General features: G+C 44.3%; 4 protein-coding genes and 2 long non-coding RNA genes across 12 annotated transcripts; 3 read left to right on the top strand and 3 right to left on the bottom strand.

Annotated features, from left to right (window-relative positions):
* The first annotated feature begins 23790 nt into the window (after nucleotides 1-23790).
* On the top strand, nucleotides 23791-30632 carry CREBL2 (cAMP responsive element binding protein like 2). Its single transcript, XM_083738991.1, has 4 exons — nucleotides 23791-23909; nucleotides 24331-24524; nucleotides 26106-26253; nucleotides 28353-30632. Exons 1-4 carry the CDS (start codon nucleotides 23891-23893, stop codon nucleotides 28355-28357), a joined length of 366 nt encoding a protein of 121 aa, XP_083595117.1. The 5' UTR covers nucleotides 23791-23890; the 3' UTR covers nucleotides 28358-30632.
* Nucleotides 30633-32256: 1624 nt separating this feature from the next.
* On the bottom strand, nucleotides 32257-39578 carry GPR19 (G protein-coupled receptor 19). 4 transcript variants are annotated; one of them, XM_083738864.1, is made up of 4 exons: nucleotides 39463-39578; nucleotides 38712-38821; nucleotides 36168-36410; nucleotides 32257-34694 (listed from the first exon to the last, which is right to left on the bottom strand). In XM_083738864.1, exon 4 carries the CDS (start codon nucleotides 34670-34672, stop codon nucleotides 33422-33424), a length of 1251 nt encoding a protein of 416 aa, XP_083594990.1. In that variant the 5' UTR covers nucleotides 34673-34694; nucleotides 36168-36410; nucleotides 38712-38821; nucleotides 39463-39578; the 3' UTR covers nucleotides 32257-33421. The 4 variants fall into 4 exon arrangements, with proteins under 4 accessions (XP_083594990.1, XP_083594991.1, XP_083594993.1 ...); XM_083738865.1 differs by lacking the exon at nucleotides 39463-39578 and adding an exon at nucleotides 39368-39455; XM_083738867.1 differs by lacking the exon at nucleotides 38712-38821 and having other exon boundaries at nucleotides 39463-39565.
* Nucleotides 39579-40369: 791 nt separating this feature from the next.
* On the bottom strand, nucleotides 40370-44489 carry LOC310844670. Its single transcript, XR_014564230.1, has 2 exons — nucleotides 44020-44489; nucleotides 40370-41947 (listed from the first exon to the last, which is right to left on the bottom strand). It is a non-coding gene; the product is annotated as an uncharacterized lncRNA (long non-coding RNA).
* Nucleotides 44490-57035: 12546 nt separating this feature from the next.
* LOC310844650 (cyclin-dependent kinase inhibitor 1-like) lies at nucleotides 57036-88212 on the bottom strand. Of its 4 annotated transcripts, none has more exons than XM_083738986.1 (4): nucleotides 88138-88212; nucleotides 72133-72563; nucleotides 59530-59666; nucleotides 57036-58939 (listed from the first exon to the last, which is right to left on the bottom strand). In XM_083738986.1, the coding sequence occupies exons 2-3, from the start codon at nucleotides 72539-72541 to the stop codon at nucleotides 59599-59601; spliced, it is 477 nt and encodes a 158-aa protein (XP_083595112.1). In that variant the 5' UTR covers nucleotides 72542-72563; nucleotides 88138-88212; the 3' UTR covers nucleotides 57036-58939; nucleotides 59530-59598. The 4 variants fall into 4 exon arrangements, with proteins under 4 accessions (XP_083595112.1, XP_083595111.1, XP_083595114.1 ...); XM_083738985.1 differs by having other exon boundaries at nucleotides 88155-88187; XM_083738988.1 differs by lacking the exon at nucleotides 88138-88212 and adding an exon at nucleotides 86073-86271.
* A 503-nt stretch (nucleotides 88213-88715) lies between these two features.
* LOC310845197 lies at nucleotides 88716-89684 on the top strand. Its single transcript, XR_014564567.1, has 2 exons — nucleotides 88716-88874; nucleotides 89065-89684. It is a non-coding gene; the product is annotated as an uncharacterized lncRNA (long non-coding RNA).
* A 28922-nt stretch (nucleotides 89685-118606) lies between these two features.
* On the top strand, nucleotides 118607-123742 carry CDKN1B (cyclin dependent kinase inhibitor 1B). The gene is made up of 3 exons (XM_083738966.1): nucleotides 118607-119626; nucleotides 120663-120796; nucleotides 122459-123742. Exons 1-2 carry the CDS (start codon nucleotides 118891-118893, stop codon nucleotides 120782-120784), a joined length of 858 nt encoding a protein of 285 aa, XP_083595092.1. The 5' UTR covers nucleotides 118607-118890; the 3' UTR covers nucleotides 120785-120796; nucleotides 122459-123742.
* The last annotated feature ends 116 nt before the right edge of the window (nucleotides 123743-123858 follow it).

Here is a 123858-nt window from a genome sequence, read left to right as displayed (position 1 = left end):
CTGGAAGGGATCCAATGGTCTGCTTCTTCCAGGCGTGCCTGGAGTTGTTCAGCAACCACCCGCTCAATCACCTTGCCCAAGAATGGAATATTTGAGAGTTGGCTATATTGACCACATCTAAAGATGGTTTTTAAAGAAGCGGTTTGATAACCGCCTCTTTCAGCAGGTCTGGGAAGGCTCCCTCACAGAGAGAATCATTCACCACCCTGTGAAGCCCATCGCCCAGCCCTCCCTGGCTAGCTTTTATAAGCCAGGATGGGCAAGGATCAAGGAGACAGGTGGTTGGATTTACTCATCCAAGCAGCCTGTCCACATCCTCAGAGGTAACAGATCGGAACTGATCCCACGCAAATTGACTAGATAGGAGTCTAGCACTCTCCCGCCCTAGCCCTGCTCCCATGGTGGAGTCTACCTCTTCCCGAATCTGAGCGACTTTATCTGCAAAAAATTTTAATTAATAAGTGGTACAGCTAGGACTGGACTTTGGAGCCTCCCTCACCCAAGCACCCAGAGCAGGGTCGGCCTGTTCATGAGGTAGACTAAGGCAGCTGCCTCAGGCAACAAAATCCAAGGGGCGTCTCTGGGTGTGTCCCCAATGCTGCTGCTATTGGAGAAGCAACAAGAAGCAGCTGCAGCAGCCTCCAGATTCAGGAGAAAATGCACAGCAGCCCTGTAAGATTGCATAAGAGCCCCACGAGATCTTGCCAGAACCTGGAAACTATGGCATCACAACCCTGGTAAGCAAGGATTCAGCAGGGGTGGCAAGCGGAGCAGGTGGCAGGCATGCAGCGAAGCACCTTCACATGTCACCATTGGCAGCGAGGCAGAACAGTCAGGATTTTTGTTAAGGGGGCAGGACTTTTGTGGGGGAGGGGCAGAACTCATGTGATTGGTCAGTTAAGTATTTCTATTGTTTTCTGGCTACGCCCATGCGTGCTGCCATGACTCAAAGTGGCAGGTGAAGGGAGCGGTAACTAGTATGCCTGGTGTCAGTACCTTAGGTGATGCTAGCTGCTACATAATCCATTCATTCTTCATATTATTAAAAACAATTTAGAGCTATGGGGCAGCCGGCCAGACATGTATGTGGTAACCAAAGTAAATTTTATGATGTTTTCCTTTTAAAACTACATTATCCCCCTTCTATTATAAAATAAGGGACACGGGTGGTGCTGTGGTTAAACCACAGAGCCTAGGACTTACTGATCAGGAGGTTGGCAGTTCAAATCCCCGCGACTGGATGAGCTCCCATTGCTCAGTCCCTGCTCCTGCCAACCTAGCAGTTCGAAAGCACGTCAAAGTGCAAGTAGATAAATAGGTACCGCGGTGAACGGTAAACGGCGTTTCCGTGTGCTGCTCTGGTTCGCCAGAAGCGGCTTAGTCATGCTGGCCACATGACCCGGAAGCTATACGCCAGCTCCCTCGGCCAATAAAGTGAGATGAGCGCTGCAACCCCAGAGTCGGCCACGACTGGACCTAATGGTCAGGGGTCCCTTTACCTTTTTATTACAAAATAATGCTTATTCCCAAGTAAATGCCTTTAGGATCAGGGCAGAAGTAAATGCCACATTTTCTTCCTGTAGCTATGGTGGTACTAGGATTTAAGTGGGTTAAGTGCCTGTGCTCACTGTTGATATATGTATAAGTCATTACTATATTGTTTGTTCATTTGCTCTAATATATCTAGAACGCAGAAGCCATTGCCGAATGGCATGGCCATGGAAAGGAAGGCTTTCAGAGAAGAGTGGGGTGTTAATTGTATGCTCCACAGGTGAAGTGGTCGGTGGAGCTATCCAAGGCTTGCTAAGGCTGTTAAGATGAGAGTCCCACATTACCTAGCTTTCATCACCACTGAGCACCGGCACATACTTGCTTTCTCCCACAAGTTTGGAAATTGCTGACAAAGACAATATAGTAATTGGGCTAGGAGGACCAGTGACCTGAAGCATCTGAGAAGGCATTTGAGAAAATTTGCAAATGATCTAATTGATTGGCTACTTTGTGTGTGGAGGGCTAAGCTGACCCACCAGGCAGGTGGTGGCTTTCTGCCAACCTGTTCCATCTGAAAGGTCAGGAGTTAGTACTGTAGACCCATTGCCTCTTTGGTTAATGTTTATATGTGGGATATTATAGTAACAAGGTCTCTGGTTAATAAGTAGCTTTGCTGTGTAAAGATTGAAGTGGAGCGGGGGAGGTATATTTTAGAAAAAGACACACCTCTCTCCGCTCTATAGCTCAAGTTTGATGTTTAAATTATTAAGCATTGTTTACGACTAGGAAATGTGGGTAATGTGAGTGGAAATGTGGCCATAAGGATAGGCTGAGAGGGTAGCTGAGTGCTGGTCATTGTTCACCTCCGTATGTCCACTTGACCATTTACAGTGGTACCTCGGGTTACATACACTTCGGGTTACATACACTTCGGGTTACAGACTCTACTAACCCAGAAATAGTACCTCGGGTTAAGAACTTTGCTTCAGGATGAGAACAGAAATCGTGCTCCGGCGGCGCGGCAGCAGCGGGAGGCCCCATTAGCTTTCTCTCAGGTCTCTCAAGTGGTGCTTCAGGTTAAGAACGGACCTCCGGAACGCATTAAGTACTTAACCCGAGGTACCACTGTATTTCCAGGTTACTAAGGATAACAGTCTTTGCCCCTTTTTTTGATGGGAGGAGTGGAGGTTGTTAATAATACTTCACATTTATGCATCAATTTCAAGCTTTCCAATCACTTCACATATATTATCTAGTTGAAATCCCTGTAAAAGGGGCCAGGAAACATATGACTCTCCGGAATGTTTATTTAGCAAGGTTTATACGGGGCTTAAATAAAAATCTCTAAGTGTATGGTATAGTATAAAATACAAAATTATCCAAATGAAAATTAAATCAACAGTTTTAAAAACAACTCTACATAATAAAAACATGTGTCTAGGTAGGCTTAACTAAACAAAAAAGGTTATAGCAGGCAGGGCTGTCTTAACCATATGCAGCGCTGGGGGGCAAAGATCTGCCCAGCAAGCCTCCCCGGTTTTTAGGGGGGGAACCCCAGAGTTGTCAACCTTTTTTACAAACCAGCTCGAGGCGGTGAGCGGCTGTGGCTCATGGTGTGAGCAACATGCGCTGGGAGCGCCTCTTCACAGCCCTACGCCAATCCCAGGTGTGCAGGAGGGTGGAGCCGGCCGGCTGCCTCAGCACTTCGCTCTCTCACTCACCCCCAATTCGTGGCGCAGAGCCAGTGGCGTAGCGTGGGTTGTCAGCACCCGGGGCAAGGCAAGTAATTTGCGCTCCCTAACCCGTGGATTTGCGCCCCCTAACCCCCAGATGTTGCGCCCGGTGCGGCCGGCCCCCCCTGTACCCCCCACGCTACGCCACTGCGCAGAGCTACCCGCTCAAACCACTGTGCCATGCTGCCTTCACACTGACCCACCTGCCAGGGTGGGTGCACCTCTGCCAAATGCAGCTGCGGTCTCGGGCCCTGTGCGAATCCTGCAAGAGCGGCTCTTCTTGTTTACTTGGCAGCAGGAGAAGCCGCAACCCTCCTTCCTCCCAGGGAAAAAGTGGAGTGAAGATCTGCTTCGGGAGCAAGCAGGGAAGAAAAAGCTGCCTGGGGATCTGCTGCCCGTGTGGACCCTGCTGCCGGCCTTCCCTCATGGCGGGGCCAGCCTACTTGGCAACCAGTCCCACCTGATTCTGTCGGCGGCATCCTTCCCAGCAAACATGGTAGGACTCCCCGAGGCGCCTTGGCTCCTCCGAGGCCATTCAAAGCGCGAACAGGATGCTGGGTAGCACCCTTTTCCTCAACAGGGCAATCGGGTGCTAAGACTACGTCTCCCAGCATGCAAGCAGAACATAGAAATGTGACAATATGGCATAAACAAAGGGCCAACCAGGCACCACTCGCCTCCCAAATGGTCTTTCTCCCGTTACTGGACCCCAACCCTGAGGCGATGTTGTTTTCTTCAAGGTGGGGGAACTACACTGCCCATGAGACGGTGAAACCAAGCGGCAAAATAGAAGCTCCAATGGGCAGGATCTTCCCTGGACTCCAACTCTTGGGCCCCGGACTCTTGGTCTGGCGCCCCTGGGTGTCCCGCACCCCTGGCACCTATGGTTAAGATGGCCCTGATAGCAGGCATAGAAGATTATACACCAAAGAAACCTGCCTAATATTAATAGACAGTGAGTTATTAACATCTGGTTTTATCAGTAATTTTCAATGTTTTACTTTCCCCCCCCATAAACTATTTAGATTAAACAGGGATGTTTGTGAGGGCATTTTGATGGGGAAGCCCAGAGTGCTGCTTAATGGTGTGCATGGTACCAAGAGACATGGATGCTGAGGGAACTGCTGCAGTGTCCTGCAACACCTGAACCATGATTGTCTTCCTGCCTGAGAATGTGAAAAACTATACCTGCAGCAAGTGCAAGGTGGATGCCTTGCTGGAAGAGAAGCTACAAGAACATGAGGTTCACCTACAAACACTTTGAATACGGGACAAGGTAAGAAATTTCTTAATAGAGCAGAGTGGACTGTCCACTCTTATTATAATAATAATAATAATTTAATTATACCCTGCCCATCTGGCTGGGTTTCCCCAGCAACTCTGGGCAGCTTCCAACAAAATATAAAAATATAATAGTCTGTTAAACATTAAAAGCTTCCCTAAACAGGCCATGTGGTGCTGCTGGAGCTGCAAATTCTGTGCCCTCACTTTGGACACCGATTCTGGGCTAGAGGAGCAAGCCAGCAGCTGCAGACCTCAGAATATACTGACGTGGCTATGGAAGGTACAAAACAATTCCTGCCACTCCCTAGAGGAGGAAGAGACATGTGGAGGTGGTAGGTGACTCCCTACTGAGGGGGACTGGGGCAGCAGTGTGTGGAGGTAACAGGATGTCCCGGGAGCTGTGCTGTCTTCCAGGTGCAAAGAGTCATGATGTTACAGAGAAATTGCAAAGTCTTATAAAGCCTGCTGACCATTACCCCTTCCTTCTGATTCATGTGGGTACAAACAATATTGGCAAACACAGTCTTCAACATATAGCAAGGGACTATGGGCAGGAAGCTGAAGAGACTTAGAGCACAGATGGTATTTTCATTACTCCTTCCTGTCGAAGGTCATGGCCCAGAAAGACAGAGAAAAATACTGGAACTAAACCACTGGCTGTGCTGATTGTGTTATCAGGAAAGGTTTGGTTTTGGAGGCCATCGTCTCCGGCAGTGCTTTTTTCCCTAGAAAAAGAGGTGTCGGTACTCACCATGAAGTTGTTACAGTAAGTCCCACACTTTTTAACAACAACAAAAAATAGGTGCTGGTACTGGGTACCTTTGAGTACCCCCTGAAAAAAAGCACAGGTCTCCAGTTCCTTGAGGAAGGACTTGTGGCAAAATGGGTTGCACCTTAACAGTGGTTAGTAAGCGTGTGGTTGCTAAGAGCCTTGTGACCCAGATCAGGAGAGGTTTAAACTAAATCCTGAGGGAGAGGAAGACAATATTATGGACGACAGGGGAACACCTGGTACTGGGCATAATAGTTTCATTGATGCACAGGAAACTGGTGGTGCTACAGAAATCTGCTAAAGGACATGAAACTACAAGAAGGAAGCAGCTGGAGGGAACAGCTCATGGTTTCAGTTTTCTCTATACTAATGCACAGAGTATGGGAAACAATAAAGATGAACTCAAGCTTTTATGGCAAATATGACCTGGTAGGTAGGGTTGCCATATATTGAAGAGCAAAAAAGAGGATAGCCCAAGCAGGAGAAAGAAGCAGGTGAGCACGGGGGGGGGGGGTATTGTGGATGTGCGCCTCTTTCCCTGGCCCAGGCTGGCAGTGGCTGTGGCATGCAGAACAGCCCAAGATACCTGAGCCCAAGCCACCTCCCCAAACCCAGACATTTCCTTTAAAATGTAAAAATCCGCCCAGGTGGGCATGTTGGCCCCCAAAAGAGAACATGTCTGCATTTTCCTGGACATATGGCAACCCTATGGGTAGGCATTACTGAAACCTGGTGGGATGAGACACATGACTGGAATGTAGAAATGAAGGGGTATAACCTGTTCAAAAGGAATAGATGAAACAGGAAAGGAGAAGTAGGAGCATTATATGTAAAAGATGTGTACACTTATGAAGAGATCCATGACTTGGAGCATTAAAAGCAGATTGAGAGTACCAGGTATTTGGGTAAAAATTGCAGGAGAGAGAAACAACTGTTACCTAACAACTGTTAGTGTGGGTGTCTACTATAGACTTCAAAGCCAGACTGAAGATTTGGATGATGTTTTCCTACAACAGATTATAAAACATTCAAAAAGCAGACATATGATGGTCATGGGAAACTCCAACCACCATTGCAGTGGTAGTTATCTATCATTCTAAGCAGCATATAAATCCTGTTAAATAAAATAAACTGGAAACTTTAAACTGAGTTCTGTTGTAGTCGATGCATGGGGCTCTTAGGAATAAGAATATGACTGCAAAATCAGTTTAACCAGTATAGATTGTAATGTTTCTGTTTTTCCATGTAGAGACTCCTACTGCAGTTTACAAAAATTTCCTTGTCCTGTAATCTAAGTCCTGGGACAGGTTGACCTGTGATCAAACTAAAGTGTTCTGAAACAGTGGCCTGCTTGAATAAAGGAAAAGACCTGTCACAAATGTCACAGTGCCAAATAGCAAATCAACTGGACTGAATAATAATCTGCAGCATGTTTTGGCAAGGTGTCTTATTCACAAGCAAAAACATCCGCTGTTATGTACTGAAGTTCTCACCCTGGGCCAGCAGGGGGATACTGTAGATAGTTTTCACTCAGGTCCACATATACAAATAAGGGATCGAAAGTGACGTTCAGTGATTGGATAGTTACAGAAAATGGTTACTGTTGCTTTGTAGTTGAGCACTATATAAGCAGGCTGGCTGAACCCTTCAGTTCAGTTCTGTTCTGGCCTGTGAATAAACAAGAGCTGTTTGAAAAATCGCTGTGTCGTCTGACACGTTCACCCACAACTTAACACGCGACGAGGATGGGATGGATGGACAATAGAGCACAGCCAGATGTGGCTGAATCACTGAGCTGAAACACCAAGCAAAATCACTGAACAGAACCAATTCAGAGCTGACCGTTCTGGCTAGAGCACTGTGTTCCATCCATCACCTCCACATCAGCATCAGAACCATGGCTTCATTTGTGCCTCTACAGCCGTTTGCGCCAGCCTCTGAATCATGGGACTCCTACCTCGCTCGGTTCGACTGCTACCTCCAAGCCAACGAGCTGAAGTATCACAGGAGCGTAAGCTCAGCCTCTGTGGGCCTGAGGTGTTTGAGACGGCCCAAGCATTGGTTTCACCTGTAGCAGTCCAGGCAACACCGTGGGACATGATTCAAGAGAAGCTCCGCAACCACTATGTGCCAAAGCCGTCCAAGATTGCTGCCCACCATGCGTTCTACCTCTGGAACAGACACTTACAGATGGTGAGGCTCCACCTACACCTCTCTCACAAACTGCAGGCGTGGAGCTGAACCAAGCCGCTTCAGAGGGTCTGCCGGACTTCCCACAGACTCAGACCACTGCCATGCTTGACATTCCGCCAACTCCACTTGCAGATGTTCCATCCACAGCAGCGGATCCAGGGGACTTGGTTTCAATGCCACCTAGGGTCGCGCCACAGCCTCAGCAAGAATCGGGCGGCCCCCCGGACCTGGGTACCGGTCCCCGGCGGTCTAGCAGAGTTTCCAAGCGCCCAACTTATTTAAAGGACTATGTTGTTGGACATGTAATACTGTCAGTCTAATGGAAGTAGGTGAAATGTAACCAATATGCTTTTGTGCCTAATTGAACCATTACGTGTAGTGCTGTATATAAGGAAACCATTACGATTGTAACTAACGCCTTATCTTGGTGGGGAGGGGTGTTATGTACTGAAGTTCTCACCCTGGGCCAGCAGGGGGATACTGCAGATAGTTTTCACTCAGGTCACATATACAAATAAGGGATCGAAAGTGACATTCAGTGATTGGATAGTTACAGAAAATGGTTACTGTTGCGTTCTAGTGGAGCTCTATATAAGCAGGCTGGCTGTTCTGGCCTGTGAATAATTCAGTTCAGTTCTGTTCTGGCCTGTGAATAAACAAGAGCTGTTTGAAGAATCGCTGTGTCGTCTGATATGTTCACCCACAACTTAACACCCGCCTCCTCTCAAAGCAGTGTTCTCCTTCAGGGTATATCTACTCAAGGACTTACAACAGTTTGATATGAGTTTAACTGCAGAGTTGTACCTAGGAGTTGGTAAAATCAAGGGTGCAGGCTGGAAGGGGGAGGGGGGCAAAAAATCACTCCAGAAATCCGTCTTCAGTTTTCTGTGTAAGATTGTATATTTAGACAAGAGCTGGGAGCTGAACAGTAGGAGAATTGACAAGGTGGTATGAAGGTTTACTGCTGGAGACTATGGAGTACATGATTGCTGCCGCTGTGGCGGTGAGAGGAAATGTGGGGAAGTTTCCTGTCCTCACATTGCAGCACAAAGGTGTGCAACTTTTTCTGTCTTTCCCCCGTCTCACCCTCACTCTGGATGCTTCAAGTACTTGGGGTGCATAAAATGTCGTCATTTCTAATGTTTCTATTGAGATAAAGTGGATGGGAGGGGCGTTGTGTGCAGATACAGCTCCTTACCAAGGGCGCAAGGAACCCTAGGTACAACTCTGAATGGCTGCCTCCCATTAGGAATCCTGGCAATTGTAGTTTGCTGGGTTTTCTCAGTATCCCTAGTCACTCCTCCCACAAAACTACCATTTTCGGTATTCACATGGAGCTAAACTATAGTTTAAGGCTGTTGTGTAGCTATTGAGTATATTCTCAGAGTTCTGGTTCTTATGGGGAATGTGCTCAAGGCACATTGTTGAAATGGGCAAGGCATTCAATCAATCAAAACTTTATTAGCAAAGCCAACAGGCCACAGCTATACAAGAATTAAAACTAGAAATAAGGATAAAAGGGAGAAAAGAACAAGCAAAAGGAGGTCCGTCAGATGAACAAGTCTGTCACTCAGATGGTGGCCCTCAATTTCATAGCTCTTTCGATGTACCTCGCGACCTTCTCTGTTATCTGACTATCCGTATCAGATAAGAGGAAATACAGTGTGATGTCTGGTGAACGGCCAGGGTTGGAGAGAATGAGTGGAGTAATAATCTCATTCCTTAGGTCTTTGTAAAGGGGGCAGGATAGGAAGACGTGGGACACTGTTTCCGTGTTACCATCTCCACATGGGCAGAGTCGTTTTTCAAATGGAGTCTTTTGGTAGCGACCTTCGAGTACGGCAGAAGGGAGAACATCCCATCTAGCCAATGTAAAGGCACGTCTGTATTTTGGGATGGTTAATTTAAACAAATATGAAGCTGGAGAGTCAAAATGAGAAGGGGGAAAGTAGGTATACCATGGGCACAGTTTCTTTAAGATAGTCAGGTTGTTTTGCCGTTCAATGTCTTTCAGGCGCTGGCCTATTAGACTCTTTGCTTTAATGAGGCCCATTGATAGTAGGGACTGTGAATGCAGACCGCATGTAAGAAGTTTTTGATGCACAGTTTTGAACCACTTGCTTTTGTGGGGGTCTTGCATTACTAGAGGCAGTAGACCAGGTGGATTTAGATTAAGACGAAGCCAGTAGTTGAATGTTCTTTGCCAGGTCTGAGTTTCTACAGATGGAAGGCAGGCCTCGAGTCGTAATGCTGCGTTTGGAACACAGGAGGGGACGCCGAATATCTGCCTTAGGAATTTAGACTGAACAGTTTCAAGACTGGAGCAGTGGTTCCCCGTCCAGATTTGTGCCCCATACAGTAACTGCGCCAGAGGTTTTGCTTGAAAAACTTCAAAGGCTGCTGGGATGTATCTGCCCCCCTTCGTATAAAAGAAGCGAGACAGCATCTTAATACTTTGAGCTGCTTTTTCTTTGGCACATTTTTGATGGACATCCCAGGACCCGGTCAACTGGAAAACGATACCCAGATATTTGAAGGCTTTAACCTGTTCAATTGTCTGGTTATCCATCCTCCAGCTGTACTGTCTGTGTTTCCTTGCAAAAACCATAATTTTGGTTTTCTGATAGTTTATTACCAGTTGCTCTCTCCTGCAGTATGCTGAAAATTCACCTATGAGCCTATTTAAGCCTATTCTTGTTCGAGATAGGAGTATCGCATCATCAGCATACAAAAGTACTGATATTGATTTGTCAGCCAGTTTGGGGGCGTGGAAGTCCGGAGATGACAAACAATTAACCATATCATTGATGTAAAAGTTGAATAAAACTGGGGCCAAGATGCAACCTTGCTTGACCCCCTTGCAGACAGGAGCTGGTCCTATAAGATGGCCATTTGACGAAGTTCTTACATGCAGCACCGTGTCTTTATATAAACAGCTGATCAGAAATAATAGTCTTTTGTCTATACTTGATGTGCTCAATTTATCCCAGAGTCTTGCACGTGGAATTGAATCGAAAGCAGCCTTTAGATCGATAAAGGCTGCATATAGCACCCCACGGGATTTTTTGGCATATTTGTCAATTAAATAGGCTAGGGTGAAGCAATGGTCTATGGTGGACCTGCCTTGCCTGAAACCCACTTGCTCTTCCGCTAGAATAGCTTCAGTTTCGAGCCAGCTAGTTAGCTTAATATAAAGATGTTTGGCATATAGTTTGCTGGGTATATGCCTGTTGTCTTTGTCCATGGAGTTTTCTTGGCAGGGATACTGGAGTGGCTTGCCGGTTCCTCCTCCAGGTGGATCACGTTTGGTCAAAACTCTCCACTATGACCTGTTCATCTTGGGTGCCCTGCTCGGCATAGTTCATAGCTTCTCTGAGTTCTTCAAGCCCCTTCGCCACGGCAAGGCAGTGATCCATGAAGGGAAGTAGAGACATCACCTTGCCAACAAAGGTTCGTATAGTTAAAGCTATGGTTTTCCCAGTAGTGATGTATGGAAGTGAGAGCTGGACCATAAAGAAGGCTGATCGCCGAAGAATTGATGCTTTTGAATTATGGTGCTGGAGGAGACTCTTGAGAGTCCCATGGACTGCAAGAAGATCAAACCTCTCCATACTGAAGGAAATCAACCCTGAGTGCTCACTGGAAGGACAGATTGTGAAGCTGAGGCTCCAGTACTTTGGCCACCTCATGAGAAGAGAAGACTCCCTGGAGAAGACCCTGATGTTGGGAAAGATGGAGGGCACAAGGAGAAGGGGACGGCAGAGGACGAGATGGTTGGATAGTGTTTTCGAGGTTACCAGCATGAGTTTGAGCAAACTGCGGGAGGCAGTGGAGGACAGAGGTGCCTGGCGTTCTCTGGTCCATGGGGTCACGAAGAGTCGGACACGACTAAACGACTAAACAACAACAACAACAACAATTGCTGGGTATAGGCAGAAGACTGATTGGTCTATAACTCGCCGGGTCTGGCATAGGTCCTTTTTTATAGATTGGAATAACTATTGCCTCAGTCCAACCATCTGGGAGTAAACCCATTGAGTCGATCCAAGAAAATAAAGACGCCAGCAGGGGGGCCCACCAGCCAATGTTGGACTTCAGAAGTTCGGCAGGGATGTAGTCATTCCCTGGGGCCTTGTTGTTCTTTAATTGTGCGATTAAGTTCTCAACTTCCTTTACAGTTACTGGTGGCCAATGAGGTAGGTCCTCCAATTGAATACATAATTTGTAGTGTTGGGCTTCCTGGTCATAGAACAAAGATTGAAAATGGCGCAACCACTCCATTGGTTCCACTGTACAGATGGAATTAGTACGCTCCTGGTCCAGTAGACCAGATATGGTTCGCCAAAAGCAAGTAGTATCTTTCTCGTGCGATGCCTTAACCAGACTGTGCCATGCGGCTCTTTCAGCTTCCAGTTTCTTTCTCCTTAGTAATTGTTTGTAAGACCTTCTCAGATAAATATAAGCATTAAGTAGGAGGGCAGTCCCTGATTTCCTATATCTCTGGTAGGCTGTTCTCATTTGTCTCCTTGTTTGCCTGCACTCCAGGTCAAACCAGCTAGCTCCGTCCTTTGCCCTCTTTGTAGCGGCGCTATGTATCACTGTTGTTAAATGGGATTTCAATCTTTCCAAAAGTAATTTAAAGCATTCCATAATCGCATCTACTGAATTGCCTGACACAATAGCGGAGCGAATAAGCTTTAACTCCGCTGACTGAAGAAGGAGGGTTAGATTTTCATTCAGTATTGGGGACCATTTGAGTCTTTTGGGAGCAGGTATACCCAAATTTACAGAAGGTATATATTGTGGCTCGGCAATAGAATAGTCAAAAGGCCGACCTGCAAGCTCTAAAATTAGAGGTAGGTGATCACTCAGAGTATTGTGGCCCACTTGGAACTTCCTTACAGAGCTGTGAGCAAATCTTGAGATTAGAATATAATCTATAACGCTTCCCCCAGCCTTGGAAAAATGGGTATATTCCCCGGGGCGATCCCCCTCTATGTTGCCGTTTAATATCAGCAGTTCCCTCCGTCTGGCAGCCTGCACTAAGCAGAGACCTGAAAAATTACTTCTATCTTTGGACAGTCGTGTCGCACCAATATCCGTCTGTTCTTCAGGGTCCATAAATAGGTTGAAGTGAGTGTATAGACTGTTGTCATCTGTTCCTATACTAGCGTTAAAGTCTCCACACACAATAGTCAGGGCAGACGGGTAAGTAGATTCGAAAGGCTCTAAAAACGCCTCTAGCTCAGCCCAAATAGCCTTGACCGCGGGGTTTTTTTGGCCTGGGGGAATATAGACATTGACCAGCAAAAGAGTAGTTCTCTTGAAGCTAAGTAGAGCGGCTGTTGCTAGAGAATTGCAGCTGGGTAGGGCTGTTAGAGAATGCGCCAGCTCCGTGGAAATGAAGCAAGCTAGGCCACCACTAGATCTGCCGCCCCTTAAAGATGGAGAGGCAGGCAGGTAGTGGCAGTTATACCCATTGAGAAATATAGGGTCATTCTGCCATGTCTCCTGAAAGAAGATGATGTCAAATTGCTTAAGGTAGCACAAAAATTGTTGGTTGTTTTTCTTGGCGTGCCAACCCGCGATATTCCAAGACAGCACTTTTAGGCCCCGGGCCCTTCGGGGAGCTGGATCTATGTCACCACCACGTCCAGCAATTCTTTGGTGTCTAAAAAAACACACCCATTGGCTCTTTTCGAGGATGACTGCTTGGAGAGAGTGTAATGATCCTCTCTTCTTGGTGATTTGGGGCTAGATTTTGGAGTTGGGGGGGAGGGCAAGGCATTACTAATTTGTTGTTGCCCTTCTTTTCCTTCTGGTTTTAAAATATAGGCACGGACACATCCACAGCGGAGTCTGAAAGGGTCATTCATAGACCACAATGTGTTCTCTGGTTGTAATAGGTATGCATATATAGACATATTTCTCTGCGTAGGCCAAAGGAGTGAAAACACGTCAGAAAAATCTCTCTAGAACAAAAAGCAGCAAACAAAAACAGAAAAAAAACAGCTCTGAGATGGAGCACATGTCTGAGCCTCTCTTGAAAATGAACAATGCACTTGTACAAAGCAAGTCACACCAAGCATACACCACTGAAGTGACTCATGCTTGTGCTGAGTTCACCTCAAGAATGTCATGAATTTCACATGACCCACCCACTTTTTTCTCTGTACCTCTGCAATTACCATATCAGCAGCCATAATTCCCTGTTGTTTAAGTGCCATATACACATATCAGCATGGCTGCAACACCCCCTGAATGAACTACATTGTAATGCTCTACTTTGTTTGTTGTTGCTGCTGCAAGGCCGACTTTTATCCGTTTTCTAAATTCATAGAATTTAACCCCATCCTTTCTTATAGCCAGAGATTTTTCTTTCAAGTTGTGTATTTTAAATCCTTGTTAAAGTCTTTGCAAAAATATCATGTGATGGCGGAGCATGCCTAAGGCCACTCTGCCCCTTTGCCCCCTGTTCAGCTTTCTTTGCTGCTTCCCTTCCAACCCCTGTTCCGCCTCCTTTTCCAGCCACTTCTGGCACTTGCTTCAGTCGGTTGTTGCCAGTAATTGGCTGAGATGCCCTTATGTCCAGGAGAGGGAAGACAAGCAGAGGATCTCTTGGTGTCCTTGGCTGGGCAGGGTTCCAACCCTTTTGCTTGGGGTTGATAAGCTCTGTTTTCTTGCTTCCTGCCCCACAGAAGCAACCTAAGTTAATCTTTGTACCTGCTGTTTTGGTAGGAGCTATTGTTGGGTTTTATTTCATGGGGAGAGCAGCCAGCAGTGTGTTCATAGCAAAATTTCCATTCAAATTTGAAGTGTCCCAAACAAAACCCTTTAAAAAGAATATTATATCTATGGTGAAGTATACTTGAAATTTGGCCTACTAGTTGCCAGAATTAAATTTATGGTTGCCACTACTGACCTAGAGCAGGGAAGAATGGGAACTGGGCTTCAGAGTCTTTGTGGGGTCCATAGGAAGAACACATTGGTGGAGGAAGAGGGGAACATGGGCAGGAACTGCAGCAGCAAAGACAGCTGAAGTTAACATATTTATTTAATCTATCAAGTCAGGCCTTTGGCTGCAAAGTTCTAGATGCATAAAAATGTGTCTAATACAGACATACCTTGGAAATATTGAGGGCAGAGTTCCAGACCACCACAATAAAGTGAGTATCACAATAAAGCGAGTCACACACAGAAAAATTTGTTCCCCATTGCACAAAGTTACACTATACTGTGTAGTCAATTAAGCCAGGCCCCCCTGGCTGCAGGTGTGGATGTGGGAAAACCTGGATTCAGCCCTAGACAGCTCCACTCCTGTGGCTAGAAGGGAGGGGGCAGGGGGCTTCTTTTCCCTGGAAGCAGCTGGGCTGCTTGCAGCTGCACCCACCTCCTACTAAGAAGCAATACAGTGTTAGCTCGGGTTAAGTACTTATTTGTTCCGGAGGTCCGTACTTAACCTGAAACTGTTCTTAACCTGAAGCACCACTTTAGCTAATGGGACCTCCTGCTGCTGCCGCGCCGCCAGAGCATGATTTCTGTTCTCATCCTGAAGCAAAGTTCTTAACCTGAAGCACTATTTCTGGGTTAGCGGAGTCTGTAACCTGAAGCGTATGTAACCTGAGGTACCACTGTAGCTGCAAAGCACATCGAAGCAAAGTGCAGTTAAGTGTGGTATCTTCCATTCTGGGGACATGACATGAGCGTAGCCAGGATTTTTGTTGGTGGGGCAGAACCTCAGTTAGTTATTTTATTTATTTATGGGGGCAACTGCCCCCTACCCCGCTTGGCTACGCCCATGGGACATGACCAATAATTTAAAATTTATCCCTCCAGATTAGAGCTGGTTATCACTGAGCATCAGTAACACAGCCCATTCCGTTGTTATTATTATCATTATTATTCCTTGCCCTTCCTAAAAGGAGTTCATGGTTCTACTTCCTGTTATCCTCACCACTAAGTCCAGTGAGACTAACTCCAAGGTAAATGTGTTGTTATTGTTGTTGTTACATGAAGAGACGTGCAACCTCAGCCTGAAATGTTCATGCATGCTTAATTTTGAGAAAGTGCTGCAGAACATTGGCATACCTCTGAGAAAACAACAACCAAACTGTTAGGCCCTTTTGTGGAAAAGTTCTTGGTATCAGGTACACAAGTTTTGCAATATTATGTTGGAGAATTATTTTAATTATTTTAATAAATACATAATTTCTTGTTAACATACTGCAAACATCGTAATTTATGCTGTGTTAGAATCTCTGCTCCTTCAAATGATTCCTATACAATAAATGCAATTATGCATTAATCCCAAAGGATGAGAATTTCATAACTGTTAGTATTATCATAGAACTATAGAGCTGGAAAGGACCCAAGGATCATCTAGTCCAACCCCCTGCAATACAGAAATCTCAACTAAATCACATCCGTGACAGATGGCCACCCAAGCTCTGCTTAAAAGCCTCCAAGGAAGGAGAGTCCACATCTTCCGGAGACCATTCCACTGTTGAACACCTCTTACTATCAGAAAGTTGGAATCTCCTTTCTTGTAACTTGAATCCATTGGTTCTAGTCCTCCCCTCCAGAGCAGAGGGCAGGGGCAAGAGCTCATCAAAAATATATTTATTTTGGTGGCATCCTGGGAAGTAACATGAAGCATGTTCCAGATCATATTTATGCCATGTTATGCTTCCACCATCAAGCAACATTGTCAGTTGTCAGAATATGACCTCAAGTATCACGGCTTTATCTATCTTTTAAGGTTCTCTAAGAGATGGCAGGGGGACCCACAGGGTCAGTGGATAGAGGTAATAGGGTAGGCAAATGATTTTCAGCCAGTGTACTGTGGCACCCAGGAGTGCCTTGAGTGCTGGTCAGGGGTGCCGCGGGCAAAATTGGCCTCTGTCTCTCTTTCCTTCCCTCCCTCCTCTGATGCCCTCTCACATCTCTGCCTCCCAAAGACTTCTGTGGCTGTTTGTTGCAGCAGCCCTGGCTACAAGCTCCCCAGACGAAGGTGCCTCTGGGGCTGTCCATGGGGTGCTGGTTGCCAGGAGCTGAGATGGCCTCGGAGTAAGCAAGCAAATGGGTGAGGGAGCCCAGCCAGCCAGCCAGCCCACCTGTCGTGGTCCTGTGCTGCCAACCACGGCAGACCTCAGTGGAGGGAGATGCCAGCCAATCAGCCAACTCTCAGGGGGGTACTTTCCTGGAGGCAGTGTCTGTATACAAGGTCCAGTCCAATCCTAAGATCAGAGGTGTTATGTACTGAATTGAATAGGATCCAAACTGCAACAGTCTGATTGGTCCTAGAACAATAGGATCCAAAAGGCAGCAGTCTGATTGGTCCTAGAACAATAGGATTCAGAATGCAGCAGTCTGATTGGTCCTAGAACAATGCAGCAATATGATTGGTTGGCAGGAACCACCCAATCATGCTCCAGATAGAAGTGAATCCACAACCTGATTGGCTTACAGTAGAATTCCAGAATTAGCCAATCATGTGTAGCCCATTGTGTAAATAATGTATATAAAGCAGATACTTTGAGGGGACTTTCATTCATTCCTCCTCACCACTATGAGCTGAATAAAGAGCATGAAATCACTTTGCGACTCTGAGTATATTTCACTGGCGACGAAGGTGGGATCCCGCTGAGCTGACTGCCACACACAGCACCGCAGCACCGCCACCTGCCGCACCGCTGCCTCGCACCGTGTATCCAGGCTTCAGCTCTGGGACCCAAGGAACTCAGAATGGCAACCGACAGCAGCTTCTCGCTGTTCAACCCAGCATCTGGAGACTGGGAAGCGTACGCCTCCCGTTTCACCTTCCTCCTAGAAGCCAAAGGGATCACCGATGAAGAAGACGCCAAGAAGAGGGCAATATTCTTCAGCGTCTGCAGAGAGGAGACGTTTGAAATCGCCCGGGCTCTCCTTGCACCTGAAGACGTCGCTACTGTTCCATACAAAACAATAATGGAACAGCTGAAGGGGCACTTTTCGCCACAGCCCTCAGTGGTGGCTCGTCGAAATGCCTTCTACGCAAAGCGGCAAGCCCCTGGGGAAAACATAACTGGGTTTGTGACCTCTCTCCGCCAAGCTGCCCGGTTCTGCAACTTCTCAGAGTTGGAGAACATGCTTCGTGACCGCCTCGTCGGTGGCCTGAAGGATGAGAAGCTGCAACAACGCCTCTACGCTAAGAAGAACCTAACGTTCCAGGTCGCTCTGGAGGAGGCCCTGGCAACGGAAGCTGCTGAGAGGTCGACGCAAGAGGCACGGCCGAGCCAGCCGTCCCAACCGAGGGTCCACCAACGACTCAGGATCCGACAGGGAGGAGGTGCACCGAGTACAGCGGCGCACTCAAGCAGCCCACATACCACAGCTGCCTCGACGAGAAGGAGGGAACTGCGCAAGCTGTGGAGAAAGTCACGAGAGGAGGACCTGCCGTTTCCGCAACGCAGAGTGCAGGCAGTGCAGAAAATTGGGGCACATCGCCCGGGTGTGTCGGGCTCAGCCCACCTGACACCAGGCATCAGATGACCAATCCAAGAGCCCCAGGTCCCGGGGCCCAACGCACCAAGGCAACTCAACGGAGCTCACGGACTTCCAGGTATACCAGTTGTCCCACCCCAACGTAGAGAAAATTTATGTAGAGGTACGGATAGAGGGGGCCCCATGCCGCATGGAGCTTGACACGGGTTCAACTCTATCCATAATCTCGGCAAGGACCTTAAGGAAACTGTGCCCTACTGGGGGTCCCAAACTCAGGCCGGCCCCATTCACCCTCCGGGACTTCCAGAAACGTAAGGTCCCCACAATGGGGGTGGGGACCTTCAGGGTGCAATACAGAGGGCGGACGCGGCAACTGGACTTGCTTGTGGTCAAGGGCCCCTACATTAGCTTACTGGGATTGGCATGGTTTGGACCACTGGGGCTAGCCATCACTGGGGTGAACCACATGAGCTTACAAGTGGACGTGGACGCCATATGCAAGGAATTTCCGGGGGTTTTTGATGGGAAATTGGGACAGTATACGGGCCCCCCCATTGCTCTACAGCTTGACCCTGCAGTACGACCAGTCAGGCTCAAGGCCCGCCGGGTCCCGTTCGCCCTGAAACCCCGTATAGACGAGGAATTGGACCGACTCGTGGAGCAAGGAGTGCTGGAGCCGGTGCCTAATGCCCCCTGGGAAACCCCAATCGTCACACCCATCAAGCCTAATGGTTCGGTCCGCATCTGCGCAGACTACAAATGTACCATAAACAAGGCCCTCACGGCCCATGCATACCCAGTGCCAGTGGTCAGCCATGTCCTTGCCACCCTGGCTGGGTCGAAAATTTTTGGCAAGCTGGACTTGGCCCAAGCATATCAACAGCTGCCAGTAGATGAGGCTACAGCAGAGGCACAGACGATTGTGACGCACAGAGGAGCGTTCAGGGTAAAGCGGCTGCAATTCGGGGTCAGCGTGGCACCAGGCATATTCCAGAATCTAATGGACTCTCTCCTTAAAGGGATTCCTGGTGTCACCCCCTTCTTCGATGATGTGTTGATTGCCGGGCCCACACCCGAGGAGTTTGAGGACCGCCTCCGCACCGTTCTGCACCGTTTCCAGACAGCGGTCTCAAGGTGAAGCGGAAAAAATGTCTACTAGGAGTGCCTCAGGTGGACTTTCTGGGATTTATGGTGGATGCAGAAGGGGTCCAGCCGACTGGGGACAAGGTACAGGCCATTTGTGATGCCCCAGCGCCCAAGAACAAGACTGAACTTCAGGCCTTCTTGGGACTATTGAACTTTTACCATTCCTTCCTTCCCCACAAGGCGGCGGTAGCGGAGCCCCTACACAGACTCCTGGACAAGCGGGCTCCTTGGGAGTGGGGCCAGCGCCAGGAGGCCGCATTCCAGGCAGTCAAGGACTTGCTTGTCTCAAACTCGGTCTTGGCACACTTCGACGAGAGGCTGCCAGTTGTGCTAGCATGCGACGCCTCACCCTATGGCATTGGCGCTGTCCTGGGACACCAACTCCCGGATGGAAGAGAGGTACCAGTGGCATACTTTTCCCAGACACTCAATGAAACCGAGCGGAACTACTCGCAAATCGACAAGGAGGGTCTGGCAATCGTGAAGGGAGTAAAAAAATTCCATGATTTCTTGTACGGGCGGCCCTTCACTGTGGTGACTGACCACAAGCCGTTGCTGGGCTTGTTTGCCCCCGAAAAGCAGACCCCCAAGTGCTGTCTCCTCGTGTCCTCAGGTGGTCAATTTTCCTTGCCAGCTACCAGTATGCACTGATTCACTGCCCTGGGAAGGCGATGGGCCATGCGGACGCCCTCAGCAGGCTACCACTACCGGAAACAGGGCCCGACCCAGCACCTGCACAAGAGGTTATGAGCCTGGAGCTGCTTCCCGACCGCCCCATTCAGGCACAAGAAGTTGCACACCATTCCAAGAAAGATAGGGTCATCTCCCGGGTCCTGGACTGGGTGTGGAGGGGATGGCCCAGCAGCAGTCCCGGGCCAGAATTCGCCGGCTACACAACCCGCAAACATGAACTGTCAGCCCACAAGGGGTGCCTGTTATGGGGAAGCAGGGTCGTTGTTCCCCAGCCCCTCCACAAAAGGGTCCTCACAGCCCTACACGAGACACACCCAGGGGTAGTAAGAATGAAAGCCCTTGCCAGGAGTTATGTGTGGTGGCCGGGGATCGACGGAGAGATAGAGGCCTGGGTCAAACACTGCCAGGCCTGCCAAGAATCCCGCCCAGATCCCCCAAGGGCCCCAGTCCAGTCCTGGGAGTCCGCCCGAGCACCATGGTCACGCCTGCATGTGGACTTCGCTGGCCCCTTTCAGGGGAAAACATTCTTCATAGTGGTGGACTCCTACACCAAATGGCTGGAAGTCGCACTGGTACCGTCCACTTCTACGTCTGCAGCCATCCGGGTACTACGCAGGCTGTTTGCAACCCATGGGCTCCCTGACACTCTCGTCTCAGACAACGGGACTGCATTTACGTCAGGAGAATTCCAAACCTTCACAGCGCAGAACGCCATCCGCCACATCCGTTCGGCGCCATTCCACCCAGCCACCAATGGCCAAGCAGAACGCATGGTGCGGACCACCAAGGACACCCTTCGCCGCATGACGCAAGGGGATTGGGAGTACCGCCTTGCCACATTCCTTCTAGCACAGCACAGCACCCCCAGCTCAACGACTGGCCGGAGCCCCGCTGAACTACTAATGGGTCGGCGCCTTGCAATCAGATTGGACCGCCTTCACCCCGATAGAGCTCAGGATGAGGTAGGGGTGGGGGAAGGCAGGAACCCCCGGACCTTCGAGGCCCAGGACCCAGTGTACGCAAAGAATTTTGGGGCAGGCCCTGCATGGGTACCCGCCACAGTCACCAGGGTCACTGGCCCCGTGTCGTACGAGGTGCTAACAGATGGGGGGCAATGCTGGCGCCGCCACTGCGACCAGATACGGCGACGATTCCCGGGAGAAAACCAGGAGGAGGAGGACAGGTCAAGGGACTCCCAAGGGAACAGTGGGGCAGTGAGGCCCATAGAGCAGCAGGGGCAAGCAGGAGAGGCAGAATCAGTAAATACAGAGAGGACCCGTGAGGCCGAAAGGACACCGGAACCAGAACCACGACGGAGCGAGCCGGTTGCGCCAGACCAAACAGCCCCATCACAGCCAGCATCCTTGGAACACGAGCCAGAACCTGAACCCCGGACCAGGGAACACCCCAGGCCGCAACGCACACGTAGGCCGCCGGCGTACCTTGAGGACTATGAATGCGACCTCCCGGGCAGGACTGGAACTTAGAGGGGAGGGGTGTTATGTACTGAATTGAATAGGATCCAAACTGCAACAGTCTGATTGGTCCTAGAACAATAGGATCCAAAAGGCAGCAGTCTGATTGGTCCTAGAACAATGCAGCAATATGATTGGTTGGCAGGAACCACCCAATCATGCTCCAGATAGAAGTGAATCCACAACCTGATTGGCTTACAGTAGAATTCCAGAATTAGCCAATCATGTGCAGCCCATTGTGTAAATAATGTATATAAAGCAGATACTTTGAGGGGACTTTCATTCATTCCTCCTCACCACTATGAGCTGAATAAAGAGCATGAAATCACTTTGCGACTCTGAGTATATTTCAAGAAGTATCTCAGTTCATGTAGTCAGACGATCCGGGGGTCAAGAAAGCCGAGGGTCACGAGGAGCACGAAGCAGCAAGGTCTGGTCAGGAACAAGGAATGTTGTTTCCAGCAACTGACTGAGGCTGGAAACCCTGCTTCAGAAAGCTGGAACCAGCTGGTTCTCATCAGGAGCAAGAAGGCTGATCAGCAGAAGCTGGAGTCACTTTGCCTTCTGCTCCTTCAGGCTGCTGCTCAGCAGGTGAAGCCGACTCCTGGCCCATGATACCACTAGCTCTTGCTGTTGGGAACAGACGGACAAATGGGAGGCTGGGCAGGCCCCTTGTTGGCCTTTCTTGTGCTTGCTGTGTGCGATGCCTGCCTGGGAGTTGAGTCCCCTGCACCAAAGGGAAGTCTTTCTGCCATGCCGGCCCAGCAGTGTCCACTGCTGCCTCCCAGGGTGACTAAGCTGCTGGCCTCACATTCACCTTTGGCCAGTATCTGTCAGGGCAGCTAAGGCTGGGGGAATCCTCTTCCCGGCCCGGGGTGTGTGTGGAGTGAGGAGGAACCTCTCGTTGGGGTGGGGGGGTTGGCTCAGACACAGGGGCTGCCCGGAGGAGAGGAGGCTGAGGGAACACTCCACAAGGGAGGGTGTTCAAAAAGGGGTGAAGGGCTGCCAGCTCCTGCAGGCAAGGGGTGACATAACTGGGCTTCTGAGACTTGGAGCACATTTCCCCACAGGGGAGCAGCAGAAAGAACATTGTTGGTCTGGGGTTTTCTGCCTGATTTAATATACTTCACCTTGAGCCTCAAGACACAGCCAGGCTCTGCCCTCTATGAAGTATCATCACTTAGCCAGAAATGCTGCAATCTTTCACTCCACCCCCTTGATTATTTCGGTCACCCTTTTTCCATTTTGAGGATGTCACTTCTTTACCTGTGAATGTCAAAGATGGGGCATGAATGTGCAGGAGGTTTTAGACTTTTATTTCTGCTACGTTCAAAACCTTCGGACAAAAGTTGTTTTCTTTAGGGTGATGAGGTGCAGAGGAGGCCAGGAATCTGTTATCTTTAATAGGTAGAACAGGGAATCTTGGCTCCAGCTTGTCAAGAAGATGTAAAAGCTGTATCTGAAAAAACACACAATTTTTTCATCTACAAAATGATTAAAAGGTAGCAGAACAGGAAACATGTTATTCTTTGCAACTGGCAAACCCTAAGAAAGCATTTCACTTTCATAACAAAAGACATACACATAAACATCACATTTCTGTATCTCCTAAGAGGCACAGATTCAGATTAGTGCCTTCTTTTTTGCCTTCTCCGCCATCATAAAACATCCATATATAAAAATTTAAAATATATACAAATAAACAGCCACATAAAATATATAATAAGGATTTCCATTGGCCATCCTGGCTAGTAGGCATCAATAGCCCTCTCCTCCTCTATACATTTGTCTAAGCCTCTATCGCTCCCTCCAGCAAGAGTGAGTTCCACAGTTTAAGTCTGCACTGCTTGAATTCGAATAATAGGATATAGAATATTAGGGTCATCTAGTCCAACCCCCCCCCCCCTGCAATGCAGGAATCTGTGGTGCCTAGAACTGGGCACAGTATTCCAGGAGTGGTCTGACTAAGGCAGAATAGAGTGCTACTATTACATCCCTTGATCTATAGCGACAAGACTTTTGTTGATGCAGCCTAGAATAGTGTTAGCTTTTTTTGCTGCTCCATCACCCTGTTGACTCATGTTCAGCTTGGGGGCCACTAAGACCCCTAGATCCTTTTCACATGTACTGCTACTAAGCCAGGTGTTCCCCATCCTATATTTGTGCACCCGGTTCTTCCTGTCTAAGTGCAGAACCTTCCATTGGTCCCTATTGAAATTCACTTTGTTAGCTAGCTCCAGTCTGTTCAGGTCCTATTGATTTCCTATTGATTTCCGATTCTGTCTTCCACTCCGACTTCCCACCCCCCGCCAGGATATCCTACGTCATTACGCAGCCGCGTCTCGCGCGCTGGGACGCCCCTCCTCCGTCTTGCTGGGCGGAGGACGGAGACGAGCGGGACTACAGCTCCCGAAATGCACTGGGCTGGCCGGACATGCCCGCCGCCGCCGCCCCAACCCGCCTCCCTCTCCCCCCTCGGGGCAAAGAGCGTCACCACCAGGAGCCGGAAGCGGCGGGCGATGGCGGCGGCGGCGGCGGGCGGGCGGCCCCGGGGGGCGGCGGCCTAGGGCGGGCGGGGCTCCGGAGGCCTTGTCCTTCGCGGGAGGCGCTGGGCTGCACCCATGGACGACAGCAAAGTAAGTGGAGGCGCCGCGTCGAGCGGCTCCGCGGGGGGGGGGGGGCGGCCCTTCTCCGTCCCGGGAGGCGGTGGCGGGCCGAGGAGCTGCTGGACGACAACTCTCGGGCCTGAGAGCTGGGGGTCGTGGGAGTTGTAGTCCAACAGCTGCTTGCCCCCCCCCCCGGAAGGCGACTGGGGGGCAGGGAGTCTCTCCAAGCCATATGATTATTATTATATATCACATTTGTATATGCCTTAATCCCTGTGTGCCCACTTGAGGGGGTCGCAGGCGCTCTGCTCTCAAGCCCCAGGCAGCCGGAGCACAGTCGAGGCAGAAACATTCTCAAACCAAATTCTGCCCTGTTATGAATTTTGTAAGAACCAGCATGGAGAACTCTTCCTGACTCTGCCCTGACCGAAGTAAAATGTGTTTCTTCCAGGCAGCTGGAGGGAAAGTGAAGAAACCAGGGAAACGGGGCCGTAAACCAGCCAAAATAGATTTGAAAGCTAAACTTGAGAGGAGCCGGCAGAGCGCGAGAGAATGCAGGGCAAGGAAGAAGCTGAGGTACCAGTACCTGGAAGAGCTGGTTTCAAGCAGAGAGAGAGCCATATGCGCCCTGAGAGAAGAGCTGGAAATGGTAACATGCTTTTTCTCTTTTCCACCTTACCCCCAGTTCTGAGTCAGTTCTTTGGGTCTAGAGCAGTGTTTCCCAACCTTGTGCCTCCAGCTGTTTTTGAACTACAACTCCCATCATCCCTGACTAGCAAGACCAGTGGCAAGGGATGATGGGAATTGTAGTCCAAAAACAGCTGGAGGCACAAGGTTGGGAAACACTGGTCTAGAGCATAGTAACAGCTTCTGAGTTGTGTGCGTTCATGCAAGTACAGGCATACCTCTTGCTGCGTTTGCTTCAGGTTAAATCTTTTCAGGTTGCGTCCCACAGCCACCTGGAAGTAACGGAACGGGTTACTTCCGGGCCTTGCCGCTCGCGCCTGCGCAGACGCTCAGAATGACATCATGTGCAGAAGCGGCAACCCGCGCACGCACAGGCGCGCTTGTGTTCTGCTCATGTTGCGAACGGGGCTCCAGAAGGGATCCCGTTTGCAACCAGAGGTACCACTGTATGCTGTTTTCCCCTGTGGCCAATGTCATTATGTCCCCAGGATCTCTGCTTAGGTGTCTGAGAGCAGGGAGTTGCCACTTTCTACTTGGAAATGCTTACATGCCTGAAGGCATGTCCTGTTCAAGGAAGAGAACAGAAAACTCGTACAGGATATGATTTTTAAGATATTTTAATTATTACCCAGTTTTCTTATGAGAGCTGATTTGAAAACTTTTTATTGAAAGGCAGAATGTAATTACTGTAGCCGAATAAGGGTTGTTGGGACAGAAAAGTGAGATGCCCTGTACATCAACAGAGTTGTGTGTACTTAAACAAACAAATCCAAATTAAACTCCAATAAAAGTTTGACACTATTTAAATTAAGCAGATTTGCCAGGTTTATTGATTTTTTTGTCATCCTTTATTCTGCCATTTTTGCCACTTGGCAAGGAACTTCACAGGACACTGAAAATATGGCCCTTGACCAAGAAGAAAATCTTGCCAAGTGACCAACGGACAAGCAACCAAGAGAAGAACTTGCTGCAATGCCACATATCCCTGCTGATGAACATTCCACATCCCCAGTCCAATAATCACACACGTACAACAGCAGAATTCTCTTTTTTAAAAATAAGATTTTATTAAAGCTTTTTCCTAAAACAAGAAAAGGAAAGAAACTAATCTAAATAAAAACAAAAATAAACAGAGAAAGAGATAACAAAACAAAGGAAAACCAAAAAAAGAAGAAAAGACGAGAAGAAAAATAAACGGGACTTCTGATTTTCCATCTGTCAGTTACACAAAACAAAATATTCACTCTAGAATGACACCAAGCTGATCAGCCTTCTGTTAGGCAGTATCTCCCCAGTCTTCCAACCCAAAGACCAAAGAGACTCTCCATTATTAATAAATGTCAACACTTCCAGGGAGGAACATGGCAGACTGAACGTCTTCCTCAAGCAACTTCCCAATAGAACTAATTACATGCTGATTGATGATAGCCATGGCTTTAATCTTTGCTATTGAACAACAGAACTCTAATGATCACAACTGAAAGTAAAAAAGTGCAGCCCTCTGCTTTTGCAATCCCGTTTATTTTTATGTTTGTGTTTTTAGTACAAGCAGTGGTGCTTAGCAATGGATCAAGGGAAAATCCCCTCTGAAATTAAAGCTCTGCTAAGCGGGGAAGAGCAAAGCAAACCGCAGCAGAACATGGCCAAGGTTGGCAAGGCTTCAAAGATGGATGCAAACAGTCACAGTTCCTGTAAGTACTAGTTTATGAAGGTTCTTATGGCTACGAGAGTAGACCAAGATGTGCAGATGGGGAAGAGGGGCCATGTAGTCTTACTGTTAAGTGCCTCAAGTGCTACACACTGTACAGCAACTTACATTTAGAAAGAACATGCCTACCTGGAGGCTTATTAATAGGGTAATGTGAAAATAACATTATAGGTCCATCACAAAATCGTGGATTGTCCTGTGAGCACCCTGGCTGAGCAGATGTGAAGGAGAAGCTGTTTGAGTGCTTTTCTCTTTGTTACCCATTCCCTTTTTTATTAGTTTGTGAACCTGCAGGGAGGCCAAGTTATTTTAACTCATTCACAGAGCTTAGAAAATCCCAGGTGCTTTCTTAAGGGCTTCAAAAAACGGGTCGAGGGACAGGGTAGCTCAGGGTCTGCCTTTTCCTGTCTTCTTGGTCTCCGTGATTGGTCTCAGAGGCCTTTCTGGTGAGCTGGGCAGTGACCAGTGATACGGCTTTTTCAGTTTCCGACACCTGGACTCCCAGTGCCGCTGCTTGATGTCTTCTGAGGTGAAGACCTTTTTATTTGCCCTGACCTTCTAGGTCCAGTTTTTATGTATTGTTTTTGTCTGACTGCCCCTGGTTTTCTAACCATGGATTTGTTATTTCTGTATATGTGCACATGTGCACACTTCTCCCTTTGGCAGCCACTATATGGGAAGCTTTTGCCTGAAGAGTAGGGTGCAGACCCCTCAAATTAAAAGTAGGCGGCTAATTATGTGGTGGAGGGGAGTGTGAAGCCAGGCAGGATGGCTTATGAAGCAGCTCAATACTTATTCAGTTCATTGAATTCCGTCCATACATTCAGCTGAAAGTCCCCAAGTCCTGAGCAATGAAGCAATGTACACCCTTAAGCAAATCTGCCTTCTATGCTTCATGAAAGGCCATTGTCTTAACATCTTCTGGCTGCATCTTGTCTTTGTCACTTATTTGCTGGTGGCAGCAATCTGTAGGATTGGGAATGTTATTCTGTCTTTTGTCCAGCAAATTTTCTAGTCAGTACCTAAGCAACATTTACATGTAAGTTCTAGCCAATTACAGGTTCTTTAATTGGCCTAGCCAATTACAGGTTCTTTAATGGATCTTTGATAGACAATAAAACACTTATTGAAGGGAAAACTTTTGTTTGAACAAAATAAACTTCTAATGTAAAACTTCCCCAATCAATGAACCACTCTCTTACACATAGAAACAATCCCAAATAAACTGTCCCCACAAGACCTTCACCCAGACAAACCAGATCACCAAATTTCTTGTTCCAGCCATGGGGAGCCCCTGGAACAGCTGTGTCTGGTCTGTGATGCAGCAACATCAACTATGTTGCCCTGTACCCAAGCTCTACATCCAGGCTCTCTGCATCATTTATACCTGCCAACCCCAACCAGGCAGGGCTGGATCCTTCTGGTCCCATTATCTGGGCAATTGAGCCCCAGCTGGGGCACCCACAAGGTTAGGAGTGCTCCTGTGAGGACTTATGGCCTTAAAGGAAAGGTTGTTTGTGCAAGGCCAATCCTATGCCTCACAGTGGGTTACTAGACAGAATATAAAAGCCTCTTTGCTCTTCTGCAGTCCTAAGCCATGACTTGGCTTAGCATGGTGTTTGAACCCGGTTTAGTTCTCCAAGGCAAACCACCACCACTGGAAAAACTTGGGTTTGGGTTACAGGGTGTGGTTAGTGTGTGGAAAGCTAAACCAGGAGCCTGTGTTTGAATGACATGCCAAGCGATGATTTAGTACAGCAGAATGACCCAAAGGAGGAGCAAATCAGCCATTATTTCCTCTCTCAGAGCGCATGCATTCCTACTAAGATACAGTTTTAGCTTAGCATGTTGTGCAAGCCAGACCACTACATGCTTGGTGGGTTGTATTTTGAACTGAGCAAAGGCAGAGGGGCCATCAGGATGATCTCACTCCTACAGAAACTGAGTCACTGGCAAATGGCTCTTTAACCTTCTGTCAGATATTTTAATGCTGGCTAAAACAAATGTAGATAAGATTTCTTGGCTGACTGGTTGAAATTGTGAATAGCTATAAAATATTGTTGTATTTTATTTCTCTTTCAGGGTGAAGGTGGAACAGCCAAGATCAAAGTCCCTATTTTATACTACCAACACTGATTTGTAGTCTTTATGCTAAGCTTCCCTTCCACTATGATGTGTGGCAATGCTGCAGCAGCAAAGAACTTGATCGTTGAGGTGAATTACCAAAATAACCCAACGGCAAGCCAACAGAATTAAACCTACAACTTAAAAAAAACCCCAGTTTGTTATATAGATATAGAAACTACAACTTACGTGTATGTAGATATTTCTGCTGTGACAGTGAAGGAAATTTCCGACCTTGCTGTTATAATTGCTCATGGTTTATGTGTTGGATTTTTCTGTTTAGTATTCATAGGAGTGGCTATTTAAGAAACCATGTGCAGCAAAGGCTGAGGTCTTGGCCATCTGGCATCAAAGTAGTCTGTTATGTGTATGGTATTTATCTGTGGTCCATGTTGTAATAATAATTCCAGTTTCCCATGGTGGGCTGGAAATATGTAATGGGTTTACACTTCTGTTATGTCTGACCTAGTGCAGCATTGTGGCTGAGAAGAGGAGGTCCCTGGTTCAAATCTCGCCTCTGCCATGAATTCCCTTAGGCAAGGCAACTCAGAGGGATAATACTGACTTTCTTTCTACAGGGTTGTTTTAAGCATACAAGTGTTATCATGTCTGTGAGATGCTTTTTGCGTACATTCCTATGCAAAACTCCCTGCAGACAAAAAACTAGCACAGGTGCAGGTGGGAATGGGCTGTTATGCTAGGTGTGTGCTTGCTTTTTTGGTAGTAAGGAACCAATCAAAAACAGTATGTCCCACCTACTGTCTATAGTGCTAAAGTCCTTCTGTCACCTCAGTCTGCCACCTGTGTAGACCAGGCCTCAGTCAATGTTTCCCAAACATTTGACAGGCAAAGAACTGTAAATAAGTGTATTGTTAAATCAAGCTTGAATCTTTTTCAAAAAGATACTTCTGTTTGCAGAATTAATGGACAGGCATTCTCCTTGCAGTTCCAGGGCAGCCCAGTTAATGTGGCTTCCCACCCTCCCTTTTGCCCAGTCAGCCAGGGATCGGGGATGGCACTGTGTTGGCTGGGCCATGCCAACACTCCTGGGATTCTCCCGCACCCACCAGCTCTGGGACAAGCTCCATTAGCAGCCCCCTGTGTCCCATTTCTCCTTTGGGATGATGTCACTGTCCACTTATTGGTAGAGAGCAGGGGAAGGCAGCTGAGCAGCATGAGAGTGGTGGTGAAGATGTCCAACATAGTGGCTTAAACGTACCTTTATAAAAACGGAGCCATGCTTGTGAGCCCTATTCCCACAGTTGGTGAATGGCTGTTCTATGCCACAATCAGGACTCTGGGCCATCCTCCTCCCGTTCAGGCATGCCACATGCCGGCACTCCTTAAGGCTCCCCTACTGCAGGCTTACCCAGCCATGGATTAATTTGACCTATTAAGTCTTTCAAGGTTCATTGTTTTGTAACATGAGATGGCCCTTTTTACACCCAAGTGAAACTATCTCCTTGGAAGTAAAATCCTGCTGGAGTGTATCTGAACAGGCACCCTTTTGCTTTAGACTTCTTTAGCTTGTGTAACTGTGTGCCTGTTTGGAACCTGCTTATTGATGCTGTCATTGAGTCAAAACCTAATGCATTATTCCTGGCTTCCTCAACGCACCCAAGGAGCAGCTGAGTGGGAATGGGGTGGGATGGCATTTCTCACCTGGCTGGCTGACAGCTGGAGAAAGAGAGGAAGATAAATGGTCTGCCTATCTCTCATCACATTGACTTTGCTCTTGCTGAAGTGACTTCATTAGTGGGACTGCGCACAAATTAACAAGAGGGTGAACTGGGGTGGGGTGGGTATTTTAGGCAGCATGTTGAGTAGATGTATTATAACAGGCTGACTCCATGCAGGGCTTTTGATGCAGGATGCCCTGCAGACTCCATTTAGAGCAGAGCTTTCCAAACTTTTCATGTTGGTGAAGCACTTTTTAGACATGCATCATTTTGTGACACAATAATTCAGTTTTACTAGCAAACTTGAGGTCAAACTAACCCCTTAGAAGATCGTTCACGTGACACACCTACACACTAAATGTGTTGTGACACACAGTTTGGAAAGCTCTGATTTGGAGTCTGACTGTAGCATTGTGCATCAAAAAGGGAAAATTTAATCTCTTTCAGCTTGATGTCTTGATCACTCACATATATTTGCTGTGAAGAAAACACTTAAATTCTTGTAAGACTCCCAAGTCTGTCCTTTTTTGTTTTATATTAAAGTGGATGTAACTTCAAACATTTGTTCACTTTTTATTAGCAGGGGTAGCAAAAAGCTCTTCATAGGGTGGGGGCAGAAAGAAGGACTGTGTTGCACATTGTCCTCTGCACTTCAGGGCCAGAACAGCTATGGCATTAAGTGCTTTTAGTATATTCCTGCCCTGCCCTGTCCAACCCCTTAACAAGGGTGTCAATGAAAGCTCCCATCTTGGGTCAAACGTGGGAGGGGAGGTTTTGGTGGAACTGGCAGAGGTGTAAAAGCATTAACCCCACTTCCCCAATACACTCTCTGGTCTGAACTTTGTTTGCCTTTGTCATGGTGACTGAATCATAGAATCATAGAGTTGGAAGAGACCACAAGGGCCATCGAGTCCAACCCCCTGCCAAGCAGGAAACACCATCAGAGCACTCCTGACATATGGTTGTCAAGCCTCTGCTTCAAGACCTCCAAAGAAGGAGACTCCACCACACTCCTTGGCAGCAAATTCCACTGTCGAACAGCTCTTACTGTCAGGAAGTTCTTCCTAATGTTTAGGTGGAATCTTCTTTCTTGTAGTTTGGAACCATTGCTCCGTGTCCGCTTCTCTGGAGCAGCAGAAAACAGACTGTTATTATTTAAGAGAAAATCAGCCCATTAAATGCATTCACGTGCTTAAAGTTACATATTTTGGGGCTTTCATACATTGGCCCATCTTGTGTAAGAGATTAAAGGCAGGTTTTCTTACCCATCTAAGGGTGTCCTCTAGCACTTTGCACATCTTAGTTGTCATGCTTCTTGTGCAGGGAAAAATCTAGGGCTGTAGGAAGGTTTCCTCGTTAACTCTCAGTGAAGGCTGGATCTCAGGGTTCCAGGATCCAGGGAAGTTATATGTGATGCACAAAGGCTTCTTCACTAGATGTATTAATGTGAATGACAAGAATGCCCAGTGGGAGATATCTGAGAGCCCATTGAAAGTTGTGCATACCAGTTAACATGACTGGGCTCCATTAAAATAAATGAAAGGTACATAGGTGCTATAAATCAACGAATGAATGGATTCTGACAAGTAGAAGGTCACAGGAACAGACCACATTACCCACATTGATGAAGAAATGATGGGGAATAGCATCCATGTCTGCCGTGAATCAATGCGTTGGACAATGGGAAGCTGTGTCCTGCTGTGGCAGAACTAAGAGGCATCCCCCCTCCTTTCCTTCACATGTGCAAAATGTGAAAGGGGGTTTCTCTTCCCTGGGCTGGGCCACTCCCTAGCTGAAATAATTAAAAAAACAACCTTGGAGGCATCTTACCAAGGTAGCACCCAGCCTCCCCAGACTACAACATCTATACTTGAGTGATTCAATCAGCATAGGATAGTCATTAATTCAGGGTTTACATTGTGCCTGCAAAGCCTAGAATGTGTAGAGCGGAACTACGGATTTCTTTAGATCCTATTATATTTTTATTAGGATTCTTAGAAGAAATTGGATCAGAAGCAGAAGAGGAATTTATTCCTTCCCCTATTTTCATAACCTACTATTTGGTTTGACATATTTCAAGCTTGCCTTTTGTCAAAGTAAATCCGAGGGCAGGGTACAAACAATAAAATACCCTCCCCCCAAAGCATAAGAAAAAACTAATGTGCTTTAAGGAGGTGCTGCAATGAAAAAAAGGTCAGTGGTGGCTTTATTTTTCTTCTTCTTAAAATTAAATAAACATTTATTCAAAAGTATACAGCTTTGTCCACTGCCATAATATCACAAAATGATCACTCCGATTCTCAATCCCACATCACTGGCATGTTAGCTTGCCAAATAGGAACCCAACTACAGATCAGGTGGGCTAGACATTTTCAATCAATATATCCCCTCCAGAAACACCTCTGTGATGATGGTGGCATTAAAATATCCTGTTCTTCAATAAAAGAGAAAAAGGGAGACCAGATCGTGCCAAAGGTATCTTTTTTGGAGATGCCTTTGATTAGTTGTGGCAGCCTTACTTCAAAGGATGTCTATATGGTGACATCAAGGTCCCATGTCATGAGGTTCTGACAATCCTTTTGTCCATTTTCCTCAAAATGCATAGGCCTTGTGTACAGATGGGACCTCCCAGGAGTGGGAGTTAGACAGGGCCACAGATGCCCACTCCGCTATATGACCACAGCTGCATAGCCATCTGTGCAGGTGTTTCCCTAGCCTTTGTCATAGGACCACAATTCTCAGAGATCCTCCCATGTTTAAACTCAGAACGGATCTGGCTTTACTTGAGGAGTAGCTGCAAGTCAAATGCATTTAGCAAGTTTTATTGTCAGTGTAGATTATTACTGGGATGGGGGGAAGGAAGCAGTGCACTAGCGTTTCATGCCAATGTGTGTGCATTTACATGCTTACACACTACAGTCAAGATGCATCCTCTCGCTTAACTTCTAGATTGGGAAAGGGTGAAAACCACTTGGCTCTAGATCTCTTAAAAGGCTCCCCAACATATCCCCCAAAGGCATAATAGAAGAGACATAACAAGATGGTCTGTCTTTAGCAGGACACTTGTGTTGTGAAGTAATTGATGAGTTTACTGCTTTTTACATTAACAGTTCAATCTGCAGTACTCCCATCAGTTGAAAAATAAATTTAAATTCAGAGAGCATGAAATAGTTATTTAAAACAAAAACAGAAAACATCCAGTATACAATAAATCAGTGGATTTAAGAAAACATTTATTCTCCCTGCCAAATTGTATGCAAACCCGCCCCCCCAGCTCAAAATAGATCAAATCTTTTCATAGTTCTTTGCTCCAATTGTGCAAATAATTGTTGAAAGGACTGGAATTAATCAGAGAAATGTATTTGTTGGGTTTGAATTAATAGGCCAGGCAAGCTTCTTCTCTTTTGCTTCTCTATCAAATGAATCATATATGGAGTCTTTGGAAACAGTTTTGGCTGGCGCAGGGATTTCGGAGATCCCAACATAATTTTTTTTGGCTATCTTTGAACTGGTGGTGATGGTATATGCATTGCTCCGGTAGCATTTCATAGAGGACATGCAGAAGGTCTCTTTCATCCCTCTCCTGAAGTTTGCATTATACACAGAGTACAATGTAGGCTTTGAAGCAGAGGAACTGAAGGATATCCAAGTGACTGACATAAAGACCAAGGAGCTCTTTCTGTAGTCTGTCTCAAGTGGATGCCAAAGTTGAACCACATAAAATGGGAGCCACGAGAGCAGAAAAAGCAAATTTAACATTAGGAACATCTTGATAGTTTTCACCTTTGTCCTCGGAACTATATTCATAGTCCTCCGAACCGTCCTACCATCTGTACCTATCCGCCAAATATATTTTATTACTTTTTGGTAAAAAAGGATGATCAGAACAGATGGAATCAGAAAAGCCACCAACAAATGGATGGTACCATAAAGAGCCCCGTCCCAAGAATATGGCAGGAAAAAGTTGCAATGGTTGTCCCAACCTGACCCAAAAAAGAAGAAAGCTGGAGACACTAATGCGGCATCGAAGATCCAAGATGCTGCAATCATTTTCTTGGCTTTTCCCCGGGACACCTTGAAACTTAGCGGGTAGACAATAGTATAGAATCTGTCAACACAGATGGAAAGCAACACGTAGTTCTGGACACCGGGTATGAGATACTGAAAATATCTTACTAGCTTACACATCATGCTCCCAAGTGCCCAGCTCCCAGAGGCTAGCTGAAGAAACACAAATGGAGCACTCCCTACGCTGATCAGTAAGTCTGCACAGGCCATGGAGACCACAAAGTAATTGGTGGTAGACTGAGTCCGCCTGCTCCTGTGGATCACCAGGCAAACTAGGGAGTTTCCAAAGATGGAGAATAGCCATAAAGCTCCAAAAAGCAGGCTGGCTGCTATGATCTCTCCTTGCATCAACTCATACGGTGAAGCTGTACCATTTTTCTCAAGCCCGTGTTCCTTGGGTAAAGCAATCATTTCATTGCTTGCCAGAGGGCTAGAGGTTTCTTCATGGTGGCGGTTCTGCTGCAGCAGCAGCCCTGAAGTTGGGGTAAGAAGTAGAGCAGCGTTGGTATCCATCTCATGGGCAAGCAACATATTCAGCCTTTGCTTCCAAGGGCTGCATGGAGAGAGAAGGCCAAGTGTTAGTCTGAATGGGGTGGGGGAAAGCACTCTTAGTAAAGAACAATATATTTTGTCTTTAAATATACTGGATTAATCCTAGCCAATAATTAATCCTAGCTGAGTCCACTGCCCTAATCCTATTAAGCACTAGTTCTCAAAAGGTGTGGAGCACCACCCTGGATGGCAAAGGTGAAGGGAAGATTCAAGGACAATCAAAGAAACATTTAAACATTTCAGGGTACTATAGTATAGTATTAAAATATTTTTATTTATTTGCAGAATATGGATAGATATATTTTCAAAAAGAGAGCAAGAGCATCAAGGGATACTGAGGACAATCTTAGTTGTAACCAGAAGCGCCGTTTGCTGGAGAGGACACATTTATAATTATATTTAGAGAATGATTCTTGTTCTTATATAGCTACATTGTTTTTTTGGGTGTCCCATGATCACCTTATAAAGTAGTTGTGTTCTATATTATAAATCAAGCACTGTTTATCAATTAAAAATTTGGTGTGGTATGAGAAAATTTTTGTTCTGAAAGTTCGGGCCTGTGAAAAAAGTTTGGGAGCCACTGACTTCAAGCTACAACAAAGGAGATTAAACATCAGATAGAATTTTCTGATAGTAAGAGCTGTTTGACAGTGGACATTCTACTTCCTTGGAGGTTTCTAAGCAGAGGTTGGGTGGCCATCTATCATGAATGCTTTAGCTGAGATTCCTGCATTGCAGGGGGTTGGACTGGGTGACCCTCAGGGTCCCTTCCAAATCTACGATTCTATGAGTCTTTCTGTTTTATTTACACTTTTAAGCAATGCAAGTGGTGTGTAGCCCGTCCCATTGCTGCTTGAGGCAAAACAGAAAGTGGAGCCGCTCTGCTGCTGCTGCGGCCCCTTGCTCTGCTGCCACTATGTGCCCTGCTGCATCCACCACTCAGGGAGCACTGATTGGGGGCAAGATCATGCTGGTTTTGGGTGACATTGGCATGCCCTTGTCCAAAACGGTGCTGCTAATGGTTGCATTTCTCTCCTGGTGGGTCTGCTGCCTGGGAGGCTTTTGCTGCCTGAAGCAGTGCTCTCACCGTGCCCAATGGCCAAGCCGGCTCTGCTTCTTACAGACTGTGGCCTCCCTTCTGGATACTGCATCCCACTCCAGGTTCAAATCTCTCTGGCAAAAATCTTCAGAATAAAACCGTTAAGTTCCTCCCTAAACACATCCCTATATATAGATATTCTAAATACAGGTATCCTAAGGGTGCAATCCTATATCCACCTACTTTGGAGCAAACTCCATTGACCTCAGTGGGACTTAATTCTGAGTCATTATGCAGAGGATCATGATGCAAAGCTACCTGCACCACTATATTTAACAGCAGCACAGTTCATGTATAAATTATACATCAGAATAAAAGACATGACTTTATGAGTTCTTCTGTGGTCTGAGCTGAAAACATTACATGCTGACTCACCAAAGACACGTAATTTACTTTGGGCAAAAATCATCTTCTTTCAAAGACTTATTCGGAGATGTCAAACCTGCTTCTTTCTTCAGAGGAATATATAGGAAACTCAGTTGCTTCAGCTTGTTGCCATTGGTCACATTTTCACTGCAATTATGCTGGTCAGGTCATCCTTGACTGGCTGCAGGGTCACAGAATAGCCAGCTCTGATTCAGCATAAATTCCTTTGTTTTAGCACCACATTTTTCTTGCCTGCATGATTGATGTAGTTTGTAGAAAGAAAATATTCTCAGTCAAATAAAATAATTTTCATTTGATTAATCACTTGCTTTCATGAATTTAAAATATATTTGAGCATTCATTCAAAGCCTTAATGTAAATTGCCCCCACAAAACAGACTGAGATCATGATCCTCTTGCTAACAATTACCAGTCATACACTTCCAAAAAGCCTACAAGCTTCCTGAAGGCATGAAGCCTCCCCACATTTTTTGTTCTCTCTTAGGGTAGACTGCTGCTGAACATGGAGGTAACTGCCATTGATCAGTCCTCCAGGCAGTTTGCTAACTCTACTTTGGAAGCCATCAGTGCCAGTGGCCTGTGTCCCCCCCCCCCAAAATAAAAACAGGTGACGGTACTCGCCAGGAAGTTGTTAAAGTAAGTGCCACACTTTTTAACAACAAAAAGGTGCCGGTACTGCATACCCTTGAGTACCACCTGAAAAAAGCACTGGCAGTGGCTGTTACCGTATCTTGTGGCAGCAAGTTCCATATGCTTAATATCCATTGTGGGAAGAAATACTTTTCTTTTGTCTGTCCTGAATCTACAACCAATCAGATTAGTTTTATTGGCAAGAGAGTGCAGAGATTTGCGCTTTCAGGAGCAACTTCTCTCAATAAGACGAGAGTCAGTAAATTCCTGTAATCACTTCATGCCAATAATATTTAATTCCTGTGATGTTTAAGAGTCACTCAGTACCTGTGATATTTTGCGGCATGGGAACAATGGCAACAGCAGGGACACTGCTGTGCTGGAGATGGGCAAGGCCTGTCCTTCCCACGGCATCCAGGGGCCTGGGAAGCTACAGCAGCTGCGTTTCAAGTGTCAGGGGCAGAGGAAAGTACAGAGGAGGAGAAAGGGAGGAAGAGAGAGAGAATGGAAGACAAAAAAATCGAGAGGGGGAATAGGGAAGGCTTCAGGGCCACAGTGAGCTGGGTGGAGGCAGGGCAAGTGGGTCTCATTCATCTCTAGGGATGGTGTTCAAATTGTAATTTCGGGACCGGGATTTGAATTAAGCAAGATGCTTTACTGATTTTAGCTCACTGTTCCAATCCAAAATTTAGTTGAAGGATAGCTACCCTTCAGTAGGGAATCATCCAGTAGTGAGTTTGTTAACAGTCTTCTGTGTAGTTTCTTGTTGCTGTTGTTACTATCAATTAATTAAATTTATATCTTATAACCTTGTTGTTCTTGTTCTAATGCTGTTGAGGCAATTCCACCCCAGCAAAACCTACAAGGGTCCGAGTGGCAAAACTACCCTGTTTGTAAGACTTCTAATATGCTTGGCATTTCAGTGACAAATTCTTAATGACGTCTTGTTATTTCTTAACAGCTTCCTTTCAGGAACAGACCAGCTTCCGTCCAGCATTCTGCATCAGTTCCTGTAGCTTCAAACCCACAAACATTTGCTACATTTCCCAAGATACATGGAATTCGCCTCCACTTCCTCCAGTCACTGGAGGAAGTTGTCATGAGGACATACAGCTTGAGCTCTCAAAAGAGGATTTTCACCTTTTGTTTGTTTTTTACTTTTCCCCATCCTTCTAATTAGAAGAAATAAATTGGCTCCTTGGTATAAACTTCCTGTCATGCATTTACCTGTCATGCTCAAATGCAACAAGTCCACCTTTGCATTTACCTGCTTGCAACAGGAGACCAGCTATAGGACTGCCTTGTGCAGAGTCTGACCATTGGTCCTGCTGGCCCAGTGTGACCTGCTCCTACTCTTAGGGGCATCAGCTCTCCAGTTGGGGATAATTTTCCTGCCCATTCTTTCATTGAATTAGAGATTGAACTGGAGATTGAACCTAGGACTTTATGCATTCAAATTTTGTGTCACTCCTAAAATCAGGAGAGCAAAATAGCAACTATGGAACACAAAGGCATATTTATAAGACAATGAAGGGAGAGAACACACACACCTGTGGCTATATGGAAGCCCATTAGTGAAAGATAAAAGGGCTTGTAGTTCTTTTAGCTTAAGTCAAATTTCTGTTTAATCACTATTTTTGCACCAAGTAAAATTATCACTGGTGAAGTCACCTTTCTTATGTATTTAAGGGGCAAATTTCTATTTAAACAGGGGGTGGGGTGTATTTCAAAGATTTTTTTTTCTTATTCAGCTCTGCCAGGATGGATTTTAAAAAGCAGACTAGCAATGCTCAAAGAAAGCAACAAATGAATTCAGCAGCAAATCTGATTGCTGTTTCAAAGATTGAGAGAGCTGTCCTTCCCTTCTTTAACCAAACAATTTTCAAGGTTGAATAAGCCATACCTGCTTCTAAGTAGAATCCAGAGTTCAGATGGGTTTTCCATCAGGATTTCTGTCACTCATTGTATCAGATATCAAATACATGTTCACAGTTGCTCTGAAGACGTCTGCACCTGCACATTCATCCAACAGAGGTTGAAAAGGGAGACAATATTTTGTACAATCCTCCCTCCCTGTTGCTAATGGAACTGATCACATGAGAAATGGGTCACATGGCTCCCCCTCAACTGCCTTTTATTTAAGCAGGTAAATCTGTGGACAAAACTGCCGTTTTATTATGCAACAGAAACAGTCCACCTCAAGAAAATGTTTTATTTCCAACCCTCTGCTTTTACCAGTACTTGCCTGCTGTCAAAGAAAAGAGTATATTATTCTGTGATTTCCCCACTTCCACCATTTCCATTTTTAGAAGTCATTTTTGCCATTTTAAAAAAAGATCAAAAAACCTGCAGCACCATGGACAGCAATGGGGTCTCTGGAGGACGGCTGGTGAGTGAACCTGCTCTGCATGCCTCAAAAGTAATTGCCATGCTGGCAAATAAATAATTTCATCAGCTTCTGTTCCAGCTCTCCAGCCACCCTCTTCCACATAGCCAGCATCAAAATTAAAGGAAAAGCATTCCATCTAAAAAACAAAGCTGCTCACAACCACACCCTACCTTTGCAGTCACTGTCTTGAGAAATATCTCCCTTTATGACCACTGCTTTTGTCCATCATTCTCATTTCCCATGACACACACCATTGCTTGCTCACCTCCAATCTTTCAGATCCCGAGGAAGGGCAGAAATTAGGATGGAAACCTGCAGCTGTCTCATGCTGACGTCCTGGTTGCTATGGAGCTGTGTGATTGTTGAAGGGGATTATTTTCTTCCGCAACAGTCACCATGCCCCCCTCCTGGCAATTAGAAGAAATAAAAAAGGGAGAAAACGGAGGGAGAAAATCTGTGCAGATATGTAAAGAGGTAGGAGAACGCCTTCTGCTGCTTCAGCAAAGCATGATTTGGGAAGCAGGTTAAAAGAGACAGGAGTATGGATCATAGCATAGAGATTTTAATCACCTTTATTCAGTCTGTTGTGCATTCTAATTTTGCTTAATCCTTTCTAAATAGAAGTTTAAAAGATAAAAGCTTGCTGGAATTGCAGGTTGTTTGATTCCCCTTTGTTTATGTATTGATTGTACTGATACCCTGTTCTTCCTCCCAAAGATCAGAGCTGCTTACAAGAGGTCCCCAGGAATGCTCTTCTCATGGCATTACTTGCAAAATGCACTAATTAAATGTATGATGGGTGAGCAAGAAGTACCCACACATGGCCTCTACTATGGTATATCCCATAGAGATTAGTATTCTAATGGAGCCAACATCAAGAAGCATGTGTACTTTGTAGTAAAGTATAAACATAAGAAGATTCCTGCTAGATCAGACCAAAGGCCCATCTAGTTCAACTTCCGGTTTTCACAGATGCCCTTGGGAAGTCTGTAAGCATGACATGAGGTGTCTTCTGATCTACCACAAAGAAAAGTTATCCTCTCTAATGCTTAGGCAGACTTACCTGTAGCATAATATCATGTTTCCCCAACACCATTTTATATACCACTGTAGGAGCAAGGCAGGGAAACCACGCAGAAAAGTAAACCTAAATGTTTTGGGTTTTTTAAATCATTTTTATTACGTTTCCTATTTTAACAATCCAATCAAATCACAATGAATGTTCCAAATTATACAAATACATATCAAATAGTCCAAATATTCTGCCTAAATTATAATTTTTTTGTTGGGACTCCCCATGCTTCAAGTTCAGGGGGGCTCTGATCATCTCATATCTCTGCTGCCTTGAATAGTCTTTCCAATAGTTCCTTTAAATTTTCCTGTTGTTAACCTTCCTTCTTTCTTGGCCTCTGAGTTGTTTCCACAAGCGAGTTGAAATAAGCAATGATGTATTTCTGTGTGGGTTTCGTGTATGACTCTCTTCTATTGTTGCAGTATCTCCTCGCACACTGGTGTTTATGCCAAATCAATCCAAAAGTCATTTCGCTGCTGGCAGATGCCATCTTCTCTCAATTCTGATGAAATCAAATCTAGGCGTTTGCTCATTAATTTTCCCAGACCGATTGCATCAAACGTTAGCCTTTCCAGAGGAGATTTACCAAATTGGACTTGAAATACAGATATAATGACATATTAAGAGCTCACCTCCCCATATGACTATTTATAACTCTGCAGCTTGGTTTTATTCCATAATGGCGGATTCCCCATTATAAGAACCTGTCCAAAGTTTTTTGAAGTCTCTCCAGCGGCTAACGAGATCCTGCTTCTTTCTAAAATCAGCATTTGGAAAGTCTTTTATCTTCTTCCAGGCAATTCAAAAAACAGAAGCTTTAATTATATAATATTATTATTTCCACACAGTTTGTATTTTCCAATCTTGCTTGCTATAAATAATGTAAACGGTTCTTCTGGGGGGGGGGTTGCCAAGTATTATAATAAATCAGAGTACAATAGTAAAAAAGGCTTTACCCCCCTCCTTTTCTGTTCCATTCCAACATACCAACTTAGATCTTATCCTTCTTCCACTCCGTCTCTTTTCGTACCTCAGTGGCTGGCTTAATTGGCATTTTAATTTCCCCCTCCTCACTTGAAGCATGTCCAAAACTTTAATCCAATTTTTCATCTTAAGTAATAGAACTTGGTGCGCTGACAGCAACAGAGTCCAGGAGATCCGAACTCCTTCGGGGGCTTTCCATCCAGTGCCCCCTCCCCCTCCTTCTTTACGAACTTGGGGGTGGTTTATTGGGCATCCGCGGATGAGACTGCATCTTCCCTTATCCCGGGAAGAATTTGGGAGGCTGATTACTCCCATCTCAGCCTCTAATTACCCTGTGGGAGCTGGAGCGATGGTATTGTCGGCCATCTTCCGTGGTGCCTCAAGCGGAAGCGGAAAAAAAAAGACAACGTAAACCTAAATGTTATAGGGTGAAATGGGGAAAACACAATGTGGGGCTACATTTTTGGTGCTAGTTCCATTTTGAGCAGAACATATAATTCAATCCTGAGACTGTCAAATGGAAGATCTATTTCCACCCAACAAGCTTGCTAGATCTCTTCAATGCTTGAAGAACAGGGAATAGATTGTCTCTTTGCCAGCAGAAACTGAAAGCAGCTTGTCACCCATACTAGCTTCATTTTCTTCTTGTGTCATTTGTTAAGTTCATGACCTCAAAGCAGATGCTGAAAACAACCTGTGAGTTAGCAAGTTAAAACAGGGGACTTCCGGGTTAGTGCCATCGGCGAATGGCGGAGTTCCTCCGACTGGAGGAACGGGCTCCGTGGAAATTGGGTCTTCCCATCGCGGCAAAGGCGGGGACCTGCTAGAAATCCCAGGCGGAGAAGCCTGGGAACGTGGGGTTCGGCTGAGCACCAAGAGCGCCTCCCCTACTCGCGAGGAAACCCCTTTTCTGGGGCTTCGGAGTGAAGTGGGGTGAGCAGCGCGGTGCTGCGAACCGATTGCTACTTTCACGGAGGGAAGCCGCACAGCCATCACCGGAGAGCACTGACTTTTTCCTGATGACAATTGGACTCTAAAACAAGTACCCGTGAGTAAAAATGGAAAATTGGACCAAGAAACTTGCTAAATTTGTGAATTAGGCAATGAAGCGGGAAGGTTTAAACAGGAAGTCCGCCTTCCGCTTTTTGTAAACAGACTGAAGCAAAGACCTTGCAATCTAATAGCCTGGAAATCGTTTTAAAGTTGGAAATTTCCTGCATTCATAACCAATAAAACCCCCTGGGAAGCAGGAGAAAAGGGGGGGGGGGGATTTGACTGTTTAATCCTGCAGGAGGAGGGTAAAGGAATTTAAGTTTCCATTGTCCCAAACCTGGGGACGGGGTGTCAGGACAGAAATTGTTTGAGATGTCCATTGACTGAAAGGGGAGCATTTTGACAGATAGTTAAAAAAGGAGAAACAAATTAACTTCAACGCTGCTTTCTGCATTTCTGCATTTGAAATCAAAAGTAATCTTCTTTGTTGGATACATTTTAAAGATGGATACAAATAGAAATTGTGTCCCCTAGAGGGAGTCTGTCAGTCTGTTGTTGCAGTTTACTTGAGTTTACATCTGTCAGATTGAGATCGTGGGACCAGACTTTTGACCTTGAACAGAAATGATTCGGAAGGAAGTTTTGGTGTCTGCCCTTGGCAAGACAAATGTTATGCTGGAGCAGGTGTATGAGAAAATGAACTTGATGAATGAAAAGTTGGACTTGATGACTGCTGTAACCAGCGAATATGATTTAACAGGAAACAAGGACAAAGAAGTTATACAGCGACCAATTCAGGAATCTGGTTTGACAGGGCAAGTCCAAGGGCAGAAGAAGATGGAAGAGGTTGTGATTACAACTCAAACAACACAAATGGAGAGATCCAAAGTCCTACAGGAGCAAAAGTTGCTGCAGTGGAAGATGGAACTTGGAGTCTATCTGGAAGTGTCTGGAGTCAAGGAAGCCTCTTAACTCTGGTGGGACTATGAAACAGGTTGACAACTACTTTTTGGATAATTACTTTTTGGATTACAAAGATGATGATAAGAAACTACGAAAGAAACCAACAAAAGACAAAGAAGTGCATAAGCACAAACAAGAACAAGAAAATCTACAGAAGGGGCATAGAAGAGACTTAAGGGCCTCGGATATAAGATCACCAGATTGATGGACTGGATGTAATGGTTAGAAGGGACTGACATAACCCGTGACCAGGAAGAAGGGATGTTGGATAAAAATTAGAGGAAAAGTTTATAATAAGAAAAATTTCTTTTTATTTTTGGAATTAGTGTAACACTAATGGAATATTAGGAAATATGCTGGAAAGGAACTAATTGGCTTTAGTAGAAAGGATTCAAGGAGTTATGTATAAACATGGTTTAAACTTTGAAATTTTAAGGTATTTTAGGTAAGATAAGATTAAAGAAACTAAGGCAAATTGAATAACAGAATATAGTAAAAGATGGAAAGGATATGTGGATTTAATTAATAAGATTGTTAAATCTTTGTTAAGACAAATCATTTAAATTAAAACTGAGAAATATGGGAAGAATTTGCTGAAATAACGAATTAAATTAGAATACAAAAAGGGAGGTGTGAGGAGGTCCAAGAAATAAGTAAATGAAAAGATACAATTTGAGATTTGTATTTTTTTGTTTTTTATTTTTATTTTATTTTTTCTTGTTGTATTTTTCTGTTTTTCTTTTTTTTTTGTAATTGTGTACTCATAAAACTCTGAATAAATATTATTTTTTTTAAAAAAATGAAAACAACCTGTGAGTTAGCAAGTTAAAACAGGGTAGCAACTTTAAGAAGACTGAGCATATAAGGTCTAGGTGTGATGATCCCCTCAAATTTTAATGAATTAATAATAAAATAAAAGAAGTATATGACAGAAAAATGGTAATTGTAATATAAAAGCCAGTTTCATGCAGATATACTGATTTCCACCAGGTGAGGTTGTGGGCCTTTTTTGATTAAATAGGAGAGAAGAGACAAATATTCAGTTTTACATGTTAGAATACATTTTCAGTACAGCTGATGGTATTTATGCACCATTCTCTTTTTCTCACCATTGTTGCTTAATTATTATCTTTCAATACTGAAGGCTATTTCTTAATAAATATTTTGTACATCAGTTTTGGAACCTTACAAATTAGCACAAATCACAACAGTTATGAAGGGAGCATCCTGCTTATATAAATAAGTTGTGGAATTTTTTTACCCTTAAATAGTGGTTTGACCTTTTCCTATTTGAATCCACCAACTTCCCTCCACTCCCTCTCTTGGTTCCTTTATATCATCTTCATTTATGTATGTCAATAAAGGCTATCTCTAATTACCTCCAAATTTAAACATTGCCTATCACATTTCAAGTGTGTATAAGCTAGGTGCCAAATGGCTTCTTAAACCAAGGTTACATTCACTAAAACAGATTGCCTAGTTGCCATTTTGGGGTAAGATGGCTGTAAAGTCTTATTTTTCAAATGATAGACTGTGCTTGATTCTCAGTTAAACATCTGGCTGGTTCAGGTGACGACCTTGAGCTAGATTAAGAGTTTTGAGAATTTAAAGAAGAAAACTCATTTCATCCAGGGACAGCTCACATATCTATTGGCTGGCTCTGTTCCAACCTCTTTTTATGAATGGTGACTGTTCTTGCTCAGGCTGTACAGAAAAAACAAATTGACTCAAGAAATTCATTTCAATTCTGCAGATAAAATATATCTGATAGAATTCTACAGGATGTGGTACTAGTGTGTGAAAACAGTCCAGATCCAATGATCCCCAGGCATGCACCTCCAGGTGGAGATGTCAGGTGCAGATCTTGGTGCACATGCTTGACTCATTTCTATTCAACCAAAATTTTCTTGGGCTGAGGTATTCAGTTAATCCCTCCTTCTGACATGTTATTGGAACAAGTGTGCAGCTTCATGTTTTACAGCTTTGCAAAGAACATATGAACATGCAGCCGGTTACCCAGTTTCCTAATCTTTGTTCCACATCTATAGACAAAACAGTTATTTGGCATTGCATGGCGGATGTCTGAAATATTTGCCAGGACATACTGAAAAGGTGCCAAGAAATTGGGTGGTGTCAGAAGTTAGTAGTGATCTGGGGTTACTGCTATTTATGACAGCCAAGGTGACAGTCTTAAGTTTATCTGTTCACTTTAAAAGCAAAAACATAGCAGTTAATAGCCCCCTCCTTCTGAAAGCACCCCAGCAAGCTATAAACTGTGAATAAAAATATTCAAATCTATGCACTTTGCACATTTATACTTAAAATTAAACTCATGGATTGTGTTTCTTTGAGGAAATGAAAGCAAAGCAGAATGGCATGTTTCCAAAGACTACGCATTTTCTGTTGGTAGCTTATACATCCCCACATTACTCCCAGCCCATTCCCATTGTTGTCAGAAGACAATTTTGATTTTAAAAGAATAGTAAAATGCATGAATTGATAGTGACTACTAAAATTCTGAAATCCATTGTATGATGTTCTAAGCCAGCAAAAGAAGTCTGCAATGCACGGCTGATAATAGTTGTAGAATTGCATCTAGTCCAATGCAGGAATCTCAATGGGGAGCCCACCACCTTCCAAGGGAGTCCATTCCATTGTTTAACGGCGGCCATATCTGGCCAGGGGGTCTCACCCAGTAGTTCTTAAGATTTTTTGAAATCAGCTGAAGTTCCAGAGTGCATGTCCAACTATACTCATCTTTCCCTTGTCTCTGTATAATGAAACCCAAGGATATGATCACATCTAGATGTGTGTGGAAATGGGAGTGCCTGATCACCTCATCTGTCTCCTGAGAAATCTCTATGTGGGACAAGAAGCTACAGTTAGAACTGGATATGGAACAACTGATTGGTTCAAAATTGGGAAAGGAGTACGACAAGGCTGTATATTGTCTCCCTGCTTATTTAACTTATATGCAGAATTCATCATGCGAAAGGCTGGGCTGGATGAATCCCTAGCCGGAATTAAGATTGCCAGAAGAAGTATCAACAACCTCAGATATGCAGATGACACAACCTTCATGGCAGAAAGTGAGGAGGAATTAAAGAACCTTTTAATGAGGGTGAAAGAGGAGAATGCAAAATATGGTCTGAAGCTCAACATCAAAAAAACAAAGATCATGGCCACTGGTCCCATCACCTCCTGGCAAATAGAAGGGGAAGAAATGGAGGCAGTGAGAGATTTTACTTTCTTGGGCTCCATGATCACTGCAGATGGTGACAGCAGCCACGAAATTAAAAGACTCCTGCTTCTTGGAAGAAAAGCAATGACAAACCTTCTTGGAAGAAAAGCAATGACAAAAGCATCTTAAAAAGCAGAGACATCACCTTGCCAACAAAGGTCCGTATAGTTAAAGTTATGGTTTACCCAGTAGTGATGTATGGAAGTGAGAGCTGGACATAAAGAAGGCTGATCGCCGAAGAATTTATGCTTTTGAATTATGATGCTGGAGGAGACTCTTGAGAGTCCCATGGACTGCAAGAAGATCAAACCTATCCATTCTTAAGGAAATCAGCCCTGAGTGCTCACTGGAAGGACAGATCCTGAAGCTGAGACTCCAATACTTTGGCCACCTCATGAGAAGAAGCCCCAACAATAACGGACTGGCATTACAAGCTACAAGAATTTGCTGAAATGGCGCAGTTCACAAATACCCTGAGAGGCAATTCAAAACAAGCATTTATGGAAAAGTGGGATAGATATAAAACATATGTTCAAAAATACAGTAAAGGTTCGCTATCTATGCTAGCATTTGATTGACGTTGGAGTGAGACTGAGCTGAGAAATAAGAAGAAATTAGAAAAGCTATAAAGAAAATGAAGATTGGGAAAGCTCCTGGGCCTGACGGCATTTCAGCTAAATATTATGACATTAAGTGATGAAATAACTCCAGTTTTGTGCGATGTTATGAATAATATTTTAAAAGAGCGAAAAATACCAAACACGTGGAAAGAAGCTTATATCACTTTAATTCCAAAAAAAGACACTGATGGCTTAGAGGTTAAAAATTACAGACCTATTTAATTATTGAGCAATGATTATAAGTTATTCGCAGACGTGTTGGCTGAGAGATTAAAAAGACTCTTAAACAAAATAATCCATAAAGATCAAGCCGGGGTTTTACTGGGAAGGCAGCTAAAGGATAATGTTAGAAATGTATTAGACATTATTGAATATCTAGAAAACAGAATTGACAAACAAGCTGCATCGATTTTCATCGATGCGGAAAAAGCGTTCGATAATGTCTCCTGGCGATTCATGAAAGAAAATTTTTTTAAAATGGAATTGGAGAAGGGTTTATAAAAGGTATAGAAGCCATTTATCAAAACCAAACAGCTAAACTTATAATAAATAAGAATGTATCAGAACCTTTTGAAATTTCTAAGGGAACTAGGCAGGGGTGCCCTTTGTTACCCCTGCTGTTTATAACGGTAGAGGTTCTTAATAAGATATTAAGAGAAGAACCAAAGGTGAAAGGAATCAAGGTGGGATATAAAGAATTTAAAATAAAGGCATTTGCGGATGACATAGTTTTAACGCTAGAGGATCCAAAAAGAAGTGTACAAGAAGCTCTACAAAAAATAGAAGAATTTGGTAAAATGGCTGGGTTTAAATTAAACAAAATTAAAGCAAAGATGTTAGTTAAGAATATAATTAGAGAAGAACTAGAAGAATTGCAAAGAGACTGGCATTACAGCAGCAAAGAAAATCAAGTACCTAGGAATATGGCTGATGGCAAAAAATACAAATTTGTACAAGGACAACTACAAACCTACGTGGAAAGCTATAAAGAAGGATTCAGTTACAGATAGGTAGCCGTGTTGATCTGCCATAGTCAAAACAAAAAAAATTCCTTCCAGTAGCACCTTAAAGACCAACTAAGTTAGTTCTTGGTATGAGCTTTTGTGTGCATGCACACTTCTTCAGATACACTGAAACAGAAGAAGGACTAAAGAAGGACTTAGAGATATGGAACAGACTGAGGCTCTCCTTTTTAGGAAGAATATCAGTAATTAAAATGAATGTCCTACCCAGAATGTTATTCCTGTTCCAATAAATCCCAGTGATAAGAGGATTAAAACAATTTAAGGATTGGCAGAAGACACTAGCAAGATTTGTCTGGCAGGGCAAGAGGCCAAGAATAAAAATGAAGATTCTGGTTGATAAAAAAGAAAGAGGGGGCTTCGCTCTCCCAGACATGAAGATATATTATGAAGCATCATGTTTAACATGGATAAGGGATTGGATAAAATTGGAAAACACAGATCTCCTGGATTTAGAAGGATATGATAAGAGGTACGGGTGGCACTCGTACCTGTGGTATGATAAAGTGAGAGTCCATAGGGATTTTTTGAATCATATAATTAGGGGACCTTTATATGAAGTATGGGAGAGAAATAAGAGTTTGCTAGAAAGGAAAACCCCTTGGTGGATATCTCCAACAGAAGTATTAATCATAAAAAAACCAATATGGAAGGAAGGATATTTGAAGAGTTTCTTAGAAAAACGGACCAGGGTCTAAAATTAAAGAAGTATGAAGAAGTGGAGAATTTATTGACTGGGTGGCTGCAATATCATCAAGTTAATGAGATACTGAAGGAAGACAAAAAGAGGTTGGGATTTGAGGACAAGAAATCAAAATTCCATATAGATATATTAGATGGGAAAGACAAATTGCTGTCAAAAACATATGACCTATTACTGAATTGGTACACTAAAGATGAGGAGGTAAAGGAAGCCATGATCAACAATGTCTCTGCGATTCCTAAGCTGGAACTGTAACGGTTTGAACCTTCCCAGAAAAAGACGTGAAGTTTTCCATATCTTAAAAAGAGAACAATTGGATTTGATTTGTTTACAAGAGACCCACATAACAAGAATACACAGAAAATTGCTTATAAACAAAAGGTTAGGACAGGAATTTATTTCATCGGATAAAGTTAAGAAAAGAGGAGTGGTGATCTATGCAAAGGAGAAATTGGCCCCAAAACTGATTTTTAAAGATGAACATGGAAGAATATTGGCAATCGAAATACAAATCCAAGGAGAAAAATTTTTGACAGTCGGCATATATGCACCAAATGAAGGGAAGGCAGAATTTTATAAGAAATTGCATGAGACATTGATGGACTACCTGGATTATAAGGTGATTCTTTTAGGAGATATGAACGGTGTCGTCTCTACATATATGGACAAAGCACAAAGACAGGTGATTTCCAAGGATGGGAGACTACCTAAGACTTTCTTTGAAATGACCGACAATATGGACTTGATAGATATTTGGAGACTAAGAAACCCTCTCGAGAGAGAGGGGACATTTTTCTCAGAGTCCCAGATGACATGGACAAGAATAGATCAAATATGGATTACTAGTGGAATGGCTCCAATGATAAAAAAAGTGGAAATCTGCCCAAAGACACGCTCCGACCATAACGCGGTAAAGATGGAAATGAAGGTAACAACAGCTGGTTCCTTTAGATGGAGAATGAATGACACCCTATTTAGAGATCCAGAAGTCTACAAAAAGGCCAAAAAAACTCCCAGGTGGTTATCACTAATGGAGGCTAAAGAGGTAAAGAAGCTAAACACGAGAATCAATTGGCCAAAATATTCTGAGATTTTAGAAATAGAAAGTGGCGAATTTAAATTACAGAGCTTTGAGAAGATAAAGTCCAAGGTACGAGATTGGCTCCATTATTATCAAATAATGGAGGCCTTTAAACAAGACAGGAAAATTGGGTTCCAGGTGGAAAAATCGAAATTAGAAATTGAATTGTTAGAATCCAATACTAAGAACCTATCAAAGATGTATAACTTGCTGTTGAAGTGGAATACAATTGATGAAACTGTTAAATCAGCAATGGTTAGATGGGCACAGGACCTAGGACATGACATTATGTTTGCTGACTGGGAACAGTTGTGGACCACAGGTATAAAATTTACGGCTTGTAATGCCTTAAGAGAAAACATTATGAAAATGATTTATAGGTGGTACATGACCCCAGTCAAGCTTGCTAAGATTTATCATTTGCCCAATAATAAATGCTGGAAATGTAATGAGACTGAAGGTACCTTCTTTCACCTTTGGTGGACCTGCCCGAAGATTAAAGCTTTCTGGGAAATGATTTATAATGAAATTAAGAAAGTACTTAAATGTACTTTTCATAAGAAACCAGAGGCATTTCTTTTGGGTATGGTGGGCCAACTGGTGCCAAGGAGGGACAAGATCTTTTTTATGTATGCCACAACGGCAGCAAGGATTCTACTAGCAAAGTATTGGAAGATACAAGAGCTACCCACGCTGGAAGAATGGCAGGCGAAAGTGATTGACTTTATGGGACTGGCAGAAATGACCGGCAGAATCCGCGACCAGGAGAAAGAAACTGTGGAGGAAGATTGGAAGAAGTTTAAAGTATATCTTAAAAATCGCTATAAAATTGAGGAGTGTTAAAGTGTGAAGGGAAAGGAAGATGTATAATTACAGCTATATTTATTCTTTTTGATTTAATGTGATATTGAAAAGGAGAATAAGTTTAAATTTTAATTGGCTAAAAGAGTTGCTGAAAAATTGTGAAACTAGGATGCAAAAAGGGGAAGGTATGGGGAAGTCCGAGAAAAGAGGCTTACGAAAAGGAGGTTAAGAAAGTAGGATTTATGTTTTTTGTGTGTGTCTGTTGTTGTATGTATTATTTAGTGTTGTTGTGTCGATAAAATTGGAAAATCAATAAAAAATTATTAAAAAAAAAAGGAAGCCATGATCAAATGGGCCATAGATTTTGGTTATAATATTGAATTGGAAGCGTGGCAGGAATTATGGAGTGAGAATTTAAAGTTTACAGCGTGTACGGCACTACAAGAGAATTTATGGGAAATTATTTTTAGGTGGCATCTTACGCCGGTAAAACTGGCAAAGATGTACAGAATGAAAAATAAGAAATGTTGGAAATGTGGAAAGGTAGATGGAGATCTCTACCACATGTAGTGGAAATGTGGAAAGGTGAAGGGCTTTTGGGATTTAATTTATAACGAGCTTAAAAAAATCTTTAAGTATACCTTTCTTTTGGGATTAGTGGGAAAGGAGGTTAAAAAGAAGGATAAGAATTTATTTTTGTATGCCACGACGGCAGCAAGGATTATGTTGGCTCAGAATTGGAAGACAAATGTAATACCAACTATGTCGGATTGGCACGTTAAATTGATAAATTATGCGGAACTGGCTAGATTATCAGGGAGAATTCGAGATCAGGAAGATCAGAAGTTTTCTGAAAATTGGAGTAAATATTTGGTGTATATAAGAGATAATTGTAAATCTTTAAAGACACTGGCAGGGTTTGATTAACTTCAACAGCATATGGTAAATTAGATAAATGAATAAAGTACGAGATGTAATGAAACTATAAGATACTTACCGAAGGGGGGAAGGAAGTCTGAAGCTCGGCAGAGCTAAAGGTTGTATATGAGATCTATTTGTATAACAAATGTACATAAATGTATTCTGGTCGAAAATCAATGAAAATTTAATTAAAAAAAAAGAAAGGAAAAGGCCAGTTCTCTTGTTGCCACCCTCTGCACCTGTTAATGTAGGAGGCACACAAAGAAGGGCCTTAGATGATAATTGCAGGGTCCAGGTCAGTTCTTATTGGGAGAGGTGGTCCATTTCACGAAGCAGTATCTATTGTTTTGTGACTGACCCTGGAGCTCCTCATAATCTGCACACACCCTGTCAAATCCTGTCCAACTCTGCCCCGACCATGATTCTCTTCCCCCTGCCTATCCTGACTCCAACCCCTCCTCGCCAAACCCTGATTTGAACTTCATCTCCTCAGACAAGAGATCTCGACCTTTCCCCTGCGGATCCTTATACATTGTTATAAGTGGGGAGGAGAGAACTCTTTGACATATGCCCCCCAAAAAACTTTCAATAAATTACGGTATTTCAGGTTGGGTATAGATTGATTATATGTCCATCCCCTCGTTCTGTTGCTCTCCAACCACCATTGCCTACTCACCTGTCCAGGCAACAGGCAAGAAGTGAATGAGCAGATGACAACAAATGTTCTTTCTCCCTTGCCCACTTGCTTGCTCCCTCTGTCACTGAAGGAAAAAGCTGGATGAGCAAACAGGTGGTGATGCCAAGCAGCAAGAACTCGCAGTCTGATGACCATGCAGTGGGAGGGTCCTTGTGCAAGTGCCCAGCAATGCCCAATTATGCCCTTAATCCAGCGGTTCTCAACCTGTGGGTCCCCAGATGTTGTTGGACTACAACCCCCATCATCCCTGACCACTGGTCATGCTGGCTAGGAATGATGGGAGTTGTAGTCCAACAACATCTGGGGACCCACAGGTTGACATCATAGCAGATATTAATCTCTATTAATCTCACATCAATTAATGAGCCTACCTAAACATCTTTCTCAGTCTGGTATCTGAGGCTGACAGTGTGGGTGCCATGAATGTTTCCCTGGGGAAGAGCATTCATTCATTCATTCATTCATTCATTCATTCATTCATTCATTCATTCATTCTTAAATTGGAGGGAGTTTTCCCCATGGTAGTAAAGGTCTAGATCCATATTTGAGAAGGATCCTGGATCCTGGTAAGAGCTGTCAGTAAGCAAAGCATGAGAGCTTGGGGAGAAGGCACTGGTGCAGGATGTTGTCCCTTCCCAAATGGCATGTTTTCAACCTCAGCACTGACTGCCTGTATGCCTGAAGAAGAACAGAAATGAAGATACACACACACTTTACAGATGACAAGTCAATATCAATATAATGTTGAAAAACCATATTTTATTGAAATGTAAAATATAGAAACCATATTTTATTGAAAACATTGCAAATGTCTATAGTTTATAACCAGATGATATAATACACTAACATTCAGCTTATTTACATAATTCTGCACAATACTGCAGAACCCAAACATAACAGAAAAAAGTACCTGAAAAATAACAACAAATCTCACTCATTGAATTAAAAAAATAGAGGATTTCTGCTGTAACAAATTTACAGTGGTACCTCAGTTTAAGTACTTAATTTGTTCCAGAGGTCAGTTCTTAACCTGAAACTGTTCTTGACATGAAGAACCACTTTAGCTAATGGGGCCTCCTGCTGCCACTGCTGCACAATTTCTGTTCTCATCCTGAAGCAAAGTTCTTAACCCGAGGTACTATTTCTGGGTTAGCAGAGTCTGTAACCTGAAGCATCTGTAACCCGAGATACCACTGTATATAGAAATGCCAGGTACCATCTTAGCAGATGTGTATGAAATTCTGCTTAAACAATACATGCAAATATTATGCTTACCCTGACTATAACAAACAAGTATTTTGAATGTTCCAAGGACAGTTTTGCTTTATTAGGACAATAGTTCCATTTGTATTGGGCAAAACCTATATAAACAAGGCAGAGGCAGCTATTGTCTTTCTCTGTCCCGCTCTCTGCTAACACTGTGCTGTGTATGGATATATAAATGAAACCATGAGGCTCAGATGGTTCAACTGTCTTGGTTATCTAGTGCTCTAGTTTCATGCATTACTCAATCTGCAATTTCCTCTCTGCCAAGATTTTCTAAAGCAACTTTAGAAAGCTTTCTATGGCAACTTGACAGTTTTACAAGGCCCTCAACACCACAGCTGGGACCTCTCCATCAGCCACTAGGACAGCAAGAGGAACCAAGGCAGAAGGCAAGCCCACCCATTCCTCCCCCAACTGTTGATTGACCTTCATTATCCAGACTGGACTAATTCCTTCTGTCAGCCATAGGGAGCCACCACAGGCTTCTCACACTGACCTAGTGCCTTTCCTTCACAGTAATCATCACTGGCAGCCAGAAGCTGTGTCTTTGACAAGCACTAAAGTGTGACACCAAGGAGAGCCCTTCAGCGTCAGACTCAGAGACTGCAAATGAGGATAGGGTCAGTACAAGAAAGAAGATTCCACCTAAACATTAGGAAGAACTTCCTGACAGTAAGAGCTGTTCGACAGTGGAATTTGCTGCCAAGGAGTGTGGTGGAGTCTCCTTCTTTGGAGGTTTTTAAGCAGAGGCTTGACAACCATATGTCAGGAGTGCTCTGATGGTGTTTCCTGCTTGGCAGGGGGTTGGACTCGATGGCCCTTGTGGTCTCTTCCAACTCTATGATTCTATGATTCAGTAAGCTGGCTGTTAATGGAACTATGACAAACTGTAACCCAATTTATGGACAATTTCAGACAAGATTTCTGAATTTAGTTCTAATCCAGTTTTTCTCAAACTTGGGTCCCCAGCTGTTGGACTGCAACTCCCATCATCCCTGATTACTGGTTCTGCTAGCTAGGGATGATGGGAGCTGCAGTCCAACCACTCCTGCTGTAACTCAAGTTTGAGAAACACTGTTCTAATCTGAATTGTGGTTTGCTGTAAACTCTGCTAAAGCAAGACAGACTATCAGTAGATTCATCATTTCTAAATATTATGAAAAAACATGCACAGTGTTGCACCTAAAATCTATCTACTATATATACAAACACTTTATATAATGTATCATTCATAGCAAATGTTACATACACTTTGCACCCTTCACAAAGAAAAGAGTCACTATCTTTGAATTTAAGGATAAAGAAGAAAGCAACTTTTAATATCTGGATCAGGTTTCTGAAACTTTCAGATGCTGCAATTCCAATCACACTTACTAGAGGGAGTAACTCCAACAAACTCAATAGGGTTTATCGCTGAGGAAATACATTTGCCAGGAATATAGTGCAAATAGGGCAATCCTTCTAAATGAATTTATTCCTATACTCTACTCGTGCATTTGTAATATTCTAGAATGTCTATTTTAAAAGATACACTTTTGATTTTCCACATCAGTTGTTAAATACAGTTAATTGTCCACATTTTAAAGGCCAATGTGGTTAAAAGCAGCAGCAGCAGCAGCAGCAGCAAAAACAAGGACCTTGTTTTGGATAACAGAGATAATAATAATATAATAATTTATTATTTATACCCCGCCCATCTGGCTGGGTATGGTTTCCCCATTAATTGCTGCCATAATACATGTTCTCTACACAGAGCACATAAGCTAATACTGATGACACCATTCTTGACCTTTTCAGAGAAACCTGCAAACAAGAATCAAGTGACACCCAAATGTCTTGATGCAACTTTCTTTGCACACCCAGTCGCAGACCACCCCCTCCGCGAGCCAGACCTCAGGTCGAGGAAAACACATGACAGCATATTTGGGATTAAAATGGCCACAACTTTATTAAATTTCAGATGTAGGAAACCTTTGCTTAGGCATTGGGCGTATATCTCTCTCAGCCCCCAGCTGGGGGTCAGAGGCAAGACAGGGTCAATAGGGAATATGGGGACACTGCAAAACATGTGTTTAAACAGCTGGCCCCCTCCTGCATTGCTGTGCACTTGTGGTCAGAGACATTCCCCTCAAGACCCCTCTAACAGAGAACCCTGATATCACTGCCACCAAAGTTGTGACAATTGCTATGGGGAAAGCAAAACCTGCAGAACAGGGGAAATTCCTTCCTTGCTCTGAAAAACAGCAACCATCGTCCCACCGTAGCAATGCCCATGGACCTGGAATGGAAGAAGGTCAGCCTGAAAGATAAGATACAATTAGAGGGAGGGCTAGCTGGGGTGACGCTCTGGGGCTGACTGCGCTGCTGGCTTTTGGAGCGGACGTTTGGAGCCAACTGGAGTGAAGCCTGCTCAGTCATGGTCCACTCTTCTTGTCCGGCCCCCCAGGCAGCCGTGGATAGGTCAATTTGAAAAGGGTTTGGCGGTAACCTGGAAAGCTTCATGGAAACCAAGGGGTGGAGCAACAGCCAGTGGAGTGACGGGGCTGCAGGAGGACGACGGGGCTGCGTGCTGGGCCGCAAACCTCACCCACCACCATGAGCAGATATTTTTCTAATGTACCTTGTGGAGTCTCTTCCCCAAACCCTTACTATTGGACAGAAAAAAAATAAGTATTTCAAAATTATTTTCCCTTAATAATATTTAGTTTGGCAGTATACCTGAAGGAGCGTCTCCACCCACATCGTTCTGCCCAGACACTGAGGTCCAGCGCCGAGGGCCTTCTGGCAGTTCCCTCACTGCGAGAAGCCAAGTTACAGGGAACCAGGCAGAGGGCCTTCTTGGTAGTGGCACCTGCCCCGTGGAATGCCCTCCTATCAGATGTCAAGGAAAAAAACAACTATCGGACTTTTAGAAGGCATCTGAAGGCAGCCCTGTTTAGGGAAGCTTTCAATACTGGATGAATCAGCCAGATGGGCAGGGTATAAATACATCATCATCATCATCATTATTATTATTATTATTATTATTATTATTATTATTATTATTATTATGATATTGGTTGGCAAGTCCCATTGAGTTCATGGGCTTACTCCTCAGTAAGTGTGCATACTTGGGCACATGCCTACTTGGCAATAAGTCTCACAAGGGGACTTACTTCCAGGTAAATGTAGTTAGGATCAGGGTTTTTATTAATGATACAGAATTAATTCAGTATAATATAATGAATGGCAGTCTCTTCTGCATTAGACTACAAACTCTTCAAGGGTAGATTTCAAACCAAACTTTGGAGAGTTCTGCAACTATACAGCGCAGTTACTACAGCTGTTCAAAGTTGTACGTCACACCTGCTAGGTTTGAATTGCCATCTTTCTTTCCTGAGAAAGGCAGAACAGGAGAGTGGCACAATACTTTATGTACGTCTCACCCATTCCCAGGACATCTTTTTCATGAATGCTAGTTGATTCAGCACAAATAGTTACAACTTTTATTTATTTTTGAATAATAATCCAAAGAGTGTTAGGACAAACGATGCACATACCACCACACAAAGTTACATAAACACACCTAGTTCAGGAGCATCTTGTGCTCTGGTCCAGGGGGTCACGAAGAGTCGGACACAACTAAAGGACTAAACAACAACAAAGAATCTAGTGAAGTTTTCTTTAAGAGCGGACACACCACTGCTTCCTTCAGTTCCCCTGGGAATGTCCCCCTGCCAAGGGACAAATGATAATTTCAACCAGGGGGGTCCGTGTGAAATATGGACATGCCCTAATCAGCCAAGACGGGCACGGATTGAGGAGGCAGATGGTGGGCCTACCAGCTTGGAGGAATCTATCCACATCAGCAGGGAGTATCCGATCGAAATGGTTCAACACTGGACCCAAAGACAGTTGAGGGGCCTCTAGTTCAGTCACTGTATCTAAATTGGCAAGGAGGTCATGGTGCAGCAACAGGACTTTCTCTGCAAAAAGCTCCCAAATGCCTCACAGCTGTGGGTCAAATTTGTGCTTAAATTTGGTTGTCCTCCTAAGGACCTTATCGACCTAATTATTCTAAAAAGTTGTGCTGGGCGAGAGCTAGCGGATGCAATGGAAGCTGCGAAGTAAGAAAATATAAGAGGACAATTAATTAAAACAAACAGTGCCCGAATCATTTTGAAATGAGAAGAAATTCTGGGCTATAAGACAGGTAACTAAATAAGACTATGAAACTCAACTGCTCCTAATGTGCTCCATCTATCCTATCCTACATGTGCCTTTTATAGCTGCACAGGAGAGAGGTGTATGGAGGTACAGCAACTCTCAATACAGTCATGGGGAAAGTATGTTTAGCAAACCAGTAAACATCTATTAAATGCACAGGAATCCTCTTCAAGTGCACACCAGTGGGAAGCCTAGTATCCCTAGAGAATTAAGACACATTAGCATAACATACTTGGAGACAAAAAAATCTTTTTCTGTTGAGCCTCTAGAAGGAGTGAATAAGATGAAGGCTGGACATGGGTAAGGTCAGTACTGTAAACCTAAAGCAGAACTACACGTTCAACTAATCACACAGTCCAATGGCAGCCTACAGGTAAAATATCATGTAGGAATGTTCTAATGTAAGATGTAGAAAATGTAGCATGGCAAAAAGAATGTTAAGTTAGAACCCTTCTCCCTGGCATGCTAATTTTCTCTAAGCAGTGAGTTGTACATATGGCATGCAATCTGTAGCAGTGGGTGTCCAGCAAGAGATGAACCACATGATTCTGCTGACTGTATAGTTCAGCTGGAACTGCTATTCCAGGATTTCAATATCAATGGACTCTGTTTGGACACAGATACCAAGGACAACTGCTGGCAGGAGATCTGTGTATATCTGCATAAATAACTTTTATGTGCAAAGCAGTGGCAAACATTTATACAAGCCAAATTAAGGATTTGTTATGCTTACTTAAAATGTTAAAAAGCTGGGGGGGGGGATTCAGTTAGCTGGAAAAATATTGATGATCACACTGACATGCAAGTCTATATAGTAATTAAATAAGTAAAAAACCGACAACACATAGTATGCAAGACCATATAATGGCACTCACAAATTGTTCATACATAGTATTTTTTATATTTACTCTTATGCTGACCAATTCCTGATAAGCAACATCCTTTGAGGTGCTACTACTGCTACAATTAGTCTGTTTCTTGCTTGGTTATCTGCTTCCTCCTCTTCCTCTTATTTTTTAAAGCAGTATGCAGGAAGAGGGTATACAACGTAATCGGCCTAACTGCATTCTGATGTTCTGAAAGTTCACATTTTTTATTTCAAAAATCTGTGCCTCTGTGTGAAGTGCCCAAGTGTTCATTATTTAAATGCACCATTTCAAGATGTTGTACAGTGGTGCCTCGCAAGACAAAATTAATTCGTTCCGCAAGTCTTTTCGTCTTGCGAGTTTTTCGTCTTGTGAAGCACGGTTTCCCATAGGAATGCATTAAAAATCAATTAATGCGTTCCTATGGAAACCGCCTTCAGACCAGGTCCGGGGACAGTCTGTCCCCCGACCTCTTCTGAAGGCCAGCGGGGGGCGAAAGTCTTTGCTTCCCCCCCGCCTGCCTTCCCGGGAGAGCGGAGAAACGCAGCGCTGCGTTTCTCCGCTCTCCCGGGAAGGCAGGCAGGGGGGAGCAAAGACTTTTGCCTCCCGCCAGCCTTCAGAAGAGGTCCAGGACCTCTTCTGAAGGCTGGCGGGGGGCAAAAGTCTTTGCTCCCCCCCCGCCTGCCATCAAAAGCCGTCCAGGACAGCGGAGAAACGCAGCGCCTGGACCTCTTCTGAAGGCCGGAGGGGGGGGAAAGGCTTTGCTCCCCACTGCTAGCATTTAAAAGAGGTCCCCGGAGATTTGTTTTGCGAAGCGCCTCCAAAACGGAAAACCCTTTCGTCTAGCGGGTTTTTCGTCTTGCGAGGCGTTCGTCTTGCGGGGCACCACTGTATAATTTTGGAAGCTCCTTTAAAAAATCAACCAGCCAACAAAAGCAGCAAACCAGTGACAAAGTTCCATTCTAGAAGGCCGGTTTCTTTACAGGAGTTTGCATATCTGTTCTGATCTGCTTCTTTGCTTGGTAATAATCTGTGGCAAAACCAAACAAACAGGTGAATTAGAATTAGAAACGAGAAACTATGCATGCAGCAAGGGAGACAGGGCGGCTGCTCTCAGCTCCAACGGCCACATTAGACAGTCAAGCAGTAGAATTCAGAACAGCACCACTTCAGATGGACTCATCCTGTTTTATCTGCTGCCAGCCCTGCCAAGAAAAGCAAAAGGAAAACTACCTGCATATAGAAAGCCAACATATCACATATAAGATTTACCTGTATCATCTATTTCCTGATGTAGCTTAACCACATGCAGAAGGTTTTCCTTGGGGAAATGCACCACAAAGTGCAGGAAGTCCTCCTACAGGCTGAAGTGCTGCAGTCCAGAATCCTCTCAGCTTGGTTTGCCATCTCACTCTGAGTGTAATGCACAGAATGGCTCTCAGTAATGAAGTCTGAAAGGTTCAAACCTTTCAAGTCCAAGAAGGAACAAACCTTTAACATTTTCTGTACAAAGCTGGGTATTTCTAGGATACTAGGCCATTCCAGCAGGCTGCAAATCAAGGGAGAGAAGCAAAGCTCAGCTGAAAGCCTTGCAACACTTGGCTCCGCGTGTCCTGCCACTGCTTCTATTCCACCAGGAGAGCTTTTTAAGTAACAGCTCCTGCAGTGAGTGTGTGTGTTACGGTCTCACTCTTTACGCCCAATCCTTTTGTGTCACGTCTTTTAGATTGTTAAGTCCAAGGACAGAGGCTGCCTTATGAATGGTCTTTGGCTCTAGAATGGCTCTAGGAACCCTTTTGTTTAGAGTTGAACAAAATATGAATACTTTACATAATATGAAACAGATGAAGGCAGAAAATGCACACAATAACATTTCTGCTGGAACCTAAATCTAGAGAAGTATACAACTGCTTATTTACACAGAAGTAACATTTCTCTGCTACTACTGCTGCTTAGCATTTTATATTTCTTATGCTAAGTTCTAAGAAGTTCACATTCAATACTTCAGTAATCCTTAGGCACCCCCCCCCCCGAAAAACCCCCACAGATAAGTGGGGACTCCAGGGGTCCAGCAGAGCGTCGGAGAACTCGTCACAACCCAGACCTCCCCATCGCTGTTTCTGCGAGGGGGGAAGGGAAGAGGCTTGAGTCAGCTCACGGCTCCATTGCACCCTACAGCCGAAGCCACATGCTGTCATCATAAGCAGTGGATTTTCCAATTAGAGGTTAAAAACCAAATAAAGCTTCAAAAAGAAGAAATTAGGTGTAAATTAATTGATTTGGTAAAATGGAAGCCAAAAAGGAAGTCAGCTTCCGATTTAGGTGGACAGGCTCTGAAAGGGGACTTTTTGTGAATGGGAGCAGAGCATAGTAACTGCAGCCAATGGAGACTTTTTAGCAACTTTCAGTTTTAAGAGACTCTTTTTCTTTTGGATACATATTGGCTATAGTTGTCTCAAGTTGTTCTTTGGGTAACTTTAAGATACAAGTTGACAGTCTGACAGAGATATAATTTGACAGATTGATACTTTGGCAGAGTAGAAAAGCTTTGGAAATACAGGCCTTAAAACTTTAAACTCCTGAACTTGGAGGCACAAAACCGAAGCTAAGCAGGAGAACTCTCTACTTATATTGGGGGAGGAATTCCCCAGGAAGAATAGAGAACCTGGAATTGGATTGGATATAAGTGCTTACTGAAGACCAGGGAAATTTATTGCAACACTACCTGCCAATAAGTAACTTTTTAACACCTTCTGATATTTTTGGATGCATATCTTTTAAAGCTTAAAACTTGAAGATCTGTATTATAATATACTGAATTATAAAGTTAAAGAAGTGGACTATATTGGATTACAGTCATAAAGTTGGACTACTTCCCATTCACCGCCACCTTCTCGAAAGGAAAGGAGTTATTGAAGAGAAGTATACAATTCTGCATTGATTGTTTGTGTTGGTTTTGCTTATTTTTCAGTCTTATTTCATGTGGGAACTGTCCTGTTTGATATATGGCTTGCTATTTTGAATGAGTAAGATTTGGTGAAGTTAATTGACTAACCTTTGGGTGAAAGAGGTATGGCAACAGAGTCATATTTTTACTTTTGCCTTGTTCATTTTTACTTTCCCCTTCTTTTTTATTTTCTATTCATTGTAAGGATTTGCAAGGGCGGGAAAAGGGTCCAAAAGTGCAAAGGGAAGATTTTATGGTTGAGCTCGGGAGTGGGAAAATGTTTCCACTTCTGGGCAGAACTAAGAAATGCAGGTGTGACCTTGAATAGAACAAAGATTCCAACCTCTAGTACAGACATGGAAAAAGGGAAGCAGGATATGGGAGCTGTCACTAGGAAGGCCTCCATTGAGAAGTGACACGCAAGTGTACAGGAAGAGACAACAACAGAAAAAACAGGGAAGGCAGATTACACTGACTTTCTTATGAAGCAATTTATTGATTTTAGGAAGGAGATGGCCCAGGAAATGAAGAGTTTGGCGCAACAAGTGCACTCAGACTTGGAAAAATCTACTAACTTATTGATGGAACAGTTTGGGAAGATGGGAGAGAAGGTTAACAATTTAGAAATTAAGGTTGACAAGTTGGAAAAAAAACACTGAGGAACTGGGCCATAGAATCATAGAGTTGGAAGAGACCACAAGGGCCATCGAGTCCAACCCCCTGCCAAGCAGGAAACACCATCAGAGTACGCCTGACATATGGTTGTCAAGGGCCATCTGAAAGAGGAAGTTGTTATGGGGAGTGTGGGAGGCCTTCAAGAAAGACAAAATGATTTAGAAGACTAAATCCTTCTTTTGCAGCTAAAAGAGGATTACCAACTTCAGAGGGAGAACAGAATCTAGAAACATATGTTGCAAAAATAATTTCAGAATGGATGAGGGAGTCAAGAATGGGTGATGGAAATGACTGAGAGTTGTTTCAGAGTCCACACGAGGGAAACTAGACAGAGAAAGCAGCCAGGAGATGTCCTACTAACATTTGTTACAAAAAGAGCAAGGGATGCAAACCTTCAAAAAAACTTTGAGGACAATCTCATGGCTGCTGGACAGAAAGTAGACATTTTTAGGGAAATCCCTTTTAAACTCAGAATTAGAAGACAGAGATATAGATTTCTGACAACAGCTCTGAGAAGAGCAGACATAAAATATAAATGGGAATACCCAGAGGGGATTCTCATTTACATTTATGAAAAAGAGATATAGGCTGATAACAGAAAATCAGGCCAGAGAATTCTTTGAAAAACACAGAAGAGACCTAGATACCAGACATGACATAAAAACAGACCCACTAGCAGAACAAAGAGCTGCCTTGGAGCAGCTGTCTTTGGAGGGTGCAGTAGGTGGAAAAATGGATATTTTAAGTGACTCTGAAAATGGCCAATCTTAAAATATTAAGTTGGAATGTTAACGGTTTGAATGACAAAAACTAAACGTAACAGAATTCAACATGTAATTGTAAAATAAAAATTGGATATTATTTGTCTTCAGGAAACACATATTTCAAAAATAAAATAAAAGAATTTTAATTAACAAAAGATTAGGAATGGATTTCATCTCAGCAGACAATGTCAAAAAGAGAGGAGTTGTCTTTTATATTAATCCTGCACTAGAGCCCAAATTGATCCAAAAAGATGAGAAAGGCAGAATTTTAATAGTACTAATAAAAATTCGAGAGAACATAATTTTGGTTGGAGTATACACCCCAAATGAGAAAAAAGCAGGTTTTTTTTTTTCAAAAAAAAAAAAATGGAAACAGAATTACTTGAATATGCAGATCAAAAAATCATCTTAATAGAAGATTTAAACGGAGTTCCATCATTAGAAAGAGGATAGATCAGCTAGGAAGAAAGATACAAAAGAAGGCAGATTACCAAAGACCTTTTTTGATTTGGTTCAAACTTTAAGTTTGATAGATATCTGGAGAGTAAAACATTTATTCAACAAACAGTTCATTTTTCATTCTTATGTCCATGGTAGCAGTTCAAGGATAGACGCTTTATGGATTTCCGAAGAGTTGGAACCCAAAGTAAAAAAAAAAAAAAAAAAAAAATTAATCCCAGAACATTGTCAGATCATAATTCCAAGATAATGGAAATCCAAAAGGAAAGTCAAACTACATTTAGATGGAGATTGAATGAAGATTAATTAGAAGACCAAAATTTTATGGAAAAAGCAAAGAAGACCTTGGGGAATTAATTTGAAATAAATCTCCAGGGTCAGACTAAATTTCAAATGGTCTGGGATGCTAGTAAAGTGGTGTTGAGGGGACTGTTTATACAACAAAATTCAATTAAAAGGAAATTGAAATAAAAAAGAAATTTTAGATGCAATTATGAAAAAGGAGAAGGAATTGCAAAAAAAGCTAATAAAGAGTCAGTAAAGTAGGCAATTAGGATATTACAAACCCAATATTCCATGATAGTTAATGAAGAAATTAGTTGGCAAATAAAAAGAATGAAGCAGAAATATTTTGAACATGCCAATAAGTCAGGAAAACTGCTAGCGTGGCAACTGAAAAAAGCGAACAAAGAAATTTTATAAATAAAATCAATATAAATGGAAAAATTACAGATAAGACAAGGGAAATAAGAGAAGCATTTGTGAAATTCTTTTCAGAATTGTATAAGAAAGGAAAGGAATTTTTGTTTAAAATAGAGGAATATATGAAAAATAGTAATCTGCCAAAAATAAAAGAGGAACAGTTAGTGATATTAAATACCCATATAACAGCTACAGAAGTATTAGAGGCAATAAACTGGACAAAAAGTGGCAAGTCTCCAGGACCAGATGGATTAACGGCAAAATATTATAAAAAGCTAAGTGAACCCTTTGAAAAGGGAACCCTTTGAAAGATGTGATGAATGAGATTTTAAAGACAGGTGAAATTCCAAGAACATGGAAGGAAGCTTATATAACAGTGATTCCAAAACAAGATTCGGATTTAATGCAAATAAAAAATCACAGGCCTATTTCATTATTAAACAATGATGATAAATTATTTGCAAATATTTTAGACAGTAGAATGAAAAAAATATTAGGTGAATATATATATCAAGATCAGGCAGGATTCCTTCCAGGTAGAGAAATGAAAGAGAATACAAGAAATATTCTGAACGTGATAGAATACAAATTGCTGGAAGAAATTAATTGTGGATATAATTTTTTAAAAGGAATATATTCAGCAATATATTCAGAACAAAATGCAAAATTAATTATAAATCAGGTGATAATGAATTAATGTAAAATACAAAAAGGAACTAGGCAAGGATGCCCGTTATCACGGTTGCTGTTCATCTTGGTCCTGGAAGTACTTGCAAGAAATATAAGAGCAGATAAAGAAATTACAGGGATAAAAAAGGGAAAAAATGAATTTAAATTGAAAGCCTTTGCTGATGATTTAGTAATTACGGTAGAGGATCCAAAAAATTATCTCCCTAAGGTAATAGAAAAAATTCAAGAATTTGGGGAAGTGGCAGGATTTAAATTAAATAGAAATAAAACTAAATTATTAGTTAAAAATCTAAAAGAAGAAGAGAAAAAAGATTTATAAAAAGTAAATCTATAAAAAGTAAAATATCTAGAGATATAGTTAACAATAAGGGATATAAATGTGTATAAATATAACTACAAAAAAGTATGGTGTGAGATAAAAAGGAATTTAGAAATTTGGAGCAGAATGAATCTCTCCCTACTAGGAAGAATTGCTGCGATTAATATGAATGTGTTGCCGAAGATGCTCTTCCTTTTTCAGTCAGTCCCACTAATGGTTAAGGATGACTGCCTCAAAAGATGACAAAAGGATATTTCTAAGTTTGTTGGGGGGGGGGAAGCCAAGGATTAAACATAAGATACTTACAGACACAAGAGAAAGAGGAGGCTTCGCCCTCCCAGACCTTAAACAGTACTATGAGGCTGCATGCTTGGTTTGGATTAGGGACTGGATAAAACTGGAAAAGGAAGAAGCATTAGATTTAGAAGGTCATGATAACAGATATGGATGGCATGGATATTTATGGTATGGAAAAGGGAAAGTACATAAAGTATTTTACAATCATTTAATTAAGAAATCATTAATGAGAGTATGGGAGAGATATAAAGATTTAATAGAACAAAAAACACCTTGGTGGCTATCACCAACTGAAGCTTCGTTACTCAAACCGCTTGGTAAAAAAGGAAAATGTCCTACATACAGAGACCTATTGAGAGATCAAGAAGGAAAATGGAAACTAAAAGATTATGATGAAATTAAAGACCATTTTCAGAGTTGGTTGCATTACAGACAAGTAAATGAGTTGTATAGTGGTACCTCGGGATGCGAACGGGATCTGTTCCAGAGCCCCATTCGCATCCCAAACAGAATGTAAGATGCGACAGTGCGTCTGTGGGTCGCGTTTTGCTGCTTCCGCGCATGCGTGTGACACCATTTTGACCATCTGTGCATGCGTGAGTGGTGAAACCTGGAAGTAATGCGCTCCGTTACTTCCGGGTCACCGCGGAGCACAACCTGAAAGCGCTCAACCTGAAGCGCATTTATCCCGAGGTATAACAAAAAAGGGTTTAGTTATACAATCTCTAGATTCCAAAAGGAGGCTATAGAAGAAGACACGAAGTTATTGAAGAAAGCATATAGTATTCTGCTAGAATGGAAACGAAAGGTGAGGAGGTCAAATCGGTTACGATTAAACGGGCGCATGATACAGGACATAATATAAATTTGAGGACTGGGAAAAATTGTGGAAAGTAGATTTGAAATTCACAGACTGTTCTCCTTTGAAGGAAAACTATATGAAAATGATGTATAGATGGTATATCACACCAGTAAAAATGGCAAAAATGTATAAAACTGGGTCAAACACCTGTTGGAAATGTAAGGAAAAAGAAGGTACTTTGTATCATCTGTGGTGGGAATGTAGAGAAGTTAAAATTTTTGGGAGATGATATATAATGAACTGAAAAAAATGTTCAAAATAACATTTGTAAAAAAACCAGAAGCATTTTTATTAGGGATTTTAGGACAAGACTTGCCAAGAAAAACAAAGAATTTATTCATGTATGCTACAACAGCGGCAAGAGTCTTCTTAGCACAAGAATGGAAAAATGAGGAACTCTCAACGAAAGAACAATGGCAAGAAAGACTGATGAGCTATGTGGAAATGGTAAAGTTAACATATAAACTACGAGAGAAGGAAAACCGTGACTTCAAGGAAGAATGGGAACTTTTTACAAACTATTTAAAAAGATGACAAAAGGACTTGGATTCCTTGGCAGGTTTTGAATAAACATCTACAAATTTATTAGTAGAACATAGGATAGATAAGGTAATATGTATAACCTTTTAACATGCAGAGAATAATATGTGCAAACAAATCAGAGAGGGGAGCTGAGGGAAGTCTCTGGAGGGTGGGAGAGGAAGGAATGGGAGGGAATAAAAGGGGGGAATGTAATTGGTTATATTGATTGATAATTTGTTTGTTAAAATTGTTCAATAAAAATACATTAAAAAACAACAACTTCAGTAATACTTGTAAGGCAGGAGTCCTATCATGTAAGAGCAGATTATTATTCCCATATAGCAGAAACTGTTTTCTCCCTTTCCCGTCTCCCACAGTGTTGAAATTTGGATTGTAAGCATTTCCCCTGCATATGTAACAACAGTCCATGTACACCAAAGTTGCTATATAAAGACTTAGAAACAGCAACTCAAATGGGGTCAGTCTAGTAACATGCACATTTAGATCTCTTGGTGTACTAAGTCTCAAGTGAACAGTGTCTCATATGAATGAGGCTTCACTGCACAATAGCTTAAAATAAAATGCTGCAAAGTTTTGGGATTTAAATTCCTTCTTCAAATGTCAAACAGTAGGTATGTCATTGGCAGTGGCGGAGCTTCATGCTCCAGCACCGGGGGCGGAGAGCAGGCGGGAGCATGGTGCCCAGTGCGGGCGGGGGAGCAGCCGCAATGGCACCCTGCCGGGATCACGCTGCCGAGGGCGGCGCGCTCCCCCCGCACTCCTCTTCCTCCGCCAGTGGTCATTGGCAATTAATAAATAGCAGTGAATGCACTTGACACTATCACTACCTCTACAGACAGAGACTGTTGCCATTCAGAATTACTATGAATTACAAAGAAAAATAAAAGTATCTACCCAGCCAGGGGCCAATGGCAAATTATCAAAGTAGCAAACTAGTGCCAAATGAAATTAGGTGAAGAAGCAGTTCCCATGATCGCTTAACCAACAATATCCCATGCAACCTGACTTCCGGGTTAGTGAGATCGGCAATGGCGGAATTCCTCTGACTCAGAGGAACCTGCTCTGTGAAATTCGGGTCTTGCCGCCGCGGCGAAGGCGGAGACCCCTTAAAAATCCCAGGCGAGGGAGGCCTGAGAACATGGGATTCGGCTGACACCAGGAGCGCCCCCCACCCGCAGGGAAACCCCTTTTTTGGGGATCCGAAGCGACGTGAGGCGAGCGGTGTGGTGTTTTGAATCGACCGATATTTTTAAGGAGTGAAGCCACACAGCCATTGCCGGAGAGCGCTGACTTTTTCTTGTGGACAATTGGATCTTAAACAACAACCCGTGAGTAGAACGGGAAATTGGACTTTTAAAATAATTTAATTTGGCATTAAACGGGGAAGGTCTAAACAGGAAGTCCACCTTCCCTTTTTGTAAATAGACTGAAGCAAAGAATTTATTAACTAAGGTCTTGGAAAATCCAACATAAAGGATCAAAACTCCACTGATTGAAATATTACTAATACCTTTTTTGGAAGCAGGGGAACCCTGCAGGAAATGGTGAAAATTTAGGAATTGAAGCGCCACGTCTCTAAACCTGGGAGTGGTCCGCGAGGAACCCATCGACGGTTAATAGATAAATTTGACAGCTAGCTGTCAAGATACAAAAGATAGACTTTGTTTCCATTGTTTGCTTCTGCGCTTAAGAAGAAGGAAGGTAACTGGAATTGTTACTAACTTACTTTTGGGACTTTGGGGACTGTGCTGGAAGGATTGATAAATGGAGACTGTTTCCCTCTAGAGGGAGTTTTGGGACATTGTTACAAGAATGCAGCTGGGAAACTGGTTTCTAAAATAAAGGCTCTGAGAAACCAGCTTTGACCTTGAACACTTCAAGGATGTCTGTTGAGAAGGAAGTAGCCTCTGTATTGAATAGGACATTTTATTTGCTGGGAAAGCTGCATGAACAGATAAATGTCATGGCTACCAGCATTGATATTTTGGGAACAAAAGTGGGGATCAGTAAAGAAGTTGACAAGAATCCGGCACAGGAATCCTTTTCAATGGAACATATTGAAGAACCAGAGAAGGAGTTGTTGTGAAAGTGAAGCAAGGGGGAGCCTTAACCCTACAGAGGCAAATGGAGGATTATAAGTTGAGGCCTTATATGAATATAATTAAGAGAAGCCAGGTTTTGGAGATGGGAGCCTGGCTTGATCTGGAAAATGAAAGGTCGAGAGATCACCTTATGTGGGGATCAAATGACTTTGGGGATATGAATTTGAACCAGGAGGAGATTGGAGTACTTGGGGCCTTTGGACTGGAAAGAAGTGTGAAGCAAGGCTTGGAATATTTTAGGGGCCCTACCTTTAATTATGGAAATCTGGCAGACCTGCTAAGAAGGAATTTGACCATCGTTGGGTTGGAGCCCCCCAGAGAACTGTTTTTTAATATCAAAGATTATCAAGAAGATCGACAGACGGGACAGGAAGAAGAGTTAAGAGCCTCGGATTTAAGATCTCCAGGTTGATGGACTGTTGGAGGTTGATGGAACTGCTGGTTGGGGCCGAGACCGGGGAGGGGGGACAGTGGAAGAAAATTGGGGATTTAAAATGTATATACTGAGATTTCTTTTTCTTTTTTTGTAATGAAAAATGGAAAAATCATGGAATGAAATTTTTATAACCCTAGGGGAAACGTCTTAAGAGAATAAGTACAAATATATTAGTTTTAATGAGAAATAAGATTAAATAAAGTAAAAATGGATGGATAATTGGTGAAAGAGAGAATGAAAAATTACAGTATATAAAGATTAACTATTAGGATGAAAACAAAGATGAAGGATTTGCTGAAATACATACCTGAACTAGAATACAAAGAGGGGAGGTGTGAGGAAGTCAAGGTAATAAGCTAAAGAAACAAAAATATGCAAAGGTTCGATTGATTCTTTTTTCTTTTTGATTGTATCTATTTTTTAATGTATTTCTAATTTTTTTGTTTGTTTTTTCTTTTTCTTTTTTCTTATCTGTTTTTGCTCTTCTATTTTTTTTTCCTGGATGTGATCTGCATTTATGTATCGGTTTGTTTGCTTTTGCGATTTTTTTTTGTAACCTTTAAAAATTTGAATAAATATTATTGGGGGAAAAACAAAAACAACAATATCCCATGCAACCCAACCAGCAACCAATGCAACCAGCATTCTGCCAACAGCTGAAGCATTGCATTTGGTCCAAAGAAAGATATTCTTGGCAAGGTCCCTGGAATTCTGTAGGATTTGCAGAGCCAAATTTGTTAAGTTGCTCCAGTACCAATTTGTGATGGGGAATAATGTGTACATTAGGTTGCCACGTACTGATGATGAGCATAAGGAGCACGGGTGATGGAAAACAAAGTCCACAGTTATCACAACCTTCCATGGGAAGAAGACCTCTGGGAGGGAGGGAGGGAGGGAGGGAGGGAGGACAAGCTAGCTAGGATCTCACATAGGCTATCAGATGTAAGGCCATAGAAATGCCTATGACAGCAGGAGGGGGAACATACGATGAATTAAATAGTAGAAGTTTCATTCATAGTTGGCATACACATTTACTAAGGATGGAAGGCTTTTAGAATCTGCTCCCACCTTCATCTGACCATCTGTCATCCCCCAGGAATCAGGGCTCTACCCAAAATCGCAGGAATGCATGAGCCTTTCTGATGTCTTCCCTTGTCTCTGTTGTGGTAAAGGGAGACAGCAACGGAGAAGGCTACTGGGAACCATTGCAGCAGGAACTGAAGGCTTTGCAGGCAACACCACTTTCATTAACATATGCTGCAGCCTAGGTGCAGGGTGAGCACACCCAACCTTAATATTTACTATTCTAGCAAGTGGCACCAGGCTTCATTTCATGTGTGGCCATTAAAAGCACTGCTCCTCAGACTTTTGGTGCCGTGGCTTGCTCAGTCCTAGTTTATTAACTAATAAAAGGTGGCAAGGTAAATCTTAAGAGCTTTCCCCCTATCAACACAAAATGCAACATTTCTTCTGAGCTGTTTGTAGTTCACTGGACAGAAGCAGCCAACCTGGTGCCAGAAGCAGGCAGTGTGGTGCTCTCCATACCTCTTGAATGACCACTTCTATCATCCTTGACCATTGGCCCTGCTGGCTACAGCTGGTGGGAATTGTAGCCCAGAATTTTTTTTTTCGCGGGTGGGGGGGGGGGACCAAGCTGGCTACTTCTGTCTTAAGTCTCATTTGCAGCTGCAGAGGTAACAAGTATCCATCTATTATTGGATCAACTTATATCAGATGGTGGTGTGAAAGTAGTCAGGCATTTCTATATTTGTTAATAGTGCCTATGTCCTACTCAGATGTGCAGATGACACAACGTTGATGGCAGAAAGTGAGGAGGAATTAAAGAACCTTTTAATGAGGGTGAAAGAGGAGAGCGCAAAATATGGTCTGAAGCTCAACATCAAAAAAACGAAGATCATGGCCACTGATCCCATCACCTCCTGGCAAATAGAAGGGGAAGAAATGGAGGCAGTGAGAGATTTTACTTTTTGGGGCTCCATGATCACTGCAGATGGTGACAGCAGCCACGAAATTAAAAGACGCCTGCTTCTTGGGACAAGGGCAATGACAGGCCTAGACAGCATCTTGAAAAGTAGAGACATCACCTTGCCAACAAAGGTCCGTATAGTTAAAGCTATGGTTTTCCCAGTCGTGATGTATGGAAGTGAGAACTGGACCATAAAGAAGGCTGGCCACCGAAGAATTCATGCTTTTGAATTATGGTGCTGGAGGAGACTCTTGAGAGTCCCATGGACTGCAAGAAGATCAAACCTCTCCATTCTTAAGGAAATCAGCCCTGAGTGCTCACTGGAAGGACAAGATGGTTGGATAGTGTTCTCGAAGCTAACAGCATGAGTTTGCCCAAACTGCGGGAGGCAGTGGAAGACAGGCGTGCCTGGCGTGCTCTGGTCCAGGGGGTCATGAAAAGTAGGACATGACTAAACGACTAAACAACAACAACAACAACAACAATGTCCTACATGTTAGCATCTTTGATGATAAGGATAATCAACATCAATATCAACTTGGCCACAAAGTTGCTATTGAAGTCTAAATTCAATTTTAAAATGCAGAACAGCACTGGGAGTGGAACAGCTACTACAACATGACTTTCTGTATTACCAAATACCTGACATGTGAATAGTGATTTTTCTGGGTTGGTAGCAACAAACATTAAATGAAAGTGCAAATGCTGCTTACCGGTCAGTGGCGTCTGCCTCCGCTTCCTCCCAGGCCGACTCTTCTTCCCTGCCATCTTTGGGGGTTTCTCCATCACTTTGCCATTGTGGCGAGCTTTGGGTTCCTTGGCTGCGGCTCGGTTCATGGGCTGTAAGGGTCTGGGAGCCTCTCTTACCACACAAGTATGGTAAAAGGGGGGGACCTCGTGGCCCTGCAACTCTTCCCACTGCAGCAGGCCTTCAGTCGGAACCTCTTGCCAGAAGTCGAAGTTCCACCTCCGCTTTGCCTTTTCCATGCTAGTGCACAAGATGCGCTGGATGTCCTGCTGCAGATTACTGTGGTCCACAGGACCAAAAAGATTCCTTCTCACATGGTTTGTTTTTGCACATCTCCTTGGCTCCACCTTCTCTCCCTTCCGCCTGTCCCTCATCACAGAGCAAAGCAGCAGTTCCCTAACAAAAACACAAATACACTCACTGAGATCTTTTTATCACACAAAGCCAAAGTGTTGCGTGCTTACGGAGACATAGCCAGAGGAGGCAGGTTCTGTGAAGGCCTAGTCACTGCCCCCTGGGAAACACCAAAGCCCTCCCTTAAGTTTTCTGTTCTCATATTTTTGAAAGCTACCTGCTTCCCTTATATATAAGGAAAAGCAAGCTGGCAGTATTCTCCCCAAATAGCTGAGCAGTAATTGAACCTGCAGGCAGACTTGGATTTGCAGACAACAACTGCTGCTGATGATCTTGGCTTGGAGGGACAACAATATTTTTCATTCATTATAGGGTGCCACAGACTGCCATCTTCATGTGCCTGCGTAGTGGAATTTTAGGTTTGCGCAATTAAAGCAGATGAAAGGTTTCTGTCACCTTAGTGCAACAAACCCAGTTTAAAGAAGAATCTGACCTTTTGTTTTTTGGGAAGTGATGGGGAAATGCATTGAAAAGAGTGGGATGAAGGAATGATATTCCACAAGGAAACAGTCACAATGTTCAATAAAGACCAGCTACAATCTAACTTCCACGAAAGTTTTATGCAAGCAAATCAGGATGAATGCTCCATAGAAAGTTCATCTGGAGGGACCCAGTCTTGTTCTGCTATTGCTCCACTCTGTTGCAAGAGGTCCTTTGTTCTTAATTCAGCCTTCAAATTCCTCCCCACAAAATGTGTGCAGGCAGATCCTATGCATGTTTATTTAGAAGTAACTCCTACTTTATTTAAGGGGGTTTACTTTGAAGATGGTTGTTATTTATTTCGGTTCTGGAGGTGCTCTTGAATATGATCAGAGGGGACCGGTTGGTGGAAGGAATCCAGGTCGGAGCGAAACAATACAAACTCAAAGCTTTTGCAGATGACCTAGTTTTGACCCTGCAGGAGCCAGAATATAGTACGAAAAGAGTATTACAACTGATTCAAGACTTTGGTCGGGTGGCGGGATTCAAATTAAACAAACAGAAAACTAAGGTGTTGGGGAAAAAATTGACAGATTCAGAGTCAGAACGGTTTCAGAGAGAGACAGAACTAACTGTGGTTAAAAAAGTAAAGTACCTAGGGGTAAACATAACAGCAAAAAATCTGAGTCTTTTTAAGGATAACTATGAAAAATGTTGGTCTGAAATTAAGAGAGACTTAGACAGTTGGACAAAATTGAAACTTTCTTTGTTAGGCCGAATTGCTGCTATTAAGATGAATGTATTGCCAAAAATGTTGTTTTTGTTTCAAACACTACAGATTGTGGACAAGATGGAGTGCTTCCGGAAGTGGCAGAGAGACATCTCTAAGTTTGTCTGGCAGGGCAAAAAGCCCAGAATTAAGTTTAAGATATTAACTGATGCGAAAGAAAGAGGGGGCTTTGCCCTGCCAGACCTAAAGCTGTACTATGAGGCCGCAGCTTTCTGCTGGCTAAAAGACTGGCTACTTCTCGAGGACACTGACGTTTTGGATCTGGAAGGTTTTAACAATGCTTTTGGTTGGCATGCATACCTATGGTATGACAAGGTTAAGATCAATAAGGCCTTTAAGAACCATATTGTCAGAAAAGCAGTGTTTAATGTCTGGACAAAATATAAAGACTTATTGGAAAATAAAACTCCAAGGTGGCTTTCACCGCTGGAAGCTAAGGCCCGAAAAAGACCCAATATGGAGGCCAAATGGCCAAAATATTGGGAAATATTAGAAAAAGATGGAGACAATTGGAAATTGCAGAGTTTGGAGAAAATGAAGGATAAAGTGCGAGACTGGTTACACTACGCTCAGATTAATGAAGTTTTTAAAAATGACAAAAAGTTAGGGTTCCAGGTGGAGAAATCGAAATTGGAAACAGAACTGTTAGAACCTAAGACTAAGGTACTTTCAAGAATGTATAACTTGCTGTTAAAATGGAATACACAAGATGAAATGGTTAAATCGGCTATGATAAAGTGGGCACAGGACATTGGGCATAATATCATGTTTGAGGACTGGGAAAGGTTGTGGACCAACGGGCTGAACTTCACTGCATGTAATGCTTTGAAGGAAAATGTAATGAAAATGATATATAGATGGTACATGACCCCAGTTAAACTTGCCAAAATATACCATTTGTCTGATAACAAATGTTGGAAATGTAAAGAAAATGATGGAACATTCTTTCACCTCTGGTGGACCTGCCCTAGAGTGAAGGCCTTCTGGGAAATGATATATAATGAGCTGAAAAAGGTATTTAAGTATACCTTTACTAAGAAACCAGAGGCCTTCCTTTGGGTATTGTCGGCCAGAAGGTGTTAAAGAAGGACCGAACATTCTTTATGTATGCAACAACGGCAGCAAGGATACTCATTGCTAAGCACTGGAAGACTCAAGATCTACCCACACTGGAAGAGTGGCAGATGCAACTGATAGACTATATGGAACTAGCCGAGATGACCGGCAGAATCCGAGACCTGGGAGAAGAGAAGGTTGAAGAAGATTGGAAGAAATTTAAGATTTATTTTAAAAAGCACTGTAATTTGGTTGAATGTTAAGATGGAGGCTAGATCATAAATAATTGAGCACCACTAAATTAGATCCAATTAGGATGATAAGTGAGATTGAGGAAAAATCATAAACTTTTGGGAGAATTATTAGATTATATTCTAAATGAATGGGACACAAGAATGTAAACAAGATGATAAATTGCGGGCAAGAATTGACAACGATGCAAGTGGGAGCGGGAGACGTGAGGGAGTCCAAAGAAGTTAAGAAATTATGTTATGATATATGTTACATTGTTCATTATTTTTGCATTTATGTATAAAAATCTTAATAAATATATATATATTTTTAAAAAAACTTTTAAAATATTCAAAAAAAAAAATACTTTGAAGATGGTTGGATAGTGTCTTCGAAGCTACAAACATGAGTCTGACCAAACTGCGGGAGGCAGTGGAAGACAGAAGTGCCTGGCGTGCTGTGGTCCATGGTGTCACGAAGAGTCGGACACGACTAAACAACAACAAAACTTTGAAGTAACCTTATATGTGTCTACTCATAAGTAAGCCCAATTGAGTTAAATGGTGCTGACTTCCAGGACTGCTGTTTTGAGGTTCTGCTTAGGGTTTTACTTTGCAAAAGGTGTTTACTCTGAAATAAGTCCAAGTTCAGTGTGAATAACTCCAATGTAGCTGTGTATGGGTTCAGGACCTAAGTGCCCTGAAGGATTTCCACACCACCTACTTCTGCACTCAAACTGCCAAGGGAGAGGGCCACACCTGTACGTTGTGAAGGATCTGGGATTTCCTTGCAGGAAAAATTAACTTGGGCCGAAGCAGTTAATTAAGGAAAGTAGAACTCTGAACTTTTGCAAGCTCTGCAAAGTTCTACTTGGGTACTGGGGAGGACCCTAAAAAAAGAGCCCAGTAGCAAATATTATTTCGCTTTCTCTCCTATTTTTCCCCAAACATGAAGCCACGCAATAAAAGCATGAAGCCGCTTCATCTCCGCCTTTCTCTTTCTTTCCCGCCACGCGCCTCCCACTCTGCTTACCTGCAGAGCCACCTCCATGGATCACGCAGGTTGCTGTCCCAACCTGCCCCTAAAAGGTAAAGGTACCCCTGCCCGTACGGGCCAGTCTTGACAGACTCTGGGGTTGTGCGCCCATCTCACTCAAGAGGCCAGGGGCCAGCGCTGTCCGAAGACACTTCCGGGTCACGTGGCCAGCGTGACATCGCTGCTCTGGCGAGCCAGAGCTGCACACGGAAACGCCGTTTACCTTCCCGCCAGTAAGCGGTCCCTATTTATCTACTTGCACCCGGAGGTGCTTTCGAACTGCTAGGTTGGCAGGCGCTGGGACCGAGCAACGGGAGCACACCCCGCAGCGGGGATTCGAACCACCGACCTTTCGATCGGCAAGCCCTAGGCGCTGAGGCTTTAACCCACAGCGCCACCCGCGTCCCTACAGCGCCACCCGCGTCCCAACCTGCCCCTGCTCAGGCTGAAACTGGCACGCCATTCGAGTTCCCCCCAATCTCTGCTGCCCCCAACACAATTTCTTTCCCAAGAGACTTCCACTTAATTGCACATTTCCCTCCTGAGTTGCCCTGAGCAGCCTCCTCCCATTTTAAACCGGTCTAAGGTTTCTCCCTTTCCTTCTCACTCTGCTTTTGCCTTGCAGCTTTCCCAGTTACTTGCAAGCAAAGGGCACCTTTAAGCTGCATGTTTTGAGTTCCCCTGACCTCTATGGCAGGGAGAAGTGCCTATGTAATTTCCATTGAAAACCGATGTTTCTAAGTGTGCTAAGCAGTGTGCCATGGCACCTTGGGGTGACTTGAATGCTGTCCCTCTTCCCTTCCCTCCCTCCTCTGATGTCCTCTCACATCTCTGCCTCCCAAAGGCTTGCACAGCTGTTTGTTGCAGCAGCCCTGGCTACAAGCTCCCCAGGGGAATGGTGCCTGGGGCTGGCCAGGGGTGCTTCCCAGGCCCCTGTGGGGCAGTGTGAAGAGGCACCCCTTTTTTTGGGGGGGGAGGCAACTCAGAGACCAGGGGTGGCAGCTGCAGCTGCCCAGAGGACTCCCAAGGAGAGGGGAGAAGAGAGGGGCTGCCGGCTCTGCAGGCAAGGGGTGACATAACTGGGCTCCTGAGTCCCACAGGGGTGCCACAGAAAGAATATAGTTGGTCAAGGGAGTCGTGGACCCAAAAAAGGTTGAAAACCTCTGCCTTAGTGTATTTACTGACTGCAGCTTACTCCCAAACAGGCTTGCAGAGGGCTGCAGGTTAATGCTGGCTTAATACTCTTACAGTGGTGCCCAGCAATACAAATGCCTCGCTAAACGAAAAACCCGCAAGACGAAAGGGTTTTCCGATTTTTAGCGGCTTCGCAAGACGAATTTCCCTATGGGCTTGCTTCGCAAGACGAAAGCCCATAGGGAAATCTCCGGGGACAGCGGGGAAGCGCAGCGCGCCTTCTCCTCTGTTCCCGGACCTGTCCTAAGGCTTGCGGTGGGAGGTCTGGGAACAGAGGACAAGGCGCGAAGGGCTTCTCCTCTGTTCCCGGGGCTTGCGGTGGGAGGAGGGTTTTTCCTCCCCACCGCCAACATTCAGAACAGCATTCTGAATGTTGGCGGTGGGGAGGAAAGCCCTCCTCCCACCGCAAGCCTTCAGGACAGGTCCGGGAACAGAGGGGAAGGTGCGCAGCGCTTCTCCTCTGTTCCCGGACCTGTCTTGAAGATTTGCGGTGGGAGGAAGGTTTTCCTCCCCACCGCCAACATTCAGAAGGCTGTTCTGAAGGCTGACGGTGGGAAGAAAAGCCCTTCTCCCCCGCCAGCTTTCAGAAGAGTTCCCGCCTAGGCTGCAGATAGCAGCCTGCTGCTCCGCACGAGGGTCGCTCTTAAGCAGAGCGCCCCTCACGCGGGGCAGCAGGCTGCTATCCGCAGCTTGGAGAGCCCTCTGGACCTCTTCTGAAGGCGGGCGGGGGGCAAAGGTCTTTGCTCCCCCCCCCCGCCTGCCTTCAAAAGCCGTCCGGGAGCATTTTAAAATCGCCCCGGGACAGCGGAGGAATTCTCCGCTGTCCCGGGGCGATTTAAAAGCCCCCGGGAAGGCAGGCAGGGGGGACAAAGACTTTTGCCCCCCGCCAGCCCTCTTCTGAAGGCCAGCAGGGGGCAAAAGTCTTTGCTCCCCCCTGCCTGCCTTCCCGGGAGAGCGGGGGGCAAAAGTCTTTGTCCCCCCTGCCTGCCTTCCTGGGGGCTTTTAAATCGCCCCGGGACAGCGGAGAAGTCTCCGCTGTCCCGGGAAGGCAGGCGGGGGGAAGCAAAGACTTTCGCCCCCCGCCGGCCTTCAGAAGAGGTCAGGGGACAGACTGTCCCCGGACCTGGTCTGAATGCGGTTTCCATAGGAATGCATTGATTGATTTTCAATGCATTCCTATGGGAAACCGTGCTTCGCAAGACAAAAAACTCGCAAGACGAAAAGACTTGCGGAACGAATTAATTTCGTCTTGCGAGGCACCACTGTACAGTATTAAGAAAGATGGCATGTTCCTGGAGTACAGCTCACAACATGCTTGGAGACTTGCATGCATGCTAGATCTCTAAAGCACATACAAAACACATTCCTTCCCTCAAAGACAAAACAAAAAAAAATTCCTTCCAGTAGCACCTTAAAGACCAACTAAGTTAGTTCTTGGTATGAGCTTTCGTGTGCATGCACACTTCTTCCCTCAAAGAATTCTGGGCACTGTAGCTTACCCCTCCCAAAGTTGCAATTCCTAACAACCCTTAACAAAGTACAGTGGCCAGGATTCTTTGAGGTACAGAAGGATGTGTTTCCAACTTGGTTAGCAAGGAATAGTGTGTATGCCACAATCCTGCTGAATTTGACAAATCAAAGGCTGAGGACCCATACACACTTATCTGGGAGTAGTTTCCACTGGCCTGTTCTACTTCAGAGTAGAAGTGCATGGAATTGCACTCTTAGACATGCAACCCTGGCAAGTAAGCCCCCTGAACTCAGTATGATTTACCTCTTGGAGTAGATTTGTTTTATTTAAAAGCCTTGAGCTATGAGGGCCTGAGTCATGTGGGGCTTTGTAGGTAAAAAAAAAAAATGCACTTTAAATTGAGGAATTGGGCTCAGAAACAAATTGGCAGCCAGTGCAGTTGGGCAACAAATGGAGTTGTATGTTCAGATCACCAGATCTCAATTGATAGTCCACTGAATTCTGCACTGGATACAGTTTTTGAGCAGTCTTCAAAAGCAGGCCAACATACAACACATTACAGTGATCTAACCTAGAGGTAGAGAGGTTAATCTAATGACAGACAGGTGGTGCAGCATGTGATAGAAAGTGACTGAAAGACAGACAGTGTGCAACCCTATACATTTCTTCTCAGAAGTAAGTCCCTGGAGCTTAGTGAGACTTACTCCTAGATCCTGTAAGTAAAGGATTGCAGCATGAGCTATGAATTAGCCTCACATTCAAATCAGCTCAGTAGGTGCCCTAGGGAAGCCCTGCTCTCGCTCATCTGGCTTATGGAATAGTCATACTTGCCTTAAAGCCTTCTTGCAAGGATTCCAACAGGATAATGTGTGTGAAGCACATCAAACCACTGCCGGATTACCAAATAGGCAGAGTAGGATTACCAATATGGAGGATTACCAAATAGGTGGCTCAAAATAGTATCAATTTGATCTTGAAACAAAATTACAATCAAGCTTTCTTAGTTCCATGTTACCCCACTATAGCAAATGAACAAGGGAGCCCCTGAGATTCAGATTGCCTAGGGGCCTCCACAGGGTTTAATTGGGCACTGCCTCAAATGCTTAACATGCTATTTACATACTCAGCAGAGTTGGGTTCAGATGCCCACTGGCTCACAAAGCTCACCCTGAGCTAGTTGCCCCCTCTCAGTCTAGCCCACCTAGCAGGGTTGCTGCCAGGATAAAACAGGGAAAGCTGAGCTTGTTGGAAGAATTGTGGGGTAAGGACATAAATGAAACAAACACACCCATTTCTACTCCCTCTTCATCACTCTGCTAGGGGGCCTAGTCGGTGTGCTAAGCTGACCGACTCAAGTCAGGTTTTACTTGGGCATCTGAAAAAACTGATCATTCACAAAGAGAGTGAATGATCTCTCATTCAGAGCTTGCAGGGCAGCAGCTGAAGAAGGAACAAAAAGGGTTTTCTTGTCTGTGTTTCTTGTGGCTGATTAGCTGCTCTCCCTGTGCAAAGGTCAGAGGGGGCAGGGTTTCTGTTGAGGTAGGTGATTAGCAGTGGGAGGAGCTTATCAGAGCTTGCAGGGCAGCGGCTGAAGAAGGAACAAAAAGGGTTTTCTTGTGTGTTAGTCTCAAACGTTTGTTGGGGGAGACGTAGGTTTTTTGGGGGGGATTTATTTGTCCTGTCTTCACGCTTTTTATGATGGAGGACCGCTGTAGTCACCCCCAACGACATGTTCTCAAGATGGAGGGTGAGGGAACAGCTGCAGTCGCCTGCAGTTCCTGCGCAATGTTTGCCATCTTGCCAAAGGTTGCAGGCAGCTTTACCTGCAGCAATTGCATGTTGATTGCCCTCTTAAAAGACAAAGTCCAGCAACTGGAGGAACGTGTAGCTACGCTCCAAAGAATTAGAGAGCTGGAGCTCTTCTTGGAAGCAACAGAGCACACCGTCTCCACCAAGGAGGAGACAGGGGACTCCCCTGAGAAGGAGGCTAGTTCACCAACACAGGAGCCAGATATATGGAGAAACGTGACTCAAAGAAGTAGGAGGCCCAGGGTTCGCTCTGATTGCTTAGAAATACACGATCGCTTTGAGGCTTCGTTATTTCTTTGCTGCTGAGACTCTGAAGCTTGTACTGCAACAAGAATCTCTGCACTGGACTTAATTAATGCTCTGCAAAGAGAACTGTTGCTGGTTGCGCAGTGGAAGCGTTTACTGGACCAGTACACAGACTCTCTTAGTGTATACCTGTGAAGAGATCCAAGATTTAGAACCTCAAAGCCAAAGTGAGAGCATTTGGGTCAAAATTAAGGGAGAGAAGAATAACAGGGACCTCATTGTGGGAGTTTACTATAGATCCCCAAGCCAAACGGAGGACATAGATGATGCCTTCCTGGAACAGATGGCCAAGCATGCAAAAGGAAGGGAGATAGTAGTTATGGGGGACTTCAATTACCCGGATATTTGTTGGATGTCAAACTCAGCCAAGAGCATAAGGTCAAACAGATTCCTCACTGGCCTTGCAGACAACTTCATTGTCCAGAATGTGGGAGAAGCAAGAAGAGGAACAGCCATTTTAGATCTGGTCCTAACCAATGTTGATGACCTGGTTAGTGGGGTAGAAGTGGAAGGATCGTTAGGCGCGAGTGATCATGCTCTTCTGAAGTTTACTATACAGCGGAAAGGAGCAGCCAAGCATACTAGGACTCAATTTCTTGACTTTAAGAAAGCTGACTTCATAAAACTTAGGGAAGTTCTGGGTGAGATCCCATGGACAGTAATACTAAAAGGAAAGGGAGTTCATGATGGATGGGAGTTTGTTAAGAGGGAGATAGTAAAAGCACAACTTCAGGCAATACCAATGAGACGGAAACATGGAAGGTGCCTAAAGAAGCCAGGGTGGCTATCTAAAGAACTTTTAACTGAGTTAAGATTTAAAAAGAATGTGTACAAAAAATGGAAAAGGGGGGAAACCACCAAAGAGGAATTCAAACAAATAGCCAGCACGTGTAGACACAAAGTCAGAAAAGCTAAAGCACAGAATGAACTCAGGCTTGCTAGAGAGGTTAAAAGCAACAAAAAAGGCTTTTATGGGTATGTTGTAGCAAAAGGAAGAACAAAGAAACAGTGGGGTCACTCAGAGGAGAAGATGGTGAAATGCAAACAGGGGACACAGAAAGGGCTGAACTCCTCAATGCCTTCTTTGCCTCGTCTTCTCCGATAAAGAAAACAATGCCCGACCTGAAGAATTTGGAGCAAATGATTCAGCAGAGGAAACACAGCCCAGAATAACTAAGGAGATAGTACAAGAATACTTGGCTAGTCTAGATGTATTCAAGTCTCCAGGGCCAGATGAACTGCATCCAAGAGTATTAAAAGAACTGGCAGATGTGATCTCAGAACCACTGGCAGTCATCTTTGAGAATTCCTGGAGAACAGGCCAAGTCCCGGCAGACTGGAGGAGGGCAAATGTTGTCCCTATTTTCAAAAAGGGGAAAAGAGAGGACCCAAATAATTACCGCCCAGTCAGTCTGACATCAATACCAGGGAAGATTCTGTTTTTTTTTTTTAAAAAAAAGATATTTATTGAAATTTCAAAGGTTATACAAAAAAACAGTAATAAAAACAAAACACAAACACCAAAAAACAAAATACAAAACTAAAAACTGTTACCATAAAGCAGCAATGCGGCAGCAAGCAAAGGCTATAGCAGCTCAGTCAGCTGCTTGTGGCTGCAAAGCCAAACAGGATGTTTGTGGCTGTTGCCATGGGAAGAAAGGGGCAGTCCATTCTGTACTGAGCACCGGATGTTAGCTCAGTGTGTGTGTCATATGACCCGTACTGGAAGTACATGGGTGGAGTTTGATTCTTACTGCTGTTGAGTGCAGACATGTTTCTCTGTACTGATTTAAGAGACAGAAATAAAGGATGTAAATAGATTTCTGTCTGCTTCTTTCCCCTCCCTGGGGATACCAAAGGGGAGAGAGAAGGAACGGTGTGTTCTTCTCACACATCTGGGAAGAATCGCCGAGACCTCGCCTACTTATCTGCCAGGAGTAGCAGCGGGGAGGTCGACAAGGAATATCTGCCGGTGCCTACGCTGTGGCACATTCCTCTGACCCAGGCAGAATTCCAATTTAAAAACAAGTAAAGTTTCATTCCCTTATTTTCTTATAACTTACTTCCCCGACCTCCTCATACCTCCCCTTTTTGTATTCCAATTTCTAATTATTAATTCAGCAAATCCTCTCCCTTAATTTTCATTTAATTTTCAACCTTTCTTTTCTTTTTACTTAATCATTACAGCTGAAAAACCCCTTAATTTTCTAAACCATCATCATTCTAACATTCATTAATCTTGCAATATTTCCCAAGATAGTCCTTAAATTTCTTCCAATCTTCTTCCGCCGTCTCTCTTCCCTGGTCTCGGATTCTGCTAGTCATTTCTGCCAGTCCCATATAGTCTATCACCTTCATCTGCCATTCTTCCAAGGTGGGTAGATCTTGTGTCTTCCAATACTTTGCGATGAGTATTCTTGCTGCTGTTGTAGCATACATAAAGAATGTTCTATCCTTCTTTGGCACCAATTGGCCGACCATGCCCAGGAGAAAGGCCTCTGGTTTCTTCAGGAAGGTATATTTAAATACCTTTTTCATTTCATTATATATCATTTCCCAGAAAGCCTTAATCCTTGGGCACGTCCACCAAAGGTGAAAGAATGTACCTTCATTTTCTTTACATTTCCAACATTTATTATCAGGCAAGTGGTAAATTTTTGCAAGCTTGACTGGGGTCATGTACCACCTATAAATCATTTTCATAATATTCTCTCTTAAGGCATTACATGCCGTAAATTTCATACCGGTGGTCCACAACTGTTCCCAGTCAGCAAACATAATATTATGACCAATATCTTGTGCCCACTTAATCATGGCTGATTTAACCGTTTCATCCTGCGTATTCCATTTCAACAGCAAGTTATACATTTTTGACAAATTCTTAATTTTGGGTTCTAACAATTCTGTTTTCAATTTTGATTTTTCCACCTGGAAGCCAATTTTCCTGTCCAACTTGTAAGCCTCCATTATTTGGTAATAATGAAGCCAGTCTCGCACTTTATCTTTTAATTTCTCAAAACTCTGCAATTTCAGTTTGTCCCCTTCTTGTTCCAGAATTTCCCAATATTTCGGCCATTTGGACTCCATATTGAGTCTTTTCACAGCCTTTGCCTCCATTGGCGACAACCACCTTGGGGTTTTATTTTCCAGCAAATACCAGGGAAGATTCTGGAGCAGATCATTAAGCAAACAGTCTGTGAGCACCTAGAAAGGAATGCTGTGATCACCAATAGTCAGCATGGATTTCTGAAAAATAAGTCATGTCAGACGAACCTGATCTCGTTTTTTGACAGAATTACAACCCTGGTACATGAAGGGAACACAGTGGATGTAGCCTACCTTGATTTCAGCAAGGCATTTGACAAGGTGCCCCATGATATTCTTGTAAAGAAGCTGGTAAAATGCGGTCTTGACTATGCTACCACTCAGTGGATTTGTAACTGGCTGACTGACCGAACCCAAAGGGTGCTCATCAATGGTTCCTCTTCATCCTGGAGAAGAGTGACTAGTGAGGTGCCACAGGGTTCTGTCTTATTCAACATCTTTATCAATGACTTGGATGATGGACTCAAGGGCATCCTGATCAAATTTGCAGATGACACCAAACTGGGAGGGGTGGCTAACACCCCAGAGGACAGGATCACACTTCAAAACGACCTTGACAGATTAGAGAACTGGGCCAAAACAAACAAGATGAATTTTAACAGGGAGAAATGTAAAGTATTGCACTTGGGCAAAAAAAATGAGAGGCACAAATACAAGATGGGTGACACCTGGCTTGAGAGCAGTACATGTGAAAAGGATCTAGGAGTCTTGGTTGACCACAAACTAGACATGAGCCAACAGTGTGACTAAAAAAGTCAATGCAATTCTGGGCTGCATCAATAGGAGTATAGCATCTAGATCAAGGGAAGTAATAGTGCCACTGTATTCTGCTCTGGTCAGACCTCACCTGGAGTACTGTGTCCAGTTCTGGGCACCACAGTTCAAGAAGGACACTGACAAACTGGAATGTGTCCAGAGGAGGGCAACCAAAATGGTCAAAGGCCTGGAAACGATGCCTTATGAGGAACGGCTAAGGGAGCTGGGCATGTTTAGCCTGGAGAAGAGGAGGTTAAGGGGTGATATGATAGCCAGGTTCAAATATATAAAAGGATGTCACATAGAGGAGGGAGAAAGGTTGTTTTCTGCTGCTCCAGAGAAGCCGACACGGAGCAATGGATCCAAACTACAAGAAAGAAGATTCCACCTAAACATTAGGAAGAACTTCCTGACAGTAAGAGCTGTTTGACAGTGGAATTTGCTGCCAAGGAGTGTGGTGGAGTCTCCTTCTTTGGAGGTCTTTAAGCAGAGGCTTGACAACCATATGTCAGGAGTGCTCTGATGGTATTTCCTGCTTGGCAGGGGGTTGGACTCGATGGCCCTTGTGGTCTCTTCCAACTCTATGATTCTATGGTTAGCAAACTGCGGCTTCAGGCATTTTGACAGGTCTGCCCCTTGGTTCTTCGAGGAAGCCAACACGCCACTTCTCCCAGGAATTGGGCTTTGCCAGGAGGCATGTCTTTGACAGACGTCAGCCTGGCACTAGGGGAGTCTCGAACGGCTGATTCCTTTCTCTGCAAGCAGGGTAAACACCTCTCCAGAGACGGACTTTGACCCGCAAAATCTTGCTTTTCAGATAACCAATCCAACTTGCACAATAAATGGGAAGGTAATGCATTGGATACAAGCTGTTGTCATGTAAATATCTATCTATATCTATCTATCTATCTATCTATATCTATCTATCTATCTATCTATCATCTATATCTATGTCTATATATGTAAGTGTATTCAATTTAGAATGTACCATTTTTTCATCTTGCAAAACTGTGCAAACAAAGCCTTGTGAATTAAGGCCAAGGTTGCCGTTTTGATCCCTGTATGGGACCCCTGCATTGCAGGGGGTGAACTAGATGATCCTCAGGATCCCTTCCAACTCAGCGATTCTACGATTCTATGAAGCCAGGGTTTTGGCTTTTTTTGGCCGGGAACAAGGAGAAGCTTATTTTCCTTCTGTTTTAAAGTGGGCTGTTGTACACTCTGATCTTATGCATGGTTATTCTGAGGTAAGCCTGAGCTAAATGAGATTTACCATGCAATCCTACGCATATTCACTCAAAGGTCCGATGGTACTTACCTCAAGGTAAATTTTCCCAAGTTTACAGCCTTAGACCTAAAAAAAGCAGGCTTACAGTTGAAGTCAAGCAGCCTGATCCTATTATGCTTATTCAAAAACAAGTCCCACTGAATGCTGGGCAAGATTCCTGTACCGCAGGCAGCTGGACTAGATGACCCTCGTGATCCCTTCCATCTCAACAATTCTATGCTTCTATGAACTCAATAGGGCTTCATGGAGGTGTGCTGTGCTGCTGAATTTACTCAAGACGGTTTCAAATAAGCACAGGATTGCGCTGAAAGTTGCACAAGGCTAAAGGAACAGATCTGGAGATTCCTTAAGGTTTGTGCAGCCGGGTCCTACCACCTATTCACTTAAGATCAATCCCCGTTGCGCTAAGTGGGAGTTACTCCCAAATAAACTGTGCTTAAATTCTGTATATTTGTGGGGCCGCAGTGCAACCACCTTGCTTCCAGCTCCTCCAGCTTACCCTTTCCTTCTCTGCCTGCATTGACCAAGTACAGTCATTACCTCGGGTTAAAGTAGCTTCAGATTGAGCGTTCCGCGTCAACCCAAAAGTAAGGGAATGGGTTACTTCCAGGTTTCGCTGCTTGCGCATGCGCTCAAAATGACGTCACGCGCATGTGCAGAAGCAGCGAATCACGACCCATGCATGCGCAGACGTGAGTTGCGTTCTGCTCAGGATGTGAACCGGGCTCTGGAAGGGATCCCGTTCGCATCCAGAGGTACCACTGTATCAAATTGTATCCTCGAAGAGCACTATTTCAAAGGTGCGCATACTGTACTGCATAGAAAACACACAGAAGACCTGGAAGCGCTCTCATTATTTACTATTGAGAAGCAAGCCGATCACGCACATTAGCAAAATTCAACATGACTTAATGTTGCCGCAGTTGCTAAAAATCTCTTACTTTCCTAAAATATGTTTCAAATTCAATTATATATATATATTTAATTCAGGTAGTAGCCATGTTGGTCTGACACAGTTGAAATATATATTTAAAAAAATTAAAAAATGTCCAGTGGCACCTTAGAGACCAACTAAGTTTGTTCTTGGTATAAGCTCAGGGGCTCAGGAGCAGAGGCACAGGGGAGAGAGGAAATGGAGAGCGAAGGGGAAGAATCTGAGGGCAGCGTAGGGGAGTATGACAGGGGCACGAGAGATTCCATGAGCTTCTCCAGCGAATCAGAAGATTCCCAGAGGGGGGCGCCGAGGGCCAGGGCAAGGGGGGTCCCAGGGGGGACGCACCAGAAGCAAGGGGCCAGCAGGGACTCCCAAAGCAGCAGCGGGAGATCAGGACCAGCTCCCCCACCAGAGCGTAGTGGGGGGGAAGAGTCCCATGCATCAGGGCCAGTGACTCCTCCAGTAGGGAGAGAAGATGAGTCAGGGCTGACCACGCCTCTATCAGAGAGTGAGGGAACGGAGGGGAGGTCAGGTCCAGCTAGCCCCCCCCCGAAGGGGGAAGCAGTGACAGGAGCAGTGTAACGGTCAGGAGAAAGGTTGCCGTCTGGGCGCGGGCGCCAAGTTCAAATGTACAGGCGCGCGGCACAGCAGAAAACCCGGATTGGGAACCAGGTCCTAAAGCCCGCCGGAGGGAGGGGGAAGACTCAGGGGACTCAGCGTCAGAAGAGTCTAGAAAGGGCAAGACCCCAGCGGACAGGCGGACCCAGAGGAGGAAAGAGCAAAGGAAGAGGTGGAGCAAGGCTAGAGTCTTAAACTGGTGTCTGGGGGGAGGAGATTCAGACGGAGCTTCAGCGGTCTAGAGTTTGAGTCGTAGAGCTGCGCGCCGCGGCTTTGAAATCAAAACTGAACTTCAATAAAGACTTGTATATAACAACGAACTGGCGTTGGTCTTTTGTGAGCTGGGACCTCGGGCAGCTCTGACACGTGTGCATGCCAGTATCTGAAGAAGTGTGCATACACATGAAAGCTCATACCAAGAACAAACTTAGTAGGTCTCTAAGGTGCTACTGGACAATTTTTTGTTTTTTTAAGTTATCATGCACTTTTCAACAAAGGGTTTTTCGAAGTGCAATATAGCAAAAGCACCCAAGCACTACTCACCCACGCGGTAAACTGACTGCAGCATGCCACTGATCCAGTGTGCTCAGCACAGTGTGCTCAGAAATCCAGGGTCCCTCAATCGCCCGCGAGGCTGCAATTCCTCAGCGCTCCGGCGCGTCAGCGCGGCTTGCTCCCCAGGAAGCGGCCCGGTCCTTCTGAAGCTGGAGCATCAGCCGCGATCGGAATCGCCGGCCGCTTGCAACTCTTCCTTTCCCGCGGGGCGAGGGACCTCGGCTGGGATCCCGAAGGAGAGCAGCGGGAAGAAGATCGGGAGCGCCGCGCGCCGGGGGCCCAGCCTTCGGGCCACTTTCAAATTTCGCGGGGCCGCTCAGCTGACATCCAGGCCCCCGCGCTGCTCGCCGGAGACGGCAGGAAGACAATGCTGCTGCAGCTCTTGCGCTTGCACGTCCGCCGGAGAGAAAAGGTGGCCCGACCCCCCCCCCCCGCCTCCCGCCTCCGCCCGCAAATCCGTTGCTTCGCTTCTCCTCGCCCGACTCACTTTCCCCTTCCGGGCTCCGCTCCAGGCTCTCGCTGGCACGTGGATTTGCAACGTGACTTTGCCCCCCCCCCCCGCCGCGCAACTGGGAAAGTTTTGCCAAATAAAAGCAGAGAGAGAACCCCTGCGCCCGCTTGCAGAGTGACGAGGCGAAAATACGATTCTGCACTGTTTTAAGACTTGCTGCTGAGACGGGACTTGGATTGGTACAGCTAAGTGCAATTGCACAAGCCAATACCAGGTAGAAATACGAAGACTCTTCCTTTTAAAACATAAGTCCGAAATGGCGATATGCTTGAGGAGGGGAGAATGTTCACAAAACGGGAGAGGGGAAACACGGGTCTGCATTTGCTATAACTGAGTTCTCTGCAGAATTGAGAGTTAGCTACTTGTCTATGTGACCTGAAAGTTTGCATTTGCCTACATTACAGAATTTGGATAATGTGTAATCATGAACATAAGGAGAGCCTTGCTGGATGAGAGTAGAAACTCTCTCAACTCTCTCGCTCCAGATGCCTATGGGAAGCTGCATGCCGGACTTTGCAGGGGGTTGGACTAGATGACCCTCGGGGTCTCTTCCATCTCTACAATCCTGTGTTTCTGTGACATGAGCACCGCAGATTCTCCCCACTCGTGGTCATCAGAGGCATACCTTCTCCAAGACTGAAGCCACACCCATCATGATGAGCCCCTCTTGATAGTCTTATTCTCCATTCATTTGTCTAACTGCCCTTTGAAGCCGTCTAACTGCGTTGGTGGCAATCACTCCATCCTGTGGTCTCAGTTTCACAGTGTAACTGTGCACTGGCTTGCTTCACACATAATGCTAAGTCACAGTCGAAATAAACTTCACTTTAAGTTGCCACAGGAAGGAAACAAGGTCAGAAGGGGGTCGCAGTTGGGAAAGGGTTGGGAAATGCTTCTCTAGACAATACTGGCGCCCCCCAGATTATTAGAAATCTTAGCAAGTCACTTGCGGGAGAAGAACTAGAATGAGCTATCAGTAAAGACACCATGCAAATAAAATTAAAGTTCAGTATCTGGGTAGAAACACATGTACTCCCTTAATCATTTAGAGATGAAACAAAAAAATTCCTTCCAGTAGCACCTTAAAGACCAACTAAGTCAGTTCTTGGTATGAGCTTTCGTGTGCATGCACACTTCTTCAGATACACAGCATTTAGAGATGGTGAGTTTCATGAGAGAAGGCTGATAGCTCATCAATCAAACTGGAACCTGGATGCAGAATACACCTTACAGGTGACAACTGAGGACTAAGGATTCTTTATGTTAACTAATGGCACACCTCCATGGTGGAGCATATTTGTCACCCTATCACTTGTTGACTGTTTGCTATACTGTTTTCTCTCCCTATATATATATATATATATGTTCCCTTCTCTATAACATGCATTAGATCACAAGCCTCCGGGTAGGGCTTGCTGTTGGGTTTTTAAAAAGACACTGCGAGTAAAAAATGAGCAGTTTGGGGTGCAAAGTTCTATTATAGCTTATGCCTTGCAGTCCTAGTTTTCTTCTTTACATTCCCCTTTACAAAGGGGTTGATTTAAAAATGCAAACCTCCACACACCAAAGTCCGTTTTATCACTTGAAACTGTCACCTCATTTTGCTTCTGTAAACTGCATTGTATTTGAATTAATGTACAAGTTCCGTCCATAGTGTCTGATTAGTGAGGAATTCTTCACATATACAAATCACCAATGTAGTTATCAAATGATGACTGTACGGTTGTAAACTATCCCATGAGCATGTCTGTCTGCTTAAAAGTTGTTGTTGTTGTTGTTATTGTTGTTATACAACAAATATCATGAGAGGGTTGGGAAACAAACCTAATAAGTTATCAATTAACCACTATTGAATCTCTTAAATCATGACTGCCTTTGTTTTAAAGTCACAAATAAACAATGTAACAGTAGCATTATTTTCCAAGAAAGGAAAGTCCTGCTGAAAACATTCTCAAGATTTGATGTACAGTACTCATGTTTTCCAATGGCATGAAAACACTGATACAAAATGTCTGTTCCTAAATTAGGAAAAAGCACTCCCATTTATTTCCCGTTGTAGCACGCCATGCCCTTGCTATAATTTGGTGAGAAACTGGTAAACAGACAGTTTTCCTTGAGGCTTCAAAAACAAGGTAAATTCAACAGCGAATGAAAGGTAGCACTAGGATAAGGCTACTGCTCTATGGATAAGAACAGGGGTTGGAAACTTTTTTAGCCGTGGGCTGGTCCACTGTCCCTCAGACCTTGTGGGGGGCCAGAGAAGTGGCATGGGGGGGGGGGAGCTGGAAGAAGAGGCGAGGGCAGCCAGCCACTGCCCTTACCTTCCCAGGAGCGCATTTTATCTCAGTGGGTGGGCTTGAGCACTTCTTCAGGCACTGAACAAGCGGCCTTGAAACGATTGCTGTTTTCTTGTGAGTAAGCGCATCTTTAGGGCTCTTAGTGTCTGTGCACCCAGCGGCAGGGCAGGGTGCAGCTACACGCCGAGACGCAGCATCTCCTGCCGGTCTCCTGGCGGCACAGGTGGGAGCTGGCGGGGAGGGGGAATGGACCTCCGGAGGTGGCGAGGCAGGAGGAGCCAGAGCCAGCGGTGGGCGCTGCCTTGCCTCCTTGTGACAGGAGGAAGAGGCCGAGCGGCGGCTCTGCCAATCACACACCACGCCTGGTTTACCTTGGTGTGGTGCAGGGACGTCTCTGCCAATCAAACGCCGCTGAGGTAAACCAGGCGCTGCGTTTGATTGGCAGAGACATCTCCGTGCCATGCTGAGTTGAACCAGGCTCAGTGATTGAGTGGCAAAGCCACCACTGCTCGGCCTCTTCCTCCCGTCGCCATCGCTGGGAGTCTTGGCTTCGCAGCGCGGGGTGTGGGCCGGATTTACAACCCAGGTGGGCCTGATCTGGCCCGCCGAACTTAGTTTGCTGACCCCTGGATAAGAACATTATTTAAGCTTAAATATTTTGAACACAGGTGATTAATATAGTTGTGACCGAAATGGTGATGTTCATTTATGCCCAGGTTTAAAAAAGTTGCTCAGTTGCTGTTAGCCATGCAAGATCTGCATGTTCAGAGGCAGTGGACCTCTCCAGATGCTGGAGAGAAACAGTGGGAGAACTTTATATGATCTGATGTTAAGAAGAGAAACAGGAGTATGTGTGTGAGAGAGGGGGGATGAAATGAAAATATATATTGTGTATACAAGTTCTGCGTCTAATGCTGGAGGCCTATTTCAAGTCAAAACAAGGTGAAGTCACATTTACTTCTCCCCAGGATCTTTATCATTTGCTTCAGCAAGGGACTCACCTCTGGGAGCTGCCCTTTACCTGCCAGCCCTTTGACACCCCTTGCTGCACTCCCTTTCCAGCTAGAAAAACATTGCCACCTGCACCTTCCTTGCTTATAAGAGGCCTTTGTGTGGAAATATTCACAGTTTCTGCTTTCCCCTGCTTGGCTGCAATGTGACCACTTCCTCACATGTTCAAGTTGTTTATCTTAGCTCTTCCCTGCAAGTCCCTCCAAGTCTTTGATTAGTCATCTAGGCAAACCCCCTGCATGTCTCTCTCCTCCTGCCTGGGCAGGTCTCTCTGTGGGGGAGAGAGGGCTGTTCTGCACTGGATTCAGGGAAGAGGGCAGCAGTTTAGATATACTGTAATATTTGGCATAGAATTTAGGTGAGTTTACAGTTTAGGGACGCGGGTGGCGCTGTGGGTAAAACCTCAGCGCCTAGGACTTGCCGATCGCATGGTCGGCGGTTCGAATCTCCGCGGCGGGGTGTGCTCCCGTCATTTGGTCCCAGCACCTGCCAACCTAGCAGTTCGAAAGCACCCTCGGGTGCAAGTAGATAAATAGGGACCGCTTACCAGCGGGAAGGTAAACGGCGTTTCCGTGTGCAGCTCTGGCTCGCCAGATGCAGCTTGTCACGCTGGCCACGTGACCCGGAAGTGTCTCTGGACAGCGCTGGCTCCCGGCCTATAGAGTGAGATGAGCGCACAACCCTAGAGTCTGGCAAGACTGGCCTGAACGGGCAGGGGTACCTTACCTTTTTACTTAGGTGAGTTTTGTGTCTCTGCTTAAAGCCTAAACTACATACAGTGGCACCTCGGGTTACATTCAGGTTACATACGCTTCAGGTTACAGACTCCGCTAACCCTGAAATAGTACCTCGGTTTAAGAACTTTGCTTCAGGATAAGAACAGAAATCACGTGGCGGCAGTGGGAGGCCCCATTAGCTAAAGTGGTGCTTCAGATTAAGAACAGTTTCAGTTAAGAACAGACCTCCAGAACAAATTAAGTTCTTAACCTGAGGTACCACTGTATTACAACAGTGGTTTGCAGAGCTGACTGGCCCCCTGCTTATTAGGTACCAGACACCTGAGTGGGGCATGAGTTTTTTGGAAGACACAGGATGTGAATAACCTGAGCACAAAATGCAAACATTTTAAGTGCAGAAAGCACCCACACACCAGTGACAGACCCTGCTTGTCTGATTCAGAATGTGTCTGTGTGAATTAGATTCATTTGATGGGCAGTTGCTGACAATTCATTACTGAACTTCTGAAACTGCAATGCCTCCAGGCGCCAGTGTCCTCTTGATCATGTTACTGGGAGCATGATGGGTTTTAGAGGCCTCCTTCCAGCCCCCACCAATCCCACCCTGAGCATGCCAACAGCACACTTCCCAAAACTTATGAAAGGCAGGAGGCATCAAAGAGGGTTCCCACGAACCTCTGGGGCTTCTGATGGAGGCTTGGATGTTTTTGTGACTATGTGCCATGTTATCTAGGCATACCTTGAGAATTCCCATATGCAGCATCCAGGTCCAGGAGGGAGCAAAGAAGTGCAGTTTCTCCATACTCTCTGGTATTCATGGGATGCCCTGTGTAAGATCAGGCCTCAACCAGCAGCCCTGAGTTCTTGACAGCACCAACCAAAAAACCCTTGCTTTTGGTAAAAGCTTGGAGAGGCAAAAAAACCACAGGGGTGGGTGCTTGCAGCAAGGGAGGTGTCAGAGGTCAAAATGGATCCATTTACGATCTGCTTGGACTCCACATTTTCAAACTTTAAAACATCCTTTGTTATAACCAGCATCATGAATTGAACTTGCAGAGATTCTAAGGCTGAAAGTTCCCATACCCAGGAGGGGGAAATGCTCTGCTGGGAACCTGGGCCCACCCATTGCAGCTGCCATTCTCTTTTCTTTTCTTTTTTTAATAATTTTTATTAACAGGCCAATCAAATCACATTAATTCCAAATCACATTAGTTCCAAAGTATACAGCCAAATTTTTAAAATTTTGTTGGGGGTACCCATACTTCAAGCTCCGAAAGGGATCCAAACATCACTCTTGCTGCTGCTTTAATTACACAGTTCTGTCCAGATAGTCTCTTTGATATTTTTCTCATCTTCTTGTTGTTATAATCATATATTCCTTTCTTTGTGATCTCTGATAATCTTCACAAGCGGGTTGAAAACAAACATATCCTGTGTGGTTTTTACACTCTCCAAGAGCCATATCACATAAAGGACAGACGCCATTTCCACACCTCCATAAAGAACATTCCCACAGTCTGTCCATTGATTTCCACAGGCCTGCCAATCTATATCTCATGGGGCCCTGCCAGGTCAAATTCACATTCCGATGACCATACATTCACATTCCGATGACCCTGGTCCTCCTCCCCCTCGTCCTCCAGTGGGCAGGCCTGTCTTAACGAATCTCCATTTGTAACTGCGTCACAAAGCTTTCTTTCCATTACCAATGTTCCCACCAGTCTTCTCTTTGATCAGTGATTCATTTCCACACAGTTCTTAATCTCCTGCTTGTGATTAGTAATTTGCAACGATTCTTTCTCTTTGGGGGGGAGGGTTATTGGGTACTCACATAAGACAAAAAAAAGAAAAGTTTTTTCCTCCCTCCCTTTCCGTTTCGCTCCGACATACCGATCTTTTAATGATGAGTCTTGACTTGATTTATTGTCCAGCCCGTCGCTCCGCATCACAGAGATCCCATTAATCAGCAGTCTTTACTCCCGATCTTCACTTGAAGTATATGCATTTGCTTCTTTTCAAATTATATATTTCGGGTTGATGCAAACCAGTGTGCGATCAGAGACAGCGTCCGGGAGAGCCGACCCCACCCGAGGGCTTCATGCCTAGTGCCCTCACCCCCTTCTTTCGAATCCATGGGTTAATTATGGACACAGCAGGCAAGGCAGTGCCCCCCATTCCCTTGGGGGGGCAAGGGAGGCTGCATACTCCCATATCAGCCTCTTAATTACCTCGTGTGCATCGGAGAGATGTTATTGTCGGCCATCTTCCAATGTGCCCCCTGGTGGCTCCCGCCATTCTCTTTTCTTAATAGGGAGAAAGTATACTGTAGTGGTGGAGGTAGACATTCAACAAACACCTCTGAGACTTTTCAGAGCACTCGGATTGGCTGCTTGTAAAAGGCTCAAGCTTTTGGAAGCTTTTGAACCTAATCGTTTGCAAAAGCTCAGCTCTTTTTAAAGGTTGAATGGAAAGGATGCTCTTCCTCTTGAATTAATCTGGAAATGTTTGTGTGTGTGTGTGTGTAGCCAGCTTCTCTATCAAAAAACTGCCTGCCTGTTTGCTTTTACCCCTCATTAGATAAGACCTTTCTGTTCCAGTCCATAGCTTTTGGCTTTTCGTTTCAAGGGCTTTTGAAAAATAAATAAATTCAAATACACAATGTAGGGCAATGGTATAATCCAGGCCACGCCATCTTTAAAAATGTGGGTCAGGCAAACTGTACCAAACATTTTACAACTGTTTAGAATGAGGGGAGAGGGGAAAACAAAGCCCCAGCCCACACTGGGAACTGGGCCATTGAATGGGATATCCTCTTCTGAACCAGCTGGCTCTGTAGGAACATCCAAAAATTGTGAAGCCAAAAATAATGAGAGGACCTGAGAATGGAAAGAGAGAAGGGAGGGCCAAGTTTCAGCCACACTCCTGTGTGACCGTTTTTCTCTTGGAAGGGTCCAGAAGAGAGGACTCATTTCCCTCTCCCTCTTCTGTGATGCTGAGCTAGGATTCTTCTGGAGAATCTGAGTCACCCACAAGAGCTGCAGCTGGGGAGACAGGGAGAGAGGGGAAAGTGGAAGTTCAAAGCCCCGCCTGCAGTTGCTGTCAGCTCTGTAGGACTAGTGGGTATAGTGCTATAGACCTACACCCACTCTTTTTCCCCACTGCTGCTTCCAGAGGTGGCAACAGTGGCAGGCATGGCTTTGAATCTCCCCCTTCTCCCTTTCTCCCTCTTTAGTTGTGACAAGGCACAACCTGATCCACTTCATAGCACTATGTGATTGCTTCAACACATTCTGGACAGGGCACAAATCAGCTTGATTTGGCTGGGAATCCAGTGCACAGCCTTACCACTTACATAAATGTTGAATTTGATAGCACTGGGGGCAATTTGCTCTATCAGTTCAACAGCATGTACACTGCACACAAGGTCCTGGGCACCCATCAATATTAAGTCCAGAATCACTACCCTGCTGGTCAATTCCATGACCAGCTGTTCTAGGGCACAGTCAAATCCAATGCCTGCTGTTGCTGATATACAAATTTTACAGCAACACAAGGCTTTGTGTGAGATGCAGCCAGGCAGGTCAACTTTCTAATCCAAATACAGTATAACAGCTAAGGGAGTCAAACAAGGTTGCATATTGCCCCCCTTTGTGTTTAACATTTATATAATTCTCTTATTAAACATATTCAAGGGGCAGATATACATGCTCCAAAATTAACAGATAAAAGGCTGTCTATTCTGATTCATGAAGATGATGCCGTCATCTGTCTCAGACACAGATTGGCCTTAAAAGAGCTCTTATGGAATTAACCCAACATTGTAAGGAGGATCAATAAGTAATAAACTACAAAAAATTGTTTTCTCCCATAGAAGGAAAACCTACAGAAGGCACATAGACAACCAAGACATTGAATAAATCACCTGTTTCAAATATCTGGGTGTCGTCTTTCAAGCTTCAAGAAAGAACACTGCCCATATTAATTACACCTCTTCTATGGTCCAAAAAAAGTGCTGCAGCAATCTTAAGATTCCATTGAGCAAAGGGAAGAAATTTCATCTCAGCTGATATCAAACTATTTGCTGCAAAACCCGTAGCACTATTATTATATGGTGCACAACTAGCCCCCTTCTCTAATTTGGAGCCTTATGAAAAAATACAATCAGGATTTCTAATATCAAGTCTCTAAACCCCTAAATGTGTTCCCAATGCAGCCCTGTGACTGGAGATGGGCCTATATAGGATTGAAGCTGGTGTGGTTAGTTACTCTCTACACATGGCTAAGACTTAATAAGACCCCAACTGGGCTGCTCTCTTTGAGTAATAATTATCAAACAAAATGGTGGAAGGGAAAACTGGCTTTATATGACCTTTCTCCTGAATATATTTTAGGCCTGGAAATGGGAAGTGCTAGAAGTATAATTAAAGAATGAATCTGGGATACAGAATTTCAAATTGATCTTAACCGATCCTCCAAAATTCTTATATGAACCTCAAAGATCCTTTCCAGCAAATTATTTAAGTGCCCTGGACAACCCTAAACACCACTGGGCATTTTCCAGAGCTCATTTTAATGTATCCCTGAAACCTGGTTACGACCAGCAGTACCAGACACAGCGGTGGAGCTGACTAATCAAGTAATTTATCATCATGACAGAGACAGTCATTCTGGTAAGACAAGAGGAGGAGGAATCTGATTTTACATATATAGGGAGTGGTGTGTTAATAGCAAAGTAGTCTATACGCACTGCTCACCAGATGTGGAATTGATGGCAGTTACATGCAGGCCATTTTATCTGCCTAGTGAAGTAACTGTGATAATTATCATGGTCGTTTACATTCCACCTGATGCTAATGTCACAGCAGCACTTTCTAAATTATATGACGTCATCTCCATGCAGCAGCAAATACATCCAGTGGGTGCCCTGGTTGTGGCGGGAGACTTTAATCAAGCTTGTCTGAAGACAGTTTTTCCTAAGTTTGAACAGTATGTGAAATCACCCACTAGAGGGAAGAATATTTTGGACTGAGTGTACTCTAATCTGAAGCAGACGTACAGGGCAATCTCCCTCCCCCACTTAGGTTCATCTGACCATTCCTCACTCTTTTTATGTCCGAAGTACATCCCCCTTAGAAGAAGAATTCAGCCAGCTATAAAAACAGTTAGAATCTGTCCAGAGGGGGCTCTTAGTCAGCTCCAGGACTGTTTTGAAAGTACTGATTGAAGTGTGTTGAACATCAAGATCTGCACAGATACACAGACACTGTAGCTCCCTATATTAAAGTGTGCACCGATAATGTAACGACAGAGAGGAACATTAGAGTTTATGGGAACAGCAAACCCTGGATGACTGCTGAGGTTGGGTTACTCTTGAAAGCCCGAGATACTGCCTTTAACATATAGAGAGGCAAGAATAAAGCTTAGGAAAGGCATCAAGGCGGCAAAGCAACAATATAAGCTCAAGGTTGAGAACTGCTTAGCTGAGAACAATATGAAAGAAGTGTGGCAAGGATTGCAGCACCTAACCAACTATAAAGGCAATAGGATGAACATGGTCACGGCCAATGATATGTTGGCAGAGCAGCTGAACATCTATTTCGCCCGCTATGAGGCAAAAAGAGCAGATATCTCGGCTCCTGTCTGCCAGTCTACAAACTCACAGCCACTTGTTTTATATGACCATCAAGTGAAAGCTGCATTGTGGTCAGTGAATCCCAGCAAAGCTGCTGGCCCAGATGGGGTGCTGGGAATAGTGGTAAAAAATTGCGCCAATCAATTAGCATGGGTCTTGACAAGGGTTTTTAACATTTCTTCAAACCGCCTGTGTTCCATCATGTTTGAAAGCGGCCACCATTATCCCAGTCCCAAAGAAAACAGCAATTAACTGCCTAAATAACTATAGACCCATTGCATTAACATCTATACTGATGAAATGCTTCAAGAGATTGGTCCTTCAACACCTTAGAACATGTTTTCCCCCAGACTTTGATAAACACCAGTTTGCCTATAGGAGAAATAGGTCAACAGATGATGCCATTACTACAGCTTTTCACCTTGCAGCGAGTCATCTGGAGAGACCAGGGAATTATGTCAGAATGCTGTTTATTGATTATAGCTCGGCTTTCAATACCATCCTTCTGGATATTCTCATCGGAAAGTTAAGGGACCTAGACCTTTCTTCTAACATCTGTGATTGGATTAAAGACTTTCTGAGAGATCGGACACAAATAGTGAGAATTGGGCCTGTTACATCTACTTCCCTGAAGCTCAGCACTGTCACTCCACAGGGATGTATGCTAAGTCCATACCTGTATTCGTTGTATACATATGATTGCATTTCATCTGACCCATCTACTGCAATTATTAAGACTGCTGGTGACACCACCATAATGGGTTTAATTACAGGCGGAGATGAATCTGCATACAGGGGGGAGGTTCAAAAGGTATCCACATGGTGCTCAGAGAACAATCTGCACCTAAACATTGGCAAGACAAAGGAGATGGTGTTGGACCTTTGGAGGAAGAGAGGGGAGCTAGCCCCATTGTATATCGGAGGGGCTGTGTGGAGACAGTCTCTTCCTTTAAATTCCTAGGAGTCCATCTTAGTGAAGACCTTACTTGGAAGGTCAATACAGCCCAGGTGGTTAGGAAGGCCCAACAGAGACTTCATTTCCTTAGGGTCTTGCAAAAGAACAATGTTAGACAGCAACTGATTATTTCCTTCTATCGGTCCATGACAGAAAGTGTTCTCTCATACTGTATTACGGTGTGGCATGCTGGTTTGACAGCCATGGACAGAAAGTCCCTACAGAGGGTGGTGAAGACGATATCATGGGCTGTTCCCTGAGTCCGCTAGATGTCATTGCAGGAGACCATCGCCTCAGAAGAGCGAGGAACATTCTCAGGGATGACTCACACCCTGGCCAGCACCTTTTTAATCTCCTGCCCTTGGGCAGGAGATACAGAAACATGATAAGCCGCACCAACAGGTTAAAGAACAGTTTCTACCTGTGGGCCGTGAGGCTGCTGAATGGAAGACAGCAACATTGCAGCTGACGTTTGGGGTTGGTGGTCGTAGGACAGCACAAAGAGTGTAACAAGGACTGAGAGATTGGGGTGGGGGTGGGGGGCTTGTTTAATCTCACTGTAAACAAGTGGTACAGTGACAATAAAGTATTTCTATTTTTTTCTCTCCCCTTAGCACTATTAGAGGGCAGAGACCATGCTATTCCAGTCAAAGAGAGATTATGTCCATGTAATTCTGATGAAATTGAATCCATTGGGCATGTTCTCCTATATTGCCCGCTACATTGTGATACCCGAAGGGAGCTAATTCAACCATTATTAAGGAAACTACATGGCTGCTCAGAGGAAACTCATGTTAAATACCTTTTTGCTGACAAAGATCTGAATATCACCAGGCCTGTCGTGAAATTCTGTTTTATGGCAATGAGGACAAGACAAGCTGCAGTGACAGCGATGGTCAGTGAATGAATACTCATTTTAAACTCTGGATCATAGATTTTAGCTAAGGGATTGTGTGTGTTTTTAATGTAAATAAGTATATAGGGAATTTTCAGTTTTGTTTATCACATCTGCCCCTTGGTGCTGATGTTATTTCTGCTGTCTGGTCTTTGACCACAATACAAATTGATTAATTCATTGACACAGTCAATTAGCATATTTAGACACATTACCTCTTGGTCATGACTGGAACACATATTTACCCAGTTTATGTGTAGATAATTGAAGTCACCCATTACTATGTCACTTCCTCTTTCCTCTTTGATTTCATTCTCCATGCAAGAGCACCCTATATATTTTGGTCAGGGGAGTGATAGCATATCTCCACTACTAAATTACTTTGGGGGTCTGATATCACCCATAGAGATTCTGTGGAAGAGTTTGCCCTTTTGGGTACAGAGTGATCTATCCCAAGGACTCCCTTCTCTGTCCTTCATATGCAGTTTGTATTCCAAGATCACTGTGTCCTACCTATCGTCTCCATTCCACCAGGTTTCCATTATTATATCTACGGCTGGGAAGCAGCTAGTATTAATATACCAACACTTGCACATGGTGACTCTCCCCAATTGTCTTTGATACATGAATTTTTCCCTATGGTATTTTGGATACTCAAAAGGCTATCTTGTCCCCCTGCACTTTCAGTTCTTTGTCATTTCCATTTGTACAACCTTAAACATAAAAGGTAAAGGGACTCCTGACCATTAGGTCCAGTTTTGACCGACTCTGGGGTTGCGGCGCACATTTCGCTTTACTGGCCTAGGAGCCGGCGTACAGCTTCCGGGTCATGTGCCCAGCATGACTAAGCCGCTTTGGCGAACCAGAGCAGTGCATGGAAACACCGTTTACCTTACCTTACCTGTTTATCTACTTGTACTTTGACATGCTTCTGAACTGCTAGGTTGGCAGGAGCAGGGACCAAGCAACGGGAGCTCAGCCCACTGCGGGGATTCGAAACCTTAAACATAGTCTTATGTTAAACAACCCACAGAGATTCCCTGGAAAAGTCTGGCTTGTACTCTTTCCCCCACATTTGACGTACAAAGGGGCAGCTCTTGCACTATGCCCTTCATATAGAGACCCAAACTCAGAAGATGTGGTGCATGACATGAATTTTGTGTCTTGCCTAATGGGATCTGCAGAATTGGGAATCCCAAAGCTGACATGTTAGGCTGTACACTCCCGTTTGCACTCCTGCTCCTTTGGGAAGTGGCATACACATGATGACATAAACCACAATCCCTAACTGTAATCTCTTATGAAATACTTTTGATGCATTTCCCCCAAACCAGCTTCAATCTGAATTGAGAAAAGAATGACAAGAAGCATTTTAAGCCACTCATGTGTACACATCCTAAGTGAATTTCTAATTCTTCATCTCATCTGAAGGTTAGAGTGACATCTAGTGTTTACAGCATGGGAATGAACTACTGTATTGTAAATTTTGCAGCTATTTCAGAGCACTACAACACTTCCTTTTGTCCTGCCACTTTCCCCAAAAGAAAACCACTCTTTAGCACTCAATAGGAACAACAGTAATTTGGACTTTCCCTGGATTGACATTTGCTCTAATTTAGCACTAAATAGCAGGTTTTCCCTTGGAAAGGAGCAGGGCAAGGGGGAAACTGCTTGGATCCACAGCTTCTAGGCACGGGACAAGAGTGGATGAACCCTAAATATGATCCTTTCTCCTCCTGTACTTCATTTCTGATTCTTCTGAGTTGGATAGAAAAACCCATTCTACAGATCTCCCACCCATATCTCTTTATGCTCTGTGATGAGATATTTCAAATAAGAATTTCTAGGCCCAGGCTACTCAACTGTTGCAATTGTTCCAGGTTAATGTGTCACATCTACACCTCACTTCCCTTTACAGCACATGCAGAAACTGCCTTCTTGACTGTTGGACCCACTCTTGGTCTCGTCCACTCAATCTGCTAGAGTCTGCCTTTGCATACCAGGGAAGTCTGTAACTCACAAAGCGTTTGAGACCCATTGACGATCCTCAACTGGTTTAGCTGGCCAGTCAAAGCCATTCTTGGGCTGTGGCCGCTGTCGCATGCTGACAGCTTCCAGGAGCCACAGGAGAGAGCTGAGTGCAGGCTGAGTACCAAAAGTGAACAAACTATGCCATGCCTCACATCGGTGGGAGTACCCCTCCCCAAATACCTCTTACACCCCTTTGACTACTAATTTACTTACCCCTGATTAGAGCGACCCTCTCATATGAGAACTAGGAATTTGCAGCATGCACTGTTTCTGTGCTGCCAAAGCCAGGTAAAAGTCAGGGGTGGCTACTCTGAAGGCCAAATCTGGAAGCTGCACTCTCCAGGACCACGGGCAGCAGAATGTGCTGCCAGGCAAAGGCTGAGTGACAAGCTTCTTCAGGTTTCTGCCTGCCAACTGCAGCACCCCTGCACCCCATGGGGTTCCTGTGGTTGACAAGTGGACAATGTTCCGGCTGCCATCACATGCTCCAAAAAGGGACAACTGCAGTTACCCCAGGATGTTCTGTTCCTAGCTACACTGATACCTGCATTTTAGCCCTTAAGAAAGCAGCTTCAAGAAGAGGCCCTTTGGAGCAGGAGAAAACACATCTGTGAGGAGGTGCTTTGCTCCAAGTCACCCCCAAATCCACCACTGGCCTACCACAGGGGTTTGTTACCTGCGCTTGTACAACGGCACTTCATGCAGCCCATGATGCTTTACTTCCCAACCAAAGGGAAAATTAAGCTCAAGTTATTTTTGTTTTGAAGCCTGAACATACAACAGTCAGAGTTTAATCCACATCCTTCTAACCAGTTGCTGCACAATATTAATCCTTAAATGGAGGGTATTATTTTAGTGTGAGGTAACAAAAATAAATTAAAATTCAGGGTCAGGTCACATGTCAGTATGGGCGTAAGAGGAATGTGGTTTTCTTGATGCTAATGAAACTGTGTCCTTCCCTCCTCCTGGTTACACCAAGCCCAAATTTGCCCCCTTCCCTTGCTGTACAGCCTGCAGAATAACAGGTGCACCAAACTGCCAGGGCGCAGAAAATGGGTGTGGTGTTCCTCCTCGCCCCACTTCTTTTCATCAAAACAAAAACAAGCCTAAAGAAATTTAAATCCTGCTCTTTTTCTTCTGTTAACACACACCAGCTTCAGACTGGTTTTTCCTGATTGTTTTTTTAAGGTGAGTGAGGAAGGGCTCTGGTGACTGGAATATCAGAAGACAGAAGCTGAGCAAAGAAGAGGTTTTGCACTACAGGGAAACCAAGCAAAATTAAAAAGGGGAAATGACATATAACTCCCAGAGGGGAGCAAGCAAACCTCCTATCAGGGATGTTTTGTCAATCTCATTTAGCTGCATTAGATGTGGTGTATATTTGTCCCAATCTGGCCAGGGGCTATAGGTCTGCAGAAGTAGGCCTCATATCTGCGCCAGGCTGTGCACCCGGTCCTTCAGGGGCACAGTTATCCCATACAGTTTCATATATTTCGTATATAAAAACAGTTTAAAAATAGTTCCAATTCAGAAATGGATAAAGAGCTCCCCTTGAAATGCTTGTTGGCCCACCCCAAAATGCAGCAGAGGCTGCATCTGCTTGATATTTAGTGGGAAGGGATTCCAGAGGGGAGGTGCCATCACATTAAAGGCCCGATTCCATACAGGATGGACCTCCAGATCAGATAGTCTTTCCAGGAAGCCCTCTCTTGCAGAGCGCAATGATTAAACCCGTGAAGCGTGTACAGCTGTCTGACACCTCATATCAGGCGTGAGACAGGTAGAGACATGGCCTCTGTGCCCTGTGCTTTGCAAGGCCAAAAATAAGCTAGTCATTGGGGCTTGCAAAATGCTGTGTAAGGGGCTTTGCAAGCATTGACAATCAGCTAATCTCTGGGCCTTGCAAAGGCAAGTGACAATGGACCACCTGATGTTGTGACGCCAGGTGATTGACAGGCAGTCTGCCCCATCCACTCACCAAACTCTTGGATATGGATCGTTTTGGAGGGAAGGAAGTAAGGATTTGACTCTCGTGTAATATGACAAAGAGTTTCCCATCAAAGTCTGGAAAAGCCTGGTGATTTTCTTCCAGCTGCTTAATGCAATGGCTCTAAACTGTCCAGTTGCCAGGATAAATTATGATCTGTTGAAGTGCATCTCACCTGCACAATGTGAAGCCTGGAGGGATTTCTAGAGAGTTATGTACATTTACATAATGAACAAATCCACGAGTTTGTGTAATACTGTTCACTGTATCAAGTCAAATAGTTCTTGGACCTACTTAACAGATGCTTTTTCAAGGAGTTATGAACCTTCATACTTTTCATGAGTTTTTGGCTGAGTGCTTTTTCCCTCTAGCATGAAAATAATTTCAAAAATGAATATCTAAACAAACAAGCAAAACCACTGTGTGTCATGGCAGGATAGGAGCCCTGCACTCACTACTCATATTGGCAGCTAGAACTACCTTTTAAAATGCATGCAAAAGAGTTTCAAAAGCACTCCATGCCTTGGACCATCTTGCAAGTAGTTTCATGGGGCAGTGCATTGCATATTTACTTTTCAGGATTTCCCCTGACAATTTTATATGGAAATTAGATGAATCTCCAGGAAATTAGATGAACTCTCTAGGACCACGGGCAGCAGAATGCAACAGAATTGGACCAATGTGTACACTCCTAGTGTTTGTTTGTTTGTTTGTTTAATGCTTTGCTTATTTTAAATATTGTATTGTGTAGTCCATTTTGAGCTATAGGTGTGGCATATAAATTCTGGGGGGGAATAATGTAATCAGACAATTGCCAGTGCTCATGGCAAGTACTGATCAACACAAAGCTGTTCTGTATTTGCACATTACAGTGACGGGACTCTCCTGCTGTTGCTGCTGTTGCTGTTGCTGTTGCTGCTGCTGCTGCTGCTGCCGCCACCACCTCAAATACAGAAAAAGAAGGAGAGCAAGACTTTAGGTCACCACCTTCCACAAAGCCAGCTCCAGTTTTCACTTCAGGCTGCCCCTTCTGTGTTCTGCACACACTGACACAGGCTCTCCAGAAGGCACAGTTGTCCAAGGTTGGGCTGGGAGCAGGAGGAGAGAAAGAAAGCAGAAGTGGATGTAGGAGAGTGTGACTGGTTTGGCTGCACCTTGGGGTGCTGCTGGTGCCACAACTATGATTTAGAATGGAGCATGAGAGGCGGAGGGGCACCAAATTTGGGCATCACACGTGGCACTGCTGAAATTTGAAACTTTTATTCTGGCAATTGCTGCTTCCTCTGAATCCCATACACCAGCCAGCAAATATATGTGAGCAGCACAGGTAGCAGTGATCACAGTGAGCCAGGTCCACTTCAGAAGATGGAACACCTGCTGTAGGCTGCAGCCCAAACAATGCAAATTCAAGGTCACGTCTTCATCACTTTTCTTATAAAATGGCATGGTCAGCCACTTGCAAACGGAGAAGATCCACATTGGTACAACAATGCTATAGGCATATGTGCAACTTAAGAAAGGGAAAACAAAGTCTCAAATGACCGCACAGTGCTTGGTGCTTGCTTGCTTGCTTGCTTCTAACCAAGTGGCATGTTCAAATCATGCAAAAATGTGGGGTAGGGGCAGAGGCAGTGAAAGCAAAGGAAGTGTTGGAATGATAGATTTTACAAATTATAATTTATACTATCAGCAGAACGAAGTGGGAGATCATGTGTCTGAATGTTTCGCCTACTGAAAATAGTTCCCTGCACATAGAAAACTAATACCTCCTGGAGAAGGGTTTAGCCTAGGCCTCTCCCTTCCTGTGTTCAAGAACTGGTAACAGCACAGGTACAAGTCAATACAGTGGTACCTCGGGTTAAGTACTTAATTCGTTCCGGAGGTCCATTCTTAACCTGAAACACTTCTTAACCTGAAGTACCACTTTAGCTAATGGGGCCTCCTGCTGCCACCACCGTGCGATTTCTGTTCTCGTCCTGAAGCAAAGTTCTTAACCCTGGGTTAGTGGAGTCTCTAACCTGAAGCGTATGTAACCCGAGGTATCACTGTATGTACTAGCAATAAATGGCTTATCTATGGTTCAAACTGAGCCACACAGAAAATCTTCAGTCTTCTTTCTTCACCCAAATATGTGTTTTACTGAAAGGAATAAAGGAAGGAAGGAAGGAAGGAAGGAAGGAAGGAAGGAAGGAAGGAAGGAAGGAAGGAAAACCTCCCCTTTTAATTTCCAAAGAGAAATAAAACTACAACCTCTTCCAAAATTGTTGGAAGCTAGTCTTTGAACTCTAGGGGAAGAATATTTACAGCCATTGTCTAATTTCATGCACTAAAGACTTTAAACATTTCAGGGAAACATAACATATGACACTGGGTGTTTTTATTTAATGAATGGCTCTTAAAACCAGGGCCAGTGTCCCTTTCACAGATGCACATCCTGTGCCAAAAAAGCATTGCATTCAGAGCATGTCATCAGTTGGGAACCTCAAGAATTGAACTTGGGAAAATACTGGCAGAAAATAACAACCCCTTCCCAGGAAGGTTCCAAGTTTGGCAGTAGAAAAACAAACGCAGAGTCATCCTGGCTGGATGTAATCTAACTCTTTGAGAAACTTGTTTACCCAGATCATGGAGTGGGCAAGTGTTTAATTGTGTGGTACTGCAGTAAGTTTCCCCCCTTTCTTAGAGTTATAATGCAGTACAGGGGGGAAAACATTTTTACAATGCTTCAGAAAGAAAGAAAAGTTGCAGCAATCTTTTCCAGACATCTTAATTTAAAGGATTTGAAATGAAGACATTTCTGATCCAAAAAGGCTAGACCCTTAAATGTAGCACAATCATTCTGTGTAGAATAAAGTAGACCCAGTCTCAGAATCTGTTCCTGAAGATAATCCAGAATGGTTCCTGGATGTTCCCTAGACAACTCCAGATCTGGGTCCTGATCAGGCCCTTATACTTTGCCATGTGGTGGCAGCAATGGAAATGATGCAGGAACTCTTACCTCAGGGATCCTGGCTTTTCTGGATGCACCATGGATGCATAGAGTTTCCAGGCTTTCAGTCCCTTCACAGCCATAAATCAGAATTTCCTCTACCCCATGCTAAATCATGTATATATGTGTGTTTAAAATGTAAAAGTAAGGATTAATGAAGGAATTAAATGATTGCCTAAAAGACAGCAGTGAGGAAATCACAATAGCCAAGGTAGGTACTCTAGGCAGCAGTGAAGGAATTGCAACAGCTTAGATAGCTAGGTAGCTGTATTCACAAGACTTTCTTGCATTGTGAGACTCTTCAGTTACAAGGCACGGGGAGAAAGATTTTATAGCATCAACATCCCACCCCAGAAGCAATGTGATTGGAGAGTTTGGATGAGATTCTAGACCTAGCTTGGAAGCTGGAGGTGTCAGTGAGCAAACTGTAGCTCCGCTCTTTCTCCTCACCTTGGTGTAGGCCTTAATGGTGGTGTTTACATTTTCAAAAATTTTGCAGATAGGCTTTCTGGTTTAGATCACATTTTTTAAAAGTCTAAATATCTCCCAATCAAGCAGCTGTTGAAGGCTTGAAAGCAGGTGCTTCTTGACAACGGACAGTTCTTGTGCTTCCAAAGAGCAGAAATCTCTTGGTGAAGCTTTTTCTAGCGTTAAGAAAAGAGGTGGCCAAAGTTTACATTCCAGGTAAAGGAGCTCAGTGAGGAAAAACTGGCATCTATGGTGCCCTGATGCCAAAAAAAGACATGGCTCCTGCATTTCCTTCTAGCAAAGATACAGGAGCTCCGATTCACCTCTGTCTTCTTCTGCATCTGCCCCTGCCAGTTAATAGGCACCATCCCAACTGAAAGATTCTCTCTTCCCTCCTGCCTGTGTGCTAGACTGTTCAAACTGATTTACCCCTGCCCTCCTCAACTATGCTGAACTATGCTGAGTTTAGGCAGATTTCTTGGATTTACTGAAACTAATAATGGACTCAGACCCATTCTTTCACTTAACTGAGCTGCAGATGACATGGCCTTTCTCTTCCTTTCATTCACTTTCTCCTCCAAGAGAAATCAGTGTGCAATGTGGGTTTTTTGTATGTTTTTAATAGATATTTTACATTCATATATAGTTTTAATCCTATTAATGTTTAATTTTTAAAATGATTGAGTCCCCCATGCCACTGCCCTGTATGCTTTAGGTGTTCCTATTTTATATGTAAGCTGCTTTGAGTCTTTGTCAGAGAAAAAGGCAGGGTATAAATAAACATATAATTATAGGGAAAGAGGGAGAATATTCATGCAAAAACGCTTGACTTGCAGGGCTGGGAGGAGGCATTTGAGAGGACGGGATCAAGCTGCTGCTTATTTCCAGCCAGAGTTTAGAACAATGTCAAGCAGGATTTTAAACTTACTCTGTGTCTCCTTCATATTGTTTATCAGTTCCCTTCTGTATCTCACTTGGTTGTCATGTCCTCGTTGCACAAGAGGATGGCGCTGCTGTGATATTTGGAGATTTTACACCTCTGCCTGTGCACTCCTAGCCCCCCCAATCACTCACTATGTGCTACAGGGATGGGGTGGCTGACAATAAACAAAACACTTTAGATCATAGCAAGGTCGCTACTGCCTTTCCCCAGGCACTCTAGCTGGCCTGGTGCTTTATACCTTTCTGAAGGAAAAATGCTCGCAAGATGGTTTCAAAGGAAAGAGAACTCACTAGATTCCAAAGTGAACAATCTCAACCTAAAATCAAGTTAGAAACATATATATCTTCTGGCTGGATGAAGTAAAATTATAGCAAATTGATGCATAGTGTGTTGAAGGCTATGTTGGCTTGCAGAAACTTGGGTATTAAAAATACAAGTACTTTGAAGAGATGCAAAAATGTCAAATGCTTTTTTTTTGCTTTTTTTCTTTTAGAAAGTTAAGCAGCAAACCTTTCTCTCGATTACAGCGCTTCTTCATTGTCAGAAAGAATTCAGTACAATACTATGAAACAGTGATGTGTTCAGCTGGGAAACTTTTGAGTAAGAACAATACCCAGCCAGTCACCTAAATTTATTGGCACCTGATGTAGTTTGCTTATTTGACATATTTTGGAAATAAAAACTAAAACAAATATATGTTATGCTAATTTGCATATTGTAGAAATATCTCAAGAGTATTTCTGGTGGCCAGAATATTTGAACTAAAATATTTGATTGGAGAAGAAAAAAATTAAGCAGATGTTGTAAACAAAACATGTTAAAGCATTATTTGGCAATTAAAAAATATATTTGTAAATAAGATATTTATAACAAAAAAAGAGACACGGCAATTAAGTAACCTGAAAATCCCCCTCAGCCATGAACTTCACTGGGCAAATCTCTGCGAACCACTTTCGCTCAGCCTAGCTTACCTCACAGAGATGTTGGGAGAGAGGAGGACCATGTTGTTGTTATTATTATTAGTAGTAGTATTTATTACATGCTGCCCAGGGCAACTCAAAGCGACATAAAACCAAACCAACAAACAGACAACAAACTCTACATAGATACATTAAAAACAAGAAGAAAGGAAATACTGGTACATTTAAAACATACCACCTACTTCTAAAAGGTCACAGGTAGTTAAAAGCCAAAGGCCTGGTAATAGAGGAATGTTTTTGCCTGGTGCCTAAGGATATATAATGAGGTTGCCAAGCAAGGCTCCCTGGGGAGAGCATTCCAGAAATGGGGAGCCACCACAGAAAAGGTCCCTTCTCATGCTGCCTCCATCCAGATCTCCCACAGAGGAGGCCCACAGGTTCATATTGCAGGGTCCAGGTTCATATGGTGTGAGGTACTGCCGCCCTGAGCCATTTAAGGGTTTATAAATCAAAACCAGCACTTCGAATTGGGCCTGGAAACTAATTGGCCAGGACTGGTGTTATGTGCTCAAACCATATTGCCCCAGTGGGCAACCTGTCTTGCCCATGTTCAGCAAGGGTGGGGAACCTCTGGCTCACATGCAAAACAAGAAGTGGCTCATGAAGCCATTTCGCCCAACCTACACCTCCCTGTCATCATGTGTGTCCAAGTTTTGTTTATGGATGGTGACTTCAAGCCTGCTGGATCAGCTCTGTAGCCAGAGGTGGATTTAGGGGAGTGGAACTGGTTTGGTCGCCCTGGGTGTGGAGCCTCAGGCATTCCGCAACTGTGATGTAGAATGAAAGGCAAGAGGCCTGGGCGGTGGGGCCTCACTGAATTTTGGCATCACACAGGGTGCGGCTGAAATTTGAGACCCCAAGGTCCAAGAGCCTGTCACTGTGCAAGGGACAGATGGGTGCAGCAAGCCACCTGGCAATCATCTGACCCTGTCATTTGCGTTCCCATATGCAGGATGCCTGTACCCCAGCGAGGGACCCACCAGAGAAATAAGACACACAAGGTTAGTATTGGGTTGAAATAGACCACAACTTTATTCATTACAGATTAAGTAGGCTTTGGCCAAGGCACTGGGTATGTGTCCAGCTCCAAGACTTGAACCAGTCTTAACATGCCCTTCTTATGGTGTGCTTACTTAGACTTCGATGCGTAAGCCTCACTTGTGTTCAGCTGAGCTTCCTCACAGGTTGGTGTTTACTGAGGACTCATTCTGACACCACGAACCCTTCCACTCCTTCCTCATATGAAAGCCAAGGTTGCAATCCTAACCTATCTCCCAGGATTTTGTAAAGTTATTATTATTTATTAGATTTATATACCACTCTTCATCAAAAGATCTCAAGATGTTTCACAAGATAAAAATACAGGATAAAAGCACAAAATAAATAGATTAAAAACAAAACAATATTCCCCAACAAACACATTTAAAAGGTCATAGAAATTTAATTAGCCCAAGGCCTGGTTGAAGAGGAACATTTTTGCCTGGCACTTAAGGATGTATCATGAAGGTGCCAGAGGAAGCTCCTTAGGAAGAGCATTCCACAAAGCCATGCCCTCCAACATTCCTTGGGAGAAAATAGGGACATTTCTCACCCCCCCCGACCCTCCTCAAGGGTGGGTGGGTGCCTGCGTGCAAGTGTGGCTTGTATGCAACTGCAAAATCACCAGTCAGTCCATCCGAGATCTTGGGGTCTGTTGATCCCCTTCAGCAGCTAAGGAGAAGACTGGAAAGTTCAGCCCATGAGCTGCCTGGGAGTAATGAAAGAGCAGGAGAAGGGTGGTGGAGGAGAAGGGAATGGGGAAAGCTAAATGTGGTAGTGCCCACAGTTGGGGGCATGCAACATTGCTGCTGCTGCTGCTGCTGCTGCTTTGGCAACCACTCACTAGCTGAGGAAGATTGTCTTCCATAAACACGGTTTTAACAACGAGTCCGTAAGTGACTCAGGAGGCCAAGTCTGGACCCACACGTCCTTCCACAGTGGGGACATTTGTTTCCGGATGGGAGTTGATCACGGTGTGGCTTTGCCAAGCATGCCTTCCTCTTAGCACGTTTCTCCCTTGCGTCCTGAGTTTGAGTGTCTTCAAAGCCCATGGCACCTTTTGTAAAGGCTGTTCTCCAGTTGGAGCGCTCGCAGGCAAGTGTTTCCCAATTGTTGGTGTTTATACTACATTTTTAAAGCTTTGTCTTGTGATAGTCTTTAAACCTCTTTTGTTGACCACCAGCATTACGCTTTCCATTTTTAAGTTCGGAATAGAGTACAGTGGTACCTTGGTTTGCAAACAGTCTGGTTTGCATACATTTTGGATTACAAACACATCAACCCCAGAAGTGCATGTCCCGGTTTGCAAACTATTTTTGGATTACAACCCATTTTTATTTTATTTTTGGATTACGAACAATTTTGGGGGGGAGACCCCATTGGCAAAAGCACACCTTGGGTTACAACCTCTTTTGGTTTACAAACGGACCTCCAGAATGGATTATGGTTGTAAACCAAGGTACTATTGTAGTTGCTTTGGAAGACGATCATCGGGCATCCGCACAACATGACCAGTCCAACAAAGTTGATGTTGAAGAATCATTGCTTCAACACTGGTGATCTTTGCTTCTTCTGCTACACTGGCATTAGTTTGCCTGTCTTCCCAAGTGATTTGTAAAAATTTTCCTCTTTCGAGGAGTTGGAGATGGCATTTATAAGTGGTCCATGTTCCGCAAGCACAGTAAGGTTGGTAGTACAGTAGCTTTGTAAACAAGCATTTTGGTTTCCCTGTGAATGTCCCGGTTCTCAAACACTCTGCACTTCAATCAGGAGAAAGCCACACTCATAGAGCTCAGGTGATACTGGATTTCAGCATCAATGTTGGCCCTTGTGTAAAGATAACTGCCTAGGTAGGAGAAGTGATCAACATTTTTCAATGTTACACCATTGAGTTGGATTTGTGATGCTGCAGAGGAGTTGTTTTGTACTTGTTGGTGCAGCACTTTGGTTTTGGGGATGTTGAATGAGAGGCCAAGCATTTTGTAAGCTTCTGCAAAGATATTTAGGATGGTTTGGAGGTTATCCTCTGAGCGTGCACACACTACGTTGTCATCAGCATACTGAGGAGCAGTGTAGGGCTATTGAGCTGCACAGGAAAATGGGTTTTGGGTACAATCCCTACCAAGCTGACTCACCACATCACTCTCTTACCTGCCCATCTCAGTTTGCCAGATCCTGCATGTGGAGGAGGCAGCCATATGCAACTTGCTGACTCCAACACTGCAACCTGTGCGTCATGGGATGTTGGACTGAGTTCAGCAGCCTGGCTTCTTAATATACATGGGTGAAATGGTTCTAGCACACATAATAAATGAAAATGATGGTGGTGGCTTTTGTCTCTCCATTCCTTTCCCCACTTTTATTGCAAGTTTTCTCAAAGAGTTTTGGCAACAAGCCAAAATGGCACAAAAATAAAATCTGACAACTAGTTTGGAGAGTTTGGGGATTTTAAAAACCTGGCTTGGGTAGTTTGTTGCTTTGTCCCCCATGCTGGTCAGTTGGCAACCTTGTATGCTCAGCTTACATTTATTGTCCCAGAAATATAGGGAATAAGAACTTAAGTATAAATAACTTGGAAAATGAAAGCTATAGATCAATGGTGTCTTGTTTTATGGAATCCTCTAGAACATGAGTGACCTCAGCTAAACAGTATATCTTTTAATCTAGGTCACTTTGGTTTGTTTGTTTGTTTGTTTGTTTGTTTGTTTTGCAATAAGGGATTTTCCCTCAATGTAAGAGATTGTTGATTTTATGCAAATCAGCCATATGAGGCAGGCAAGGCATAAGCTGAGCTGGAGTTTACAAGGCTCTACCCTGAAACCTGCTTTCAGTGTTGGGGCTTGTGCATTTGAGTATGTGTTAAATGCCTTTCTTTAGCTGCTGTGTCACTTGCAATTCTGAATTCAATGGTGAAACAGGAATTAATCAGGGTGGAGCCTTGCCAAGGACAAAACCACCATCTTTGCAGTCCAGCCGGCTCTGAGCTGAGCGGTTACAGTTCATGGCCAGATCTCCTACAAAATGAATACATGCCACACCTCCTTATTCTGCCAGATCTACCACTCCCTACTTGGAGTTGAGGACTCAGAACCTTTGGGTAGAGGTCTTGGCACAACTGGAGTCACAGAATGCCAAGTAGGTGAGGCTAGAAGTGGAAAGGCAGCATGCTGGGGCTCAAAATGAACTTGAAATGCCAAGGTTTGGACTTGCTTCTCAGACCACCAGTCAGGTTCTTTTGCAAGGTGCACAAGCTTGGTATGAAGGCAACAGCTCTCCAACATGTGTGAAGCCCAGCTACTGGTATTCAGGCACCCAGACTCTACTTCTGCCCGGGAATCTGCTATTAAACATTTCTCTAATTCAGGGTGGCCCTCTGGAAGTTGTAGGGCCCCAGCTCCCATCAGCCTCAGCCGACACAGACATGGCTAGCGAGAGAGCGGTTTGCTTACGTACCATCCCAAAGGAGCACCGCAGCATGATCAAAGGTTAAAACAGAGCAAAGTGATATAAGTGGCAAGGGAGTGATCATTTTTATTTACACAGAATGACAAACTTTAAGGATAGTCCCTAGCTTTGTAATAGATCCAGTTTAACGCTTCCACTGCTCACTTTAGACTCAACTCTGCTGAACTCATTGGGGCTGACTGCCAGGTATGTAAGCATAGGCATTAAATGCCAGCCACTAACACTTTACTTCTATGCCTTTCTTGAACAAAGGATATCACAGTGTGCACAGAAAATTGCCAAAAGAGACACAAGGTGTCAGTTTTTACCCCATCCCTTGGAGCAGGAGCAAACTGGCTAAAGCTGGCTCCATAGACCGGGGGGAGGGGTTAAATTAAAATCTCATGGTGGATTTTAATTTCATGGACCATCTTACCTGCCTTCATGACACAAAACCACAAATTTTAAACAGCCTTGGATGGTTAACATCCATGGCAGGCCTTGGAGCTCATTTTTCACCTTTCTTCTCTCTCTTTCCTGTGCAGATGAAACAAAAATTATCATGGCTGGTGCTCAGCCCCTCCAGTACCTTATTCTTTATTGCCTGGTAACAAAGGCATCTGATTGCCACACACACACATATTTCACAGGATTTATACACCACTTAATCATCAAAACCTCTAAGTGGCTTACATAAAATATGCATTAAAATTACTGAAAAAATCAGATTTACATGTCTGGGTTGACTTGCTTAAACCAATAAGATTTTAGCAGGTGCTGGAAACAGTACAGTGAAGGCAACTACTGAATATCAATGGGCAGGGAGTTCCAAAGCGTTATTGCTGTCACATATGAACAATTGCAGACTTTGGACTTTCACATTTCAGCAGTACCCTGTGCAACACCAAAATTCAGTGCCCCCTGCCTCTCGCCTTTTGTTGTTTGTCCTTCTTGAGGCACCCCCTGCAGTGTCCTCTCAGATCAGGGCCCAATGCAGGCGAACCAATCATGCTACCCTAAATCTGCCTCTGATATGAAGAATCAATTCATTGCTGTTGTGGAACAAACATTATGTGGTACTTGTGAAAGTGCCAGTTCCTCAGACTGAAGTGGTTGGGTGGTTAGGTAGTTTTTGAAATAAACTGGTCTCAAACTATTAAGGGCTTCACATCCCAATAGTAACTCTTGAATACAGCCTGGAACAACCCCCCCAGTCAGTGTAGGTCTCTGAGCAGTGGTGCAATATGCTGAAAGACAAGCACATGTTTGCAAAGACGAAGTATATTCCCCAGGAAGCCGTGACTGGCTGCAACTCCAGACTTACAACACTTACAACACTGAATGATGACTTACCTGTATGAAGGCACCATCACAAATATAACACTACAAATGGAATGTCCTTTCCTTCTCACATCATCATCATCATCATCATCAATTAAATACATTTGTATACTGAGATCCAAAGATCTTAGGGTGGTTCACAGCATAAAAAGGGCGGTTCACAGCAATGCCTTTTAATGGAGTCACATATTCCACAGCCAAAAATCAAGGCCTGGCTTTTCATGCATATATGTTCATCATATGATTTCTTTATATTTGAGAACTCATTTAATGATGGCTGTTGAATGCTTTAAATGACTTCATTGAAAAGCAGGTATAAGTAGTAGTCTTAGGGGAAATGTGCACGTGCTTTTATATCTATGATGGCCTGTCCACACATAGAGAAGACTACGCACTTAATGTTGTATACTACAAGAATAGAGCATGCATGTGTAAACCAAACCCAAGTGTACAGCAATCCATGTGTGAACGAAGCTTTCCGACCAATAGCAAACTTGGGTAACAAACTGATATTTCCTTCTGCAAACGATTGTGTGCAAATGTGTGTGATCATTAACCTCTGGATCAGCTCCATCTGACCAACTTTTCTGCTCCACTCACTAAACTCTGGTTTCAACAAGGGGAGAAATATATAATTTCACTGTGCCAGGAAGAAGAAGAAGAAGAAGAAGAAGAAGAAGAAGAAGAAGAAGAAGAAGAGGTGTCAAACTGTAACAGGAAAATTTCTCCCTCCTCTGCCTTGATTGGATAGAATCCTTTAAGGGTGGGGTAATTGTAGTTGCCTTCTTCATAGTAATAGGAACTACTTGGACCCATCCCTTGTTGGCTGCTGCATCTCTGCAATGATCAGCTGTTCCAGCCTTCCCTCCTAATCACTATTGCAGAAACACAGCAGAATTACAGTGGTATCTCAGGTTACAGACACTTCAGGTTACAGAAGCTTCAGGTTACAGACTCTGCTAACCCAGAAATAGTACCTCGGGTTAAGAACTTTGCTTCAGGATGAGAACAGAAATCGCACGGTGGTGGCGTGGCAGCAGCAGGCGGCCCCATTAGCTAAAGTGGTGCATCAGGTTAAGAACAGTTTCAGGTTAAGAACAGACCTCTGGAATGAAGTAAGTTCTTAACCTGAGGTACCACTGTACTAGCACTTAGAAGAGTCTGCCTGTTTTGTCTTTGGATGAGCCACTGCTTAGGGAAACTACTGCCTTTCTTCACAAATGGTGCTTTCCCTTTCTCCTCCTCACCTGAAAGGAGCCACACTGTGGCAGGTTTTATTTATTTATTTAACACATTTATATTCTGCTTTTCAAGGGACATTCTTAGTCAGGTGGCAATTTACATTCATTAGATTACCTTGCATGCACATGGGGGGGGGGATCTTTGATAGAACACAAATTTCCTCCAGAAATGTTACAGATTATTGGAATAAATGTTATGTGCCAAAATTCTAACTAGTCACCACAAATAAATAACAAGTAATTATACACATACATCAACCATCAAGCACATCAGTTCACCTTTCTACAGAGAGGCACATTCCCTAGACATGGTGTACATTTTGCAGAGACAGTCGGAAGCAATATTCCATCCTAACTGGAGAAGCTTAATTAAGAGTACTTTTGGGTGCCAGTCATCATGCCATCTTGTAGATCAATGTCCCCCCAAATTTCTGGTAGCTGATGCTCACTTTCTTTCTGAATAAAACCTGGAAGCGCACTTCACTCAGCTCCTGATTTTTTCTTTTCGGGTCTACATAGGTCACTCTTCTGAATGTGCCTCCAACTGGAAGGAAAGATGCAGAGCAGTGACTCATGCAGAGCTGCTATGTGCAGCCTCTTCTGGAGTTATCTCTGCATTGAGAATCCAGTCGTGGGCATAGCCAGGGGTTGCAGGGGGTCTGCTGCTCCTCAATCAAGTAAATAAATAACCTAATATCTAACAGGCAGCATAGTTAATAGGGTACACAACGGCCTTCTGCCCTGCCTCTGGCCCTTCAGGCATGGGGGGCCCTTGTGCCTCCCCAGCCAGGTTTCCCCCATTTCTTTGGCTCCAATCTGTAATTTAGGCACCAGGAGAAAATGTTCCTCTATAACACAGCCTAGGGCCTTTAAAATGTATTTGTGTGCGCGCGTACTGGTGTATTGGTTTTTCTGTTTGTTTGGTTTTGTTGTATTACCTATTTTGTCTTTTTGTTTTGTATTTTTATGCTGTAAACCAGGGGCCAGCAACCTTTTTCAGCTGTGGGCCAGGCCACCATCCCTCAGACCATGTGGTGGGCCGTACTGTATTTTTGGGGTGGGTGGGGGGAAATGAATGAATTCCTATGCCCCACAAATAACCCAGAGATGCATTTAAAATAAAAGGGCACATTCTACTCATGTAAAAACACGCTGGTTCTTGGACCATCCGTGGGCCAGATTGAGAAGGTGATTGGGCTGCATCTGGCCCCCAGGCCTTAGGTTGCCTACCCCTGCTGTAAACGACCCTGTGATCTTTGGATGAAGGGTGGTATAGAAGCTTAATAAATAATAATAAAATAATCTCGTTTCAGCTGTAAGGACTCAATGATAAAAAGAGGGAGGGGAGAGGGAGGTCTCCACTTTCCCCCCATTTTAAGTTCCTTCCATTCCATTCAGCTCTATGTTGTTACGGGGGAGGAAAAACTGCAATCGGAAAACCACCAAGCAGCAGCTGCTCGCAAGACCCGGAGGGCGAAGAGCTGCAACAGACGCATTTTTATTTGTTGTTTCCAAATCTCAATCTGTTCCAGCATTCTGGCGTTTGTATGTTTTCAAGTATAGCTGTGAATTTCTCTCGATTTTATTGTTTTCTCGCTTTGAGGAATTTGTTTGCTTGCTTTTACAATCCAGCGGTGTATAAATTTCATGAACCAACCGAACAGAAGAAAACCTTCCCCCGAAGGATCCGCTCGGGGGCGGGAAGGACGAGAGGCCCCTCCCGGCTGGGAGTCCCCGAGGGGCCCGGCGCGACCGAGGCCCAGCAGCAGCCCGTCGGCCGGGCGGCGGCCCCTCCGTCCCGGCCCCCTTCACAAAGCGGCGCTCGCTCCGCCGGAGCCCCAGAGCGGCGACGGGGCGGCGCCCGAGCCTCGAGCCAATGGCGCGGCGCCTCCGTTTAAATAGACGGGCCGTGTCAATCAGCTTCTCCTCCGTCCGCCTCCCTTCAATCGCCATATTGGGCCACTGGCTGAAAAAAAGGCTCGTCTCCCCCCCCCCCAAACACCCGCACAGAGCGAAGCGTTGACATCGGGACGAGGCTTTGGGCCAAAGGCAGGATCCCCGGGCAGCCCTCGCCTCCCGTCGCCCAGCTATTTGTCCGGGCGCTGCTGCTGCTCCGCTCCCCCCCCCGCCGCCTCCGCGATCTGCTCCCCCCCCCCCGCTGGTGCACTTGGTCCGCAATAAGACATTCCGCTTGCCCCCCCCCCCGCGCCCCTCCTCTCCGCCTTTCCCCGCCTCTGGCTTATGCAAGGGCTGCTCGGCTGCTGCTGCTGCTGCTGCTGCTTGGGGGCGGGCGGGGGGGCTCTTCGATGTGTTTTTGTTTTGAAGTCTTCATCTCGGTCGGGCTCCGGTTTTAAACCCGCCCGCTTCGCTCTCCCCCGGGCGCAAGAGCCAGGGCGCGGGGCTCGTCGGGATCGACCGATCGGCCGCCGGATCTCGCTCGCGGGACGGCGCGGGCGGCGGCGGGGACAGCTCCGGGCGATGTCCAACGTCCGCCTCTCGAATGGGAGCCCGACGCTGGAGAGGATGGAAGCCCGGCAGGCGGACTACCCGAAGCCGTCGGCTTGCCGGAGCCTCTTCGGCCCGGTGGACCACGAGCAGCTGGCCCGCGAGCTGGAGAAGCACAGCCGCGCGCTGGAGGAGGCCGGCCGGAGCAAGTGGAACTTCGACTTCCAGCGCTGCCAGCCCCTGCAAGGCAGGTACGAGTGGCAAGCCGTGGCCCAGGACGCCCTGCCCGACTTCTACAGCAGACCCCCCCGGCTGAGCCGAGGCCGCGCCAAGGCCGGCAGCCAGCCGCGCCGGGGGGGCTTGGACGGCCCCGGCCCCGCTCCGGCGCTCCGGCGCGCTCAGGGAATCTCCGCCGAGGAGGAGGAGGAGGACGCCGCCGCGCGGCGGCCGGAGCAAGAGACGGGAGCGGCGGGCGCTGCCGCGGATCTAGGGCGCCAGAGCCCCGGGCCAAGGAAGCGACCTGCTGCGGACGGTAAAGTACCCACTTGCTCCTCTCTCCTTCGGGGTTGCATTGAGGAGGAGAGAGCTGCCCGTGACCTGCGTTGCAGGATCCGACCAAAGGTCCATCTAGTCTAGCGTTCTAGCGCCAGCCAGGTGCCGCTGGGAAATCTTTCTGGTTGCCCCCAGCGCCTGGCAGTTAAACTACCGGTACTTCGAAATATGGAGGCTTCATTAAGCTAACTCCTGGGACTCCGTGGATTTTGTTTTCTTCTTTTTAAAGCCAAGCCAAGCAGTTAGCTGAGGGAAAGGACATCTCTTTGCTTCCAAATGGATTTGATTAGGAAGTGCACCCTACTTACTTGTTCTTGACCGGTTGTATCCTGCCCTTCCTCCACGGAGCTTAGGGCAATGCACTTTGCATTACCAGTTATTTGAGGCACTTGTGTTAGCTGTGCTTTTTAAAGGTTGCAGTCCTCAGGATAGTTGCGTAGGGAAAGTCTCCCATAAAGCAGCAGGGCAACTCCAAAGCATAAGTTGACCTGGAAACCACAACCCAAGCTGTCAGGCAGGCTAAGGTGGTTGCACTGAAATCGATGATAGTGACTTCCGCATATTTGGGGCTGGGGTGTTTTAATCTTGGGGATATTAAGGTTACTAGTGAGCTTCAAATGCCACATCTATTTTTTTCTGGAGCAGTTCAACTGAAGCCAGTGGGACTACTCTAAAATAAGTGACTTGAAAATGGTTGTCTACCCTCATAGGGAGGTGAAAGGTTTGCTGGGCATCAGATTCCCTAATCAAATGGCCTGGGCTCCCCCTGCCACCAACCCAACTCTACAAAACTTGGTATTCTTTCTGATGCAGCAGATAGTGAAAGAGACCATATAATCAAGGCATGCAACTTTGTTGCCCCATCTTTCCTGCAAATGGCAGATGACTCAAGGAGTGGCCTATGGGATGTGTTTTCTCCCACCCCCTTCATTCGACTGCCTCCTTCATATTTAGTACAAGATCCGGCAGCAAAAATATTTTTAACATTAAGCTTCTTCCCCCCTCCCCCCTCCCAGATTCCTCTCCTCAAAACAAAAGAGCCAACATGACAGAAGAGGCTATTTCAGAAGACTCTTCCAGTGCCTGCTCAGTGGAACAAACACCCAAGAAATCCAGCCCAAGACGGCATCAAACGTAAATTGTTTATTAGGTGGGTTTCCTTTCCGGATAGCATTTAGTGAAATCTCTACAGATGGCAGAAAATGAAGGATGTATTACGAGAGCACCTCAGTACCTTGCGTGGATTGAGCTTATTGGTAAACCTTTGCAAATTAGTCAGTGCAATTTTGTCAAGCTGAGGGGATAATATCAGAACAGGACTCTAGTGTGTCTTTTTTTGTAATCTTAAAAACACACCTGCAGCCTGATCATACCACTTTTACTCATTGATTTCAGTGGGAGTTACAGTTTAATTAGAAAGTAACCAAAACCTGGAGAACATATTTCCAATTAGGGTTTGTAACCCTATCCATGCTTACTGGGAAGCAGAGCTTCATTAAACTCTGTAGGACTTACTTCTGAGTAAATTTGCACATGCTTCATTTGTATTTACTGTTGAGCTGATAGCCACATTAATTAATGAGTGTACTAAAGAGATTCAATTTCCCCCCACTTATTCATATTCTACACTTAACTGTAATGAACAATGTTGTTCTGGTTTAATATTAATGGGCATGTTCAAGCAAGGCCATTCTCTGCAAATACTGGTTTTGCCTTCTTTTAAAATAAAGTATTTCTTCATCTCAAATATGTAGTCTAATTTGGCTTTTGGATGTGGTGAACTTTTGTCTACCATCCTTAAAAAGCTTGCAGCCCAACACTCTTTACACAGAAGTAAGCCATACTGAGTTCAATAGAACTTGATAGTGAAATGAGTTTAGAACTTTGTCTTAATAGTAGTGACACAAAGCTACCTGGGGAATAAAAATTCTTAATTAAAGAGACAAGAGTATAGGAAATGCAGCCCCTGAGTAGAGTTTTTAGAGCAGTAGTATTGTAAAGAAAGCTGACAAACATGACCTACAAATGAGTAGAAAGGTTAAGCTTTGGAACCAGATACTTTTAAAGAAATCCATTCTGTTTGGGTCAGCAGGGGCAAGTGTGTAAATTCAATTGTTTCTGTTGATTTGGTTATTTGAAAGAAAAATTGCATTAGTGCTTCCCCATCCCCAGGAAACAGCCAAAATTAGCAGTGCCTCACAACAATTTAGATGTACCTACAGGTAGCCGTGCCAACATTTGATTTGAAAAATACTGTTCCCTTGAGTGGAGTTGGTAGTAGGGTTGGGGCAGACAGAGCCAGTGCATGTCTCGCCTCCCTTATTTCTTGTCTGCTGTCATCACCTCTGTCAAAATATAGATTGCAGGTTTCTTGAAGGTAGGTTTCTTGATGGACATCACTGGTGTGTGTGTGTGTGTGTGTGTGTGTGTTTCTGTCTGTGACTAGCTGTGGTCTGAGCTAGGATGAAATCAGGCATGTGATGGGTGTTGCTTAAAAGAACCTGGAGGCTTCTATCAGAATCTGACAGAACAGAGTTTAACCTGACAAACAAATATGGTTCTATTGGATAGGCTATTAAAAAACACATACAAAATTGGTTGGTTGGGTGAGACAAGTTATACTTAACAAGTAGTGATTAGTTGTACACAGATTTCTGCCCCACATGCAAAGTAGAACCTTGATCCACTTCTAGCAACAATGTTGACCAACTGTGTGTTTTGATAGCCATTTGTGACTTTTTGTACCCTTAATAATGAAATGAGCTATTGTAGTCTTCACTGACTTAATGCCCGCTCTCTTCTTTAATTTCAGAATTAAGAACATTCATTTCCTTGTTCTTTGAAGGCATCAAGTTCATGAAGCAAGGAAGATGCAGAGTTTATATATGAAAAAAGAAAGAAAACATATCACTGATTCTCCTCAGTGGAGAACTTGTACACGCACTGAAACAAAACAAACCCATAATTTAATAACACTAAAGTCGGGCACTTTTAAAAGAGCTGCCTCTTAAAGCATTGGATGTAGCATTCTGCAATTAAGTTTTTCCTCATTTGCTTCACTGTACTACCTGTGTATATAGTTCCTACATTATGTAGCACATAAACCTCTCCTTGCCGCCCCCCCCTTTGGGGTTAGTTTGTTCTGGGAAAGGGTGGGGTGGTAAAAGGTGATGGGTTCAAAAATCTGCTTCCAAGATCCAGAAAGCAGAGATTTCTATGAAGAGAAGCAGCATATGTGTTTATTTCTTAAAGATGTACTGTCCCTATTAATGGAATCTAAAAATCAATGTTAACACTGGCTACAGCAGATTGATAGAATTTGCTGGTGAAATTTCTACTTATTCAGAGCATGTTTCAGTGGGAGGTTTGCCTATGCTAAATCCCACTAAAATGAATGGCAGTTGTGGAAGACATCAAGCTCACAGCAAGTGCAGAAGAATGTTCCATGGAATTGTGCCCTAGACTTTATGGGGGAACTGTGTTTCCATTATGTAGCAGCATAAAGGCTCCTGCTCCAGGACCCTTTAAGTGTTCAATTCTATTTCTTTTTATTTTTGCCACCTATAATATATTACTATAAATGATTTCAAAAGTAATTTATAAATAAATCAGCTGAATAGAATGGAAGGAAAATTAGTAAAACCCTGAACTTCAACCTTTCTTCATCTCACTCACGTCCCTGATGTTCATGGCTGGGTAAATGAAAGGAAAACTACATCTTTAAACAGTATTTTTTACATTGCCTGTATGTTTAAAAAATAAAGTTTTGAATTGTACCTGTGTACATAACTTTGTAAAGACACTGAGAAATTATACTAACTTATTTATGTTAAAGATTTTTTTTTAATCTAGAAGATATTTTCCCATAAAGCCAAAGTGGCCTCTGTCTTGTGCATTTGTAAATGCTCTATTTGATAGGGTGTGTTTTTTTAGTTTTTATTGGGGGGGATTTGTTTTGTTAATTAATATGGCTGTGCTTAAATGATTGCAGACTGAGCCAAGTTTAATATTTTTTTTGTAATGTGTGAAAACAGTTGCCAATTGATATTGTTTTACATCAAGCAATCAATAAAGAAAACTGCCATATATAAATATATATATATATGTTAACTAATTTTTGTTGTGTGTTTTATAAATCCTGAAAAAATAAGGGATTTCTGCCACTTCCCAAATATATACACTGGGTCTATTTTTCCTCTTCTTCAATGTGTA

Source organism: Podarcis gaigeae, assembly GCF_964106915.1.
Source record: "Podarcis gaigeae genome assembly, chromosome: 5".
In the NCBI taxonomy this organism is placed as follows: domain Eukaryota; kingdom Metazoa; phylum Chordata; class Lepidosauria; order Squamata; family Lacertidae; genus Podarcis; species Podarcis gaigeae.
This window is presented reverse-complemented; position numbering and strand designations above follow the sequence as displayed.

Bases quoted from the DNA above. Each gene is read 5' to 3' on its own strand.
- CDKN1B (XM_083738966.1), top strand. From the start codon at position 118,891: ATGCAAGGGCTGCTCGGCTGCTGCTGCTGCTGCTGCTGCTTGGGGGCG. The intron at 119,627-120,662 runs GTAAAGTACCCA...CCCCCCTCCCAG, and splicing joins GAAGCGACCTGCTGCGGACG to ATTCCTCTCCTCAAAACAAA.
- LOC310844650 (XM_083738985.1), bottom strand. The intron at 59,667-72,132 runs GTAAGCAGCATT...GTTTTGCCACAG, and splicing joins GAGGCAGACGCCACTGACCG to ATTATTACCAAGCAAAGAAG.
- GPR19 (XM_083738864.1), bottom strand. From the start codon at position 34,672: ATGTTGCTTGCCCATGAGATGGATACCAACGCTGCTCTACTTCTTACC.
- CREBL2 (XM_083738991.1), top strand. The intron at 24,525-26,105 runs GTAACATGCTTT...TTGTGTTTTTAG, and splicing joins TGAGAGAAGAGCTGGAAATG to TACAAGCAGTGGTGCTTAGC.